The 125,256-nt window shown below is 35.4% G+C and overlaps 1 protein-coding gene across 2 annotated transcripts; it reads right to left on the bottom strand.

The window, feature by feature from the left end:
* Nucleotides 1–13,594: 13,594 nt before the first annotated feature.
* LOC106625630 (homeobox protein araucan) lies at nt 13,595–103,399 on the bottom strand. Of its 2 annotated transcripts, XM_070111292.1 has the most exons (6): nt 101,827–103,399; nt 83,095–83,697; nt 65,631–65,752; nt 35,823–36,415; nt 22,667–23,262; nt 16,095–16,229 (listed from the first exon to the last, which is right to left on the bottom strand). In XM_070111292.1, exons 1-5 carry the CDS (start codon nt 101,875–101,877, stop codon nt 22,691–22,693), a joined length of 1,941 nt encoding a protein of 646 aa, XP_069967393.1. In that variant the 5' UTR covers nt 101,878–103,399; the 3' UTR covers nt 16,095–16,229; nt 22,667–22,690. The 2 variants fall into 2 exon arrangements, with proteins under 2 accessions (XP_036215043.2, XP_069967393.1); XM_036359150.2 differs by lacking the exon at nt 22,667–23,262 and having other exon boundaries at nt 13,595–16,229; nt 101,827–103,398.
* Nucleotides 103,400–125,256: the final 21,857 nt, after the last annotated feature.

Genomic DNA, 125,256 nt, shown 5'->3' with positions numbered 1-125,256 from the left:
TATGTTAGTAGAAGCTTCGAAATCGAAGCTAAGTTGTCAAACTTCGGGACCTAGAATTTGTTACTGCTAAATTCGCATTCACTTTATGCCAAATGTATGATCATGAGCAAGCAACTCATTTACCGATAATACTAGTCTAGGTCAAATATTCTTCGCGCATAGACTAGTTTATAATATATTTATAAATTTATATACTTACGTATCTACAATTTCATCCCTTTAGGGGCCTTGTACTTTTCATTACAACCTAAAAGCCAGTTTTCACTAAGCACATTGAGTAATTGCTCCAATAATATGAGAAATTTATTAGCAATAACAATCGCATGACACCAGTTAACTGTGCATATTTATTTATTTTTACCTTCTGTGTGAATAATTGCGCTACAAATGTGTTCATACTATGGTCGAAATAATAAAATATTGTTGCAACAACTATCCAAATGTACTGGACAGACTGCGTATGAAAGTAGTATGTTGCTCATATATAAACATATGTGTATTTATATAAACGGGTGTGTGTATGTGTGTGAGCGTTTGATAGGCCACTTATCATCCGCAACTTGCCTCTGCTTCCGGTTGTCCAGTTTCGCAGTGGTCACTCTGCATAATCGAAATGACCGTGAAATTCAACGTTGCTCCTCGCAGTGGCACACTAGCTCACCAACATACTAGCACTGCTGTTCCTTCCCTACGAGTCGACTCATCGTCACAAAATTATTTGACATATTGTTGATAATTTGTTAGTACCGTTGCGGTTCGATTCACTGCTGCTGTTTCACTTATTTATGCACCTCTCAATTCGTGCTACGCTTGTCCCCACTCAGCTCAACCACCCTCATCGATCTTGGTACTACATAAATTCGTATATCTATATGTTTGTGTATACATTGCTTTTATCACATCTTTCGCATTATGCTCCTTTATTGTGTGGCATTTGTATGCCTGTTGTACTTTTATTTAGTTTTATATTTATTAATTTGACAGTTGCGCCATTATTTGACCATGTCATTGTTTGACAGTTTTGTTGCGTCTTGTTAAATTATTGCGTTCACTTGCGGCTCAAAAGGAAACCCTCTCTCTATACACCTAAATATATATATATATATATAAGTATATATGGGTCAGTTTTAGGCACCGATGCACTTTGCATAAATTAGTTTGAAAGTAAGAGGCAAACGGGCGCACTAAACTCACCTTACTCAATCAAACATATATGTATATAGTATATATATATATGTATATTATGCACACAACTAGAGTCCGACCCGAGCATTCTTGCTATCGAACATTTGTACTAACTTTGTTCTTTTGTTGTTCTACCTATTCAAATGCGTTTGCTTTGCGCATGCGTCCACTTCCTTTACATATGTTTTGTGTTGCCTTTGTTAAGATAGTCAGCTATTGTGGCAGCTGCTGTAGCGAAAGTGGAGCCAATGCATTGCCGAGATAGCCACTTAGTTTTACATGTGCACATATAGATATGTAAATTTGTTTGGAGTGAAAAACATTTGTACCTATGCGCAGGCGCGTAGATAAAAGAGAATGTGTCTAACAACAACAACAAATGAAAGGGATACTGTGAGAAAGGTCATGAAGTCACGAAAGAATTTCCATTAATTGGCCTAGTTGGTCGACTGTTTACTAATGTAAATTAGTAGAAAGTATTCTATAGTAATGATTCAGACAACCGACTTACGATTGCACATAGTATTTTACAAACAAAAAACGTTTATAGAAAAATGTCTTACAAAATGAGTCACCAGCAAGACACACAATTATATATATGTGAGAAAAAAATTGATTTGTGAGACGTTCATATAAATTATACTGCCTTGCCCCAAACTAAAAATAAACTCCAAAGAGTTTACGCCCGTGGACTGCATGAAAAATTGAATTGTTGTTAATAATGTACTAAAGTAGAAGCAATTCGTGTGTTTTGAATTTTCTGTAAGACTTTCTTAAAGTACACTAGGGTCCTAACACGACTTTTATCCCCGTTTTGAATTTGGTTTTAGTTAGCACGAGTCTCTAGAATTAACATTGCCCGTATTAGACTCCTGGCAAAGAGATGCTAATGAAAATAAGCCTAGTAGCCGTCATTTTGTATCGAAATAATAATACATAAATTTTTTATATAATCAAGTACATGTTCAAAGAAGCTTGAAAAAGAGGCATCCGATTCCTTATTTCTTACACCCACAATAAAGTGTCAAAATTTGGCTTATTTTGAGCGCAGTAAGCTGGCCTATCTCCTTAAGGTTTCGACCCTTTTTGCATTGATTGTGTTTTATGCAGTAACTGAATTCAATTTATGTAATTTATAAATAAAATACAACTGAAAGTAAATTAAGCATCTGCCAACATTTATTTAAACATATTTTAATAGTTCGCATCCGATTTGTTGGGCGACTGAGCAGGCGTCCACAGAATCGTCGGATTCTTTCATGCTCTGTATAATGTTTTGTTAATAAATACAATTTCCTCATCGTATCTACGACTAATTTTATCCATAAAGCAAATTATATTGTGCTTTATATTGTCGTTGAACTCTTTGTAATTACAATTTTAGCAAAATACAGATTTATCAGACTACTATTACTTAGAGCTATTAAAACGTTCAATGGACAAAATTGCGGCAAAGCGGTGCTATTTTAATATGAAAGTAGTGTTCTCAAGATATATATTAAAACCGTGTCAAATTGTATAAATTGGTCTTCTAATTGCTTTCGCCTCCAGCGACTTTTTCCTGTTCTTAGATCTCAAGAAAATGATCGTTAAAGAAGAATTCATTGACAAAGAAGAGGTAATCGCCGAGACCGAGGTCTATTTCAAAACAAAATACCAAAAACTTCGGTTGCTCCGAAGCAATAATACTCTTTACAAATGCAAAAGTTTCCATTCAAAAATGGCAGCTACTTATATGTTATAGTGCTCCGTTCAGAAAAATCTCTTAGAATATTGCAATGTTGCTTTCAATATCAATATTCCGTGCTAAATTTCGTAAATATATCTCTTCAAATAAAAGTTTTCTAAACACAGACTGGATTTTAATCGAACAGTTTGTTTGAGAGCTATATGCTATAGTGGCCCGATCTGAACAATTTATTTGGAGATTATACCGTTGTCTTAAGAAATTATCTGTGCCGAATTTGGTGAATATATCTCGTCAAGTACACACCATATAAGCACTTGATTCCGATCGTTCAGTTTGTATGGCAGATGTATGCTAGAGTGGTGCTATACCGGCGGTTCTGACGTATGAGCAGTTTCTTGAGGAGAAAACGACGTGTGCACAATTTCATATCGATATCTCATAAATTAAGAGACTAGTTTGCGTAAATACAGATAGACGGACAGACTGACAGGCAGGGAGACATGGCTAAGTCGAATTTTAGCAAAAACGTTCCTACTTGTTATCTTCTCATTTACCCAATTTAATGGTTCCCTTCAATCCGGTCGACTTTATGGCGTAAATGTCGGTCAATATATGGAAGGTCTGAAGAAAGTAAGCTCAGAATTCTTGTTTTAATATAATCTGGCAATATATAATATATAATTAGAGTGTATATATTACGCAGCAGATGCATTTGCATTAACGACTAATATTTACTTACGATGACACTTGTTGTGGAATTTCTGATTCAGTAAGGGCATGAGGCACATACGCACATTTACACAAGAATACTCTTCAAATCCTCTCTCTGTGTAGGGGCTTTTTATTCGATGTACTGTCCATTTAGTAGCCACCTAGTGCGGGTTTTTGCAAAATCTAACATACAATTTATCTTCTCAGCAGATCTGAATTAAGTAAGCTGCGAAAACGCATGAGGAATTGAAGCCCAAAGTGACTACAAAATCCTAAATCTATATTAAAATATAGAAAAAAAATACACTAAACTGCAAAAATCATCACTTTATAACTCCAGTCTTAAAGAAGTTAGCATACATACAGATATACAGTGAGAATGAGAAACTCTTGTGATACCCTTATTGCTTTATATACCGCTCAAATATTAAAGACTCTGAACAATCAATGTTGAAAACTTAAAGAAGGAAATCAGAACAAAGTGTATACATAAGGCGCTCTATTTTGATGCTGAAATACCATCGTAGCTGAAAAGTTTAATTACTACTTACATATGTATAATATATAGATTTTGATACTAAGATTATAGTGCTCACAAAAACTTGTGCAAAAGGTGATGTCGTAAAATCTTGCTGACAACAAAATTCTCTTGCAATAAAAATGCGTGTATGAAAATCAGCCTTGATGAATACCTCTTAAGCTATAATAAATTGTCCTGTCAAGCAGAGTCTCAATCAAAAAACTAGACCTCCGCAAAATAACACACACCAAGGCGCTGACCATACTCAAGCAAAGAAGTGGCGCTAACTGACCAACCAATTTATGAATGATCATTATTTTGGTACTACATTTAATTTCAATGTGCTTATCTTATCGCGATTACGGTGTGTGTCCTTTCGCCATGCAGGGATTCTGGATATCTATTACATTTCCCATAGACATGGAAGCATACCAGCGCAGAAACATTAATTTAACCTAAATTATATTGGACTCGACGACATGAATTACTTGTCGACTATGATGATGGCAACAACGATGCTAAGAACAGCGTCACGATTACAAGTGAGGAAATGCCAACAGATTTATGGCAATGCTTGGCGCCGGTACTAAGGAAAAATGAATGTGTCCTTTATTATCCTTGCAAGCGTTGCACTTGTTTGCGTTTCATTATTTTTCTAATTTTTTTTTTCTGTTTTATGGCCATTTACTTGGCTCATCCGAGCATTATTGGCTTATCTGATCCAAGATGTAGGTATGAATGACGGTGCGCCTGCGCAAACACGTGGTGACAAACGCCGAGTGACGCCAATAACTGTCAACCAGCAACAATAAGTTAGATATTAAGCAAACGCTTGCCCAGGAATGCCAATATTTTAATTGTAGTCGGGCACATGTAGAGTCTTTGAATTTCACAATTCATTTTTTCTTTTCACTCTTCCATTTTCTGATTGTGCGCGCTATTTACAACTGTGATTTGGGCATTGAAGATTTGTTATGCTCGCCAAGCTTACAATGCCAGTACTCATACGCATATCTTGTAGTACAAGTATCCTTAAGATAAATTCGATACCTACTCATGTTTTTGTGCATCGAATGTTTTGTTGAATGAAATGGAATGATGAAATTTTTTAGTGCCTCATAATCGTTGTACAAGCAACAACAACAACAACAGCGCAGGGTTTTAGCCTTTTTACGTTTGTCCGATTTTTAAGACTTTGCGGTTTTGCTGTTTATGAGCCTGCGGCACAGGTCGGCTCAAGCAGACAACTTCGCAGCTCGATTGTAATTTAATATCGGCCTGCAACAACACACATATGCACATACATGCATATTTAAATACAAACTAACCCACATACATTTCGTTTAGTTTAATCACATTAAGGATATTTGGGTTCGCGCTCTGCACTGATTGCTCGCTTGGCTGACTGCTAGCTTGTTCTTACCGCCTTACATGCGTTCTACCTGCCACAAATTGTCGCACCACCAATATCATCGTCATATTTATCAAAGCCATGCATGCAGCCCATAAAGTTGTGCGGCGGCGGCTTCCACACGACACACATAAATGGCGGCGAGCGAATTGACATGATTTCTTCTTGTTGTCCATTCATGTTCATTCGCGCAGTTTAGATTTCTTTTAATGGCGCATTCGTTTCCTTCAAGCCTTCGAATAATTGCTTTTAGTCCTGCGTCGCACTGCTCTTATCTTTATGCTTTCTGTTGTTATTATTTCTTTTTGATTTTTAATATTTTTACCCAAATGATTTTGTCGCTGCTTTTGGTTTCGTGTCGCGTCGCTGGGTCGCTCATTTTATTATCACTCGAATAAACACGAAACATTTGTTACCAATCAGCGTTTTAATTTTATGCTCTGGCATATAAATACATATGTTTATTTGTACGAGCATACGGCTACCATTATGTGGCAGAAGATTTGTGCTATTATCTTATATTAAATGTCGCAATATTCTTTTCATTTTGCTGCCTTTAAGTTTCTGCGCAGGCGTGTGTATCAATATTGGTCGCGAAAATCTCATATATGTTTAATTATATAAATATATTTACACATATAAAATACATATGTACGTGTATACTCGTTTGTGCATAGCTCACATATATTCCGCATATTTTATGAATTTTGTTATTGTGTTCATAATTGTAGGTATTTGTACGAGTATATCAGTGTCTGACCGCAAAAATTAGCTTCATCGTATGATCTTAACTATGGCAATAAATGCTTTTGATATCGCGCGACTTTCGAATTTACGATATTGCATTTATTAATTACACCGATAATAGTATAAAACGTGGTGGTTAATGTCATTTACCAAGCAAATACAATATTTAAAAATCACGGAATTTCAATTATTTTAATTTAAAAAAAGTTTTCATTTCATAATTTCCATACTTTACTTAAGTCGGCATTCTCAAAAGAAAACTATAAATAACTTAGGATAAGGTTATGTCAGGCGGTTTTTCAAAAAGTCGTCTTAAAGAATTAGCTTTAAGTACATTTTAGGATCTTAAATACATTATTCAATTAGTAAAATAGGGAAAAACATGCTTTCCCCTCCAGCTGTAGTTCAAATTCGTCGGGTTAGTCCGCTGCAGCGTGTAAAACTTAAAACGCATTTTGCTAAAAAGTTAATTTTTCAAATTGATGTTAATCCGGTAACCGTGTGGAATGTTAACTGTAGCTTCAGTGATAACAAAATAAGTAAACTACATACGATTTTTGTTGTTGTAATTTTATTTTTTTTTAATAATATACAAATACTGCTAATTTTTTTGAAAAGTTTATGTAAAGCTAAGACTAAACGTATAAATTGAAAAATCTCTGGAGCTTAAAGAATACACCTTAGTTGTCTTCTTAGATATCGAAGGTGCTTTCAATAATATCCAGCCTATTGCCCTACCGAGCTCGCTTAAGGATCTGCACATCTCTGAACCTCTTAGAAATTTAATTGAACAGATGTTCACGAGCAGTTCAATAATTTCAGCGCTGAGAGCTTCAACGAGGCGCAGATCTGTCCAAAGAGGTAGACCTCAAGGAGGCGGATCTCTGGATCCTTGCAATGAATAAATTGCTGTTGGATCTAGAAAAGAAGGGGGTACATGTTGTGCTGACGATCTGGCAGTTTCCGTTAGATAAAGATAAATTACCATACACTCTCGCTTTTCTCACGCAAACAATTTTAAATGATATAAATCGTTGGACCGTATCGTGCGGACTAAACTTAAATGCTAGTAAAACGGCGTCTATTATTGTTCACTAGGAAACACAATACTCCCGAAGTGAGGGCGCCAGTATTAAATGTTGGCAGACTAACAATTGGAGATACGACAAGCTACTACAAGGACAAATCCTAGATAGAAAGCTTTCATGGAAACTAAACTTAGACGCTAAGATGAAGAAAGCTGCTACAGCACTTTGCACCTGCAAAAGGATGGTAGGCTCCAAATGGGGGAGCGCCTCGGGTAGCTCATTGGCACAGTAGTTGTAAGGTCGATTATGACTTACGGCATATATGTGTGGTAGCCAATAATGGAAAAGAAATATATATTTGCATCAGTGAAACTCTTAGAACAACGGCAAGTCAGGCACTAAACGTCATCCTACATTTATTGCCAAAAGACCTGTTCTGCCTTCCCTTCCAGAGAAGAGGAGGAAAGGGACGAGGTGGATAAGGATGCAGGGATAAGCATATATACGGATGGGTCCAAACTAGACCACTGCAGTGTCTTCCAAGCGGGGATCACAGCAATCAAAGAAAGCCTTGTTGTTATGACAAAAAGTATGCTCACAACAAGGACTATATTTATATTTATATACGGATAACCAAGTGGCTTTGAATTTACTGAAGCATAAATGGAAGATGGGCCGCACAAGCCGACTATTAAAATGCAAAAGGAATGACATAAGAACTCAAGTTAGAGTGCTAACAGGATACTATCTAATTGGTAGATATGCAAGCACACCAGATGCACCATACAATGACCATTGTAGAAGCTGTCAGGAGTTAGAAGGAGAGAAGACTGTAAAACATCTTCTATGCGAATGTAAGGCTCTATACAGGAAAATATCTCAGAAGTTCAGAACATAAAACGATTTGCACTGATGACCATCATCAGAAACACGGACTGGTTCAGAGAGGAGACAATACAGTGAGTGAATATTAGTCCCGGTGCTATCAAAATGGGCCTCCTAGGCCTAGGTTCGTCGTCTACCTACCTACCTAACACCAAATATATTTTTTTAGTAAGTCTTATGTATATTACTATCCCAGTTTCTTTCCATGTAGCACAAGTTCCTAGAATCACCGTCGCCCGTCGGTGCCTTCTTTAAAAGGTCAATATACTTTTTTTTGCACACTCAATATATTGTATATATATAATATATCTTTAATAAAGCCTGAAAGAAATAAATCGAATTTATTTCTTTCTTAAACCTAAAATATATGTCAAAATTAAGCCATTTTTAAGGAATCTAACCCTACTTTTATGCAATTAAAATTTTCACAAAACAAAAAAAATTAAATATTTAAATCCATGTATATTTTTACTTCCACTCATCCAGAATTTGAAATTATTTTGTTGTTGATAATAGTTATTTAACATTTTATACTGTGAAGAGGGTATATTAAGATTGTATATACTCGTACATAAATGATCAGCGTGATGAGCTGAGTTGATTTAGCCATGTCCTTCTATCCGTAAATACGAAAATTGTATATTAATTTTACTATTTTTTTAACACAATTTTTGCATTTCAAAAATATATTTCACAGTTTGACCAATACGAATATTATAGGCACTATGTTCCACATATTCGGTACCTGAGGTAAAATAGTCGTCAGTTTTCACAAAGTAAGTGAGGAATATGAATATAATAGTTTTGTTGACATTGGTCCAGTAGTTTCTGAGATATAGCATTTCACCTTAAGCTCGGTTGCGTCACGCCAATTGTCAAAATTTTACACCACTTCATATAAAAGCCTTCCTTCCCAACCTACTCAAAGTGATTAGGAACACGTGTACAAAGTATTGTCAAAATATCTCAATTTTTTTCAAAATGTCGCTTGCAGACAGACAGTCACCCAGAATTCAACTTGTTTCGTCATTCTGTTAAGTATTTTTGCAAGTATACCAAAAATTGATTTATTAATGCATTATTATTGTTTTTTTTTGATTTTAATAGTAGATACCATGACTCAGATTCATATTTTCTTTATAAGAGCTAAATTCTTAACTTAGTTGTAGAAAAATGTTTGTTTTTATATAAATTTGTGAAAAAGAATATTGAAGCTTTTTCATATTACGGGGATCAGATAATCCATTGTCTGTCTTATCCTCATCGGATCTTCGTTAAGACTGTCATAGTTTTATAGCAACATATCGTTATATTCTCAGTGAAATTATTAGAACATGGTTCCCTAATGCCATGTTTAAAATCACCCATATACCCAATAAACTGGTTATTGAAAATATTGATATCGTTGCCTACTAATAATATAATGAAGTTAACGATTTCGTACAGCTAAGTTGACTATTAAAAAGATATTTTGGATTATCTATATAGACGATATAGTGATGAAACTAGGTAAGCACATGGTCTACAATACAAGTTTATAAAATTTTTAAAATCAGTTCATCAGTTAACAATTCGCCTTATAACCCGAAAGTCCTGCTTTCTAACCTAACTTTTACCTACAACCCAACCTAAATTTAGCTTTTTCTTACTTGTTCTACTTGTTATCATTTTCAACTGAACTAATATTTACAGCCGTTTTTTTCTTTTACAAAAAATTTTCATTAACATCGCTAGGGATTCTGAAAGTTTCTCTTGTTAAATACACAATATAAATTTAATATAATCAGTTTTAAAAATTATATCAACAAATACATACACTAAAAAGCAAAACGTAAAATAATTTTTAACAAGCTTACAGGAAAAGGAGAAAATAATACAGAAACTACTCATTTTGAAATAAAATTTTAATTTTGCTTATAACTTGGTTATGTCTGATATCAGAAGCTTAAATCTTTGTACATACATAACATACGAGTATATGTATGTATGTAATATGATGTGGTGCATCGTAAGCAATAAAGCACGCAATTCCGAAATTACTGATTAGATGTTGTTTTTTATTCTAGATGACGACATACAGAACTCAAAATGCAATTCATAGGAGTATTTATAATTCTTTTATTCGACAACAAACACTTAGCACATCTATTGTACTTTGAATGGTCATATTTTAAAAGTCATTAAATGATAATCCAAAAAAAAAAATGAAAACTATTTTTGCATAGCGCCACTCGCACAGCAGCCACACAGTCAGTGAGACGCAACAATTCCCTAACGCCAGACCATAACAAAGACGCCACATGTGGTCCACACTAACGTAATCTTGCCAGTCAAACAGCAGGCGCATCTTCCAACCAGCCAGGTAAAGAAGAGCACACGAAGAACAGAACAGAAAAAAAGAACTTAGCAGAATGACAAACTGTAGTTCGGGTCAAGACACCATAAATCATGCCCAGACGAGACGCAAGAAGATGGCTAGGTTATGAGTTGAGGTGAGACGAGGCTTAAACTCGACTCTAATCGCCAGTGACAGTGGGTATGTGGAGAAGGAAACGGGCAAATTTGGGAAACGAAATGCGATCACTTAAATGTCATTCAGGTATTAATAAATGTCAAAACATGCAAAGACAATGGACGCAGAGAAGAATAATGTCTCTACATACATATGTACGAGTGTGTATTCATGTGTGCGCGCGCCGAAGTAGACAACAACGCCGGGAAATTAAGAGCATTGAATGAGCGTCAACAAAGCGAAGTTGACTACAACTCAATTGACGAAGATTGCGCACGCAACGAGCAAGAAACTACGCAAAACAGCGGGGAGTCGGTTAGAGGGTCGGAACGGAGCTAAGCTGCAGTAGCTATTGCGACAATGGTGAGAGGGAGGACCAAACGGTTGAATGAGTTTTTCGCTACACGACGAAGAAAGTGCTATTTGGACATTTTCTTCAAAAGAGATATAATTTATAATTATGTATGTTTTCTGCTATTCACTAACTATGCCAAAATATATTGGTTAAAGTATTTTTTGTTTTGTGTAAAAGAAAGCAAAAACAATTCGTACAAAATTTTTCTCTAAGTTACATACATATTTGTTATTTGTTTTGGCTGTTTACATTGCAGAAGACATGACTTCAATAATCGCATTGTTGCCAAACCCCTGCTCTTCCGTTGCTTTGTTGTTATGCTCTGGGAAAACTCTGGCGATCGACGACCACACAGGATGGACCAAGCCAGCCGGCGAAACATAGTTACTCGCATTGCAGCGCACTTTGTAAGAGCTAGATTGGTAGAGCCTAACGGCCACTGGGCACTTTGGTCACCAGAAGCTCGCCGAATCCTTCGACCAATATATTAAACAATTGTACAATTCATGTTGCACGATCGTGCAAAAGTACAAACAGCCAAACAGCGCAACGATCAGTAAGTGGAGTGTGTTCGTGGCATGACAGGTGGCGCCAGTCACAAGCGAACACATGTATTTACATACAATCCCAAAAAGTAGCTGAGGTAGGTGCAGGTCACCAGAGCCACAGTTGCATATGAGACGCTGCGCCCGCTCTGGGCTATCAAGAGACTCTTGCAAAAGTGACTCATTTTGCGGGTTGTTAAGAAGCAATGCTATCATGTAGTTTTTTTATTCTTATTGTTGTGATGCTTTTGTAATTGTTATTGTTTTATGATTGCAACAAAAGGGTTATGACAATGCACGCGCACGATCGGGCAATCGAATTCGCTATTGTTTTCCGCGGTTTCTGTGAGCCTACATTTATATACTTTTAATATATGCATATGAAACTGTATCATCTTTGATACCAAGTAGCTTCATACGCTGTAGTCAGCAAGCAATTAGGATGATTTGCATAATCTTTGTGTATGGGTTCAACTATTATTTTAAGAAATATGTGTATAGAATAGTCATAAATGTAAGGCTATACAAATTTATAGTTGGCTTAAGATATTTATTGTCATGTACGGTTCCACATCTGGTACTTAAGTTAAAAAATAACAAAAATTTAATTGTTGAAAATGTAAAACCAAACACTTATAAAACGCTTACTAAAAGTTTGGTTGTGTGGGGAAATAAATAAACATTATGCGCACGTCGGCTAAATATGAAAAAGTAGTACGTCTACTATTCAACCTCACTACTTATAAGCGCTGGATCAGCTACTAACAACATCAGCCTTCGAAATATTTCATTTACCGTTATTTCGCATATTTTCCGTGCTGGTAGAAATCAACTCAACAAAAAACTGTTTATGTTAATCGTTCGTTATGCAGATATTTATTCGTTTCAAATCCTTAAAAATGAATTAAGATCTTTTTTGGCGATTTGAACATAACTTCGTAGAGCACAAAAACGAAATAAAATCATATCATCAGTCTCCTTAATGTAATTTCAATGATGTAATATTTCAACTTGGGGTTTTTATTTAGCTTCTCACATTAAAACCATTTTCTTAGAATATCAATTACGTCTCTTACGCCTCGGTTTTTGAAGCAACTATTCTCAAAAATATTACTTTCTATTCTGTTAACCTTCCGAATATCACCTCAAAGTTGAATTTCCAGAATATTGCAGGTAATTGTTGTTGTGTTGTTGTAGGTTGAATGCACGATTTGAATCATACTAAAATACTTTAAAGCTAAAATCATTTTAATATCCGGTAACTATTATATTTTAACAATTCAAATGAATTACATGTTTTCAATATGATTTAAATCGTCTCATAATTTTTTAAAAATAAATTCAAAAAAAAAAAAAATCGAACTTCCATTAACAAATTGTATAATTTTAATATGTAAATTTTGTATTATTATACTCTGAATCGGGTGCATTAAGTTTACCGCGATGTTTGTAACACCCAAAAAGAAATGTCGGTGACCCTATAAAGTACATACATATATAAACGATCAGCTTGACGAGTTGTGTCGACTTAGCCATTTTCGTTTGCCTGTACATCTGTGTTTACGCGAACTAGTCTCTAAGTTTTTGAGATATCGATCTGAAGTTTTGCACACGTCCTTTTCTTACCAAGAAGCTGTTCGTTTGCCGAAACCAGAGAATGTTAATAAATAACACTCATTAACATTCATTAACATTCTCTGTTTGCGCATTCTCTATTCATTAACATTCTCTGCTGAGATTGGCTAGAGGACGCCTGAAAGCATGCAATAAAATAGTGCTGCTTATATTCATCTACTTCGATGTGAAAATATACGCCTAAATGTATGCAACATTTTGAAAGATATACGATCGTTTAATGGAAACACATAAAAACACACAGCCAAAGAAGTTAAGGCTGTATGTGTATTCATTAATGTAATATATAATTTAATTTAGACATTTTTGTGATCATTAACTTTAAAGATTGTTATTATTAAAATTAATCATTAATTAATTTGATTTTATATTCTTTGAAAATTTATTTATATAGAATTTTCTTCTCTTGGTAAATAAAATAAGAAAGTCAGACTATATATACATATTTACATCCATAAATGTACAGCCTTATAAATAGTTGTAACTGCTACATTTTCTACTGTAATTCTCAAAAAGTGTCTATATATGTTAGCCGCGGTGCAGAACTACACCAGTCTACACTTGGAGATGGGTTAGGTATGTAAGAAATACTTATTAGATAATTTTAATAACCGAATATAAGTAAATAAATATGTACAATATGTTATAGTAAGTTTTTAATTTTACACACACACTCATAAGTATCTCATTAAGCCAATGTTCCTTTAACTCCATCCAGATTCTCTTTTGGGACTCACCTTCAACTGAATGGATGACCCTTTTCATTGAAATTCGTATTCTTAAAACTCAATACATTGCAAATATTTCAATTGAAATTAGTAGTTTTTGGTAGCGATTTGAAAATAAGACTAAAATATTTGATTTAAATTAGAAATTAATGTCAAATTTAGTATAGCATATTATGTTGCAACTTATTAGTAACAAGAAAAGACACACAAATTTTGAATGGAGCGATACATTGACTTATAGCTTTTAAATATTATAGATGGGACAAACATTTTGAAATGTCTACAAAACAGTTTCACTCTTCAGCAACATGTTGCGAGAGTCTCAAAGTGTTGCTTATGATATTATCATTAATTACGGAGAAGAATTTGCAAACCGAGTACGAATGTTTCACTTAAAGTCGACCGGGTCAACGAAAACCATTATATTCATGGAGTTGTAATGGCAACAGATTTGTTTCGGAAACATTTTATAATTATTTTACCTAATATCACTAACGTATCATCTAATTTTTGAAGATTTCTCAAATATTGACTACGTCAGCATATATATGATCCGATAATTGATAATTGTTCGAAGCGAAAAGCAATATATTCACAATATGTAGGGAAAGGAATGGATCATTTTCGCTCACTTTCGGAGGAGTGTTTAAATTCAAATTAAAATTTTGCTTATATTTCAGCTACCTATTGTCAAGTCAAAGAACTTATTTTTTGAAGAGCAAACAAGTACTCAAATAGTTAGTAACTATTTCTACAATATTTGAGTTAATCCGGAGGGTAAAGTGTTATATTAATTTGATTAGAAGGGTTTTGTGAGCGTGGGAATAATCCGAATTTATGGACAGACATTGCGTAATCAATTTGTCGCATCATAATGGAAATATTTTAAAATCTATTGGGTAAAAATAAATATTTGAATAAGTGCCTAATGGTGCGAAACTAAAATAAATACGTGAGTTCCTTCAAAAGTGAAACAATTTGAACAATTTTTTGTTTCGGACAATAATGCATGTCAAGTTTCGTGGAGATATTTAATAAAATAAAAACATTTCCCATATGAGAACACGATTCTGATCGTTCAGTTTGTATGGCAGCTATGCTATAGAAGCCCGATATATGTCGCGAGTACCGACATATGAACAGTTTCTTGGGAGGAAAGCGACGTGTGCATAATTTTTCGGGTCTCCGACGTTTCCTTCTGGGTGTTACAAATACTTCGTGGCAAACTTAATATATCCTGTTCGGGGTATAAAAATTGTATGCCTGCCTAATGATGTACTAATAATACAAATTATTTTAACGCGATAAATTCCTTCATTGCATATATTTTGCATATGAGCGAGCAATATGAATAACATAAAGTAATATATCCTACAACTGGATTACTATTCTTTCAAACGTTAGTTACGTGAAAAACTATTTACTAGTAAATCATGGTATAAATAGTATTGGAAATATGTATATTAACTTTTTATTATATTTTTTTGTCTCTTAGTTGCACTAAAATCATTATTTATTTAATTTTACGGTTATCCAGGTTAAACATGTTCTAACGAATACTTTTGTTGCATCTAAACATAAACACAGTTAAATATATAAATATAACAATTATTACAATTGAAAACATAGTTTATAAACAATTACGCATTTACAGTTATATAAATAAGTATAAGTGAAGCTTAGATGTATTTGCTATACTAAAAAGCTAAATTTAAATTTTTACAATTTATTTTCATACATATTTCTAGTACTGCACTCTGAATGCTTAGTTATTATTCTAGGATTTTAGGAATAACAATATAGTCTGCACAACATTTTTTATGAAACTGTGAAGAAAACCATGTTTCACTTCATGTTTTTTATGAAAGTTTTTAAAATTTATAATTTATATAAATTATTTTAGAATTTAATAATCTTTGCTATAATTTTGTTTTATAAAAATTTAAGTATTTGGTTTATTTGCACGATTGCCCACTGTAATTTAATTATGATTTATCTATATATACACACACATGCACAGGCACACGCTAAGCAACATTTATTACTGCTGCAAATGCGTTGGATGTGAATGCGAGTGATGTTGCTGCCAAATGGCGCTCTCCGCAACATGTTGCGATAGTGCCGATAGCGCCGAATGTTGCTGTAGATGTTGCGAATGTTGTTGTAATTGTTGTTGTTGTATTTGTGGAAAATGCGCATGCAAACTATGACTGCTGTCATTGTTATTATTGCCATAGAAGAGATTTCGCGAATACTGTTGAGGATGTTGATAGAGATCTGCAAGAGAAATGCAAGAGTGTAAGTGATTTGCTATGTTTTGTAGTTGATGAACTTTATATTAAATATACTAAACCCATGAGCTGCAGGTCCTGTGTGTGAGCGGTGGTGAATAGATAAAGAAATTTTTTAAATGATAACAATATATGTATATATGTAGTAATGCACACACAAATATTCAAGAACATGCATTCAAAGTGAAATTGTTAAAGAAAAATTAACGAACCCATTTGAGAAACGCTAAGAAATGACCAAACTCAGCAATAATTTGTACAACCTCACTAATTTTAAATGACACTACTAATTAAAAATTTGTACTAAGGGTATATACATACATACATACGCACACTATATAGTTTGTATGTACATATATGTAGGAACACACATTTAAAAACCAAACTGTCTCCCGTAAGCAACGATTCAGCTGCCACACTGTCTGCATGCAGCAAAGCTGAGAATAAAATACACACATATCTATATAGCTAACAGAGATTCAGTTGATAAAATTCGAGCCCCAAAATGTGGAACTTGGCGCATAAAAATCTTCAAAGCGGCGCAATCAAGAATAACAATCTCTTGATTGATTTCGAGCACCTTTTTTCCAGGAAAATCGTTTTTAAAAAAGTTAGAATTCAAATTATATCACTTGATTTCAATTAATGACAGTTAGCCGGCTTTCAAACAAAGTACTTTTAATACACATAAATACATATTCATATGTGTCCACAATGGATGTAGCGCCCTTGAACCAAAATGTATGTGCATATATGCATACACATTTATTTGTAAAAGTGTGTGTTAATTTACAGCACGATTTGAATATACCACAGAATTCTTATATGCATATAGCGCACACACACACATATATATACTATATAATATATATATATATGAACATCCACGCATATGTACTTGCACATATTTTACGCTGAAGTAAAGTCAAGTAAGGAAAAGCGTTGATTAAAAATCAAGCAATGAGAATAAATAAATAAATGAACGATTGAATAAATGAATGAATGAACGGCACCTGAGCGCTGAGTGCCCAACAATCTGTGTTCAAATTGTACCTGCGGCTATGGTTGCTGTTCTTGTATTTATTTATTTGATTTTATTTTGCTGAGAATCTGAAGTGATGCAGCTTCAGGCATCCAAGATTTTCACTGAGATAAGAAGTTTCCGGTCAAACCTTAAATGCATTCATCTACTAAAATGCTTTTGGCTATGCTTGTGGCTTTGGGCGCTGTATGGTTATGTCATATACGCTTGAAGGGTGTACAATGGCGGCGGTAAATATTGGTTTAAAGAAGATGAAAAAATTAATGATTTCGAAAAGTTGTACTTGCATACCCGTATGCACCAACATTTCGTTAAAAAAGTTGCACATCTAAGCAAGTCATTATTAGCTGCCGTCGATTCGCCAAGCTATGGAGAGTAGGGAAGCGCATTACACCAGCTGTTCATATAAACAAATTGACAGCACTTGGATTTTTATATTCTTCATTTTAGACAGCAATTTGTCATTTGAGCCATTTGCGATGGTAAAACTGGTCTAAAAATTGTGGAATAAAACTTCGAAGGATTGAAGAAAACGATTATACCACATAAATGTGATATTCATATATTCTTTGGCATCGAAATAAGCTCGCTAACTTTGGTTTTTTATTATTTTGACATCTGATATAAAAAAAAGGCGAGCAGAAAATGACATATCGAAGATAGCTGTAAATTGATTTCAGCGACATCTTCTGGACGTTTAAGTGTGTCTCTTTTGACTCGAGTAAGCTTGCAAATTTTATTGGAATTTTGTAAAGAGCATTAGAATACAAAATATTTTAACGTTTTTAGGCCTAATAGATATCTTTAAAAGATATCGGATGTCTGTTGATGACTTTACCGATATTGTGTTGCCTCAAATTGAAAATAGTGAGAGATAGTTCCCAAGTTTCAATGAAGTTGTTAAATATATTAGAGAGTGAGTCCACATGAAGTAGAGATATATTCATATAAACGGCAGAAAACGGGTAAGTTTGACGATTTTAATTAAGCTTGGTAAAGAGTCTTAGAATATAAAATGTTTTAACATTATTAGGCCTGTTCAATCATCTTGACCGTTATTGTGTTCCTTCAAATTGAAAATAGTCATTCAGTAAAGTTCATTCGATGAAAATATCATCAACAGACTTAGTTTTGAAGCAAATTGCTAAACATATAAACGTGTTGGGTGGAATTCTTTGGAAAATAGGGAAGTCAGATATAGTTCCCAAGTTTCAATGAACTTGTTAGAGAGAGCGGCTACATGAAGTATAAATATGATTTTTATTTTTAGCCGAAACAGACCAAGCATCAATATTTGCTTGTTGGCAGAAAAAATGTATTTATACTGCAACATCTTCATAGAATAAATTATTGTTACACTGCGAGAAATGTTAAGCAATAGCATGAATTCGTTACTTTTACAAAAAATAAAACGACACTGTGTACTAAAAGCAAACCTCAGACCCTGCATGAGCTCAAGTCATGATTTTATCGCCCGAAATTGCCGTGCGAGCGCTCGAAAGTTATGGAAACCAAACAAATTAATTTGCCCAACACTTTGGTTATATTTTCAAGACTCGAAACCAGATTTTATAGTCTTGAATATAACGTTGTAGGATTAAAAACTCAAAGTTTTAAACTTATAGTCCATAACCTTAATGGCTTCCACATCATATCAATTAGTTAAGCAAATCGATGAAGTCGAATAATTATAAGCAAGTCAACGCGACTTTGCATGGTAGATATACTTACTCATCAGCAAAATTGACTTTCAGGGGTGTTATACTTATTAAAGCCATCACTGTAAGTTATTTATACTCGTAACAGTCAAAACTTCTGGCTTGGAGAGCTGAAATAGTAACAAACCCGCGCAGCCAAACCGGCGGCAACTCAACGGTCACTCAGTCAACCGACTTCACATCTATTCACTTTAAAGACGCAACGACGTAAGGCCTCTTCCACTATACTGTTCTACACAAATCCAACTGTCTAACTGTCTGTGTGTATGCGAGTGTCCGTCCGTGTAATTAATGATGACCCACTCGCATTCCTGCTGCCTCTCAATGTTCATTTGTCGCACAGTTCAATATTTGTGCGCCAATGTCTTCAACCAGTTGGACGCGCTAGTGCGCATGTGCACATGTGTGAGTGTGTGTGCGTGCGCTTGTGTGCTTGAGCACTTTGTGGCGCATCGTCGTGGTCCCACTCATCACATGTCTTCCTGCCATTCTTTGTTTAGTTTTGGTGTCGTAAGTGCCAATAAACACGTGATTTACTTTGACAATTCCGAAGGGTTCACTGGCAGGCAATCAGGCAATACGCTCGACCAATATACGAGTACAAATATGTGCGTGTGTGTGTTTACTATCGCGACGCATCGCCCATTAAAATGCTGCTCATTAATTTTAAAATTAGGCGCGTTTTCGAAATGAATGAAGGCCTCCAATTCCGAACTTCAAACGAGGGAACAAAAAACGCCAACCTCTGCCGCAGTCCCTTAAAACTCATTTCCATGCACCATACTTGGCATGTTTGTGGCATGACCAGTCGTTGGTTTATTTGGCTGCCTGCGCTATTGAAAAGTTCACGCCAGCGTAGGGGAAGGAGGCGGTCGTGGTGGTGGTGTTGGTCCGAAACGTACAGCGCTTGATGGGTGACGGGTGATGGGGGGTCTGCCGTGTGCGCATAAATTAATTAAGTCGGTCGTTCGGTATGTGTCGACCTTTTGTCTGGTGTTGCAACACACCGAAAAGACAATAAAGAGACACCATTGGCAACAACACGAACAACAAAAGGTATACAACAACAAAGCAGCGTCGATGGCATTAAAGCCAAACGGCGGCGGCAGCAATTGCAAAGACAAAAGGAAGTGGCAACGACGTTATGCTGCAGCTTTTGTAGGTGTGCACCAAACACACGTTCACATACGCGTATGTGGCAAGCAACGTGCGATGCACTCACTTATACTACTTGTATACACACATACTCACACGTGTATGTTGGTGCGTATGCGCCTTTGTCAAACTTAACCAAAAAGTAAGGAGTTTGTGAGTTCGGTGATAAATTCAAAAATTACCGCTGCCACTTTTGTGGCGCATTGTAAGCAGCGCCGTTTCTGGCATGCCACATGAACACATGTGTTGGTGGTGGCACTGCTAGTGAGTCATTTGCATATTGTGTGCGGCCTCATTTCTGGCATCCTGATTATGAAAGATGCTGCGCCGCTGATAAATGATTGCTTTGCGCATAATAAATTTTCAAAAGCTCAGCGCCGCTGCACATAAAATATACTTGCATAATTCTATATATGTATGTAGCTATAATGTGCTTTAGATCATGCTGATTGTCTTTGCAACCCTTCACTACCCTTGCTACTTCCGTCAGCTATGCAGTGGTGTATGTGAGCTGGTGTTAGCAATTCGGATTTGCAATTTAAGCTGTTCGCATTGAAAATTTTCAAAGAAAAGTTTTATTGTTATCTTCTCTTATTTTAGTATTAGTTAGCCGATTGCCATCCAAAAGCTAAGGTCATATACATTTATATATTAAGTCGAAAAACTTTGGACGAATCAACAGATTTGCGCTAGTTATATAATATGACTTTAGTTTCTCTATCCTATCTTTCCTCCGGTCATTAATCAGTTTTTGAAAAAAAGCAAGATTCTGATTTGATTATTAAGAGCGCTTTGTTTTTGTATACAATGACGCTTGACGGATTTCTGTTTTTGTTGAGCGAAGTCCAGGTACCCAAAAAGTGACAAAATCCGAAGATCTCACCTTGCCAGACTGCCGTGAGAGATAGCTGAGAGAGAAGGCGTCTCCAAAGAGCGTGTGGGTCAACCGCAGTATGTGGCACTAAACAGTGGAATCTGCGTTATTTCGGCACACGGATCTACTGGTACACATCATCTAACAAAGAACACTCGAAACTATGGACATCAGCCGAAGAACTTCCTCTGAAGAAGACGAGCATCGTCCAATCGTTCGAAAAAGGGGTTGATCACCTATTTCTGGGACTCACAAGGTATGATCTTTTGTGCATCAAATATTTAGAAAAGGGGCGAAGGCGAGGTGAGTTAAAGAAGTTTGAGCATAGCTGCATCAAGTGTATAGAGCTCGAGAGATAATTTATTAATGATGAAGTATTAAATATGTCTACTGAAATTAAATGTACCGTTATAGGTCGAACTCGAGTATCATAGAACCTCTCGAAGTTATTATCTCCCACATAAACGAGCATATTTGCTCTTATTTCCAGGCAGACAGTAAATCTATAATCGCTATAAATTCAAAGCGTGTGCATAATTCAGTTTACTCGCGCTCGCGGCCTGCTTTTCCAGCCAATGTGGTTAACTACTTAAGCAGGCATTAAAATTGCGTGAGCCGCAACGAATTAACCCCTCGCTGTGCGCCACAGCAAGCCATCTTCCAAATAAAACTACAATAGCCAGCACTTTGCTGCATGCTTTTCTTGTCTTGGCTGGTGGTGCGAAATCGCAGTATGAACTAAGGTAAAGAAGGAAGGAAGGAAGTGCCTGGGCTGCGAGTAGATTAGTTGCCACACTCCACATATAAATAACTGGCTGGATAGTACGACGCACCGGCTGAGCTAAGTGTTACACAGGGGAATACTGCAACAGTCTATCTATAGCGAAGTGGACGCTCGGCTTATGCCGAGGTTTTGATACACGTTCGCAGCGCCAATGATACCACTTCGACTGTCGGCGTTCAGTTAAGCTTAATGGATTCTGATTGAGATTTAATTATTTAATTTAATTTTCTAGATGACTTCACTCGTGGGTGTTGCTGCCAAGTGAATGAGACTTCAGCCGATAAGGGTGGGGATTGGTCAGACATTAAGGGGTTAGCAATGTTAAAAAGCGGCTGTTAAATAATTGACTGACTGACTGACACTCCGACGGAAGTTTAGCAGAGCGATTGAGTGATGATGCTGGCGATTGAGCTACCAACCCCTAAATGCGCATCCCTTCACTCTTCATCATCATTACCAACAGTAGACGTTGTTTTTTCTCTGCTGGCTCTTCTGCCTCCTCGCAATTAATGAAGTGACTAATTTCTCTGGCAATTATCTGCGGCGAATCAGTTTAATTGATTTTGCGCACACACTAATTGCCTGATGGCTTAAAAGGGTTAAGCAAATGGGTGAACAGCACCAAAAAATCAAAATCAAAAATTACTTGCTGGCCATTAAATTTGTATAATTAAAACACTTTACGAATATTAAGCAAAGCTACAGCTACAAAAATATTAATTGTATCCAAATGCGGGCAACTCACCTTTAACTCCTGTTGAGAGCGAGGTAAGCATGCGTGAATTAATAGGAAACAAAGTAATTTTAATATTTCAAATGCAATTCTAAGAAAGTACACAACTGAATTTACCTATCCCCCACACTCGGCGCACAATCACGCACAATTCTGACCCTTACAATAGAGACCGTCAGCAGTGCGGAGCTCTTCACTTCTTGCAGCATTGTAGGCGATCATATCCCGGCTAGCCGTATGCATACCGCCGCCGTGATTAAAAGCTCCAGCAAATGTGTGCAATGCATTTGGTGGTGTTTGCGGTGGCGTCACTGCAGCGGATTGTCCACCGTACCGCTGTGGTCCGTTGGAGAGTGCGGGTGGAGAAGTGGGTTGCATGGAAATCGTTGCGACTACGGCGGTTTGATTCTTTGTTGCTGTAGTCGCATATGTTGAAGGCATATAATTGGCGGTCCATTCGCGTTGCATGGAATTCATGTTGGTAAGCGTGTTGAGCTGGAGTGGAGCAGAATCGTCGGCAGCCGTGTTAGCCAAGCTCCATATGCGTGGTCTTCCATGTGGATTGTAAAGCAGCTCTTGTTTAGCATAATTATAGCTATTCGTGATGTATGTGTCAGGGTTTTCATAAGACTGATAGTTAACTGTTGATGTTGGTTGCACTTCAATTGGTGGCGGTGTGGAGCCTCTATTTAATTGCACTAAATCTAAAGCTTCTGAAATGCAAATTGAGATGAGTAATATTAAAATCCATTATATGAAAAGTATATAATGGCTTTGAAAGAATTCTTGTTGAAGACTACTTCTACAGCCTGAATATAATATACAAAAGTATACAATTATGGAGACACCTCCAGCTCAATTTAGATCGACGCAATCAAAATAAACTACGTTTACCAACCAAAAACTGACTCACACTGAGGTTAAGTAATAAAGGTTTAAACATTCAATAATTTATGAACGGTTATAAAATATGGTAGCTAAATTTTATAATATATATTCATGATAAATATACACAACAACAAAAGATGTTTAAGAGGTTTATGTATGAAAATATTTTTGAAAAGGATTACCACCTGTTTTATCTTCTTAATCAGTATAATTGATATGAAAAACGAGTTTGTCTGTATGAGAGAAATGTAAGATAAGCAAACACTAAAAAAATATATAAAAAAAAATTAAATGTATTTTTCATATATAAAGAATATTGTCAACAAGGTCGTCATATCCCTAATATTAATGCCACTTCTTCAAAGTTCAGGACATCTTGTTACTTCTACCGCGTGAAGTTCTTAGCATAAAGCAGAATACTGTTTTATCTAAAGGTCACTTACACAAAACTTAAAAGTACTGTAAATTCTTGTATGAAAATTGTTTTAGAAAATAGTTAGGTTAGGTTTGGTCTCAGATATAACATGGCTTAGAAGTTGATGATATTGTAAAATAAAAGACATTGTTCTCGTTCTTATGCAACAATAATTACGGTGTAACTGGTGAAGAGCGCTCGGAAAAACTACACTCGCTAAACAGCTGTGAAGCACTAAAGGCAATACCAACAATGGCACTCAACGCCATTCAGCACTTGAGAACATATCTGATAGGTGAATTGCGATGAAGATGACTATTAGACTCAAGAAAGCTGAGTAGAGGAGATGTCGTGGTTTTTTTCACGGATATATCGAAGCTAAGGGGAAGGTGGGAGAGGAAGGCTTCTGAAAGGAGCTCTCCATCTACTCTAGCTTCAGGCTAGCAGACCACTGCAGTTTCTTTCAAGCAGAGAGGGCTGCCATCATAATTATATAACAATGGCAACGAATTAGTGTCTCGCTGTTCTCTTGCACATCGTTCTGGTCTCTTAGCAAGGTTCATCTCACCACCATGGTAGGGATTCCGACTGAACACTATCCAATAGACTCACATGTGATGAGGTTATATATCTTTTCCGATTGAAATTACCAATGCTGTATGGAAGAAAGTGAGGCGGAATTATCTATACACTGTCTTCTCAACTATCCTGCTTTTGTCAGACCGAGGTGGGAACAGTGGTAGATTTCAAGCGCTTCGTCGATCTATTAAGGTCTAGTGATCCATATCTTGAAGTTTTAGGAATCACAAAGGTCCAGCGGATCCTGCGTTACCTAAAGTGCGACGATTACACCTATGACCTAACCCGAATTCTCTTTATAAGAATAAAGAAGAACTTTTTCATACAAAAAAATTTTTATATAAAAAAAAGTGTAGGTGTGATGACACTTATACGATATAATGAAGTATATTTGGTTAACATATAATCAGGGTCTTAGCATCTCTGTATTGTTGACCGTTTACAGTTATGCTAACTCTCCTCCATACCTTAATGAAACTGTTAATGATGATGATGATATAATGATAGCTGGTGATGACAACACGATGTGTTGCAGGCCGTTATCGTAAGGGTCATAGGCGTTATACTCATTCCGGTGGCATGCGAGAAATGATGAATTATATTTTGGACACCCACTGTCGCGTTCTCACGCATGCATAAGCACATTGCCACATTGACACATACATACATACATCCATATGCTTCACAGCGCACTTGTGCAACACACGTGCTTGGTGGCTGTCATATTAAAGTAATATTTATAAACGTGCAAACGTCAAAAAGGCACAATAACAGTGACAGTAAGAAATTACAGCAACAACTACGTATTGTTTATATTTATTCTTAACTACTACCATTCGGGCGAAAGTGTGCTGCAACAAGCGCGTTGAGGGTGAAAGTTGAAGGACAATGTGTTGTGCATGTTGTTTTTGTTTTCAAATACTTATGTACTACGTGCATATATTTGTATATATGTGAATTTGTGTATGTGCTGCGTGCTTTTATTTTTGTTTACTCAAGCTCGCGTGACGCTCAACGCCGCCATGCAAATATTTTTGCAATTGAGGCCTGTTGATGATGCGCCGCGTGATGTGCGGCGTTTTCGGTTACACTTTTGAAAAGTGAATGAATAGATAAATATGTTTTTAAGTAAACGGATGGCGACAACGTCACATGTGATGTCTATTTAATAACGCATAACAATCAGTCAAAGTCAGTGGTAATACTTGTGTGGAAAAGGGGCGGTATAAGAATGGTATAAATCAGTGCATCGCTAAGTTGAAATAGTATTTTGGATATTCATGTTTGATTTTGATATTGTTTTAGCTGTTATTTAATAGCTAAGTTAAAAAGAAATCTACGGCTTATAACAGATAACTGCCTGCCGTTTAAGACAATTAATTTCTAAGGCCACATATAGTCTATATACACTCCAAGAATCCACTCACCGAAAGTTTTCACTGCTCGCGTACCTTTTGTTCATACATATAGAGACCATTTTAAAGGGGTTTTTTTTAGACATGTGATTTTCAAGAAAAAATTATATTGTTTATATATCAAGTAGCAGCTGCCAAAAGGTTAAATTCCGAAAAAAGTGTTACATTATTGAAAACCACACGTCTAAAAAAACACTCATTACTTTTAAATTCAAAGTAACACTTTACTGGAAGAGAGCTTTTTTATTAGATTTCAAGGGTAATATTTTATTCGATCTCTTATTTCTACTCTATCTTTCTTATGATTAAGCGATGTTAAGGCGATTTCAAGATTAACGATTTTATTTTCGGTTTTGTCGTTTTATCTCGGCGTTTCATTACTGACTCCATCCAACATATTGAGATGGAAGCCCTATAACTAAAATAAGCTTTTGGTGTGCGCCGTCAGATACTATTTTTCATTCCTACAATAGCACAGACGGTCGGAACATAGTTATTTGCAAATATCAGTCAAAGTAAAAGCAGTAATCAAGTTCAGCTTTTTATGATGTTTTTATGCATAGAAAATATTTAAAAGGTTCGGTAAATTGGTATTGTATTTCCATTCGGCTGTCAGCTCAAGCCTTGGTTTCGGTAAATACCACTTCATTGTCACTAATATTTTTTCTAGCGAAGTTCCTTTCTGTGCCTTTTAAGCCTTAACGTATTCGCAATTATTTTCATTACGATATTATAATTTATCTTTTCAAATTCATTAAACTTTTTTAGTATGTGAATCGTTCAAAAACTTAGTATATATTTTATCATATATATATATACCGGCTTTTTCTTTAACCTCGTCTAAGCAACGTCATTTAAATTATTACCCATTAACTCTTCCACAATTCATAAGATTTTTAACCATTCACAACAGTTTTTTCCGACATAATGTAATCCTGATGTCAAGTACTTGTAATCCAACACTATATAAAAGCACTTTACAACTCAGCGCAACTAATATATTGTAAAACAGGTCACTTCTCCTGAGCACAACTTGCATCTCTCACCCGGCTAATTGCAGCAGCTAAGCATTCACACAAATTTAGATATTTTTACGCGAGTCCATGATGTCACTTATAGTTGGCAAAAACTTTCAAAAAGTCCTTTTAAATAATTAATGTCAATTACCGGTTGGAAAGAGTGCGCAACTTGACTCATCAGCAGCAACAGCAGGGAAATAATAGATGTGGAGTAGTGGAAATGGATAAACCTCAATGGAAACGGTGGATATGGAATATGTGTGCCGTTAGTTGAAGGACTTTTCAAAGTGCCAACTTGACAAAATTAAAGCTAATAAAATTCTGAGAAAAAGTGATTTGATGCTGGTAGCGAGGCACGCACACTCGTATGTATGTATATAGTTCGTGCACAGAAAGAAAGAAGGAAAGAGACAATGCCTGTCATAAATATTTTATAACATCAATTACAAAGCACTTAACTTGCATGAATTTAATACTCGAAAAGAAGTGAGACATTTGCAGCGCTTTGATTACTTTTCAGCTCTGCTTGTAGCGCGGCCAACATACAAGTATATCATACGCCATCGCGTACCCCAGCAACGCGCTAGCGGGACTGCCAATCATTTATCTTGTATCGCATACGTTCTTTAATATGCAGAGATTTATGTGTTTGAGTATGTAGGTATGTTCGTATGTGTGGGTCGCATTGGCATAAGTTTGGGAATTTTTTGTTTGACTTTCGATTACTTTGTGTCGGCGGCTACCAGCTCCAGCTATCGAGTTCTGCTACCAAGTAATCGGAGCAAAAAAGTGTGTGTTGAAAGCTCGAAAGCGCAGACAAGTGTCAGCTGGATAAATATCCATCAACACGATAATTTTAACACCACAACCACTATCAGTAACTGAAACAAAGTTTCTGCCATGCCTGTCGATACTTTGTCCCCTACCCTTCCGCCGAATTGTTTACTCTGTGAAAAAATATAAAGAACGCTGTTTTCGACCAACTAAAATCATGCATTGTGAGGCTGGCTTTTGCCTTGGCCTTATATTCACCATCGATAGGCTATGATTTACTTTTGTTCAGATAGTAGATGGCTACGTGGCTGAAGGTCAGTGGAAGCAGTGTACCGAAAATCAAAATTTAATGAATACGAGTAAAATGCGCAGCAGCAGCAAAGTTCTGCTACTTTCTTATAGTAGTTGTTGTTTTTGTGTTTTTAATTTTTGTTAAAGTTGCAATTTATATTCCTTTGCTGTGCTTCCATATTTTCGTATCATTTCAGCAACACTGAAATTTACACATTAAAATCAGAATATTCATACTGTTTGGTGTCACATCGTTTTCGATTCGCCAAGAGTTAGAGAGTAGTGAATCGAAAACAGTATACCTGCTGTACAATTATACTAGCAGCACTGGAAAAGAAATGTTGAAAGCTATTTATTATTTATTGAAAAGCATGACCTCACGAAAGCAGCCTTACATTTTCTATAAATAAATATCTCTCTTGTGGCGAATTCAATTCGCTAATTAATCGGGATCCAATTACTGTTTTATAGGGAAGTAGGCGTGATTAACATTTTTCCAGATTCAGACTGCCTGATAATTGCAGCGTACTCCAAGCGGTGTTGGCTGCCATTAAGATAGCAGTAGTTTTACTGCTCCGGAGCGAAGCCTATTACGGAGTGGTGACCATCCACTAAGAAAGTAGGGTGACGGTAATAGCCTTGAGCTCGCTGACCGTACGCTCGAGACTAGTGAAGGTCTGTCTCGACTCCTTATATCTGGCATCGAGTTACTTCATGATTAGACTGGTTTGAGTGCCTGGCTTTTGTGGAATTGCAAGAAACAGCAAGGCTGATAAGCTTGCTAGATAGGTACTTCTGTCTTACTAGTTGCAGAATGGAAACCGGTAGGAGCACCACTGGCTTCTTGTGATTCACTAGCACAGGCGAGCTTGGCAAGCGCTAGCAACTGTGCCACCGCCTTCTTCTGGCGTTAGAGGTCTAGTGAAGGAGTTCTAGCTGGACACAGCTCATTCGGGACTCATGAATTAAGATCGAACATATCAACGGATGCCAGTTGTATAAGTTTCTTGAAAGAGAAACAGATAGAATCATCTCAACGGTTTCTTTTCGAAAGTCTCGCCATTGCCAGATCGAGACTAAAATAATTCGGAACTCACACGTTTAGACTTTCGGTGAAATAACGTAAATGGAAATAAAGTACCTAATCAGATTTATATGTGCTTTGTGGGGAGTTAATATTCAAATACAAGAGTTTTTATTTGGCTTCACAAAGGACTGTCATTAGCGACCCAAGTGTGAGCCCCCGCCATCCTGGGAGATCTGTTCAAATTCGCTTTTTCACTAGCCTTATTTATGTGTGAATTTTTTCAAGAACTAAATTGAAAGCTTTTTAGAAAACAGACATAAATAAATAAATATAAATATTTATAACAGTTTTGTTTCGCTGTATTTACCTACTTGTACAGCCAAACATGCGTTGCTTTGGGTCTCAAATAATTTCCCTGTGGGATTTACTAAGGCGATGAAACGTGCGCCCTCATCCTTTGGGGCACATTTGGCCACGAATTTCCGTTTTAAAATGGAGAAGTGAAAGCGTTCCACTAATGCTATTCAGTATTTCTGTACATACTTGTATATTCATACATACCGTAATATGCTATAAGCAGTTAATACGTGAAATGTCAGCGACCTCATCACCGAAATGTGAACTTCAAATGCGTTTGAGTGGCGCTCAGTGAATGCAAAATTGAGTGAGGCAATCACCGACTGTCAGAGTGACGGACTGACTGAGTGACTGCTAAGTGGGCTGTGAATCAACTGTTGCCCATGTTATTTGTGTTGTTGCCAATGATGAACTACATACATACACACACAGAAAAGCGTATATATTGGAGACCGGAAAAGGGCGCATTAGATTTATGCCGGCCGACGTGAGCTGCATACGATTATAAACACAATAACTAAGGCGGCATGTGTTTGTTCCACTATGGGGTTGCATAAGAAATAGCCGAGCAGACGACAATAAGCCGAGCGGTCGGTTACATAGTCAGAGAAGCGGACGTACAAAGAAACCATGGGGAATACCGATGGATATTTAGTCGGTTAACCAAAAAACGTAGCCGCCAGACACGCGCCGCATAAAAGCCGTAGCCGCAACTACCGTTAATGTGCATACATACGAACATACATTGGCAACACCCTCATTTCCTATCGTTTCTCTCCCGATTAACAATGCAGAAGGGTTGCTGTTATTGCAACAGCCAGTCAGTGGCAATAAAGAAAGAGGAAACAACAGCGAAAGTGCTTGGAAGCTGCGACGACCGCATTTGTGTCGCTTTGCGGCAGCACTGCGTTTATGTATTTCATATGCGGCAGCCAGCAACACACAGAGTTATTATCAGTATTGCTGTTTTTGTGCACGCGTCCTTGCCAGCTTTCAATAATGCGAATGCGTGGGTAAATTTATGGTGACCCTGTAGGAAAAACGGAAGATAATTTCATTCACTTATGAGCTTTTTAATATCTTATCAATGGGGAAATATATTCAAAATTCAGTCAAATTGCTTGTGTAATAGAAATCGTTTCTATTGGAGATTACAATTTTGAGTAATGATCTAAAGAGAAAGGCTGCTCCGAAAGTTATAACATATAAAATCAAATTAAAACAAGAAAAAACGTTAACTTTAGCTGCAACGAAGTTTATATCCTTCAAATAAGAAATTTTTATATATCATTATAAAGGGTATAAAAATATCATTACTCTGATTTCGATCGGTCAGTTTGGATGGCAGGACGTGTACAAAATTTCAGACCGATATCTCAAAAAATGTTGTTTAGTTCGCGTATATACAGATGGATAGACAGGCGGGCATGGCTAAATTAACTCAGCTCGTCATGTTGATAACTTTTATTTACACATTATAGAGTAAACTTAATAAACCCTGTTCAGGGTATAAATATACGCCAGTGGCCACACTTGCAGTTTTATCATTTTATCTTGAAAACTTATAATTTTAAGATAGAAAAATTTGAAGAACACCTATTTGATGAAAGGGCTCTCATGTAGAAATCACCAGTTTCTTATTCTACAAGCAGGTGCCATTAAAGACGGTAAAGATATATATTTGCTCTGAAACGTACCGCCAAATCATATATAAAACGGAGTTCTGAACACACGATTACTGAAAGAGCGTATAATTTAAACATTTTTTCATTCTTGATTTGGGTATAGGGTCCATTTTTAAGAAGAGAAATTTGTTTAGTAGTTAGAAATATAAAATAAGCTCTAAAACATCAACTCTTCGGAGATCAGGGATAATCGCTTCTTCCGTCTCATAAGAAGAGCCCTTTGAAATCTGCGCTCTATGTTATTTGTCGAATAACTCAAAAAGTAATTATCGGATCAACTTGAAATTTTCAGAGAATATTTTCAAGATATAAAACTGATTTTTTGAAAATTCTGACTACCCCCAACCCCTTAAGAGGTAGAACTGTTGTACACTCGAGCTTTGTCAAATATTTCCGGATTATCCTAGATAAAAAACTAAACTGGAGCGAGCCCATTGAGAGAAGGGTAGGGAAATTAGTAATACTGTAGTAGTTATTACAGGGTATCTATCCTTAATAACCCACCACCAGAATATTGAAAAAGTGGATCACCAAATGAAGTGAACATCTTTAAAATATAGACATCATGGCCAAGAAGTTATAATCTTAATCAAAAAATAATTAACAGTTTGAGTAACAGCGACTAGACAGACGCACGAATTTCAATTCAAAATTAAGAATTTAGGAAAATGGATTGAGAATATATTTTTGGTATAAATTTTCTAAAATCGCACCACATACTTTTCCTAAAAGGCATGTACCACATAAACACTTTCTTGTCTACAAGTGGTTTGAGTTGAGCGGCTGTGGCGCATAAAATTCACACTAACGTAATAAAGAGCTCAACGACACTTAAATTGAACGCCACACGACTCAGACCAACAACACACCATGCCATGCATTGTTACATTCGCCAGCCGCCCCAACCATTACCTCACCTATCATCTTCTCTACTTGATGACGGTTGGCTTGGTGTGAAGAAGGTAATGATTTTCTCAGTTTTAGCCCTTTGTTTTCATTTGTGTACTATCAAACTGCATTGCGCCCACACCGCCTTCATTCGCAACACGGCGCGGCGGTTCCTCACTACTCTCGATCCACCAATTTTTGAGTATTTATGCTTTTATTATATTTGTTATTGTAGTTGGGCTTTGTTTTTGTTTTGTTTGTGCGGTGCGGTCGTAAATGAAATTAACCCTCAAACAAAAAGGAGACATCATCGGATGTGTGTACGTATGCATGTATATGTGTGTGTGTGAAATAAAATCAGGTTGAGAATTTAATTTGGCGCAAAATGATACACCAAAACATCACGAAAAATACGAGGGTGGTTTTCAGACTCTAAATGAAAGCAAATTGGAGTGATGACTGACAAGTGGCGCTGTTGTTGTTGTAGATGCACAAACATACGATTATGTACCATAACATATATAGGTATGTATCTAGCTTCAAAGCACGTTTGTTGAGCATTGAAGTGTGCCGGAGTGGAGTGAAGTGGAGTGGAGTGGAGTGAAGTGGATGACACAAGTTGACATTGAGAGCCACTTCGGTAATGGCCTCAACGTCATAAATGGACATATTTTGAAATTTGCACTTTTTTTGACTTTCTTCCTTTATTGTTGTTTTTGTAAATGTTGATGGATGTTTGGGCATTAAAAAGGGCACAAAGTGCATATATAGTATATATGAAATTTACGCGCAACCATTGATTATATGAACCACCCTTATTTTAGGTGAATTTGATGGGAGATTTTAGAAAAATATTTAAGATATTAATGATTTTTCCTTGACCTTCAACAATATTTTATGCAATTTATTTGATTTATGTTGTAACAGTTTCATACTTTTACGAAAGTGATTTCATTGTAGTAAAATCCGTGGTTTAATAGTCGACCTTTCAACGCTCAGGGTAAAACAAATACTTGAGATACTGACCATTTGAGCAGTTCGTGTTGACTTTGAGTACGTACAACGACGAACAAGAAATTTATTTTCATCATATTCTACAAATTGTTACCAATGCAAAAGAAAAATGTCGGAATCGGCTCAACCAAAGTTAATTTTTTTGTATTTGGACATCAAACTTGCTCCAGGAGAGCATATCTATATTTTTAGGAGCGAGAGCGTCACCCAGGTCAAAAACTAAAAGGGAATTCACAATCTTTATAAGAAAGGAAAAAAAAAAATTAGATAACCTATTTAAATAATGAAATTATAAGTGATTAACTTCGCCTACATTTTCATTGAAATTCAGCCTAAGGTTTTCGGCGAACACTTCTGATGCATGGTGTACGCCAACGTAGATTTTCAGGGAAACTTTTTCAAATTAAGAAATATTTGCCTGCTTATATTTTCTAGATATTTGGCTTAATATTAAAGATCACTGCACATATTGTAAGTAATTCATAAATATAAATCCAGAAGCCTGCACAAGTTTTTGTCACATGAACTTTGTGATGATTTTTGTTTATGTTTACCCTCATCAATAATATAAAATAATTGTGTATCAGTCAGGTCCAGTTTGTGATTGGATTTCAGGATAAAACCTACATAAATGTTGTGTAACATGTTGAGACTGCTATTAAGTTGGGCTTAACAAAAACGCAAACGTATAACATTTGCAATATCAATTTTTTGAAGAGTGATGTTATTTTTATAAGACTCAAACAAAAGACATTACAACATAGTCCAAACACACTACCTAGTGTCCAAACTTGTCTTCGGCCAACAGACCCCATCCTAAAACCAAAAAATAAATAAATAAATAAGAGAAGAGATGGCAGTGGATTTGTATATGAAAGAGAAAATCTCCACACTCAGCGAGGCAAAATTTAAAGGAGAAATATATATATTTAGGTCCACAAACAAGGCAGCTAATAAAGCATAAGAGCTTTGAAGAAAAACTGAATGATCAGAAAAAATTCGCTTGGAAATGTTTTGTGAAAGTTGTCTAAAATTTTCTTTATTATAACAAAGACTTAATAAATGAACTTATAATGTCATATAAAGTTTTGGGGTGTAACATGTCTTAAAAATACATATGCTGGACTCTCATCTGGATTTCTTTCCGGCATGTGGGATGAAGATTATAGTTGGAGACTTAAAAAGGTTCTTCCAGAATCCAAATATTCACGAAAATCATAAGCAATTTTTTTATATTAGGCAGTCATTTCTTTAAATGTAGCTGATGTTTGTACTTTTTAAGAATATATATGTTTTGAAGAAAACCTGACGTGTCAATTTTTTTTTCATTGATATATTATTGTTTAGTGGCCTTGGTACATTAAAAATTTGATATAAGTTTTCACGCGACAAAAAAAGTTAACCAGTGTTGTTAAATAAAATAAAACTAGTTACATATAAGGCGTAGTAAAATTTCGTGGAAAGTGTAAGAAACAATAAAAAACTAACGAGGCCTCAGTCACTAGACCACAACAGGGCCCTTTCGTTCAAGTTCGCGAGTACTTGCGGAACAGTGATTCTTCAAAGATTGCAGAAAATATGAGAAAATATATGTTAGCTGGAACCGCGTACTAGAGTTCTCTGCAATGACATTGATTTTTGTAGTATAACTAAAAAACAGGATTGTCAAAACTTGTTGATATTGGAAAACACGTTGCGTAATTTATATAACAAATGAATTTTTCTACTATTTTTATATTCTGAACAGAATATATTAAGATAGCCACGAAATTTCTTACACCCAGAAGGAAACATGGAAGACCCTATAATAGATATATATGAATGATCAGCGTGAGAAGCGGAAACGATTTAGCCATATCCGTCTGTCTGTATATACGCGTGCTAGTCCCTCAGATATTTAAATAGTTCTGAAATTTTTCACACGTTCCTTTCTCCCGACAAGCAGCTGCTTATTTGTCTATCAGGTTTTCTTATGGAAAACTTCTTTATTTGACAATATATCTTCACAAAATTTACAATAAACCATTCCCAAAAAATTATATAATCTGCGAACATATTGTTCAAACGAATCACTACAGGATATAGATGCCACACAAACTGATCTAACAAAATCTAGTCCTTATAAGGAAAACTTTTCTATTTGACAAGGTATCTTCATTATTTGGTGTGAACTACGTTTTGAGATGTATTTATAAATATAGTTGAGATAAGAAATGTATCTAAGAAACGCTAAAGTTTTTTCTTGTTTTAGCAATTTCTGAAAGTTAAAAGCTATTTTGGAACACCCTGTACACTTTGTTGTCTTTTGTAATAATTTTAAACACGCTCGTTAAGACATTTTGTTTAATCACACATCATAAATAACGAAGAATTTTTAATTTCAAGTAAAGCCTTGGGTTAAATCACAAATGCTATTTCATAGCTAAAATGCTGGCGAATTTCAAGCGCGTCCATAAGATGTGTAACAATGGTATGTGGCGCCTGGCATACAAAGCGCACAATTCAAAAAACCGAAATCACTTAGTTGCTGGCAGTTAGCAGCCGCTGAAATAACTACAAAAACAGCAATGAGAAAATCAGTAGTCAGAGCACAGCGCAGAAGCAGCAGTTGCAGCGAATGTAACTTCGCACAAGACAATAGAGTCGCCAATAAAGCAAAGAACAGAACAATTGCGCCATTGAATTGCGTTTGTGATGAACAAGTGAAGTATTTAAGAGCACAATAAACACGCACATACGCGCAAGATGCATGCTCGTGCAGGCATTCAATTATGCCACCCACACGCCAGTGCCAATCGAACAATGCTGAAGCATCGCGGCAGCGCATGGGGCCACTGTCTAAATCAAAGTGGCTTCGTGATGCGCCTTTGCATGGCCATCCTGTGTCTGGCTTGCAGTCTGCTTGACTTTAGGGAGCTTACCTTTTGTAGGTTGTATTGCACCGACGGCGCCCACACTCGTGCCGCCGCTGTGGGAATGTTGGTTGGTTGCCGCCGACGCCGTCGACGTCACAGCCGCAATTGTTGCACCCACGCCACTCACGCCACCATCTACGGCACCTGCTCCCGTCGTTGCCGCCGCTGCCGCACCCGTGGCAATATTTCCCGCAACTGTTGTGTTGTTGCCGATTGTAACGTTTATGGCGCCGCCAGGGTACTCCATGCCGAGTGGTCGCCTGCGTTCCGCACAGCCAACACCAACACTATTCATGCTCATCTCCTCACTGTGTCGTGGTTTCTCGTCGTCCGAGGCCAACGCGTCCTCATCTTCGTCTTCGGTGCGATTCTTTGGCTCCCAAGTCATTTTGTTGTCCTTTTTGAGGCGTCGACGCGCATTCGCAAACCACGTGGACACCTGTGTCAATGTCATTTTGGTGATAATGGCCAACATGATCTTCTCGCCTTTGGTCGGATATGGATTCTTCTTGTGCTCGCTAAGCCAGGCCTTCAATGTAGCAGTGGATTCACGCGTTGCATTCTTCCGCCGCGACGCTAAATCATAACTGGCGCCATAACTGCAATGAAAAGAAATAAAATAACGTATAAATGAGAAACATAAATAGTGTAAAGACGTAGCTGAAGGAGAAATGTTGTGAAAATTAAATACTTTGACTTGTTTATTGGTTCAATTGTATGGCGCATTGCAATGCTGAATTGATGCAAAATATGTGAAGCCCCCCTCAGTGCAAGCTGCAACAGCAAAAACGCAGCTGCCAAGCGTTAATGGGTTAATGTGCACAAAAATAGCGCCAACATAATTCAAACACGCCAGTGTGCCCCAACGCAACTAGCAACGAGTGGTTGCGCAATCGCAAACGAAGCTGTGCTCTGCCCCTGGACTGAATGTCCCATTAATGCTGTCGCTCCACAATACATTTGCTTATTTATGTATCCTAATGTGAGGTGCTCTCGGTTGCGCCACACTCAATGGGCCAGTTGACTTAGTCCCATTTCTTTGGGCAAAACATCTTTGGGCCCTGCAACAGCACCACAAATAATTCATGACTTTATTAGCCAACATCATTTCTCGCTTACTTATGTATATGTTTGGTGCTTCCCATTCCAAAGCAATTGCACTGGATTAGGTGTATTGGTAACGCAGTTGTTGCAACATTTGCCACCACGTCTCAGACAGCCGTGAAGGCGACGGCGGGCGGTCGCCGCCGCTCAGCAGGTGTTTGTTGTTTTGATGTATTCTTTCGTTCTCGTCGCCATGACACTTTATTTATATTTGGGCTTTGCGCCAGCAGCAGGATGTCGCTTATGGATTGCACTTTTTTGCGTGTAGGAGTTAAGTGAGAGAGAAATGTGGCAGATGGAATTGTAATGTGGTGTCAATGTAAGCAGTGGTGCGTATGAGCTAGTAAAAAGTGCAAAATATTTTCCATATATAAAAATTAGGCGCTTAATTGACTAGGATTTCAGCCGTAAGACTACAAAAAGAAAACTTACTAAACCCGTATATTCTACTTCCAAGTCTCTTAAGTGAGCGAGTAAAATTTATTAAGACCGACTAAGGACTCATCGTGGGCCTCGAATGTTGTACTTGCCCATGTACTTGGTATGATTTTGTATTGTATTTGGTTTCAGACGATAATGAATTTTGAGCTTAAAACACCGATATTACTGAGAAATTATTATGCGAAAAATTTAGGATTTTCTCAATTGTAAGAAATGTGAGGATCACCATGGTTTTTCAGTTTTTTGTGTCTAGTTACAGTTAAAGTCTTCATAACAGATAGTTAAAGTACCGTATGGGAGGTATACTTAGTACCTAATATTGAATAATATCTACATCCTAACGATCTCATTACACCCTGAACAGGTATATGAAATGCGCCACGAAGTTTGAAACGCTTAGAAGGAAACGTCTGCGGCTCTACAAAATTTATACATATATGAATGATCAGCATGACGAGCTGAGTCGAGTTAGCCATTGTCTGTCTGTATATACGCGAGAACTTCAGGTTTTGAGATATCGATGAGATTTCGAGCACGTTCTTTTTTTCTTAGAGACCTAAGAAGCTGCTTATTTGCCGGAACCGCAGAACAAAGCCAAGCCGAGCTGAAGGGTGAGAATAAAGTGCTTGTACGGAAAGCTTTTATATTTGAAAAGATATCGTCAAAAAATTTGACACAAATAAATGTCTAAGGTAATGGTATAGTCTGTAAGAAAATTGTTCAGATCGAATCACTATAGCATATAGCTGCTATACAAACTGGGGATCAAAATCAAGTTCTTGTAAGAAATATTTTGTATTTGTGAAGGGTATTATAGCTTCTGTTAACCTTAACGTTTTTTCTTGTTTTCAACTTTGATTTAACAGAACAGGAACCTATCGAGCAGGAGGCAAATGTGCACAGTTAAGAAAGTGTAAGTTTGGGTGAAAGTGAACATTAGTTGTCACAGGAAAACTATAAAGTTTAAGTTAAATTTTATTGTTTTTTTTTATGTTGAAGTCCCGTTAAATTAAAAGTAATATAATCGGTGCAAAATGTTTGATGAGTATACGAATTCTGAATTCCTGATGGCTAATATATGTAAATGTTTGGTGATAAAGTTGGAGCTTTTAGCTTAATAGTTTTAGTCCAACAACTCACCGACACTGTGCGCAATTAAGTCAACCGGAAGTTCGAAATATATATAATATGTTTGGCATATGTGGGCTATGGGCAGAATTGACCCAATTTTTCCCATTTTTGGTACAGGGGCATGCTGTTATCACTAAAATATTCTCTCAGAATTTCAATACTACAAGTAGAACTCAAAGACTGACCGATATGTTCGTTAAAAAATCAGCGATATGCACTGGTGTCCACTGTCCGGGTCCTTAAAAAATTCTACTGCGATTTCGACAAATTTGAGGTTAAGATGAAATACCTTGAGGAGACTATACTGTAAAAAGAAATAATCAGATGGAATTTACAAGTTTTTTCTATGGCGAGGTTTTCAACCGATTTCACCATAGTGTACAATAGTAATAACAAGATAACCTCAAACGCCAAAGTTGAAATTGGTCCAGTAGGATTTCACCACACTGAGCGGTGCCACGTCCACTGTCCACTGTCCACTTTGTACACCGGCTCCTATAATGTCATTCCCTCCCATTCTATGTGTGCAATTTATTGCTTGTGGCTCATTTATTCAGTGAGTTGTCGTACTGTTATTTCGGTGGTTTGGAAGATATCTACATTTAACCATTCAGAGAGCGTGACCACGCTCATTTTAAAAAATGTTTAGGCCTCAAGTGCTTTTCACTACTGCGATTCCCTGTACTAAATAACATTTTTGTATCTTAATTTAGTGCTTAGTTATGACACTTTATATGCTTTTGTTTAATGGCGTTTTGTGGGCGTGGCAGACGGACGGAAAGATAGTCATCGGTCATCGGGATTTCAACTCGTCTCGTCACCTTGATCATTTCACATCATATCACCATATCTATCTCAATTAGTTTTAAGTGATATAAACAGCCGTTAGGTGAACAAAAAAAGAAATTTTGAAATTCCGGCTGATTTTATACCGTATACATCGGACAATATCTAAGTTATCTCAATGCAATTCAAAGAGCATCTTTCTCTAATAACAAAAATTCATGGTGCAAAAAGGGAATAAAATCGGCCCAATTAGCCTCTGTATCCAAAATATAGCGACTTCGGACATTCTAGTTCACTTATTTAGGTAAATACATGTATATGCGATTTTATTTAAGTAGAGTGTTTGCTTAGCCACTAGCTGAATATGCATGAAATCGGTTTAAGCCCGAACCCCTTATATAACGTTATGCTCGCGTTCAATCACTTTTCCCTCATATTCCCTTTATATTAAATTTATACTTTTTCACTTTATATCACATATAATATTAGTTCGATATTAAAATATGCTAATATATCACACAATCTTAGCAAATTGTAAAAGTATAAAATGTTCGATAAAACCCAAAGTTAGCCCTTCCTTAGTTGTTTTATTTTGAATATTTGCACCGCACACGCTTCACTATAAAAGTAGACAAACTTACTTGATGATCTTTATAATATTTAATAAGATAACAATTATGGTTGAAATTCATTCATAATTTCGTCGAAAAACGAATCTTAAATTCTTTCTCACAATTTTATTATAAAGTGTTGCCAACAACGACTTTGAAAATTGTGAGAGAATAAAATGTTCGGTTACAAGCGAACTTAGCCCTTCTCTACTTACTTTAATGTAGATATTTGCACCACTTTTGCTTTACTTCCAATAATCCTTTTATAAAGGCTATGAAACTCAGAAAAACTATCAGTGGAAATATCGTGTTAGATATATTTATTATATAACTCTTAGCTATCTTGGCTATCATAAGCATTGCTTATAAGCTTCAACTTAACCTATCCGAATCAGAATACCACTTTTTAATATTACTATACCTATTAAAAATACTGCTAACTTCTTTAAATTTTGAATCTTCCAACAAGTAAATTTCTATATCCATAATTATTTAACATATAAAAGATACATAGGTATACTTAAGTACAAGCATGTATATAAGCAAATATTATTTTGGCCAGTGAAATTGTCTATTAATAACCCAGTGACCCAAGTCAATTAATCTATCCGCGTTTATTTATTCTTAAATTAGATATATGCATTAGACCTACAAGCCAAATAGAATGCTATAATTTGTCAACCGCTTGTCAAAGTAACCAAAATCACATATGGACTTTTACTACAAACATACATCTAATCGTGTATATACATTGTATGTATATGTATATATATATTTGTGTATGTATATACATATGTTTAGAACATAACGCCGTAGCAGCTGTGAGTTGAGCGGATTTAATTTTTCACACAATAATTTCGCGCGAACAAATGGTGGCCAGCACAAGAGCCGAAATCAATTCGCTTACAAAGCAAATGCTAAATGGTAGAAGGCAAACGAATGGTAAAATAGCAAATGGTTGGAACCGCAGGGCCTATTAGCCACATGCGCGTCTGCGTGACATTTCGATATCAATCAAAGTTTCGCGCTCGCTATTATTGCTATTGCTGTTGTTGTTATTGCTGCTGAGGCATTTGCCAACGAAGCACGTGAGCTATGAGTGTGCGTGCGAGTATCCAATTCCACATTTGCCAGCGACCACACCAAAACCGGTTGTGCGCTGAGCGTTGGGCGCGTAAAAAAAGACATTTTGACAAATTTAAGTAGCGCCATCTAGACGCAAATTTAATAGGTTTTCTGCGGCCTGTCACAATAATTCATCAGTCAGCAGAGCGCTACATGCATACATATGTGAAAAGCTGTGAGTGAGTTTTATTTGCGCCCGCTTACTATACTCAAGCGTCGCGCCGGTTGGGTGTTGTTGCAAAGTAGGAAATAATGACACCCTTTCGATTAGTTTTCATGCGTGTGTGCATGTGCATATATTAATTCTTATGTGTATGCGGAAGCTTTCGAAAATAATGAGGGTGTTGGAGAGTGCAAATCTGCGCCACGCATACCAAGGTCACACATCCATACATACTGACGCACAATTTCCATGTATGAGTCGCTGTAATTTCATATACAGCTCTGCGTTTGTTGAGTGCCACCTTACCCTCTCCACCGAATAATTTTGTAAATGATTTTATTTTATTTTATTTCATTTCATTCACATTTCGAATGAATTATTTGCTTTGGTGTGCCGGCCGACCCCCCACTTACCCTGCCACATGAGTTGAGGGCGTTATGCCATACACATGTATGCATACGCATGCAATAAAGTGCCTTGCGAAAGGGATCATGCGTAGCGCTTATTCGGCCAAACTTCGGCGGGGCATAGGTGAGGCATAAATGACGTGCGCGCATAAATTTTGTTGGTTGGCAAAACTTTTTGCCGCGTGAAAACCGAAAATAATCAACAAAATAAAAACAACAAACAACATGTGGAAATTTCACAAACTGATTGCGCTGCAATGCGTCTCACATGCTGCGTCGTCCGTGTGGCATAAACAGTATGTGACGCTGTGGCACGTCAAGGCAATGCTCGGCGCTGAATTGGCTTCAAGTGCCCTGAATTTGTTGCGCAGTGATTTGATTTATTTTATTTGCTTTGTATTACACCCTCAAGTGCTTCCCCAATGAGACGTGTTAATATTCGGAGCGTTCGATGAAAAATTACTCGAATGACTCTTTTATTTGCGAAAATTAAGTGGTAAATATTATGCGTTACCCTCTAGTTTATTCATTTATTCACTCCGTACATAGGTGATACCCGGATTATTTCATTGAGTTAAATAAGTAAATTAGTGCAAGTAATGTGGAAGCACAATTTAAAAGCTAATAGTACACGATTATATCACCGCCGTGTGTATTAATAAATGATTTAGTTATAATGTGGTAATAATCCTTTTATTTTGTAGAATCTATACTACTATCAGTGTTTAGAGTAGTGTTTTGTAGAGCAAAATCAATACGTAAGATGTTATACTATATAAAATATAAGAACTAGGAATAGACAACGAGAGTCGAAGAGGGAAGCGAGATGCATATACAGCCAAAAAAGAAAGGGATCAAACTAAGTGAGTATGAAGAGCTTAAGAAACTGGCCGACAGGATTAATGCTAGAAAATTCTATGAAAAGATGCGGCAATTAACGGAAGCTTTTAATACTGGAGCAAACTCTAAAGAGGTAATCGAGCGGCTGATATCCAAAGCTGGATGTGGATAGAACACTGCTCCTGCCTGCTGTACTGCAGTAGATGTTTCATCGCCCAATTGTGATTCTAGTAAGGGCAGTGGATTTCCAGCCGAGTTATTCAAATATGTTGGCGAAGAACTGACAAGGTGCAAACATCACCTCTTTTCAGGATATGGTCGGATGAAAGCATGCCGGTCCCTATTTCTGAATTTATTATCCCCGCAAAACTTATACGGCTATGTAAACTGACGTTAGGCAACACAAAAAGCTACCTCAGGATCGGGAAGGACCTCTTCAAGCCATTCGATATCAAAAGAGGTTTCATAGTTGCGGAGCTAAATAAAGAATGTACAATCTTTTATAACAGTGTACAGCTGCTGGCGTACGCCTATGATATTGATATCCTTGACTTCTACAACCGCGCCGTTAGTTTTGCTTTTGCCACACTGACATTGTGGTCTGGAGGAGTCGGGTCAAACGTTTTCTAGAGAAAGGTTTTGCGGTAGATTTATGGTCCGGTGAATTCCGCAGTCGATGAAACGATGAGATGTACGAGATATATGGCGACATTGACGTAGTTCCAGCTTTAAAAGTATTCGATTCAGTACCCACTGGAAGAAGAGAAAGATTTTTACTCCGTTCGAGAGATCAGGTGGAGAAGGACCTGCTTGCACTTGGTATCTCCAATTGGCGCAAAACAGCGTAAAGAAGAAACGACTGGTGCCCTGCCATTAACTCGGCTATAAACGCGTAAGCGGTGTCTAACCCAATAAAGAAGAAGAAGAATAAGAACTCGAAAGTACTAGCATTAATAATTTGGTATATTTGACATAATTACATACAAGTATATGGTACTATGTATGAGTACTCAAAAATCTATTATTTTTCTAATAAGTGGTTTTAGTAACCTGTATCTCGCGTTGTATAAGTGCGATCAAATTATGCTATATATATAGCATTAGAAAAATAAAATTTCGTACTGAAAAATTTAAATTTTTAGCAGCTTTTTGATTTTTTGATTCGGTATTGTTTGAGCAATAAAGATTGAGCGTCAAAGATTTAAACCAGCAAAGCGAAATCACGCCATATTTTAAAGTTTTTCAATACAAGCGAAAACGCAAGCCAGGTGGCTAGAAATGTGAATAGTGGTTATGGTCACGCACAACTTGGTTTCGTCGATTCCTTTTCTATAACTTTGGCCAATTGTTGAAAAATCGATAAAATAATGGAAATCGAGTCCGACGGTCATGTAAGTACTATTTTGATTGCCCAAGAGCTAAACGTTGCACAAAAAGCCATTTGGAACCTTTTAAAAAAGGCTGGATACAAAAAGAAGTTCGATGTTAAGGCAAAAAAACCTCTTTGCCCGATTTTTGTTCTGCGAAGCGCTCCAGAATGGCCCTCCATTTCTGAAGGGTTATTGTAGTGAGTCACATACAACAATGCCAAGCGAAAACGGTCGTAGTCGGCGCAAAGGTGTCCAAGCCAGCTCGTTTACGGTTTACTATAAGTTTGGCGGCATTTACAGCGAAAGTTTGACATGAGGTGCCCCGAAATCTTAAGTCGAAGCTACAATGTGGTAAAAAATTTACTTTTAGCTTGTGAAAATCGGCTCCCCCAATTTTTTGCCAATGGGAACGAGGATTCTATGAGAGGTGCATTATGAAATAACTTTCAAAATGGCTTGTTATTGAATAAAACGATACATATTTGATCTATCGAACCATTCTAACTATATTAAATAAAAACTTCATGGTTTTTATAACAAAATAACTTCTGTACCGAGAAGCCTACAAATATTGACATGTCAATCATGCTATCCATATAGTAATGATTAAGGAAATGTAGCGCTAATTTGAAGAAAAATTGAGAATATAGGGTAATTCCTTAAGATCTTGCTAACCAAAACGAATAATTCATTGATTAGTTTAAATAAGGCAGGACTTTTTCTAGTAAAAAGTAGCGACGAGTGTCCTTGATGACAAATTTTGATTATAGGTCGTCGTACTAACGACTGTCGCAATATGCCTGTTGTTGTAACATTCCGACTGCGTAAACCTCAGTCACTAATTTATGTATATATATATATATATTATGTTGCCGTTCTTTAACATCTGCCACAATGTTGTTATTCCTTAGATAGTTATGGGAACACCCGCCGTATACAAGTCGATTTTTTTGGATTGCAAAGATACTAGATAAACAAGGCATTAGCCAGAGGATTTGGATGAGGATGAACACATTTTCAACAGAGCTGAATACGAAACTTCCAAAAGGCTGATCGATTAATGTTTAATTCAAGATATAGTACCTCAGTAGTTAACACTTTTATTTGAGTTACACCACCAAAAAATATTTAATATTTTTCTCTATAAACACACATATCGAATAATTGATATGCTTCAAATAGTACATTCATATCGCATGCAACTTAAATCACTTTTCTTTTCAACAACAACAAAGTCATGACAATAAGATAAAAATAAATTTAAAGTCTATGACAAATTGCTGCGCAGCAAACTCAAACACAGTCATTAGTCTCGAGCAAAGGATATGGCGAACACAAGAACACGTGCCCATACATTACCGCCAGCATTACCGAGATAAAAATTACACTAAGGAAATATCATTTGACATATCGCAGTTCCGCATACAATTCGAAAACAATGAGGCAACAGTTCAAGTGGCAGACAAGTGCAAGAGATTTGCGATTTTTCTGGCGGATAACAACGGCAACTCGAAAGTGAAGTATTTATCTCAAGGGCATTAAACAAAATAAAAAAAGTGTGTGCGAAAAATAAAAAAGAATGTTTTGTTGATAGCTAGCAAAGAATGGAAGACAAGTGTATAAAAAGAATTTCAGTTTCAACGCTTGCGGCACAGCGCTCCCTGCTGCCCAGCTTGCCTGTCTATCTTGGCCTTCCTGTGATCCACAAGCATTCAGCAAAAGTGGGTGGAGCGGCAGCGACATGTATCGATGACTGATTGATGATGAAGATGAGCCATGGAGAAATCTACAGCCGATACTTTGAGCAAAACTTTGTCGTTAAAAACGCTCCCCCGACTCATTCCCGGCGCCGGTGAGCCTCTGAGTTGCGACCAAATTGCGAATTACTTATTCATATGTTGATGATGAGTTGGGGCTGTAAATGGGCTGAGTGATGCGGGTGTATTCCGTGTGGCAAGAGAAAGTGGGTGGAGTTGCACAAATTATAGCAAACAAAAAAGCGCACACAAATGAGTGCCATTTTACCAAAGCAGCTGTGCGCAGAGCTACATACTCGTAAGTGCTCGTGGCTGGATGTGCGTATAAACTCGCACATTTGTAAGTGTGTGTGGGTGTGTGTGTGTGTGTGCAAGCGTGTCTTCCTACTTTTCCATTTACTGTGATAGATGCTGGCGGGTTTTGGGGGGTGGAGTTTGTGTATAGATTGGACTTCCATCGATGCTGCTAGCTGATAAATCACACATTTTCGCTGATCAAATCAATCTAATTGACATCACTCAAAATGATGTGATGGTGGAAAAATGTATCGTCAGTAGACTAGCTGGCACACAGACAGATAGCTATAAGAACCGCAACGATATGCTTGAACTATATCTATGTTGTATGTATGTATGTAATTTTACTCGTTAAGTTCGTTCAGTCATTTGTTTAGTCACTCTCCGATCGCTTCTGTGGGGATATTTCAGTTGCAGCGCTCTAGTGAGTGTGCTCCCAGTTTCCTCCCTTCTCTCAGCGGTTGCTTTTGCTAAATATGAATGAATGAGTTGTGTTTCGTCTCCACTGGGGTTGCGTTGTCATATAGAAAATGGCGTAGCAAAGGCAAATGAGAAGCTGTGCGAGTTGAGCGGGAGGCTGAAAGGGCTTTGTGGAGATAATGTATCTGCTGTTAGTTGGGTTGAGTGCAATATACGCATTGCTGGAATTTCTAGTTGGCTGTGATTTATTTGAATGAAAGTTGCCACCCACTCATCGGTCGTTCGTTCGGTCTACAACGCTCGGTTGCCAGCTGCTTTATTGTTGAGCGCTTCATCAAAATGCCTCTTGCGAAAATGCAAAACGAATGAAATGCAAATATTGCGTCACAGGCTGCAAAAACAAGGGGTACAACTTGTGTTACGCCCAATGCTGAGAAAACAAAAACAATATATGGAATAAGAAAATTTCGAAAGCTTTTGTGAAAATCACCAGAGGTAGCGTGGATGATAGAAGTGCTCTATTAAAGCAGTCACACGGAAATGCGTAATCACATAAACCAGATAACCACCTAAAGATATAATTTTGAGAAATCCAAATGAAATTTGTTTGCAAAACACTATAAGAACCAGTAAATGAAGATTTTTTTGGAATAAATTCAATTATTTCTTACAGAGCTGATGAGCACAATTGATCACTTGTCGGTTTTTGTAAAATAGTTATGATAAATATAATATCTAGAGTACTCTATGTATCGCCCCGTCTTAACTTTGATAAATATTCTTCTGAATCTAAGTGTAAACCTAACAAACCAACTACCAAGTATCATACACGATTTAATCTACTCTAATAAGTGTAAGGAAATGAGTGGTTGTTAAAGCCTAAAACAAACCTTTTTACCAATCGAAATGTACACAAGTTAGGTTAGGTTATATTCTGCTGCTGATCCACAAGTTGGGGTGGTCATACTTCGACTGTTTTATTAGGTCTTGTATGCAGTCAGACTAGATACTTTTATTTCTATTCACGCTGGACTCAATTAGATGTGTAAGATCTTAGGTGTTTTAGCCTTTGTCTCGCATAGACGGGACATTCAAGAAAGAAGTATGTGTTAAGATGTTTCTAACTCGTTTTCAAACAGCTTCTACAATTGAAAAATGGTAAGATTTAATTCTTACTGCGCTGATACTAGTACGGCAATGATTACTACTAAATTGCTGAAGGCGAAGAGCTCTCTTTTGATTTACTTATGACTAAAGGATCTCGCGATCGCACAAGTTCAAATAACAACCAAACTCCTGTGAGCCCTAAATATCGAATAGTAAAATATAAAACGTGAACGGAGTTCTGGCCCAGAGTATACATAAGTAGTTTGAAAACTACTTACTGCTAAGCTGAAGTTAGCTAATATTCTATAATCTTCTTTAAAGTCCAAAATGAAATAGTTTTAGCATAAATCGATCACAGGTTAGACCTGTTGCTTAATTTTATATTTGTATAAATTTATTTTCTCTATTGCAGGTTAGTAGATAACTACATTATTTTTTAAGTAACAAAATATTTTTTTACCGGCTTAAAATTTTAAGGGGTACACCTAGTGTGACAACCCAAAAATACAGTTTTTGGGAACTAAAAACAAAAACCTACACAATTATTTTGAAATTTAAAGGGTATATTTATACATATGATATATTATAAAAACTAGTAAAATTTTTGAACAAAAAAGAATTTTTTTTAAGTTGCACGCGATCTCCGTCGACTTAAGGTATAAAAAAGTAGGTATAAAAAAGCTGAATGATCGGTCGGTCAAAATGGCAGCTATATGCTATAGTTATCCGATCTATCAATTTGTTCGGACGTTATAGCGTTGTCTTGGATAATAAGCTGTGCTGAATCTTGTGAAGATACCAATAAAAAAGTTTTCCCTACAAGGACTTGAGTTTGATCGGCCAGTTTGTATGGCAGCTATGTGCTATAATTTTCCGAAATCAATGATTTCGACAAATAAGTAGCTTATTGATAAGTAAAGACGTGTAAAAAATTTTTGATCGATATTTCGCAAACTGAGGGACTAGCTCGCGTGTATACAGTCGGACAGACGGACATGGCTAAATCGACGCTGCTCGTTACGCTGATCATTTATATAATACATATGGTATACTTTATAAAGACTCCAACGTTTTCATTGTGTGTTACAAACATCGTGAAAAACATAATATATCCTGTTCAGGGTATAAAACCATCCTAAGGTTTCAGAAATTTTGGTTCAGTTTAATCAAAAAGAAAAAATGTTAGCATGTATTTATTATACTCTATAACTAGTCTTTCGTCCCTTTATTAAGGTATATAGAAAGGTCTAAAAACTATACCGACATTTGCTGACTGGGTAGCCAATTTGCTCGCCCTCTGCTATACAGCTGTACAAGTGTAATTCATGAGTGTATATTGTATGTGTGTGGATGCAGTTTCTCCCCTGTATATGTGTGTGTGCTCGTTCGTTAAAATGCCCAGCTCCAAGCAGTTCGTCAGTCTGACCGTGTGCGCATTTGAATTCGCATCTCATTTTCGGTTTATCGCAGACTTTTTGCTCATTTGCACTCACACCATCTTATTAACGCAACGCAAATACACGGCGCCCACGTGCACCCTTTCGATCGCATTGCTAAGTGGCTGGCACGCAGGTGGTACTACGAAGGACTATAGCGCGGGGCATGGATAAATGTCCAGGATAGATTTCAATGGCTCGAACTATATATTTACAAGCCGAAACGTACACAAACGTCTGAGCAACGCGCACACACATGCTCATCTGTTCATATATCACACGCACACAACCACAACATATACGCATATATTACCGGCATTTTGAATGGATTCAACGCATTGCAATGGATTTCGTTTCATTCCACATTACTTACACCACTACATACACACCTACTTAGTGTGTGAGTGTGTGTGGCCATGTATGGCACACACACCTTTTCCCCCGCTCTCTGGCCGCTCATTTTCCATAGCCTTCGCTTTAAACTCCACACATCTGTATGTGTGCACTTTAACATATGCATGTGTGTGTGTTTGTTGCGCCGTATGTGTTAAATCTGCTCGCTTGAACGTCGCCAAGCGCTGGAGCAAGCGTTGAGTAATTTAAATTGAAATTTAAATTTTTCCAATGTGGCAAAATAAATGGAGTGTGTTTATTTACATAAAAGCCACGTTAATTCAAACGTAACTTAATGCATTTCAAAATGAAATAAAATGCAGAGAATGAAAATACAACAATAAAAAAATCGATGCAGAACGGTAAATGCGCCAAAAAGGGCTACCATGGCGCACGATTGATTTATTGTTGTTTTTGAATGTGGCATGCTTTAAAATTAATTCGGCATCCACTAACACAGACTTGGAGTTTAAACTTTAAATATCGGTAAATTTCTGCTTAAAATTTCATATGCAATATTAAATTGTTAGGCAATTTTGTTGCAAGGGATTTGGATGAGTCATACATGATTCTATTGCAATTGATTCGTAGGGTTTTAGTTGGTCAGAGAAGCTCTTTGGCGCTGCATAGTACTTTTGAGACGAACTGATTCATTTAAACTGTGCTGTAAGCCAGAGCGATACAAATTTTTCTCAACTTGGTTCAACTTATTTTTATGTGCGTGTGAAGTTGGATCTCCATATGTCAAATATTGTATGTTTGGTGGCGACTTTGCATGAAATTTTGTGGTTCCAAGCAATTAAGGCTACAGAATCGATGAAAATAATGCAAAAGTCCCTGGGGAGTCTTCTTTACCATGAACATTTGAGTTACACAAAGCATTCAACGAAGGTCGTGACGTAATCGAAAACATGCCTCATGCGAGTTGTCCATCCACCTCTGTTAATGACAATATCACCATAAAAGTTAAGGAAACAGTGCTTGAAAATCGTCGTATGGTCATCAGAAAGACAGCAGAGGATCTCAAAATCTGTAATGCATCGACTTCACACATTTTGGTCAATGTTAGACTCGTACCAGAAGACCTGAATCTTTTGCAAAAACGACGCCGAGTAGAGGTTGCAAAAGAGATGCTTGAGAATGTAGCTGAGGACTCTACATTCATCAAACGCATCATCACTGGTGGCGAGGCGTGTGTTTATGACTAGGACGTCTAAACTGTCCAAGAATCTAACGAATGGCGCTCCAAAAATGAGCCGAAACCGAAAAAACCAAAAGAACTGAAGGCCATCCCAACCGAGTTTTACTTATAACATGGAAAGGTCTGTCGGGTCTGTCGGGTCGCAAGGTTTCAAGGTCGATCCTAAGAAGGATCACACTTGGACAGCTTAAACGCCTGTCCGTTGTCGTACCCAAAACTCCTATGAGCTGGAACAAAAGACCCTTACACGTCTTCTAGTTAGAATAATAAGATTTTATGCCAAAATACATGTAATCGGTTCTCATAAGCCTGAATAGAGGTTTCAGCAGCTTACAATATTTTCAAACAAATATTTTAGCTCAGACGACTAGAACAGGCTATACGCAGCACCTTATGAAATTCACATAGAAATATTTTCATGGTTAAACAATTGATATTATTGTGCGTTATTACATCGATTAGACATCGAAAACAAAGTTAACCAAACTAATAGACTAAAGACTTTTCAGCACATGCTGTTTATTCTTGAATGTGTGAGTAAGGCAACTGATGAAATAAACTTTTTCGATAAGCCGGAAATGTAAAAAAGTATTAATTATAAAAAAATATGTGGATGAACTCTACGAGCATATAATTCAAAAACTTATTACTATATTTTTGCCATAGGATTTTTTAATGATAAATTTCACCATTATATAAAACGACAGTTCAGAAATGATTTCCACGCAGACATATTTCAAGCGTTCCCAGATCACTAATTCATTTTACTATATCGTGGAATTTTTGTATTCTTAACCCGTTCATTAATCGGTGTGCTACTGCCCATATACTGTTGCAATTCCAGCAAAAGGCATATATAATATATAATACCAACTATAAGTGCTTATTAATAAATTTATAAATAAAATACATACTCAAGCAAATAAATAAGTATACGCAACCATAAACGCTTTCAATAGAAATTTTACAAAAAGTGCCTATTAATATTTTACACTTAACGGGCACTGCTGCCAGCTATTGCATGACGGCAGACTAACTTGGCCATGACCGCAGGCGGGTGTTGCATGCACCTCTGTTTGTGGCACAGTAAACAATTGGGCGATAAGCAAATAACTGGGTGAGCCGAGCAATAAAAAGCAAATAACAAGGTAATTCATATTTTTCGCTTAATTGTCAGAGTTGCAGTTTTTCATTGTTACTATGTACACTGAGGCAGAGCAGTGTGGGGGCTTACAGTGGTAAAAGATATCATAAAGTTTGTATTTAGTTTTAGCTGTGCGCTCATATTGGATTTTTAATAATTTAAGATATTTAGTATTGAAATTCAGTAATTTTCAATACTAAAATGGTGAGACCAGTACTTGTCGAATATAAATTTATTTGAATTTCTAATTTCCTTAGGCTAGTTTTTAGCGCACTCTAATATGCGTACATAGATCACATATATAAATAAAAGCATTGAAAGTGTTAAGCTATTATTTAAAAATAATGTGGTAGAATTCAATTTAACTTAATCTTACATATTAATATTAAATATATTTCATTAGAAGAGTACTTTTAGTATATACCAGTGCGTATGATGAACATTATCTAATACAGTGTTGATTTCCTCAATTTTATAATACCTTAGTCATAAATTTACTTACAACTTAAAGTAAGCACTGTTAGTTAAGTTAACAAAAGGATTAAAAGTAAAAAACCTAAATCAGAAAACAAAACCAAATAACCATGGAAATAATGTGAACTCCATTCGTTTTGTTGCACTAAATGCCTCTGTTGTGCATTTCACGCCATTTTATTGCTGGTGAAAGTTTCAATTTGTGGTCTCCGTATAGTCGCCAACTTTTCATTTACAATTCCATATATACACACAGCTACAACAGTATGAGCACACGCACACATGTAGAGCAGACAGCACGCGCCAGTGATATTTCACTTAACGGTGGTTGCCACTACAAAGCGTCTGGCATTTAAACTTACTATTCTACAACTTTCACACTAAACACAAAAGGAGCAAGAATGGCTTTTAAACCCTTTGAAATAAGAAGGTGTTATACTATACATATATTCTAAAACACAAGTTCATTTGGCCATTTGATAGTTTGAAAAGTTTAATGTTGACAGAAATTTAAAGAATTTGTCGGAGATAATTAATGGAACCAGATATTATTGGTGTGAAATTTCAATACTGCTGTAATCTGTAAAACTGTGGAGTTAATGTGATAAGTGTTGTTATTGTTAATTTAAATGAATATTTACTGTCTCTGATTCGCCTGAATTACGAGACTGTCGATTCGAATAAACTAGAGGCCTAAATCTTATACACTAACATAAGCAAATTGATAAATAGAGGATAACAAGTGATTGTACAACTTTAACGAAAACCCACATATTTTTTTTATATTGAAACCATGTAGGTAACTTTACAGTTTTAAATTTATTAAAGAATTAGCAGTCTCGTAATTTCAAAAAATATATATGATTTTTTTTTTGGTTAAAAGTATATTTTAGTGTCCTAAGCCCCTTAATCAATTAGTACAACATTGCAAAAAATGTTCTCTATCCAATGTGGCACGTTCCGGTCAGTCAGATTCAGCATGCAATACTCGAATACTATCGCAAGTATCCATTCGAAATTTCAACAATAGCTTCACAGTAGCACTATATAGTTACATATTCTTATCATGAACAAATTACTGCTAATTTTGTTCTTCCAAAAATTTTAGGGACAGTTTTGAGAAACACGCGTTTAAAGCTAAGGTGCTGGTGCTAATTGAACTGAGCAGCTACAAGCGATCTGAAAATTTAGTACGTTATTTTTAAAGGTATAACCTAACAAAATATGACAATAAATTTATTATATGGATTTTTTTTTAATTTCACACTAGGTGTGCTCCTTACCCCTTTGTATCAAACATCAATATAATTTTTGTTTTGTAATCATACATGACTTTTACAAAAATAAGTAAAAGCGAGTGAAAAATAAACCTGTTAGTTTATTTCATTTCTGCTTAAACTCAAAATTTACCGATGCTGGTAAATATTTTTCCAGACTCTACGAAATTTCTTTAAAAATTACACATCGTACATCCGTTCTCGCTTACAATAATTTCCAAACAAAATAATAACACATGCATGATATGCATTTAGGTTCACTTATCCTTTGCTTTTAACTCACTAAGCTATATACCATCGAAGTAAGCCATAAATATTTGCATTCGTGGCCATCTTATGTACGAATACATTGGTAACTACTTGTGTAAGCAATGTTCAGCTTATGAGCATAACACTTATTATAGCAGCAGTACAAAAAAGGACTAAGCAAAGTGGAATGTGCGACACAATCGGTGATACCTATAAACAACTTGAAGTGGCTATAAACAGGACCAGTGAAAAGAAAAAAAACACCAAAGACTTAAAAGAGCAAATGTGAAATGAAAGTAACAGGCCTGGATTGTGTAGAGATACTAAAGTAGCAGGAGTATAAGCACACTTTATACATAATCATAGCTTCAATGAAGTGTCTTGAATCTCTGAAAGTGAATAGCTACCTGCAATTTTTAGCAAAGAAAAAACTTTGTATTTTCTTTTAAAGCCAAGCCGATTTTCTCGATATGAATTTGCAAATGACTCAAATACATTTTTAAAACATTTTTATTTTCAAAATCACTATTTTATATAAAAATTTAATTGCGAATTTAACAAATTTTCAACACTCACGCCTAAGTGTGCTGGCTGAAAAGGTAAATATTTAGAAGAAATGCCCACGATTTTATGACAAAAGCACCTGTAACCGAGGTACTAAAAAATATTCCATACAATTCAGCATTTCTGCAAATTTACACACTGATCTTCAGATATCTGAAAAAATGAAAACCCCGTTTTATTTGATCTGTGTCTGAGATAATTTTTTTAAGAAATTTTTATATATTCTCGGATTATCATTATTTCAACCACTTCTGTTGCTCTTGTGGTAGTAGGAATTTCCGGGAACTGAGCTACTTTGAAGGGTCGGACCGTAGGTATAAAGATGATGCATACAAAGAAATGGTTAGTGTAATGTGAGGACTCTTTACGTACAGCTCATAAGTTTAATATGTGAGAGTCTATTCTGGGTAAATAAGAGTTAAGTCTACTATAGTATCCAGAGAGCTAGGATCATTCGAGTTTCATGAGAGCAGTTCTGTCAAGGAACATAAGAAATAAAAAACGTCATATCAGATTAAACAAATTCTAACGAAACTCATCAAGTGCAATTCATTCGAAAATTACACGTTGCCACGGAGATAGCATTTATACGTATGGGAAAAATATCAACGTGGTAGTTTTGAAAAAAATTGTACACAAATGAAAGTCCAAAAACTAGATTCGTAAATAGACTTTAAAGAGGCCAAAAGGTGACATTGACTAAAACTGCTGCTACTTTTTCGTAATTTTTTTTCAAAAACTTTTTTTCCGAGAAACTGTACGAGAATAAAAAAGACACAGTGTATCGAGATCACCCGATATTTTTTCAAGTAGGCTTTAACAAAATGTGAAGTGTGGGTTAAATGCCTTCTTTAAATATAATGCAGATCAAAACATAGTCTGGCCGCCTCCAGAGCTGGTGGTGACGCCATAATGCCCAAAATCGTAAACATCAATTGTCTGAATGTGCATTTTTTTGTTGTTTTACAGCTGCCATGTAGTAGAACACTTTGGTGGCAGTAGCTCAGTAGGTACAGTCCAACCAAAGATTAATGGTGTAGTATATGAGAATGTTGAGTAGCATGGCTTTGCCAATGTTGCCCGGCGGCTTTTGTACGTAAACCACAACAACAACGACGCTGCAATAACAACACTACACAACAACAACAACATAAAGGTAGGAATAAAGGCACATGCTTAGAAGCAAATACAATAATAATAGAAACACACTACAGTTGGCCCCGACGGCAAGAAAATTTAGATGACTACAACAACAATAGCAGCAATAACAACTACTTTGCATGGATATGTGAGCAACATTTACCACATGTAGTTACATCACATATCACGTATCTGCAACATCAAATTTAAAACAAAGCCGACAGGCGCTACCAACACCAACAACAAGGACAACCAACAAGGATTACGACACCGTTAGGCAAGAGTTGTGCAGGCAATGTAAGCAACTCGCCGCCATCGCTGTTGCATGCACATTATGTATCGCCTTATGTTGTTGGAGCGCCACGTACTGACATTCTCACACACGCACGCACCTCCACATGTTACATCCTTTTATGCCGGCAATCGCTTGCAGTACGTCTGAGTGTCCTTTCTATATGTGCTGCATTTATTATGTTGGTAAGTAATTTTCGTATATACAAGCATATACAAGGGACTGCCACTAACGTGTGAGCTTTGGCAGGGTGTTGATGGTACGCGGTGTACGTTTGCAGATTTCGTTCTCAGCACAGCTTCTATGAACAAATCCACAATCATTACAACGTTGCAACACATCATCTCGTCTTGACAGCCGGGACAAGCCGCTAGGACAAACCGCCGGCACATTGCGGTGCCGAGGCTCTACTACACTCTTGACACAACTCCACTCAGCTCGGCTCAATTCCGGCTGGCACATGCTGGTTGCATGCAGACAGGCATAGCAGACGGCAAAGCAAGCACCGGGATGAGCCGTTGAGCAGATCAACAATGCATAGACAGTTGCCACAATTTGCACTGAGAATGGAGAAAGGATGGTGCTCCATGTGAAGTTGGTTACAGACTGTTTTCCGTGGAAAGTTTACACATGTAAAGAATTATATCCATATGTACTAAATTGTTTACATTTATTTTATCGCAAAATGATTCCAACTATAGGCTGACAAAAATCTGATCCATTATAGCAGGATCCTGGTTTCGCACTTTTAGCTGGTATTTTTTTTAAGAGAGGCACACCTTGTATAAATTTAAGCATAAAAATATATATTTTTTTCCAAATTTCAATTTATTTTTAATGTGAACTAAATCTTATTTTGCAAAATTAAATTTTTTATAAAATCGGCGCGAATTTTTATATATAAATTTTTTTTTTTTTTGATCTAAGGTCATTAAACGGACAATATCTTCCAGTAGAGAATTTTTATGGTATAATAAGAAGCTTTTAAATTCCGTCTGATTTTTTCACTCTACAGTATACAACTCAAATATCAATAAAGTTATCAAAATAAAAACAGTGTACTCAAGGTATTTCATCTTACTTCCGAAAATTGTCGAAATCGCTGTATAAATTGTGGCAGAAATGGGTTAAGAAGGTCAACACTTCCCTTAGCCCCCATATACCCAATATAAATATTTGCGACCCTACGGTTCACATTATACCACATCTATCGGTCAATATGTAATAAATCTGCATGAAATTTAGAAACAATCTTTTTCTAATAACAGTGTATCTCCTTTGCTTAATTGAATTAAAGCTCGGCGATACTTTATTTATTTTGATATAAAGTTTTGCCGAAACCTGAAGGTGTTTCTCCGGCTTTGTTGCTTGCAAGTTGCAAGAGTATAAAAAGTTCGGTTACACTCGAACTTAGGTTTCCTTACTTGTTTTAACCCAGCCCAATGTGTAAAGTGTTTTGCATAATAAGTTCTACAAAGATCTAGATTATAATAAAGCAATTTGATCTTTAACAAAAAATAGTGTTATTGGTTAAGTTCTATGTTATTTTTCTAAAAATAATCTTCACACAAAAATTTAGTGACATTTCTCGAAGAAGTCCTTATTCTCATTATATCTTAAACTCAAATTAACTAAACCAACAAAAGGTTTTTTAATAAAGTTAGTTGAACTTTATAGAAAATCGGTAGTAAAATAGAAACGAAAATTGTTGGCGAAGAACTAGAGTAGCTTACACTTATAAATATAGTATTTAACCGATCTTGCAACATAAGGCCGAAATGACGGAAAATTATTGCCTGGTGTCTAGTTGCAAATTCCAGATGTTTTTCAGTAATCACTCGATTCAATTTGATGAGTTGTTGTCGGTAGGGTTCTCTATAAGTAACCCGGCTTAAAAACCTAATAATACAGCACGGTTTCTGATCCCACCAAATACATAGCATAACTTTGGTACCATTAATATTCGGCTTTGCTATTGTTTGGGCCGGTTGGGCAGATTTTACATATGATTTTTTGCGTTTAGGGTTGTGTGATTCATTCCGATGCAAAAAGGATTTTTTAGCATTCAACCGTCATTTCTGGCAAATCGTCGCCCAGATCGTTAGGTAGTCTTAGTCTAAGTCTTCCAAGCCAAAATCACCACTTTTAAATCGTGCAAACCATTTTTGGCACGTTTGTTCAGTTAGAGCATGGTCACCATTAATGTTCACCAAACTACGATGACCTTCGACTGAGGTTTTGTTCATATCAAAGTAATGTATAAAGAAGAACTCCCGAATATGCTTATAGATACAAAATGGTATATTGTTTATTTCAAAGCTTTTACTTACTTTTTATTTGACATATTATATAAATAAACACTGGTAACCAGACTAATTGCAATGAAAATTATTTTCCCATGGCAAAGGTGAAAACTCTGTACTATTATCTGTCCACCACGGATACTACAATTGGCTCCAAGTCATATTTAAGGGGTTAGATGGGTTTAAGTAGTTATAAAAATAATTTACTTTTTATTTTAATTAATTCAGCATATAAAGGATATGTTCATATAAATTGTATTTTGTGAATTTTTTATTTAAAATTCCGAGAACTCAGCTGTTGGTACCTCATCTCCTTTGAAAGAATGTATGTAAAAAAATATGATTATTTTTTTAAATAGTAATAAAAAAATGCAAACGAATTGAACGAAGACAAATTCCTATTACATAAAATCAAATGAGTTAATTCACGAATTACTGAATGTTAGGATGATGAACTAATAGTTTATTACCATATTTTCACTCATTTATAGTTATTTCATTGAAATTGACATACGACGGTAATAAACGATAAATCAATAGCACAAAATAAAAAATGTATTCTTTTACATGTAAAGGAATTTGAGTTGACTAAATTAGTTTAACAGTAAAATTGATTTAATTTATTTTAATTCTGTCTACTTAAACGCGGTTACTATGGTCTTGCTTAAAATATTTCTAAGACGACATAAGTTCTTTTATATATTTTGTACATCAAGTGAGTTGACTTTCTCCGCCCTCATGTAACATTAGCACTCACTTTATTCCAAACTCACTGGAATTCCATAACTCATTTGAAATATAATCACCACCTAAGAAAGCTGGTATGATGCGCCGAATATATTTAAACTTAATTTTAGTGTCTAAATTGGTGCTATTTTTGTACTCTGAACAGGGTATATTAAGTTTGCCATGAAGTTTGTAACACCCAGACGGAAACGGCGGAGACCCTATAAAATATATACAAATATGATCAGCATGATGAGCTGAGTGAATTTAGCCATGTCTGTCTATCTGTCTGTATATATGCGAACTTGGCCCCCAGTTTTCAAGCTATAGATCTGAAATTTTGCAATTTTTTCATTTGACAAGGTATCTTGACGAAATTTGGCATGGATTATTTTTTAAGGCTATCATGCAATTTCCGGAGAAATTGTATAGATAGGATGACTATAGCATATAGCTGCCATATTAATTGAACAATCGGAAGCAAGTCCTGGTATGGAAAACTTTTTCATTTGACGAGGTATCTTCACGAAATTAGGCATGAGTTCTTGTCTAAGACAACAATGTAATATTTAAAGAAATTGTTCAGATCAGATAACTATATCATATAGCTGCCATACAAATTGAATTATGAACATCAAGTTCTTGTAAAAAACCTTTGCATTTGTGTAGGGTATTATAGCTTTGGGGCAACCGAGTGTTCTTTTTTTTTTTTGAGTTGGTATTTGTTAATTTATATCACGTGCTCCAAATATGGCACACACTAAAAGACCAACACCAACAATTTTATTTAATTGTCACATTTATCTGTATGTATATTAAATGCACCAAATAAATACAACATTTACGTAGTGCTGTGTATTAAAGTTCATAAAAGCACTTGCATTGCATTGCGGGCGGCCATTTTGATTTGTACTCATCACACCGACGCATGGACAAGCCAACAAAATTTGCCAAACTGCCCCATGACACAGAATAGAACTACATACAGACACACAAAGGTAACGGTAACACACCACCACACTACTTGGCCACTTGGCATACACACACACTATACCTATATATTTATGAATATATGCAGAGCTGTGTGTTTATAACTGTACTTTGACACAAAATGGATTTCACCCGCAGCCGTGTTTGTTGTTGGGATTTGTGTTAAAGTGTCAGTCTGTCATGCGGATGGGGCTTATGAACGCACAGGCGCATGTAAACACTCATTTGTAATTTACATATGTATGCACCAATCTATATACATATATAAATATCTATGTAAATGTGTTAGTTTGTAAACAAGTATGCAGACTCATTGTAAAGCGCACAGGACAAGCGCTTGACAACAGGATACTGTTGATATTGTCGTCGGCTCATTCGGTGTCATCCTGTGCGTTAGTTGTTGCTGTTATTATTGTTGTTGCTCTGCTGCATACAAACAAGTATACATATTATACTTACACTCCGGTTAACTATTATTGCCATTTAAATTGTTTGTTGCAATTGTTATTGCTACCATTGGCGGCTTACTTAATCTGCTGTCGTGCAGTTTTTTCTGAAATACTTTCGCATTCGGCTTTTTTTACGTTTGCACGGAAACTCTCGCTACGCCTCTCCCTCAACCCTTAGCCCACCCCAACGCCACTCAGTGACATCAGTTGCATCACATTACAATTTGTTATTTTTGTTGTTAGTAGTGCAGTTGGTTTTTATTTAAATGTTAACAACAATGCCTGCCCGCATTTGCATTTATCGATTTTTTAATTTTTTTTCACCACACCATTCTCCATTTAATCCATTGCGTTAATATAGTGCTGTGCTGTTGGTCTGTCTGTCATTCCATCTACTTTTTTATGCACTGTCATTCTTTAATTGTGAAAAAGTGTTTCAATTAAACTGTAAGCTATTCATAGACTCCGCTTAAACGTCTGTATGTATGTGTGTATGCTATTTTATGTTTTTAAATTCACGCATTTCTTTCACCACGCATCGCTCTAACTTAAATCCTTTTATGTGCTTTGATGTCGAATTTAATGCTTTGGACTTAACTATCGGCAAGTAATGCGTACCCTTTACAGGATTAAACGCAATTCAATAACGTTAAGTAAAACTATTTGTACGTACGTTTTTCTTTTAAGTCAAATAATATTCTTAATTACTTATTATGTTTCTTTAGTTAGCTATCGAACTATTAAAAATGATTCTGGTGATTACCGTATAGAATATTAAGTGGTAAGATTATGATTTATAGTTGCTTTTAATATATATTCATATATCTTCTAAAGAAAGTTCTAAAACTGAGATATATCGGATAATTTTCAAAAGCTTTCGTTAAAGAAATCTAAAGTTAATATATCAGGATATACTCGTATCTGATAAGATGTCGTATATATTATACCATGTTTTACTAGATTTAGCAAGCTTCCACCAAAGAAAAATTACATTTGTTAATCTCGTCAGCGAGGAGATATGAAGCTAACCTACTCGAAATCTCCTGGTGCGGCTCTTATTTAGCGCCATCTGTTTGTCAATAGAAAAATTTATCACAGCAGATTTAGACACTACAAAGAGAAAAAAAATGTAAAAAAACGAATAAATTAAAAGCAGTTTATCTGAATTCACCTGGCAATTGAGTACCTAAATTAAAAAAATCAGTCCATTATTTCCATTATGTGGAAAATATTTAAAACTAGACGACTTTTTTAACAAAGTACAATGTCTTATTTTAATAAATATCAAACGATATCAGTTTTTTATGTCAAAATCACTTGTTTTATAAATTTCCAACGGCAGTGAAGACAATCTAGATTAGTAAGTAGATTAAATGTAATGTAATCACTTCAAATTTTTGGTCGGAGCATGGTATTATATCAAACAAATTTTTTCGATTTAATTAAATCGCGAACTTTTGGGCGCTCAATTATTTATTACAATTATTCTTTACAACTTTTGATTTAATTCAATTTTTGGAAATGAAGTTCCATCAAAAAACAATGTTAATTACGAAACTATTGATGCTGTATGCGAAGTGATATTTCGAAACTTTCATGTGATCTATCATGAGATCGAGACTACTATAGGCATTAGTGTGACCAGCATACATTCAATATTGCATGAACATTTGATTGTAAAAAAAATTTGTTCATGCTAGATCCACACAATTTGGCAATCGCTCAAAAAAAGCTCGTGCCCATTCGTCGAGAGAAATGTTAGATATGTCGCGACAGGTGATGAATCGTGGATGTACGCGTATGAACCCTAAAGTAAACAGCAGTGGGCTGTATGGGTAATACAATTTATATAATATTATATATAAATTCTAACGAAAGGAAATTTGTTGCCATATGAGTTTAAGTCAGGAGACGTTGAAAGATAATTTTTCATGTCAGAAATACTGCTTGAAAGCTAAACAAATTCGTGTTTGCATCGGATTGTGACTGGTGATTAAAGCTGGATTCATTACGACAACCCTAAACGCAAAAAATCATATGTGAAATCTGGTCTATTGTATTTAGTAGGTTCAGAAGGGCGTGCTGTATTATGAACTTCTAAGACCGAGTGAAACCATTAATAGGAAACTCTACCGACAACAACTCATCAAATGGAATCGAGGGATTGCCGAAAAACATCCGGAATTCACAACTAAATTCTTAAATATTAAAATTTCCAAAAAAAACTTTTGAGGTTATGTAAAAAAAAGTTGTGAATACAAAATTTGTACTAGATCTTTACACTACCTACAACTTTGCCTTGCTTTCTCCATAATTAATTTTAAATTTTTTTTTCTTTAATTTTGGTTATATTATCTTTCTATTCTAATACATTTCAACCTACCATGCTTTTTTTTTTGCTTTCAAAAATTATCTACCCTGGTCTATATGCATAACTTGAATATTAATATCCAGTGTTAAAGTAGGTTTTACCAAAACATATTGTATATGTCAAACTGCCCAATTAAACATATTTCTGAAGTTTGTTTTGTATGAGAAGAATATTTTAAAATAAACCAGCAATTCCCATTTTTTCATTACTTTACTTGATTTACCACCACAACCAAATATTTTATAGGAAATAGGAGGAGAATGAATGCTACATCTGTAAAGTAAGGAAATCAGGACCATTAACTAGAAATTATGACAGTACATAAATATTGTTTTCAAGTAACTAAATTATGTTCGCTACAATCCTCTTTCAATGCGAATCTCTTTAAATAATTATAAATAGATTTTGCTGAAAATAGTTAACTGGTTGTAGTCTCTTAAATTCGTCGCTTTAGATTCCGTCTTATTTAAAGAGCAATAACTTTAAAATATAAATTACATACAAAAACAAATTTAAAGAGTAAGTAGAAACTCATAACAAATTTAAAACAAAAGTCAGTATTTTAACAACTAACTTCTAAAATAAGCTTTTTAGTACAATCGACAACAAATTCAACCAAATAAAAAATGACATTTTAAGGCACAATACCCTCCGGCAATGGAGAGAAAAAACTTTAAACTTTTAAGTTCAACCGGCTGTGCGTTCGCTCAACACACATACATACATTTCATTGTCTCAGGGCAGCACACAATGGGCTGCCACTTGTGACTCGCACACTGACTTTGCCAAAGCCAAACGCATTTTCGTGTCTGCTGTCGCCGCTCGGCAAACTTCGCAAGCTGGCCACTTTTGCTTTCTTGGCTTTTGTTGGCTGCCAACCGCTCGCTCACCGGCTGCGTCTGGCAAAGTTTCAATTGCTGTCGCACTAGTGCTTCGCTTTAGTCGCCGCCTGTGTGCTGACTTTTCGGTCAAAAGCTTCGAAGGGTAGGCAGCGTAAGAGTCAGCCAGTTGCTGCACGCATTTTTAAGTGTGCCCGCCTGCCAAAATTACAAAGCAACAAATAAACAACAAAAGATGAGAGGCTAATGTGTGTGTGTGTGTGTGTGCCACTATAAGTTCATCATACGCTACGATGTTCGGCTCATCGTGTGGGGAAACTATTCAGCACGCAGCTGCCGCAGCGCATAGCATAGCGCAGCACAGCAGGCGTTTTTAAAGTAACCGGAAGCGGTGTAGCACGGCTGCTGGAAACTTGGCAGCTTCTGAGCGCTGTGGGATGAGTTGGCTCGCTTGGCCCAGATGGAATTATCTCACGTCTCGATTTTCGCTTTTTATTGCAGCGAGTTCACAAGTTCGGAATTTTGCCAGCAATTTAAGAACTTATCCAGCGCATGCACACACACACACACATAGCGAATAAAAAATATGTATTATGTATTGAAGTGTAGACAAGCAAGCTGTAAAAAACATTATAATGCTTGTACTTGTTGGCTTTTATGAGCGACGAACTTGTATCGACTGCTGGTGGTGTGGGTGTTATGCGTCGGTATGCGCGTTGGTGCGCGGTTCAAAGTTCGATTCATATATTGTGGGGATTAGAAATTAATTTAACATTCTGTTCTTCGTTCATGATGTATAAGAGAAGAAGTACGAATTCTTCGCCAGAACTTCGTCAAGATTGTTGTGCAGATTTTTACTTCAATACTATCAACGAAATCATGGATTTCGCAGATTTCAGGTAGTCACGGTTATTTGTGGAATTTGTCGAAGATTTATTTGCTGTTAATTTTCACTGAATTTACTTTCAAAGAGCGAGAAGAAAATATACTTTGAACTTTATTGCTTCTAGAGGACAGGAAACTGTTGTTGTTTTTTTTGGGAAAAAAGTGAGATTTTATACACGCTAATGGTATGGTATGATTATTATACCGTTGGAATAATCATAATCATATAATCAAGATTAAATATGACCCGGACTGATCCATCTAAACCCAACGTGACCCAACAAACATGGAAAATAAACTATGTAGATTATACAAACAAGAACGTGGGTGGAAGTAGGTCGTAAGATGGAACCATCTTCCGAAAAACGTAATGTAAGTACTTTGGCGAAACCTTTTTCCACAGCTTTGAAATTGACTTCGGAAAAATGTAGCAGTTCGTCCAAAGTTTCTCTATTCGGCATATACTGACTGTTACAGAATCTATACTTTTGTTTGACATGAGGCCATATGGAACGGTTAATATGTAAAGTGCGTTAATAAAACTAAATGTAAATGGTTTTCAGAATTCAATGCTTTTTAATGTCATATTCTATTCAATCGATCACTACTTCTCCTAACTTTAATATCTCTAGATCTCAGGCCGCACATACATATTTGTTGGAATGGGAGATAACATTATAGAATTACACTATTTCGCTAGCATAACGTCGCAAAATTTTATGATACCATTTAACACCTTTAAATGAACTGACTTTAAACTCTGTGGACCTGAGGGATTAAAATTAAAAGAAATGTACCAAGTCCAAAATGAAATAAGAGATTGTGTTTATCCAATAACCAATAATCCTCTTTAAAGGCTTTTCAGAAGTAACCTATGCAAATTCTGTGGTCAACAATCTATTCATTGGATACGTGTAATTTCTGGAAAGCTTTTATAAATTAAATCATATAACGGTTAAAAGGCATGCTTTATATATAAAACATTTTTATGGACTAACATGAAAGACTCACAATCCATCGCATGTTTACCAAAAAACTAAAAAGCTAAACTCAATTAATCGAACTTTGAGTTGATTCCCGAATTAATAAATTTTCAAGAGTATCAGGTCAGAAAGAATACACAACAATCAATACGGAAAAGTGTTATGATTTCTTCTACAAATGCTAAATACACCGTACCTACAATAACTAACAACAATTGAATTGGAACCAAGTAAACTGATTAATATTTCGAAGACCTTACATGTACATATTCCATCCGAACCACTAACTGTTGGCTTTTTCAAGCATCGCAGTCCTTTTATTTTTTACTAAATTATGTAAATCCCTTGGAAAAATATATGAGTTATTTCAATATACCTTGGTATAAGTTTACTTATGTCTTTATTAAAAATTTGGGCTGAAATCTCAAGTTACATATTACCTCATAAATTACTTCAATTCGATAAAGTTTATTAGGTTCGGTTCCAACCGCGTGTATTGTTATTATTTACTATAATTTTTCTTTATCTATTTCACTTACCCATACGCACCGAATGTTGGATCGTATGTGTAGTAACCGGTTGAAGGTGGCAACCCCGTCGAAGTCCAAGTTGTCACCTCACTACCGTTGCATGTGCCATCCTTCAAAGTGTAAGGCGTGCTCTGAAAAGATACAAAGAAAAATGTAAATCCACAAAAATAATTAAATTTCACAAACATCAATCGTTTATTTGCTTTATTAAATGTAAATAAAAAGAATATAGAAATTTGTTAGCTTTCAGTAGGCAAACAGCTGCCGAAGTGAATAATTTTGCATTTAATTGCTACAGAATTTTGTCAACCAAACTGCCGACACTGAGGCGGCCGTTGCCGAGCTGAGTTGTGCTGTGAACTCAAGTTCATTTCAACATTTCAAGCTGCAAGTGCTGTAGGCAATCGACTGAAATTCAAATTCGAATAGAAAAAGAGTTGAATAAGACTATAAGTATATATATATAAGTATAGGGATGTTGGTATGTATGTGCGGCAGGCAGACATTCGTTGTAGTCGCATATTTGAAGAAATTTACTTTTAAGAAAATTTGCATAACAGAATTTGTACAACAGCTGGCGTTTCATTAGGCAGTGAGGTTGTTAAAATATTTAAATGAAGTTCCAAATGACAAGCAAGAAGAGAAGAACTCATTTTTTGTTTTGAAAAAAGATTGAGGTAACAATGGCAAAGATATAATAGATGTAGTTGGAATAATAATAATTAGATAAACAAGTGAAAAATAATTAAGATGAAAGGGTTTAGCTACATAAAGTAAAGAGGTAATCAATAGACTTTTAGTGACAAACTCGGTTCTGGATACGCAGTCACAAAAGTATAGAAGAAAATGAAAAGTCAGAGAATTTAGCACGCTCTGGAGGAGCTCCGAATGCCTTTAACTTAAGTTGACCTAGCTCGTATCGCTACTACAAGCTTTGCCGGAAGCAGTGGACGTTAGAGGAATATCTCAGTCGCGAAACACCAGCGACATAGTGCGTACCACAAAATGCTTTTGGAGTATAGCTTTTAGTGGATTGCTTAAAACAATTATATATTTAGGAAAGAGGATATTAAGTTACATTTTATGGAAACTTGGTAATATGAAATCGGCAGGAAGTAGAATCCGCTAAAAAGATTATGATATGCTAGAACATTAGAATAATGCGCATGTCCTGCCTTCAGCCGATACAGGCGGTACATCATAATATATTCTACTTTCAGCTAAAGTCGCAAAAACTCAGAAATTTCATCAAATTCATTGAGTTGCTAAAATATCTACAAGTGAATATCGCCTAAAAGCCAAATATGGATTAAGTAAGATCAAATGGGGCCAAGTTTTATTGCGATTTCCTTTTCAGCCATAATATTTGAAGTGTCCCTGCATTATCCGGAAAACAGAAGAAGTTCGTAAATAATCTCCAAAAAATTTGGCCCTTTTATTCGATTGACGAAATCGGCTACATTATCTACAATAATATTATATTTGTCTTCATTTTGACTTAAGTGTAAAATGAAAAACAAGATGATAAATAGGAAAAAATATAACAAATCAATCTTTTAAATGATGCTTCACAAATGTTTAACTGCAGAAGGCCGTTAAAAGCTCTCATATCCTTGCCAACTCACTAGCACTCGTTTCTATTGAAAACGCAAGAGAAACGCATGGGCCTGTACATTAGGGGTATAATTCCAACGAGCAGGCTGTTAAGGACTCAGCATGCCTACAGTAAAGGCAGATCGGTCGACACTGATTTGCACTCGGTAGTGTCATGGTTGAAACGAGCCCTTATATGGTACATAAAGACAATTCGGTATATATACATATTCTTTTTATAGAGAGAGCCTTCAAAATCGTATGGCCGGAACTGATTATTGAAGCTATAAGGGTAACTAAATGTGGTAACTAAGTGGATAGATAGAAATGTCTTAGCCATAAATTCAAATAAAACTGAGCTAGTTGTATTTACTAGGAGTTAGAAAATCCCTGATATTACTCTCCCCTCGGTGGGAGACTCTACTCTTCAACCGGTGGACAGGGTAAAGGGTTATCTTTGATAGGAAACTATCACGGAACCCAAACATTGAGCAGAGAATGAGGAAAGCATCAGTCGCCTTAGTGGAGCAATGATGAGATGTGGGGATTGTTATCAAAAGTGGTGTTCTGGCTCTATGAAACCGATGTTAAGCCAATAATATTTTATGTGGTCGTGGTCTGGTGGTGGAAAAACCACACTACCTAAGCAGCTGGAGTATGTTCAAAAATCGGCCCTCACCTGTGGGTCACTACAACACCAAAAACGGCACTCAATGCCATTCTATACGTAACACCTGTAGACATGGCTGGCAGGTGCCTTGCGGCGAAGGCTGCTATTAAACTTAAGAAAGCAGGATATATGTGAGGCCTCAAGCAAAGACACACTGAAATTCTACAATACTACGATTCCATATATCACTGCATCGAGGAATCTGCTCTTGGCGATTCCATTTCTTCACACACACCTGCGAGGGATTTGTGCGCGGGGATTGAAGTTAGGAGAGCTGTAAGCAGATTTATTTCAAATTATGCTGCTTCGAATATCAATGCGAAATTCGTCTCTACGACAACACTATAAAGCTGGACGTATGTGACGAAAGAATTAGATAGAAACATACATATACATGTTCACTCGTGGTACATAAATATTTCTAGAATTTATTTATTTATTTTCTTATGCCTTGTTAAATTAGGCGCACAAGCGCCAATTAGCGAACGGCAGCCAACAAGCAGTCAATAAAATGTAAAACGCATTGTTGTCGATTTATGTATGAGTACATACAAGCCCAACAACTTCATCGTCTTGTTGTTGACGGCTGCTCACATAGCTTTTCCACCATAAACATGTGTACATATCTACATATGTGGTAACTTGTGTAGTTGCGTTTGTGTGCCATTGGCTGCTAATCGCGCATTTTTACAAGACATTTAATCTGTTGCAAAGTAAATTATATCCGGATCCACGTAAACACTGGCGCACTCGACACGCTTGTGACAACAACATATTTGACGGCAGGCAAGGAGCGTGTGTGCCTATGCATATGTAAGTGTATGTGTGTGTGCGCATTGGTATGCACAACTGACTGTTATCAAGAGTCAAAAAAATGAACGCATATTTGAGCGCCCAACGACACTTTTTAAGCTGTTGCGTCGGCCGGTAAGCGGGGCAGAGCCGAAGCAGCAACTTTAACTGTGCTGCGTAGGCTGCTGGTCGCTAGTTTTCTCCTCAATAAATGCATTTCAAACTTTTTTAACGGCTGCGCGGTAGGCAATTTTTTGTTTTTAGACTTTTTTCCGCCATCGAATTGTATTTGTATTTTCGCTTTTTCGCATATATTTTTATTTCTTTGAAATCAGCACAGAAACACGAGTCAACAACTGTAATTATTTTAATGTTTGCGATTTGCATAAAAATGCAATTAACTACTTTTTATGAGCTGCTGCACTTCGGTGTTGCACTAATTGTTGTGCCAACTACAGCCAAACGGCGTTGGACACACAGCCGCTACACCGCTCAGTATCACATCGGAGTTTTGCAAATATGAAAAAAGGTAATTATATATTTATCTGCATATACATTGGTACAAATGTATGTATGTATGTATGTATGACTCAATACTACGTGGCGGCGGCCAATGTGAAAATTGTGGAAACTGTGGTTCTGTCGGTGGCAGCAACAGCAAAAACAAATATCTCAATGACCACATCGTAGAGGTATTTATTACGGGTTGGCAAAGCGCATATCGGTGCCGCTTGCAACTATCTACCACATCTATTTTGAAGGGCAGCGCGCGGCGTATATTTGGTTGGCAAACGTTCCGAGCGTTAAGCGATTTCGGACGTTAAACATTTGTATAACTATTTTCTGCACAATTGAATAAATTAAGAATGGCATTCATTATATGCAAAGCGCAATTTAAAATCACGTTCATTAAATTGAATGCAATGAGTGTTATTCCCAAAAAGCATGAGGGGGAAGCATAATTGACAGTGGATTGAAAATACCTTTTTTTATTTTTTGCAACTTATAATTTGATAAATTGTTTAAGGTTGACAAAAAATTCTACACACCAGTGTTGTAGAACCCTTTGACTTTCATATATATTTGGTTATCCACAACCGATCGATCAAGTTATTTGGTACTTTCGTTTGCGATAGATAAGATCAAAATCGGACTATAGGCCAAGAAGGTTGTTGCTACGGCACACAATACACAATACCATACTCCCGCCGAAGCTATCCCTAATACATATGTCCATAATGATCTATATAAAACCAACCTTGGCCAGCATAAATATGATTATGCGCACTTACGGGTTTAAACCTCATCGAATACTCCCTGAAATCTGTTCAGTAGCGTCCCAAGAATGCCGGACTCAATTTGAACTTTTTTTTCTTACAAAATAACAATTTTTCTGAACGATTCAGCTTAGTGCTACAGTGCACAACTTAAAGTACGAATAAATTCAACCTCAATTGGAATCCAATAAAGAGCCTTTGTCAAAGTTAAAAAGGGCTTAACCAAATTAAAAATATCTGTGTTGGTTTGATCGAACTTTAATTATGAAATAAACCAAAACCTTATAGACTCTTTGTGGACACTTATTAGGGATGTCGTTCAAAAGAGGAAAGGTTCAGTAAATTTTCGATAGCTTATTTTGAAATAAATATAATTTATCTATTAAATATTATTCTTTTTAACCATGAATTAGTTATAATTATGAAAAACTGTTTTTTTAAGCATCGAAAATTCAAGTCTGAGTTTTCTAAGGCAGAGAAGATAAGTATTACCTATGTGTTATCTGACAAGTTTATTGATAAGAATAAAATGAGCGTCTTCCAAATGGTCTATATATTTTTTGCTTGTGCAAATTAATTTTCTGTTACTGAATTTTGTTAGGGAACTATACTTGTACTTAAATATTAACAAAGTCCTAAGTAAACATAATTAAGACTTGTCTGAACTCGATTTTAGAATGCAGTCAATTTTTCATGGCTTTACACCAAATCGTTCTCGAGTTTTTGATCTCAAAGTGGCCTAAGCTCTGCTATTTTAATTAACACAACGATCAAGTACTGGTTTACTAAATGTTGTCGTAATATTATCAGCACAAATGATGCATCTTATTCAGAAAGGCAAACAAAAATCACGAAAATTTGGATTATGATTCACCCACAGCCGATAAGATTTCAGCGTGTATTTTTTGAAATACACATTAAATAATTTTCATCGCCTGTTTTGAACATGGAAAGACGGTTGATAAGCAATATTACTGTGGGTTAGTGGATCGATTGGACTTCGGCATCAAAGTATTGATGCATATTCAGGCAAAGGCTTATTAGCTGTTGAAGTATTGTAGAAATAATAACCGCTTAAAAGATAAATCAAGATTGCCTTATCTGGATTTATATCAAATCAACTTTCAGCTGGAAGTTCAAAGTAGAAGGTCATAGTTGCGGAACATATACTTTGATATTTAAATGTACTGAAATTTTTCACATCTCCTAGAAGCTGCTCATTTGTCGAAACCAATATCCGACCCCTATAGCATATCGCTGCTATACAAAAATACCGATCAAAATTAAGTTATTTTAAGGAGTATTTTGTTTTTGTGTAGGGTTTTATTACTTCGGTCAACTAAAGTTAACTTTTTCATGTTTCTAAATGAATTAGTAAGGAATGATCTACATAGAACTTTATTGTGAACTTTGCAAATTTTTTTTTCATGACGATAGTTTGCTGGATGTGTACCTCTCGAATGCTGAAGATTCTCAAAAATATTACAATATATTAGCTGAACTATGACCATATATGACGGTCTTGAACTTCCGAAAAACAATCGAACGCCGTTATTGCTGCTTTTATTTTGTCTTAATATATAGTGGAACTATTATAATTTTGTGGCCTTTTTTGAAATACATCACAATTGTTCGGTTCAAAAGTTTTTACGCCGTCCTCCATCGAGACCTAAAGGTGTCCACTAAAAAAGAAACTATAGATAATTTAATAGTCCTTAACTACCTACATTGAAGTTCCATGTTAACGAACTTGCTATTCCACTGTTGGACAATAGTCAACAGAACAGAAAACTGAAAATATGCCATTAGACCCCTCTTTCGATTCAGTTGATCTAACCTTCATTATACTTATATATCATTATTTTTGCTAACAGACTTAATAATGAAGCTGATTATAAATAAAATTAAATTATAAATAAAAAAAAACACGTAAACTTCGGCTGCCCCGAATCTATTGCCCATTACCTCTAACAGGTGCTTAGGATAAAATGATATAAAATATCCTTAACTTGTTTTTGACCAATGAGTTTAAATGTCAGCTATATATTTTAGTGGTTCGATATTGGCGATTCCAACAAATAAGCAGCTTCTTGTGAAGTAATTTTGAAATTGATTTCGATTAGTCTCACACACGGACATAACAACTTGTCTCGCTGACCATTTACATGCATATGTTAATTAAAGGGTCTACGACGTTTACTTCTGAGTTTTACAAACTTCGTGGTAAACTTAATATAGCATGTTTAGTGTATAAAACACACCTACACCTACACCTACTACACCTAAGACATTAAGAGCCACTGTTGAATTGAAAAACCATTTACCTGTCAACTTTCCATTTTCAGTTATATGCTCTATTCGTTACTGTCTCTCATTTATCATTATGTTTCAATGCAGACTGTTCATTCTATTGAAGGCGGATTGTAAGCTCAGCATTTATCATATTTTATTGCTTTAATGTCGATATATCACGATATGGCAAAGTCATCTTCGCAGCAATGTAATGCTTCAGAGATATGCAGATAGGACACGAAACTTTTCTGGTTCCAGGTACGAACTAATTTGTTAAAAATTACAAAAACTAAGTTGGCATCAGATGAAATGTAAATTTCTTGTTGCAACATGCAGCGCTACATCTGTGCCTACATATGTAGTTGTTCATGTTGCGCTACTTATGTTGGGGTCAAAAAGTGCTTATTATGTGCTAACGAATTTTTAAATTTCCGAACCACTTACACTTCTAAGTTTGCGTTTTTGGTCAGTAACATCAAAAAATTAATAACAGTTTTCTTTCTTTGTTTATTTGTTTTTTGAAAAATTATAATTTTTCTTCTCCCTTTACTTTTTGCCAAGCGCGATGCATTTTGCTTTGACGTGTCCTATAGGTCGCTTATAATTGGAGCCTGCTTTTTGCAAGTACTCGAATATCTGCCTACAATTGTTTCCTTGCCTGTATTTTGTTGTTTTGCAAAAACATACAATATAATTGCCACTCACAACGGAATTGCACACGATACGTCAGACAGTCAAACCGTTTCAGCCAACAATAATGCTTGCCACTGCTGCCGACATTTGAGTTGTGGCTGCCACTGTTCTGTTCCGGCAATTATAATTTTTTGTTGTCAGTGTTTACTAAGCGATTAAGATGTTCACTCGCTCGCAAGAGAAATTTACAAACAGGTAGTCCGGTGGCGCAAAAGTAGCTGATGGAAAACAATTGCGAGCAGAACAGTCCACATACGAACTCAAACGAGCATGCAAAAATATATGCCTATAACTTATCAATTCTACACATATACATGCATGCGATTGTGTGTGCGTTGTTACGCATGTAAACGCGCTCATTAAAAAATACTCGCCGCCAATTATCGCACGAAAATACACAACTCGTCTAGTGTGGAATTTGAATTTCAAACGCAAAACTTTGGCTTTTCACTAACTTGCCACATTTATGCATGTATGTATGTATGCGCATAACTCCATTTCGTGCCGCTCGGCATTAGCATAAGAAGCCCACAGCACAGTAGCTCTGTCACATTCCAGAGTAATTTCTTCATTTCATTTCATTTGTGTGCACTTTGAATGTGTGAATGACCACTGCCACATTACATACTTGCCACAGTCGTCGGCTGCAATGTGTGAAACGACTTGTTGGAAAATACCCTCTTGTAGATTTAATCCTTTTCAGGGAGTGAGAACAAGAGTAAAGCGCGCAAAGCTAATCGCTAATAATTACGAAAATATGTGAGCTCGTTAATGGGTTTTGCGCAAACAAGAGAGTGAAGAAAATTCAATAGCATTTATATATAATCGCATGTGAATATTTTTAAAACTTTTTCAAATATAAACATATATAATATTTACAAAAATGGGCACACAGACTTCTGGCATACACAAGGAGTGATCTATATCGACCATCTGCGGAAGGGGGAAATGGTCAGAAGATTCTACTATGCCAACATATTGGGTTGATTCAACGCTAAATTGTAGAAAAAACTACCCAACTCAGCGAAGAAAAAAGTGCGCTTCCATCATGACAACCCAGCGGCTTAAACCTACGCTATTGTCACTGCAAAATTCATCGAATTAGGCTAAGTACTAGGTTGTATCCACCACATTCTACAGTTTTGGTTTCGTACGTTGGCTGCTTGATTTGATTTTTTTGTAAAAACGTCTGCCAAAATAATATTCACTTTTTTCTGCTTTTCCTTAATTCAATACCTAGTTTATGGACTTAACTGTAACAAGTTTTGCTCTCAACGTGGAGCCGGACTTTTGAATATTCAAAATCTTTGTGAAATATTTATCTTAGGAATTGTAAGAAGTTTGAAAAAATATTTCACTTTTTATATGGAAAAAAAATATTAAATAATAATAAAAACACGCCGATTTTTGCTCGACGAAATCCATGTAACCCCTTAAAGAAGTTGAAGAATCGTTCGGTCAAGTGTATTGATTTGAAAGAAGATTGATTTTTAAGGAGTTGTAGGTTAATTACTTATAGGACCACCTACGTGTATTCCATATACCTGTATAATCATGATTAAATTCAATAAGCTAACGGGATATACAGTGTCGTTAAATAATAAATAGTTCCATTAGGTACTCATTTTCAATAAGTTGCAAAGAAGACACAATGACAAGATTGCACCAAAAGCAGTTCAAATCGACAAAATATTTTGTATAAACAGTAAAATCAGTAGTTTCAGTGGTTTAAAAGAGCAGAGATGAGTGTAGCTTACTTCAGTCTGTATCTACATTTTAAAATATGCTGCCGAGTGAAGCTGAGCTAGCTAAATCATTAACACATAGTTATACTGTTCAAACTTTCAGCATTCCTATATAGTATTTTGATAAAAGATTAATTATATTTAATAAAATATTAAAATTAAATTGCTACAACGAGCAAATAAATAATAGCATTTCACGTGTCAGCGCTATATACATAATTAACACATATACGTCAAATGGCTTGAAAGAAACGACGTTATTATGACTGCGTAACGTCACAAAACTATTACGTACAAGTTTCTACGAATTTATGATATTGGAATATTTAAGCAAAATTTATTTGATTATCTAGCCACAGTGAGAAATTTTCATATACGCCGTTATGCCTAAGATTTACTGATATTTTCCATGTTATAATAAATATATAAAAAATCTTCAATTAAATGTATATCTATATTATTAATAACTTTTTGCATTTTATTGTTTGAGCTAATGTGACTTATTCACGCGATTTAACAACAAAGTTGCCTATTTATTGGATTTCCTAACACACATGTGCAATACATATGTACATACATACGTACATGCATGCTCACTATGCTAAGTTAAGTAAATAGTACTTCGAAATGCTTTCAGAGCTGTGAAACCTAATAAATAATAAATAATGAGCATGTGTACTTTAAGTGTGGCTCTGTAAGCCAGCACAGCAGCAACCAGCTAATTACAAGCAAACCAATTTTTCACAATCGTGAATCGTGGCGCGCATTGCAATTTTATATAGACAAGCAAAGGTATGTATTAATATGTATGTAATGTATGTATGTGCGGACGTGCGCACAATAAATGCGAAAGTCGCTAGTGCAGTTTGCAAAGAAAATGCGTTGCGCATGCGCATGCGCATTCACACGAATGCGCACCTTTAATAGCCACACGCACGCCAAGCAACACAAATACAACTACCATACATCTATTTACTCTATATAAATGCACACGCGCTCGCACCTCGCACCTCGCTATTCGCTGCGATTTAATGTAGTCAAAACAATTAGATCGCTTAATTAAGGGGGCTCTTGCAGGCTGTACGCGTACATGAGTGCTAACGTACCATCCATTATTGATTTCACGTGCGTTTTCATGCTTCGAAAAATAGGCATTTGCGCAAAAATAATTACGTTGATATTAATGTTTGTCTAACTATAAAAGATATATGTGAAAGAAAAAGTTATTAACAAATATTTATGAGTTGCCTGGCGGGAAAAAAACGTTAAATTATGCTCGTAACTTTATCTTGCATTGCTTTAAAGTTATGCTGCACACAAGTCTCTATATATGTATGTATGTATGCGTTGGCATCTGTCAGTCCACCTGGAATGATGAATAAGATTGCTCATACGCTCCGTTGGACGTTTGAAGCTTGAATGCCTGTGCGGATTGGCAGTTGACTTTGTGCTACACATACATATGTGGGTGTATGTGTGTGTGTGTGTAGGTATTTTATATGCAAAACTTAGGCATGTGCGTAGATATTATTGCTGTTGTTTTTGTAATGCGTTAATTATGCGTTCAACTGACAACAGCTTGCATGCGTGTGCTCTGTGTATACGTTTAGTTTGCTACCCGCTGCAAAAGTGCGTAGCTACTAACTTTTTACTTATTTTTCTATGCTAAAAGATAAAAATGCAGAACTCACTTAACGCACTAGCGGATTATAGATGCTTTAACAGTTGCTTATTAAATATAATTTTTGCTTTTAAAAAGCCTATCAATTTAGTTTGTGAAATAATTGACTAAAGTAATTGCATATATAAATATGTATATACAAACGAATTTTATCATACACTCCACTCAACGCACAATTGCCTGCACGCATGCGCAATGCAGCGCTAACCGGCAACTAGCGCTAACCAACAATAAAATCCATATTATATAGCGAACAACATCATTAACGATGTGAGTAATAGCAAAAAATTGCAAATTCGCTGCTCAATTACAATTTTCTTCAAGAAAAGCGCGAAAGCATTTGCAAAAAAAAATCCATACAGGCAGTTATATATGCTATGTATATATACATATGTGTATTGTAATTAATATATATATATGTATTATTCCACACTCCGGCATTGCCGTTCTGCAGCATACCTATAATTTTTCACAAATTTGCACATACTCGTACTACCAATGGGTTGTGCCACTCTAATGTTCAACAATCACTTTTACACAATAATTACGCAGCGCAAACGTTTTAATTCTATATTTCAAATACCAACCTGCTTACCCTGCAGACATACATATATAGCCATGTGTGTGTGTGTGTTCTCATATTGAATTTCATTTCATCTTACTCACCCTAATTTTATTGTAACGCGTTGCAATTGACTTCTCATTCTACGAGTATGCATTTTAGTTGCTATAAATATTTATTACTGTTTATGTCTTTTAAAAATGATGAATAGCTATAGAACATGCCACCGAAAGTTGCATGCGTTACTGTGTGTATGCTGTTAGTCATTCACTTAAGTTTGCAAATTATACAAAAAGCTACAAACCCAATTGACATGGTGCACCGCTGTGAGCCAACATTTATTTATTTATGTATACAAATGTACATATATATCATATTTATGTGCTTAGTGCGGACGGCACTATATTATATATTGAGGAGTTAATAACTAGGAGATAATAAATATGTATATATGTATAAATTGAGTTAAACATGTTTATGTACAAGCGCTCATAATCAGCGTTTTATACACATACATATGTATGTATGCTATTTTTCTGTCAAAATATTTAATAAATTTTGAAACTGAGCTCAATTTTTTTATGTTGCTTAGTGGTTATTTATGACATTACACCACTCCATTCACTATTTCAACCAAATATGCAAGGATGAAATTTAAACAGCTGCTATTGTATAAGCTGGTATTAAGTTCTGTTATTAACAGCTATTCAACTCTGTTCTCAATATTTATCCTTAATTTTTTACAGAATGTTCAAGAAATCTTTATAAGTCACCATTGAAGCTAAATTTATCAGTACCAATGTGCCACGACCGAATATATAACTAGTTACACAACAGAAGACAGATTAACTCTCAGTGAGCTCGGAAGGTGGAGGACTACACTTGAACTCACCTCAGCATAAAAAAATAATAGGAACGTTATTCTTACTCCCATAATGTGATCGGCAGGCAGCTTGTGACTTGAGATAATGACTAGCAGACGAATAGTTAATTTGAGATAAAAAAATTCTCTAGACTGTGGGTGCCAATCAATGGTGTTGATAAGAAAATAGAGTACATGCACTAACTCTTAAACAAATATAATCGTGTGAAATCATGTTGAAGCGTAAATGTTGTAAAAAATGTTTTCAAAAACTTTACTATGCATTCTGAAAAAAATATATTTAAACATATTACTCTTAAAATTCTTTTTAAATTCACAAAAAAAAAAAATACGCTTCTGCACTTATACCGACTGGGTTTTATTTTCGGTACAGCAATTTTTTTGGTCTTAATTACGAGATTCTAACAAAAACATATAAAGAACACTTTTTTCCAAATCTGTCTTAAATTAGAATGTCAATATATATTAATTGAACTACAAGTAGTTCGGCCCTTTGGACTACTAAAGTAATTGTTACCAAAGAGGAATTAAAGGAGTGAGCACTTTTTATGAACTATAATAAAATTTCCCGACTATATGTGCTATCGATGAAACAAGTGTTGTACAACAAATGTCCAGAAGTCAAATGTATAAATGAATTATTTCATTAGTTCAGATTTTTTTAAACCTGGATAAGTTATAATATATACACGAAAGAGTAATATATGATATGATAAAATTTGCAAGAACAGTCCATGTAGTATGCACGGTCATACCGAATCAAGGTTTGGTCTCCATGTGTCATTTAGTGTGTTTTTGACAGCTGTTTGTTTACCACAGCAAAATTGGTCAGGCATTTAATCTTAACATCTCTTGTGAATTGATTCAACACATTCTGGTTAATGTTTTGGGTATTAAACTTGTATTTACTTGACTCGTACCAAAAGACCTGAATGCACCGTCACACGAGAGTCATCGCTTAGTTACCGTATTCGCCAAATTTGGCTCGCTGTGCCTTTTTTTTTGGCAACAACACTTGGCGACATATTCATCGAAGCCATTAAAAGTCATTCGCTGAAGGCACCGAAGGCCATCCCAGCCGAGGCTTATTGCAAGTATAACTTACTTATACTTTGGTCTGCTTGACTAAAGAGCCTATTTTAAAGGTGATAATAAAGATTTGTATTAAAATACATGAAAATGTCCGGGTCAAGTTTTATTAGATGTTATATCATTGTTTAAGCCCAGGGTTCTTAAAATGTGCGAGCTTTAGGTATTTAAAACATCTTTTACGACAAGAAATCTAGAGTCAGTCAATAAAAGACGAAAAAATTTTTTTGGTTGCACAGCTGTTAGTATTATGATTGTGTATTATATAAACAATATATGTATTGATTTAATCTGCTGTAATTAAGTACTAAAGTCCAGCCAAAGTCCAAATAGTAGTACTCTCAATGATCTCACATTGAGTTTTAATCGGTGATGTTGATTACCGCTAAAGATATACAACACTGCAAGCATATTTATTTGTATGTCTGTATAAGCTTCGAAAAATAATCTCGAGACAAGCTAAAGACATAAAACAAAACCACAACAAAATGTGTGGCATCATGTTACACATTACAAAAACAATGGCGTAATTAACAATAAAGCCAATATACATATGCAAAACTAATTGCAAAACTAATTTGTGACATTTACAATAATTGTTGTCATAACATGAGCACATTAACCCGCCAGACGGACGGACGTCACATTAAACTGGCAGGCAGAAATACCTATGCGCCAACAGAGTTGCATACGAGTAAGCATGAATAGCTAGAAAAACACCAGGTGCTGACAGCAGTGCTCACGGCAGAAGGGAGGCAGTTGATAGGCATCGAAGCTCAGCTACTCATTCGGCTTCATGCGGTTCAGCGATGAGTGGAAACTTGAGAAGCATTAAGCAGAAAAAGATGCAACAGACGTACTATAAAAAGGCGAGGCAAGCAAAAATAAAATGCACATAAGACTTTAAGTGTAAATAATACCAACAACAGCATAACAATTAAAGCAAAAACAACAATACACTATACACTATACACAGAAAACAATAACAATAATCGTCAAAGCTGAACAACTTCCATAATACGCTGGAAGACACCCATAGCATTTATGTATGTGAATACGTACGGTGGATTGCAGCGAGTAGAAACGCCAGCAGAAAAATGTAAGGGTTTTCCCGCTTTTTCATTTAAATTTTTGATGGATTGAAAATGGTCATTTCGCCGTTCTCGAAGAAATGATTACAGACCAAGCAACAACCTGGAGTAAATTGGATATATGACATATGCCATTACGTGGACGGTACCATAAGCTCTTAGCCTCACCGTCCAATGACGCCACTTTCACAAGAGAAACTATCATATATTATATTCTAGTAGACAGTTACTATCAAACTTTCGGCTTCGATAGGTTTTTGCTAGCCCATGCCTAGGTGATACGAAAAATGGGACCTTTGAAAACAATCGTCTAAGTTTTCGTATTGGCACACCACCGATTGCTAATCTAAACTGAGATCTGGTGAACCTGCTCCGAAGAATGCGTGGTCAGAAAAGTGATGGCCAACGTGTTCTGGTACTCAGAAAGTGTGATCACTATCTGGAGAAAGGCAAATCCGTCAAAGGGCGAAACTATGCCGAATTCGATATGACAACACACCGGCTCACACATCCGTTCGCTACATGACCAAATTAGTCGAATAAAGCTCTAAATTGCGTCCCATCTACCGTATTCTTGAGTTTTGATCCAGCGTGACTTCTTTTTGTTTACGAGTTAAAAGTCAATTGCCGTGGAGAAATTTCAGTCGTATGTGGCGGTTATCGACGCCACGGAGTACAACTTTGCAGACCTTAAAAAACGGTTTTCTCAGACGGTTTAAACCAGTTCGAGTAACGTTGAGTCTAGTGTGTCCAGCTAGAAGGTGTGGATCTGTGGATTGGGCTGTTCCCCAACTTGCGTCATCATCAATATTCTTCGGTAATTCTCTTCAAAAACCCTCAATTCAAAAACCAAAAATTCATCTAATGATGCTAGAAGGCTAATATTTGCTTTGAAAAGAAGAAGATCTATTGATCCATTATAAGAATAAGAACTCAATATTATAATGTTCTCTAGTTAAATGTAGTAATATTTTAATAAAAGGAAAATAATAAAAAATAGTTTAGGTTTTCCGACTGGGTAAATCTTATTGCAAAGCGAAAATAAGACATAGCACCATTCGATGCTTAGATGCAACAAACAACAACACTCAAGACAATATAAAAACAACAGTGAACAATAATAATAATAATAACGAATGCAATAATAACAACGTCAATGGCACAAAAGCTCCGTGAAGCATGAACCTTCAACTTGCAAAACAAATGTGCCAAATGCAAAGCAAAGTCGGCGAACAGAGGAAAACGAAGTGAAATTAGTGAAAATGGGAAATGCGAAATGCAAATCCGCAAACCGCAGTCGAACAAGAAAAGCACACCAACAATAAACCAAATAAGCAGACGATACAACATACATACACACACATATACACACACACACACACACACACATTAGTATAGGCAGCAAGAGAAGTAGCAACAAAAATCCACTAGGTACCCGCAATAAAAACAAAAACAAAAGGCAAACTGACAGTGACATTTAGTTCGCCGAGCAGTGAGTGTGTTACCCCACAATATGTCTATTTGTGGACAATGGCGCTGGCGGTTCTGGCGGTTGCGTTGTTGTTGTGGCTTAGGGATGGTGGTGGGCGCTAGAGAATTAGCCACAAATGCCCGCAGAGCAACTGTATAAATGCGCACAAAATACTGTACAAGCTTATAAACGAAACAACAAATATAGAAAAACAAATGCGAAAGCAAAATTAAAACATAATGCAACAAAAAAGTGGAAAAACAAATAAAAACGACCACAAAGTGCATATACTTAAATGGCATAATATGTATGGTATGTAGATGAACGAGAGCGGAACTGCGATATTTCTGCCAAATTTAAAGCGAATAGTGATCATATGGGCAGTAACTTTAAGCTATTGATGAGGAGCACTTATGAAAATTATTGAAATTGTTGAAAAACTTAAATTTTTTTCTACAAAAGTGCAAGGAAAATATTATATTTCTCAGCCACTTTTTTCGTAGCCGACTCTCGAAACAGCCTGATTATTAACTGATTTGAATTATAGGCGTAGTATCTGACAGGAGTTGGAGGGTTGCAAGGTAAAAGAACTGTGTCGTTTGAAGGAGTTTGATAAATATATACAGCATTTATGCAACCATCAAATATTCGTTTTACATACATCAAAGAAAGAAACCATTAATATATAGTTCTGTAGAAGTGCAACTCGTGTTTTGAGAATTAATACCTGCGATTTTTATCAATATTTTGTTGGATAATATCCATCATCAGCAAAGAAAAATGTTTACCTTTTTCTGCACCGAAGTTGTAAAACCCTTCATTGGTGAATTTCTTATAACATATTGAATTTGGTCGGTCTGTAGCTATAAGGTCCAATCTGAACAATATATTCGGAGATTGTACCGTTGTCTTGGAAAATAATCTATACCAAGGTCGCTGAAGATATTTTGTTAAATAAAAAGGTTTTCTATATGCCATAGTGGTCCGATCGCAATAATTTCGGAAATTCTAGGAATACAAATTTAGCAATAGTCTCTGCCAAATTGTGTGAAGATGTCTTGTCACAGAAAAAAGTTTTCCAAACAAGAACTTAATTTCGAATGATCAGTTTATTTTGCAGATATATGCTATAGTAGTCCTATATTAGCGATTCCAACAAATGAATAGCTTCTTGGAGGGAAAAAGAGATGTGGAATCTGTCATACTGATATCTTAAAAACAGTTCGTCACGCTGATTATTCACATATATACTGTGTAGGCTCCGACGTTTCCTTCTGGGTGTTACAAACAAACAAAATTTAGGATATACAATTTATATTTATTTTTCTCTGCGATTTCACTTTACCAAATAGTAGCCCCTTTTTTTTGTGTTAAAGTAACACATTGTTAGAAAGATAACACATTTTATGGTTTTGATTTTACTCATGAATCGATCAGAGTACAAAAAATTATTCAAACAAAGCTCTAAGACAACCCTTTTTGAGGGGAGGACCTGGAGATAAAGATAGAAGCGCCTGCACCATTGTATTAAAATAAAAATTAAGCTTAGTATCCATAGTAATTCCCAAATCTACCAAACTAGTCTATAATTTCTAATACGAATAACAATTTCCACGAATATTTTCTTGACTTACCAAACTTGAGTAGAAGGGTCCACTGTCCACGCTAATACTTGGATATGGATTCTGCTCATTCGAGGGATAAGGTGTACCGTACACACCCACACTAGTCGTTTGTACACCTGCCGAAGCCGCTACTGCCGCTGCCGATTGCATACGAGCGTAACTACTTAACGCCAAACGGGTTGGATCATATTGGCACGAACAAACCGTTTGACCTGTCATCGGATCTGTCATAACGGGTCGACCATTATCACAGCAAACTGGGGCAGAGGATAGCGCGTGTTGTGCTACTGAAGGTGGTGGTAAACCCGACATTGGATCGACAGTTGAACATGTGCCATATGGTTCCAAGGAAGTGCTGTCGATGCTGCCGCTAGCGCTGACACTACTGCCTGCTGCGCTGGGTGTGCCAGTATTTGATGGTTGCGAGGCGGGATCAGGTGTCAGTGTGCCACTATTGAGGTCGACACCACCACCACCAGCACTGCTAACATTACTGTCGTGCCCATTGGAGGGCGGACTGATCGAGGCAGGTGGATGAGCAGGAGTCGTGGCGGCTAATGGAGATTGCGCAATGGGATGCAGATTGGATAAAGCACCACCAGCCGTTAGATACTGTAAATGGTAAAAAGTATTAAAGAATTTGTAAAGCTTATTTAAAAAAAAAATTAATGCGTTAAGTAAAGTAGTAAAATCTAACTTTTTCAAAAAAATTTACCTATTAATGATAATATAAAAGCTCTTCTCTGGCTAAATTCAAATTGCTTATTAACTGAAATGTGGTATGCATTATTAAAAATTAAAAATTTAAATAATTATTAGAAATTAAAAATTTTATGCGAAGTGGTCAGTTCCACTAGGCGTTGAGGCATATAATGCTATGAATAATCCTCTTTTCAGTTTAAATTGTTATATTGTATATTAGTATAAACATTGAACTTGTAACGCTCGTGGATTTTTCATAACCAATGCAACACTGTTAAGGTCTATTCAACCCGTTAGTAAGTAAGGACTACTCAATTATGGTACACATACTCTTGATATAACAGCTTTACCGATATTTAGTAAGACAAATTTACGATAATGAACAGATTTTTCTAAATTTTTGTTCTTAAGTCGAGCAACCCCTTGCAGCATTGCTGACGTGAAAAATAGTCTTTTAACGTCTCTTGACTTCAACTCACATGACACCAAATTTTTTTTCTATTGAAAGTACTGAAATGGCTGCTTGAGTGACTCCCAAAGATTCTGTGAGCTCTTCTCCTGTTCAGTAATAATTTTCATCGAATAATACTTCCACAAGTTGTTCCTGCTACGCTTCAAATGAAATGAGAAATATTTTATGGTGTTAATACCAGTATTAAATATTTTATTACGAGCATAAACGAAGTAAATAAAGAAGCCTCGTATCCTGATACGTTACAGGTGGGGTAAGTGTATATAATTTGTTTTTTACATAAGTGCTAGGTAGGAGAATAACTCAAGTCAAGTGGTGTTAATGTTTCAAATTATTATTAAAAATATTGTTTAATTTGGAAGAAAATGTTTATGCTAAAATTCTGATTTTTCTACAACGAAAAATTTTGTAAAATTTGTTATTAAGAAAATTATGGAATGAAAGATATATTTTTTATAGTAAAGTAGTCATATAGTCCGAGTAACTTAGTACTTCCTTTCTTCTGATTATTATCATTATCATTTTTATAAAAAAATAACTTAGAGTACACCAATGTTATGTATTACATTTAATTAATAGTAGTTTTTATCGAACTCTCTATGATACTTATCCTATATACATATGTAGTCATAGAATATAGTACTCAACATTCGTTCGAACTGCACAAGATACTTCCTTAGTCCTTGCATAACCTTTTGACCAGTATGCGATGGAATTTATGACTTCCTCACCAATATGCACACAAACTTATATATAGTGTGTAGACCAAAGGCATTTCATTTCTACATATATACCGTATATACAATATCTTAATGTGGCTTTTTCCAGCAATGGTAATAGCAATAAATACACTGTTCCACTATAGTAGTGGTGGTTTGCCAGGGACGTTGCCGTTTTAGCTTTGGCGGCATTTTTCCTTTGAGGGCCTTAAAAATTTGTCAAAGCCTGTCACAAATTTGGTCGCTGATGGATTTACGATATCGGCACAGCCACTGCCACCATGTCTGCCACCGGCACCACAAATATGGTTTTAGCCACTGAGGACGACGTTCAATTCGCTTAACTGCTCAATTGGGGTTGACGGCTCGCTTTGTTTAGCGCTACACTCGCCTTTTGGCCAACAACGGCCAACCGGTGGCCAGTGACCAGTGGCTATAGCGGTTGCTTGGTCACTGTGTTAGTGCACATGCGGGGCGGTCGCGACATGAGTTGTCGTTGCGCTTACTTTAATTGCTAATAATAAATAAGTAAGCAAGCGAGCGCGAACCGTATTCAAGTGTAAATTATGTGCGAACGTGTAGATTATGAAAATTGTGTAATAAAAGCTAAGCACCAGACAAAAGCCAAGTAAGCGTATGCGCTTAACATATGTAGCTGTAATAAAAACGGTCGGCCATAAACTGAACAAGCGAAAAACAACAACAAAAACATTAAAGCCGAAAACTTATTCAAGTTGCAACAACATCTTTTTATTCATATTTTGTTTTTGTATAAATTAAAAACACATTGTATTGCTAATTTTCAGTCAATATTTTTTTCAACAATTTTTTGCTTGCTTTGCTAATGAGCTACATAACGCTGGCAGCTTAAGTGCAACGCTGCTAAGCTGCTCATAATGGGGCTATAACTTTGACTTTGAGCGCGTCAGGCGAATTTGTTGCTAGTGTGGCAAGTTGCTCGTGTGGTTTTGTTTCTATTGTCACGCTACGTCGAATCGGCTGCAACAACACGATTTAATTGAATTAGTTCTCATTAAAATAATATTCATATAATTGCATTGCAAAACGACGCACTGAGGCGCGAAGTACCTACCAAGTGCTGCAAATAAAGCGTTGTAGTTGCAAGTCGAAAGCGTTTTAGAAAAACTTCTAAATTAATGAATAGAAGCGGGTTTGTTATACAATCTCATAAAAGACTCGACAACTATAAATGCACTCATTTTTTAAGCTCACAAACTGAACTAATTGATTTCCGCTATTGGAATGACAGTGATGTATTAAGTAATGACAGTGAACCCCGTTGGGTGGGTGCATAGTAATTGGTGGATAGTGTGAAGATGCCTCAGGAAAACTAAGTATACAATTTTTGATTGCCATAACATGCATTTTCTATATGGAAACATGCATAATTCATTTCTTCGAAAACGTTTACGTTGGAACTTTTAAAATATTAAAAGACAAGAACTTAAGCGATTATATAATATAAATAAAATAAAAAAACTGCTAAAATTTGGATTTTTTATAAAAATATTTTTCAATATCAAAAATGGTTAACTGTTGGTACAATATAACATACAACTAAATATGTTATAATTAACCGCTATTCAAGGCAATAACTTTAACAAAGTTCTTTACTAAAAAATAGAGTGAAAGGAAAATCTGAGTCACTCTTAGCCACGGATATTTGGGCTAATTTCAAAGCGGACAAAATCCAGTAGAGATCTTTGACACAAACTTCCTTAATAAAAGCAGACAGAGTTCCATTGGTCCATTGTTGATTAATTAATTTTGACTTCTAACGTCCAAGCATAACCTTACTTAACAGTTGTCTAGATGTACTAAAATTTGATCAGATTTGACCCGGTCTGGAACATTTAATATTTTTTCCTAATTTGGTACAACATTGTTTTACGCTCTTGTCTAATCTCCATATGTCAATTATAATATGTATGGCAGCTTTTTGTTTACGACAAAAGGTTTTTTGTTTGGCTTAAAAATTCAAGAACGAATTTGCTTGAAATTTGGAGTATCTAATGGAATCACGACTACGGAATCATTAAAAATGTTGCAGAAGTATTTTGGCAAATCTACATTAACGTCAACGAAAACTAACCTTATCCGTTCATCCGCCTCTGTTAAGAAGACAACATCGAAACAATAGAAAGAAACAAGGAAGGAAGTTCTAAGTTCGGGTGTAACCGAACATTTTATACTCTCGCAAATTGCAAGGATCAAAGCACGGGAAATTAGTTCAGGTGTTGGCAAAATTTTATATTATAGGAAGTATTGATCCGATTCAACCCTTTTTTGACACAAAGACATACTATTATCCAGAGTTTCATTTATTTATTTTATTATATGAATTTCAATTATATATATTACAAATTGACCGATGTTTTCGGTAAAAAGTCAACTATAGGCACTGGAGTCCACATATTCATTACCTAGAGGTTGAACAGTTTTGGTTCAATTTAGATCATTTTTGGCATACATTAAACGTATTATTCACAAAGTTTTACGCCGATATAATCATTGTTGCTTGATTTGTGGAAAGTGAAAGAATCAGATGGAATTTAAAATGGTGTTATATGGGAAATAGGCGTGGTTGTAATTCGATTTCGACCATTTTCGAACTTTAACATAGAAATATAAGAAGAATGTTATGTATCAAATTTGGTTGAAATCGGCTGAGCAGATTCCAAGATATGGGTTTTCACCTAAAAGTGGGCAGTGGCACGAAGTTTGAAGTCGGTTTCTATAAAATCACCTCATACCATCCTAGGTATAAAATTTAATATCTTTGGCGTGTTTAGTGCTTGATTTATCGCGCTTTTAGTAGTTTTAACAGTACCGTTATATGGGAAGTGGCCGGGGTTGTCACCTGATTTTACCCATTTTCACACCGTCAATAGGGGTGCTAAAAAAAATTTTTCTCAGTGAATTTTTTTATTATAGCTGTAGCGGATTCGGAGATATGCACATTAAATCGATTATATATACATATCCAATAACATTTTTTTATCTTATTTTGGAGCTTAGTTATGGCATTTGGTCCGATTACGCTCATCTGCAATTCCAACCGTCTTACGGTACCAAGAAACAGGTGTACCAAATTTCATAAAGATATCTCAATTTTTACTCAAGTTATAGCTTGCACGGACGGACGGACGGACAGGCAGTCACCCGGATTTCAACACGTCTCTTCATCCTGATCATTTATATATATATAACCCTACTTCTACCTCGATTAGTTTTATATGATACCAACAACAGTTAGGTGAACAAAACTATTATACTCTGTAGCAACAAGTTGCGAGAGTATAAAAGTCTTCGTATTGGCATCAGAGAGATAGCAAAGGATCTCATAATTTTTTATGGATCGACTCCACATATTTAATGAATGCTTTGAGTAGGAAGCGTGCCAGTGCTAGACTCCTACCAAAAGACCTGAATGAGTCTTCCAACGATGCAAATACTGGCCGCTCTTTGTATGCTTTCCATACGTCTAACTGCGTATTTCTTTTCCGTTATTGGCCACCATACCAATTACCGTCAGTCGTAATCGGCCTTACAATTGCTTTGTAGTGACAGTGAGCTACCCGAGGCGTTAGTCCCCATCTGGGCCGCACCATTCCTTTACACGTGTAAATTGCTGTAGCTGCTCTCTTTACTCTAGCTTTCAAGTTTTTTTTCCAAGCAAGCTTCCTATAAAATTAGTTTTAAGTAGCGCTTGCCTTATCTCCTATTGCTAGCCTGGTGCCACTTAATAATGATTTCTGGAGTACTGCGTTTCTTAGTGAACAATACCAGCTGTGTCTTGCTAGCACTCAGGTTCAGTCCGCATGATACGGCCCACGCCTAATACCGTTTAATATTGTCTGCATAAGGCTAGCGAGAGTATTCGTGAACTTGCCTTTAACCGAAACTGCCACATCGTCAGCATAGGCCATAACATGTGCCCCCTTCTTTTCTAGATCCACCAACATTTTGTTCATTGTTAAGATCCAGAGAAGTCAAGATAACACGGTGTTATGTATCGACTGTGCCATTATTTTATAATTATCGATATCATTACAAAAATATTTCCACGAATTTCTTTTTGCCCTCCTTATAATAGTTATCTCACTCTTCTTCTCCTTGGGATAGTTGGCTAGATTGAATTGCTTCTTGCAATCTTTCTGCAAGTTCTTAAGGACGGTAAACCACCAGAGGGACCTTATTCTTCCCCTACTACGTATTATTGGACAAGCCACCTCTAGTGCTTGTCGACAAGACTCTGTGAATTGTTTAACGAGAATGTCTAGGTCCTCTTTGTTCTCTGGTTGAAATGGCGGAATCATAGGAATACGCTTTTTTATATCCTGCAGGATCATCAGCCAGTTCGTTTTCCTGTTATTTCTGAACTTTTCTACTCTATTCACATTATCTTCAATTATGCACTTAATGTAGCGATAATCTGAATAGTAGTGTTCCTCAAGTACTCTTCAATGGGTCATTTTATCTACCAGTTCTTCCGACACAAGTTTTATGCCTAATACTTGCTATCGATTCTAGTTATAATTGTTGGCATACTGCCTCTGTTGCAACTTCAGTTAATATAACATATTGTAAAATCTTTATATAATATATAAAATAGTTAGCATACATGTATACAAAAGTAGCATTGCTGCCACAGAGCACATTTATAATTTCAGTATAATTATAATTATTACTTTTTTCATATTATTGTGAAGAATTGTGCTTGCCTTTGGAGCGAGCAATTCCTATATTTTGTGTAGGTATGACCTGTTTAAGATATACATTTTTACTTCCCTATTTTATTGCAGTTGTACTTATATAATATCACCTGCACAAAAATAAAAACAAATAGTAGGTAACACGTTGCATGCAACAGCGGCAGCAGCAGACGAGGTTTTAACGGATCAACGCGATCATTTTACAGCGAACAAGCGCGTAATATATAATTTTCCTCATTCAAACGCTCTCCGAAGCACAAGAGCGCAAGCAAGTGCGAATTCCTTTAAGCGCGCATTTAGCACACACTTAAAGTAACCGCTGACCGGTCGACCGTACGGCCGAACGACAGTAGCATGAAGGACATTTTTGCGCTGCTTGACTGCTTCGGTACACGATGGCATTCCCTGCGTTGCCAACCGCCAACTGACCCACTGCTCGCATGAATTTGTTGTAATTCATGTTTGTTATATTGCATGCCGAAAATATGGGCTTGAAAGTGCAGCGCTTGCAGTAGACCGCGTCAGGGTAACAAGCTGAATGGCACAGTGCAGCAACACCACCATAAGAACACTTTCGACATTGCTAATTAAAAATGCCTACACTGCAATTGCGGAATTAGTTTCTTATCGCGCTTATCATCGATGACGTTGCGACCGCCAACTTGCCACAAAGCGTTGCAAACGTGGCAAGCGTTGCTCACCTGATATTACACACTTTTTGCACATTTCTGTTGATGCGTTGATGGATAGTTGAGGAGCTGTGAATGCCGCAAGGCTTTTTGCCAAAGTGCGCAATAGCAAAAACACCAAGCACAGCAGCAACGACAATAACAACAAATGCAAACTTGAGTATGAACGGCAGTCGTAGACGTGCAACGTTTGAGGGCAAAGCCGGCGGCAGCATAATGCATTTATGAATATTATTAAATTTATATGATAATTTGTGCATTTTTAATTTTTCTTTTCGTATTTTGTTGCACGCTTTTGTTGCTTTTGTAGATAGCGGTAAATGCTTCGAAGGCGTTTTGCCATACATTTTCCCCATTTTATGACCAAAGTCACGCAACTCATACACACCTAGTCGCCGAGACATGAAACAATGTGGCTGCTATCGCCCAGCTATGAGCTCAAAGTTAATGGAAAATAAAGTAAAAGAAAATGCCTAGAATATTATGTTTTTAGTGCCAAGTAAGAAAATAGAAATCGAAAAACTCTATTAAGGTGACGAACTAGAAGTAAAGCGTAAAAAAGCTACAAACTTTACTTTATATATTGTACTATGGACACCAAGTGGACCAGTGAAAATTATGGACATTTAAAGTGCTAAAATATTATTTACAATTTAGTGATCAAATTAATGAAACAAGGCGATTCGATTCAACATTATCTAAGTAAACGAATCGATAAATATCTTGACTTGAAGTAAAAGGCGTCAGTAAATGAGTTTGAGGATCCTATCCCTCGCAACAGTTGTGGCAAGTGTTGTTACAGGGTATAATAGTTTTATTCACCTAACAGTTGTTACTATCACCTAAAACTTATCGAGATAGATATCGAGATATATAAGTATATACATATATTAATTATCATGATGACGAGACGAATTAAAATCCGGGTGACCGTTCGTCCGTTCAAGCGATAATCTGCATGCTTCTTGGCACAATGAGGAGGTTGGTATTGCAGATCGACGCAATCTGACCATTGCTACGCCTACAAAAATTAAGTTCCTAAACATATATACATATAGCTATAATTTGGTGTAGGAGTCCGCAACATTCAGGGACATCTGTGGACTGAACATTTGAAAAAGTATGCGTGGTTCCTTAATAGGCTTGACATAAATACATATCTCACAAACCTCTAAAATTATATCAACCAAACTTGCTGAGGATCAATCCTTTCAGCACTTACTTAGACGTTGTAAAAATAAGTGGAACCGGCTTGTAACTACGCCCATTACCCATATAATAATTATGTATGCTGAAAACTACTAAATTCGCGTTTACTCACTAAATAAATACGCCAGAAGCAATTAATTTCACATTCAAGCGATTCATAGGAGCCGTTTTAAGAATTAGATAATGGGTGTAGCACCGCCCGAATTCAGTGGAAATCCTATATCTTAGGAACTGCTCGACCAATTTCCACCAAATTCGCTGTTTAACATTATTCTGATATTTGTATTTAACAATGTGAAAATGAACACAATCGGAATACAATCACGCTTATATTATTATTTTATTATATATAACATAACTCTAATTTCCATTTTCACTCCACAGCATACAAACGAATTAAGGTTGAAATCGGTTAATAACTACTCAAGCCCCCAGACACCGAATATGTGAGCCTGAGTGCCTGTGGCTGACTTCTTACCGAAAATAGCGGTCAATCTTTAAGATGTAATAATGAAACTTAGAGGAATCATAGGAATAATCCTGGCAATAATGTGATCTGACGCTAAAAAGAGGATAACATCGATTCAACGCCTCCCATAGCCTCCACATACTTAATATAAGGATTTTCAAAGTTCCGGTTGCATCATTTACATATTATCTTGGACAATATGTGCGCTATCTTCATCAATCTCAGATAGCATGTTTTTTTTTTTAATAATATACACATATCTTATAATACCAAAAATTTATAAAAACAGGTAAATACCACCAAAATCATCATATACCTTATATTGCATAATAAACTTAAACTTCCGGTTAGTTTTACACCGTATCAGTCAATGTGTAAAATTATGTGAATGTATAATTCTGGATGTACAATACTATACTTTAAAGCAGTAGATATGTGAAATCGGGTCACCAATTATCCCAACTCTCATACACTACATTCGATTATCTTCGTTACCCCAGTAGTCTTTATGCCGAATATATCGGTCAATGTGGAAGTTATCCTTATAAAATTGGGTGAAATTCTCGAATAATACTTGTTATCATTCAGTTCAAACTCTCTCGTTACTAACTACTAGTGTAGTGTAGTGTAGAAAAATTACAGAAACTATAGCCTAAAAAACTTCATATTCTATACCTGGAATGAGTCTTTTGATATGATTTAATCATAATACCTATCTGAGCGAAGTTTCATTCAAATTTTGGTTTGAAGGATCGTCGAACTTATTTCTTGGCTTCTATTATGCAGTTAGCTATATTAAATTTTATGAAGATAGCTTGTCAAATAAAAAAGTTTTACATACAAGGACCTGATTTTGATTAATCACTTTGTCCTTCTATGGAAATTGAATCCAACAGTGATCCGATATCCGATTATTAACAACTTCTTGGGAAGAAAAGTATGTGTGCAAAATTTCAGATCGTTATCTCAAAAACTCTCGTCCCCTCAGTTTTTAAGATATAGATCTGAAATTCGCATATACACAGACAGACTCACAAATATGGTTTAATCGACGTCGTTCGTCACGCTGATCATTTATAGCTATACTTTATAGGGTCTCCGAAGTTTAATACTGAGTATTACGAACTTCTTATACCCAGTTCAGGGTATAAAGAGATTATCAGAATTTTTTTGAGGACAAGTATACCTATTACATCTGAGAGGATTGTTCCGGCGAAAACAGTATAGATATGTTTCTCATTTGTATTAAGTTACCAAAATCTAAGATCATCTTAGATAAGAAACCTTTCATCAATTGTGGAATTCTGGACAAGCGCTAGCATAGGGAGGCTTTCGACTGAAGTATATATTTAAAACAATAAATTTACTCTTCAAAATTACAATTGCCGTTGTTGAACTTAATTTCTTAAAGTATTTCCTTTTCAAAAGAGCTATAATCTTTAACATACTTTGAAGCTCAAAACTCAGTACGGTACGAAACTCCTCTTTCTTCTCTATTATGCTTCAGTTGTTTGTATTCCGCATTTTCTTCACTGCAACGGTACAAGTTTTTAACCAAAGTTCATCGTTCGTTTTACATTTATTTCCTCTTTTGCTAAGAAAAAATCGTCATTTGCAAGTTTTTCTTGACCTTCTATTATACTTAATACTTTCTCTCTGTTGAAGTTCAACATGCAAAGTCTTTTAATTCCTTTGTTGACCAAACATACGACCATTTTTTTGCTGAATTTGTCTAGCTTTGAAATTTTTATTCCTGCAAATGAATTTCCACTTGATTTTAGAGACTTAGAGAGACTTAAATTTAATTTAATATTCTCATACATAGATTTGTATAAAGTCTCCATAAAATGTGCAACAACATATACGAAACTCCAGTGGAATTTTTTTCTCATTTCACTTTGCAAGCGACAAATTGTTTGAAAGTGACTTGGAATTTCAGAACATTGCACTGTCGCCTGGAAATTAATATCGATTATTTTGCAACGAAAAAGTGCAACACAAATGAATGTAAAATAACTGAAAATGGGACGCCACACACAGCAAGAGTAAACACAACGCGCTTACGGCATTGCAACACGCACTACAATTGAGTCATTTCATGCCTGCCACACTTGCTTTTAGGTACACAAAGCTATATACATTTATCCATAGGAAAAAGCTTGCAGGCCCTGGCAGACTCTAGTTTTGACTTTACTTTAACTAAATATGTAAGAACAAGTTTTAGTTTTCTTGAAATATTGGAGTTTTTGTGATTTTGGAGAGAATCTCCAAAACTATACGGAAAGTTTTGGTTTAGGCACAGTGAATGCAGCAAACGAGGTAACTACAATATAAACTCAAAGTTAACGCAGAGTCTCCACTTCAGAAATTGTTTAATGTCTACCATCTCATTATACCCTCAACAGGGTATATTAAGTTTGTCACGAAGTTTGTAATACCCTATAAAATATATATAGTATATATGATAAATCAGCCTGATAACCTGAGTTAATTAGCTCTGGCCGCCTGTCTGTAAATTTGCGAATTAGTCCCTCCACACGTTTTTTTGTCACCAAGAAGCTGCTCATTTGTCGGAACCACTGATATCGGATCACTATAGCATAGCCTATAGCAGCTGTCATACAAACTGAACGATCAAAACCAATTGCTTGTATGGAAAATTCGTTTATTTGTGAAGGGTATTCTAGCTTCGGTGTAACCAAAGTTTACTTTTGTTTCCTTTAATATAGAAAATATGTTGAACAATACAAAAAAAAAGAATAACGAATTACTACAATAAATATATACATATAAAGGAAAATATAACTGCATGACTTCCGAAAAAATTAAGTAATTTCGGCATAGAAGATTTGTATCTTGCTGGATTTCAACCATTTTCAGTAATATAAATTCAAATCGTCGTATTGTCTGGCTCAAATCTAATTTTCACTAGAATTATACATAGCATGAAAGGCGAAAAATGGCGCGTGGTATGTTTTGTCAATAATTTTCATTATATTCTTCTCATTCGTTGTTTTGTTGAAAATTAATTTATTCAAAGTTTTGTTGAGCAGACTTTTACTTTAGGGCAAATTATTATAAATAGCTTTCGTGGCACACACGGTGGTCGAGCAACTACCCTAATCATTTGAAGAATATTGATGACGTTTCTTAACGCTCAACTATAAAGCTTCTGTTAAAGCACTGACTTTCGGTTCAAGCTCAACGAGCTACTCAGTTTTGAATATACTCCCTTCGGCCGAAATGTCAGACTTTACGTTCATGGACCACTGTAATATTTCTCAAATTGTTTTTAGCGATGAAAATTATAATAAAATTATTCAATGATTCCCCAACGAAGAAAAAACAGTTTCGAAATTCAAAAAATGTGTTTTGGCTTATCACAAAACTTTATTAAACCACTTTCGATAAGATTCAATGCAAACGCAATTAATATCAGCTTCCAAACATTAGTTCCTACATTACTAAACATACGTTTTAGACTAAAATTTCATAGAATAAGAAAGCCTTCTGTTACAATATTTCTCACTGGGTTATATACAATTGTGCTAGTGTTTGTTTGTATAATTGTGTTGTGTAGGTGTGTTTTCGTCGTGCGTTCGAGGAAGTTGACAAACATCGAAAAAATAACGCAAATAGCAAACGCAGCAAAAAGGCGAGACTTACAAAAAGTTGGTAAAAAAAGCGAAATTTTGCAAAGAGGCCAAAGTAAACCAGCAGCTTGACCGTAGCTGATATCCACATCCCTGCTGCCCCCAACCACTTGCCAATGACTTGTGTCATCCGTTCGGCAGCACACCTCCGACACAGCGGGGGTTGAATTGGTTTTTGCAATTTGTTGTTTACGCTTGCGTGTCTCATTGTTTATAAGTAATTTTTTGTTTGTTGTTGTGCTTGTTATTGTTGTGAATATTATTGTTTTAGTGATTTTTTCATTGTATTAGTCGGCAATATGCCGTTTTGTTTGCCACTTATGAGCAACCTTGTCGCTGTGGTTAGGCGCGTTTTGTCGCTGAGGTTGTTGTTGTTATTGCGTTGGCGTTAAACAAAAATCGGCACAAATAAAAGTAAGCCAGTGTGTCACAGGCCGAAGAATTAGACAGCACATACACATACAAACGTGCGTGTATGTGTACCCATACATACACAATCCATTCTTTTAACATTTTAACAACGACAATAAATCCGTAAGTCGACATAATTTTACACTTTGGTGTATTTTAAGTGCGCTCCTCTATTAGTTTTATGAATATTTGCCTATATTTGTAATAAGTTGAACTCTTTTTTAGATTTTTATGTGTCAACTCTCATATTTACACACACACATTTATTTAATATGTGTATATATATTTTGGGCGGACCTTTAACATTAACAGCACAATATGTAAAGGTGACATAAATAAGTAAATGAAAGGCTATGCGGAATTTATTAGAAACCAAATGTATAATAATTAACACCTAACCAAAATGTATAAAGATTCTCTAAGTTTCAATATTTACATATCCAATAGCATAAATTGGCCCTGAATGATAAAGAGATTTTGACTATTCGATAAGCGTTACTCTCCAGCGAATCGAACAAACTATACCAGGGCAGAATTTGTGGTGCAACCCTGCGCTAACATGTCTTCTGACGCATGCGCAATAGTATTATGATTCTTTCTTAGTGGAAACATTTTTTTATTCGCGGTAAAACCCATTGCTGTAACCCTTTATTTTCGTCTTCTATAAATTACTACAATTAATTTCAAGTTCTAAGTTTTAAAAATACAAGAAAAAAATTAATTTGTATTTTCATTTGTCATTTGAGCCATTCACAATAGCAAAACTGATCCAACCTAAGCAAAGCTTGGTAGAACTGAAGGTAGCGGCTTTACTACTTTAGTAAAGTATCCGCATATTCTCTTGCTTGAATTCAACCAGATAAATTTGTTGTTGCTTTTACGAGTACATGTAATTTTTTCGAAAAGAATTAATAAACAGTAAATGTTTTACTAGATTATTCTTGCAATATGTTGCTACAGAGTATAATAGGTTTGTTCACTTAACATTTATTTGTATCACCTAAAACTAATCGTGTTAGTTATAGGGTTATATATACATATATGATCCGGATGAAAAGACGAGTTGAAATTCGGCTGAGTATTTGTCTGTCCGTCCGTTTGTCTGTGCAAACGATAACTTGCGTAAAACTAGATATCTTGATGAAACTTGGTACACATATTTCTGGGCAAAAAGGTAAGGACAAGTTTGTAGTTGGGCGTAATTGAACCACGGCTACACCCACGAACGTGCCATAACTAAGCCGTAAATTAAGACACAGAACTCAAGTTTGGCACAACGAATCACCATTTTGAATTCCATCTGTTTCTTTCCCTTCCAATATAAAAACCAATAAGCAACTAATATAACAAATTAAAAGTTTGCTGGAACAGTGCCTTTAAAGCATGCCACCTTGTGACCAAAATTTGTCCAAATCAAACCAAACTGTTCAAGCCTCTAGGTACCGAATATGTGGACCCCAGTGCCTATAGTTGAATAATTGAAATTCAGAGAGAATCCTTTCCTGATCATAGCATGTCTGTATGTGAAAAATGGTTTGATATACTTCCCTTAGCCCCCATATACCTAATATAAAGATTTTCGAACTTCCGGTCATATACCCGCTTTTAATAGAAACATACATCTTTACTAGTTGTTTGGTCGAACTTCTCAACCAGCCTTTATGTTATGCTATAAATGATCCCACTCCAAAAGGTGAAGGTTAAGATAAGACAGAAATTTATTAGAGAATGCAGAGACTTTTTCTAATTTAGATTCCTCTCATTAAGGGAAGCTACCTAAAACTACCTACTTCTGCGTTTGACCTAAGCAGTTATTTTTACCTCGAGGACGTATTTCCGCTAAGTAATAAAAATAGTGAATTTAAAGCATTGCTTTCCAAACTGCCAACTATTTATCAATCGAACTAATTTTGAATCACATGCTACCGATTCAAATCAATTGCACTTAGATTTCGTTTACTCCAATAAACAAATACTTATCGGCATATACCATACACATAAATACAAACACAAAAATGTAGAAATATTTCCTCCGCTAAGTTTTAGCTGTCAATATTCTCCACTCATTATCATACACATATCACACAACGCACCACCAATCTCCTGGCCGTCACCACTGTTGCATGTGAATTCATAGTGACATATTGAATAACTTGAAGACTACAGAATGTGGTGAGTACATCATGTCTGTTATAGCGGCAGAAGCAATAAATAAAAACCAAATCAAGTCGAGCAAGAACCGATGAAACTTAAATGAACTAAACTCCAATGCGCAGCCCAGTCAAGTGAACTAAGTAAGTAAGTAAGTGACTGGCTGTGAACCCATACGCTAGTCAAGCCCCATCAAGTCGGCTAAAGTCAAGTCACTTCACTTTAAACTGTGAACTGGCGAAGCAGTGCATCGATGAATGAATGATTTACGATGTTCCATGGAAAAACTACTCTGAATAATTTATTGATAAATTGTGAAAGCGAAAAACCGGCAACCGGCAATGCCCACTTGCATACGGGATGTGGATGCAGCCCACAACGAGCAGGAAATAAAAAAAAACACTCTGTATATATATGCATATATGTATGTGTGTGTTTATATTTATCAAGTCGGCTCAGAACAGCCCAGCCCACCGTTACAGCAAAAGCAAGCCAACCGCAATCGGCTCGCGTTGCGCCAGCCAGCAAGCAGCAACATCATCAGCGCCAACCATCAGCCGGCATTCACTTTTGGCATGAAAAACTTCAAATTGGAATGCAGCAGAAAATGTCAATGCGAATTCCCATCGCATGCTCATAACAGCCAGCGTTCGCAGCTGAGCCACCAATTCGCTCTTTGCTGCAACTGCTGCGCGCACTTCCTCCACAGCTATGTAGCTAGAGTGGCCCGAAGTTGTGGCAACGTGCGACGTGATTCCAATAAAATCGTGTGATATTTTTGTGCGATCGCATTCGCATCTACCTGCAACACTCATGCCTATTGCAGCAACTGTCATAACATACACACACACACACATACACAGTGATTGTGGTTGAATATGCTGCAGTCTATCAGCATTCATACAAATGGCATTTGTGGCGTGCAACAATGCGCTGTGCAGTAGCTGATCGTGCCACTCAACTTCGACGACAACAATTCGGACTGTAGCTACACTTCAACTGTCATTGCGGATTGTTAATGCATGAGTGTGTGCGTGTATATGTGTGTATATGTGTAGCTTTGCAGGTCTAGCAGGGCCCAGAGGACTCATAAATATTCTGTGCGGATGCTTGTCAAAAATGCATGATGGAATTATGACAGATCGTTATGATTAGCACGTTGCGATGTGCGTGATATGCCGTGGCACAGTGATGATGACAAGTGATCGTCAACGTTCCACAGCGATCAACGATCAGCGATCAGCGACTGGTGTGTGATCACATTGATTTCGTGGCATTACCTGGATTTTTTTGTGCAGTTGTTAAAGGACATGCAAGTGGTTGAGTGGCGCAATTTAATTGAGTAGCGTTTTCACAGGGCGCTTACATTGGAAGCATTTGAACATAATTATTTGCTTTTTTATGAAAGAGTTGGTATGATGTAAACAAATTAATGAAAGTTATTCTGGTTATTCTCAGGCATTTCAAATGCAATGTGCGCTAATTTTTCAGTAGTATTACAATTTCATATTTGGTCTTGCTTGCAAAGGCTTTCACATTGAATTAAGTAAGTGAACAGGGTACGTTAAGTTTCCACGAAGTTTGTAATGCCGAAGACCCTGTAAGGTATATACATACCGTATATATAAATGATCAGCGTGACGAGCTGAGTCGATTTTTACGCGAACTAGTCTCTAAATATTTGAGATATCGTTCTAAAAGCTTGAACAGTGCTCAAATTATGAGTCAGTTTCGAAACTTAATAAGTGTAAAATATGGTTAAGTTAATAATTTTTCCGAAAAGCATGTGTCGTCGAAAGAAAATGGTTTCTCGGTTTGACGAAGACGGCAATTACTGTATATCTTCTTTTGGGCGATTTCGTGCGTTAGAGATGTTGACTTTCAGTATTAAACAGCCGTCATATTGCGCTTAATGTAAAATAGCAGCAACGAAAATTATAAAATCAAATGCATACGACACTTAAAATAATTAACTTATCGGATAAAGGCATAACCCAATCTTTAGTTTTAAAACATCTTATGCAATTATATAAACTATTATGCAACATAACATTTCAAACATTAATTAACAAAAAACAATAAGATATCAGCTGCTTGAGGAACCCGAAAGCTAAATCACATAAAAAAGAGGATACTGCAAAAATATTGTGCTTTTAGTTCGAATTAAACTTGGAGTTGGATGCATCAACTGATAATATGTGCTAAGCCTGTGTCCAATCGGTTATAATCATATCATCATGTCTCATGTGTGGCTTTTATGAAGTAATTCACAAAATAAAGCATAAATAAAGAGATGAGACCACGTTTCGTGTTTTGTTCTAACAATGTCGCGTCATTCCACATATTCCATTTTTATGTACCAAATGTTAGGTTATATATGCAGTTTATTTTAAAAAGTATTCAAAAGTTGCATTTATACAATACTTGCAAATCTATTGTATTGCTCACTTATAGTTAAGATTTACACTTTTATGTATGTAAGCAAATTTTTTTTTGTGGCAGGTGTGTTAACTAGCTGATTTGGTATTGCTTTATAAGCTTTAAAATTCTCTCAAAATTACTGTATCAACACATCTTAAGAGCTTTAATAATTTATAGAGATATTTCTTAAAAAATAGCCCACAGCCTAGGCTGCAAAGCATTTGCTAATAAAAAGGTTTTTCAGTTTCGGAATTTCGTTTTTAAAACCCAAATTATAAATTTACAGTTAGAAGCTGAGTGCTAGATTAAATATATGAATCTTAGGAGAACTTTAATTTTCGAGATAACTTCGGCCATTTAACCTCGATTTTATTTTCATTTTACAAACGCTTATTCTTTCATTTTTTCTTATAATATATCATAGCTATAAACCTTTGAGAGTGAAAAAATGTGTGAATACCGAGGAAAAGTAAAAGTAAGTTGTCAGCCAGAAAACGTTTAGATAGCTAAATTAGAAGTATAAACTAATATTTGAAAATGAGTCGATAAAAAATTGAACAACATAATGTTCTCAAACAAAACGGGATATACTTGTAATTCTGAAATATAAGTTCTATAAACGAAACTCCAATATAATCCTCTAATTAGACTCGAAATTGAATTTGTAAACGTAAAATTGCAAATTAAAACTTGCTTTTGGTTTTTGATGTATTTCTAATTTATTTGATTAGATTTCAATCGAGTTGCTTTCAACTAGAGAATAATGTGATAATTACCACACAACTTAACTAATTAAAATTTCACTACTGTTTGTTACTGTATTTGCTGGGTATTAATCAAAAGGTTAGGTTTAGTATACAAAATTTAGATATTTCACGAAATTTTGCGTAAACATATAATATTTGAGATACATATATAAATATTTGTAAATTACTAATAAATTATTCGTAATTTTGCTATAAAAAAAATCGATATTATATCAATATTTTTCACTGCAAGAGCTTAATTCATGTAATTATACAAAAATTAGCTAATCGAATCAAACAGTTATGCAATTTTTCTGAGTCAATTTTTACAACTTTAATAAATATTTAGGTGTTTTAACTTACCTGATTCGCCGACGGATAACCGCAGCCATTGTATTGGGCATAAGCAGCCATTATTATAAATGCCGGCCACTACGAAATTAAACAATTGCACTTTTTTGTTTATAAATTATATGAGATTCGTTTTGTTTTCAAAATGTTTAATAGCCGACATTAAATGTGCGCAACTTTGAAACCGACAATGAATTTGAATATTAAAACCATAATTTTCAGTTTATCGATAAATGACGACTAAAAGCGTAGCATGTCTTTTTACAGTTTGAGTGTTTCTTTTTTTTTTTTTTTTGTCTCAACAGAGAAGCTGCGATCTTTAACAACCGTTATGCATTAATTTTCGTTTTCATTTTGGAAATAACTGTTTATTCTTTTTTTTCTATTCGTCTGCGCACGTTACCGCTATGTCATTGACACCATAGCGACATTTTGCCACTGTTTGACATTCCACATGGTCGTTGGTCATAGATTGTACGCACGCCTGTCATTTAAGCCAAAAGTTGTTAGCTGTATGATATGTGCTAGTATGGTTTTTATATAGTTTACTTGACATATGAATGCCATGTGTTACTAGCAACCTAAATCTTGTAGCTGTTCACACTTTGACAGGTCAGCATTCTAATGGCGCTGGCTACTGACGGTCATTTGCTAAATAGTTGTTGTTGTTGTTTAAGTTCACTTTTTTGTTGTGGCTTTGCTAATGTTGCTTTCGTTTTGATAGTTTTTGCTGCTTCGGTTGACAGGGTCAAGGTTTTGGTGGACTGCCTGCATGCCGGTACACACATACATACACAACGGTTGAAAAGCAGTTTAACCACAAACCCAAGCCGAAATACACTCCGTCTGCTCTAATTAAAAAACGCTTCACAAACTTGTCAACCGCCTGCAATAGCAACAACAACACCATACATCGGGCAAAAACTTGTTTTGGGGGTAATTTGACACTTTGATTGGCGAACTAGCCTGTGCTTTGGTTATTATGTTATTATAATTTTTTGAAACTCAAATTTACGCTACTGTGGTCATATGATTTGTTGGTTCGAAAAATTGTATTTTTATTTTTCTTCACTAGCTGACTTCAGTTTATATATGTACATACATACATATGTATTATCTCGATTTGCAGCGTCGGCGCGCCCATTTAATTTCACTTTATAATATTCCGCGCATCTGTTTTTACATAGTTCAATACGCGCGTGTAGCTAAATTATTAACTAATCAATCGTGACAGCAATAATAATTATTGCATAAGATCTTCGCAGACCGATCTGCTCATCAGAACACTTGCAACTCTTGACCGTCGCTGTCGCTATTCAACTTCCGGTATTTTCCAATTGGAAAATCTCAGCCCTTGCAACGCACTGCATTAGCGCTGTAGCAGCCGATCGGCGCAATGTAATCAACACAACCACACCCCTCACGTTGGAACGTTGCCGCTTCGCTGCAATAATACCATATATAAAAGTCCATACAAAACGTCGCACTATATTCGTCGCTGCTGCTGCCCGTCAAACTCGTTTTCGCGTGCCCACACTTGCTCGCCGATGCGCGCCTATTCACGTTCGAGCACAAACTAGTTGCGAGTTCGTACAGGCGTTGCAGCGTTTGCTTAACACAGCGCACTCAACACATTGCTAAACGATAAGAGCGTGCGCAAGCAACAGAGCGGGAGCGCGATACGATGGTACAAACGGCAGGAGAAAAGCGGCAAATCTGTGAATGTGAAAAGCGAAGCGAAAATATCAACATAAAGCACAGCTGCAACACTGTAGCGAAAAAGAGAGCAAGAGAGCGCTACATAAATGCAATAAATGAAATTAGCAAAGCAATTGCTTTTCGACTACACGGGGTGTGGTGGCAGCGCATAGGCCACACCCATCGTGTCATACGTGAGCGTCACATAACTGCAGTTGATGGCAGCGCCGCCACAGGCATTTTGCGTGAAAAACCGGAATTAACAACTCGTTACTCGCTGCCGCATTGCAGTGCATTTCCGTTGCACGCGCACTCGCCGTTCGACGTCGCTCTGCAAGCCTCAGCTGCAGTGGTTGTTATACTGGAATGCCGGCCATCCGAACGCCTCCAACTCTAAGCTGTCGGCGGGGTAATTTTATGGCGCTCGTCCACCACAACTGGGGTAACGAGATGTTCATTAGTTGAATGGATGCTTTTTTTACTATCCCGATTTATTTATTTGTGTATGGGTGTATGTTTGTAAGCGCTGACATATTATATGCTTTTGTTTACGCTAAGAAACTCAACTCTTTCGCTGCGGTCATAAGATGGTAGGCGTGGTTAACAGTGAATAGTTTTTGTGATTTCTAAGAAAGTAGTTGGCTATGCCACTCCTCATAGCGCACATTTATATGAGTAGTATACAATTATATACGAAAGTATGTATGTATGTATATATGTACTTTTTTGTGTATATATATATACATATATTTACATATATGTAGTGATATAGACACGCAGACTTCCTATGAAGTGATAAATTAATAAAAAATAATTAATGCGGTATCCATATTTGTACATGCACACCAAAGCAATTCAAAAATCATATACAAACATATAAATAATGCTTGCTATACATGCATACATATATATGTATGTACATATGTACATTAGATACGGTACAGCGTAGTGTTTTCTTGTACACTATTTTCTTTTCAAAGAGTAAAAAAATGTGATACTTTTGAACATGTTTATTAAAAAATTAATATTTAATTAGCTAATAATCATATACCAAATCATAACGGAATAATTTATTATATAAAGATGTTGCAAAGTTTTGAAAATTTCTGTGGTATTCCCATTAATGTAATTAGTGAACTTTGGCTATTATATTCATATTTAAAGTGAAGCATAGCACTAACAGTAGCGAGCAATATTGGTCGGATGTTTGTCAACTTTCAGCGTGAGATACTACAAAAAAGTCAATAATTATTCAATTTGCTTGACATTTTTAATTTTAACATGTATATCTATTTATTGCTTTAAACGTAAAGTAAAACAAAAAATTTAGAAAAGGCCACATATACCAATAATTTCTTATCAAAACCTAAGGAAACCCATGCGTCCAGTTTTTCACGCCCATCTTAGTATTTATTGATTTCTGATTTATTATTTTTTTCGGAAGAGTAATGGTGCGGCCTTGTTTCACTTGGTGCCATTATATTTGCAATGCTCTTCGGGTTCTCCACTTGCTGGCCACTGACATGAGTAGCCACCTTAGGATTTAATTTAGATTTTTACAAATCAACCGTTCCATAAGACGCGCATTATTGTCATTCAATATTCTTGGTAGACCACCAGAGTTGCCCAAAAACGCTAAATGATTCTTTTTCTGAATCGAAATGACCTCAATTTCTCTGTCTTTTTTTTTAGTTTGAGATAACAAAACAATACGGTTTTCTTACTTCTTGGAAATTTTCTTCATTTTTCTAAAATTCAATTCTTACAATAAATCACAGTTAAAATATCAATATATGAACTACACTCTTTATGTAAGCGAAACGAACCCGGCCAAAAACTGTAAATTCACAAGAATTCCTCGAATTATTTTTAATACTTTCTACGAGTATGTAATGTTAAGAGAGAGCAAAGACATCCTCATAAAGCCGAACACGTAGTAATCACTTGGTGCCAGATCCGGTCTATAAGAAGAAACTCGCCATTAACCATTGGATTAGTAATAATATTATTACTACTCGCTATCCATTCAAGAAATATTCCTCCCACAGTGCACAGGAACAATATTTAAGTTCTTCAAAAATGGAATCAATGTTCTCCAATATACCTACATATCTATATCTATATCTATATCTATATCTATATCTATATCTATATCTATATCTATATCTATATCTATATCTATATCTATATCTATATCTATATCTATATCTATATCTATATCTATATCTATATCTATATCTATATCTATATCTATATCTATATCTATATCTATATCTATATCTATATCTATATCTATATCTATATCTATATCTATATCTATATCTATATCTATATCTATATCTATATCTATATCTATATCTATATCTATATCTATATCTATATTTATATCTATATCTATATCTATATCTATATCTATATCTATATATATTAATATATACATTATCTGCGACGCACAATGTTTTGCAACCTGTACTGGCTGTATGAAAAAATGATTGAGATACCTAGGAATTTGCTACTGCTATACGGGAGGAAGTTTCATTTATATTTTCTGCCAAAATGAATTTTTTAGAATAACAGTAATCGCTCCTCGGAACCACAGTCGTAAGTAAGAAAGAAGAAGTATTTATAGAAATTACTTCAAAAGCAAAAATATTCCCCTCATGTCTATTTTTCCAACAGGGAAATATTCGAGTGAGCGTACAACGATTTTAATTAAGGAAATTCATCAGAATATATAGTACGGCCTATATACACACATAAACACCGAATCTTTATATCCAGACCCCATACTCGTGTAATGGCGCAAAACTAGATTGGCACGCACTTTTTCCGTTTCAAAATGCGTTTACAATGTATGTTCAATTACACTGCTGGTGCTGATAGCTCGCATGTCCTGGTTCTATAATGCTCCTATAGTGGCGGCAGACAGAATAATGGGCAGCTGTGGCAAATAACAGCCTGCAACATTTTTTCTTTGGCGAAATAAATTCATGCTTACACCACTGACATTACTACTCCACCACAACTACAACTACAAGTTCCATTTTGTAATATAATACTCCCGTTACTTTACAGTTTCTCCTTGACCACCTTATTTCTGGCGACGAACAGTCACACTCACCGTTGAGCCGACAAAATCGTCCATTCGGCTTGTTATCCCTAAAAATATCCTATGAATGCGGTGGCTGCCACACTGCCACACAGCCACACACGAAAAGCGCTATCGCCGATGCTTTTGTCTACACAGCATTAGCCGGACGTACAAGTTCATTTTGCTGCTGCAACGAGCAAACATCTTGTTGAACCAACAAACAAATGGCTTTGCTGGTTTTCGCTTTCATCATCAACTTCAATGCATCCCTTTTGTTGCTGTAGACCACCTCTCTCGCTCCCAAACTTCATACGTGTACGCACTGTGCCGGATCTATTGATGCTGTTATCCTTTTGTCCTGCCACCAAACACTGTTAGTGCAGTTCCGTGATGAGCTTAGCTTTTTGTATGCTCTTCCGTCCAATTTTTTTTCATTTTTTGCTATTTTGCTTTTGTGTTGCTGCGTTGGCAGATTTTTACAAATCCTCTGCTGTCCACTTTGCACTTTCTCGTGCGTGTGTAACGGGTGTTTGGCTTATGTGTGTATGTGTATTTGGTTAGTTGACTAGTTGCAGCTGCCAACAAGTTGGCTTGTTACTAAACTTGTTAGTAATCATCGCTACACAAAAATGCGCAAAAAATGGAAAAAATATGAGGGAAACCAGAGCAGTGCAAACAAATTGGAACAAGGACTAAACGCCGAAGTGTTCTATGAGTATATCTGTGAATTATTTCACTTTTTTGCAACAGTCTATTGTTTTCGTTATGGTTAACTGTCAATGTAAACAACTCGAAAATTAAATGACATAAATCGAAGTGTTCGAACATATGTTTATATAATGGAACTCAAGTGTTTTTGTGAATTATATTTCAAAAATTTTAATATTAAAATGTATTAAATTTAACAAAATATGGTGAATTCCAAAAACAATAAGAAAAAACGTTTACTTAGGCTGCACCAAAGCTCTAATAGTCTTCACCAATACGAAAGATTTCTTTCAAAAACTTGATTCCTGTCGTTCAGTTTCTGTGGCAGCTATATGCTATAGTGATCCGATCTTAACAAATTCTTCGGAGATTGCATTATTGCCTTAGACAATAACGTATGTCAAATTTAGTAAAGATATTTTGTCTATGGCATACACTTATTTTATAGATCACCGATGTTTCTTTCTGGTTGTTACAAACTTCTTGTCAAACTTAATATACCCTGTTTAGGGTATAAAAAGCTTGATTAGGGCTACAAAGTTCATTAAATGATATATTTAACTTTATTGTATACATAAGGATTTGCCGCAGTTTTAAATTATAAATATATAATAAATTCCAGCCGAAAGTGTCATTTTTCAGACAAGCGACTTCACATAACCTCACAAAAAATAGTCGGTGTTAAATCGCACGATCTTGAAGAACTCTTCACTGGCCCATGACGCGATATAAAGTCAGCAAAAGTTGTCTTCAATAAATGGATTGTTTCGTTGGCTGTATGGCATGTAGCGCTGTCTTGTTAGAACCAAAGGTCGTCCAATATCTTTCAATTCAGGCACGAAAAAGCCATTAACCACGGCTCTATAATAGCGTACCCCATTGACTGCAATATTATGGCTGGTTTCATTTTTGAAGAAATATGGACCAATGATTACCACTGCCTATAGAGCACACCGACACTAACTTTTTGAGGATGTAAGAGCATCTCAACCATGGCTTGTATATTATCATCCAAACACACAAATTTTGTTTATTAACATACCTATTCAACCGAAAGTGAGCTTCATTGCTGAACAATTTTTTCTTGTGAAAATCTGGATCGGTGGCCATCTCATTTTGAGTCCATTCACAGAACGTTCCGGATTAAATCAATTCGATATGAAATGGCATACTAAACTGATTAAAAATCAAGTAACAGCTATCAAAAGACCAACTCCGAAAAAAGTACTGCCTCGCTGAAACCCACACGTCTAAAAACACCATTTATCTCGTTTTCTCCTAAGAAACTTCTACAACTGGTAACCTACACAGCTTTTAATCTTACCGCGTGAACCCTAATCGAGGCTAGTCTTTTCTTAGCTAAAAGCGAGGGAAAGTTCTGTTAGCTCAATGCTGCTACCGGCTCTACGGCGAATATACTCCTCCACTAATCTTTCCTTCTAACTTTGACCCATTAATAAAAAGCGCATAGCCAATATCCTCCAGTGGCTCCTTCCCATCCAAACCTCTCTCGCAGGTATGAGAACAGAAAAAGGACTATAAGAAGAAGAATGTGGTAATAGGAAAAAAGTGTGCGAAGGAAGATTATCTTAGAAACTTTTCGCCGCTACAGCTTAGTATTTTATGTATTGTACAGTACAAGAATCTACACTAAAAAATTAAGTGAACGTAAAATCTTGAATATGCTACAATTTGGTAGCGAAAATAGGTGAAATTGGTCCATGAACCACTCCCAAGCCCTTAAGCTACATATAATGAGTTTCGTTGTTTAGTAAAATTGAATTTCGTCCCTTTAGTTGAGTTTATATCGAATACAGTTTAATAAAAAATTACTCAATAAAATGAAGCGAGAATAGCCCCTGTAGTAAAATTGTACTGTGATATAGGCTTGTACTATAACTTCCGACAGAACTAATATAATAAATATAAATAATATGGCGATTAGTTAGATTAATTTTAATGTGAACATCTCGGATGTACGGCTAAATGTGGAAATGAAATGAAGTAATAATATAATATTAGTTAATAAGATACCAAATATGAAATTCCTACACAATTTCGTCAGATAAAGAATTTTGGATATTTTTGTTCATATTAAGTTACATGAATGTATAATTTATGACTGCAATCGAACTTAATAACACTTTCTTACTTGTGTCCAAAAAGTTTTGTGTCATTAGCTAAACAAATTAGTTCGAATACCTTAAAGAGCATCTTTAACTTTATTTATACAATAAAATATTATGCAGTCAAACGCAGAATAAATTATCTTGAAAATAATTTTTTTCAATAATCTAATCTATATTGTACTAAAAACAAAACGTAGAATTTTATTAATAATGTAATAATCATCATGTTTACCCTTGGTAGGCACAGAATAACGGTATACCTACCTTCTCTTTTCTAAATAGATATCATAATTACTAAATAATATTATTGCTAATCGATATGCCCGAAATGCACGTATTTTCCATATTAATTTTATTCCAATCGAGAACTCACTAAACGAATTCAAATAAAGCAAAGTAAGCCGCGCTAAACACAATCGTGCCACGTTACACCTTTTATATTCATATCTATTGCTCAGTAAGCAAATGACAAGCACTTCAAAAACTGATTGCCTTCCACAAACTTATCAGCCAGCTAAAATGTGTCGTTAATTTAGTGTATTGCCATGTCCGATAACGCGTCGTTCCCGGCGCATTTGCGTCAAAGGGACCAAGCTGCTTTGATAGTGGGCACACGAGCACACCTTCTTTCGGCGAACGAATGAGCCAGCCAAGTGGCCGCCAGCGCAAGCAACAACAACCAACAAATATATAGCCAAATAAACGTAAGGTATTCAAAACATAAGCACAGAAAAGCAATCGCCATTGAACAGCGTCGAAGCGCTACACCATATATTTATCTAGATATATATATATATACATATACTTTATCTTGGTTAGTCGCGCGTTCCAGCCAGCTTGGCGACAAGCATGTATGGTCGCGCTCACATGAGACGCATCCAAGGCGGAGCGCTGCGCTTTCGGTCACCAAATGAATGGACTCCATTGCGGCACTTACACGCGGTAATGAGTAAATAAGAAGGTCCATTCAATTGATGGGCGGCCTACATGCGCGCGGCACTGCAACAGTCATCAATTTACATTTTCGGCACAAAATGATGGCGACAAAACCGAAAATCAACACAAATACGAGTAACAAAACAATAAAACACATAAGACAAACAAACGTAGAACAACTGAGCGTTGTGCATAATTAAAGTAAAAATCAGAAAAAGAGTGTATTTATTTCAAAAGCACCGATAAACCGCCGATGCTGAATCGGAGCCGATGTCGCAGGCGAAGGAAAGGAAATGAGCTGACGCGCGGCAATGCGAAACTCGATAGCGGACATTATCGCGGCGGTGCGCTTGCGTATGCCCCCGCCCGCAACAGGGCGCAACTGCCCAACGCTGCGGTGTGGCAAACAAAAATTATCACCAAATTGAAGCAATCAATTTTAAACAAGAAATTCTCCACTTAATATCGATAAAAGTAAAAGACTCAGTGACGTTGGCAGGCGGGACGTTGGGGCGCGCGGCGCAGTTGAAGTTAACATTGCGCATTTCCTCACATACACAAATGTACATATTTGCATTTAAAAAAAAAAAAAAAATTATAAAGGTTTGTTTTTTCAACTGAGTAAAAACTAGCTAAAAAAACGACGTTCCATTGCGTCAGCAACAACAAATTAAATGTATGTCTGTACATTTGAAACTGTTTTTGAAAACAGAAAAATGGAAAATTAAAAACTCATTTCATTTAGACCAGAAGGGCAAACAGAAGAAGAAAGAGAAAAAATCAAATAAAATTCTACGACAAGAATATTACTTCAGAGCGAAGGAAATTAGGTAGAAACAAAGGTGCGTTTGATGACACTTTGAAAATATATGGTCGAACTGTTGATTGTTTGCTTAGGCCATGGCACTAGGGGTACCAGCGACGGCATTAAGCGCTTGCAACTTGCCATCAAAAGACTGAACATTTTTTTTTGTATTTCTATTAGCATTTTAGTTTTGGTATTAATTTGTGTACTTTTCTTCCTCTACATTTAGTTTAAATTATTTTTATGTTTGCTGTATTTTGTTTTTAGTTGCCTTTGTGAATGGCTAACTCATTTGTGTGCCGAAATATTCGAAATACCAACGGAAAAGGTGTTCTTAACCGCTTCGTAGATTGGGCTATAAAAATTTATTGCCCCAAAGTTTTGACCGCAATTACAAGAGTATGAAGTTTGTTGGTTGTTGCATTTGTGGAATGTGAAGAGAATGTTTAGTAAAAATTTCAACAAAATATAGTTCAAATATATGTAAATTTTCTAACCCTTTGCCGGTTGCCAAATGTTAAGAAAATAAAATGCTTTGAAAAATAATTTCGAAAAATAAGTTCGAAAATCGAAAGTGTTTACTAACATCGACAAGTATTGAAAGTACATGCGTAAATAACATGAAAACCTTGCATCGTACTATTTAATAAGGACGTGGGTGGTTAATTAATAATAACCTATACATATGGGAGCTATAACTCAGATTAATCATATGATACGGATTGAATGCGCGGTATGTTGTGTGAAATTTAATGCGATCTTATGATTGGATATTCGCAAAGTAATATGCTATGAAATCATTTGGTGATGTGTATGCGCGAAGTGGTGTATGACAATGTTATTTGATCAGATGCATACACAGATGCCCACTCTCCATGCTTTATTATTTCACAACTTGTTGGTAGCAGGGTTGCAAATAATGCACTAAAAATAGAAGTGAATTTTATTTCAATTAAAATTTATTTTAGATTAATAAGCTGTCAAGTTTCCAAACCCAAAACAACAATTAGAATAAAACAGCAAAGTTTTTTTTTTTAATAAAATGTCAACATATTTTTTCACTCCTCAATCTTATCTTATTTACATTTAATTACTTTTATTTATAGTGTTTCAGTTAGAAATATGTAAATATCTCTGTTTTATTCTTTCCAACTTTCATTGACTTGATTTCAAAATTTAATTTTTTTTTTGTTATTTATTCCAATTTTTTTATTAACAAATATTTTATCAATTTTCAGTTCTGATTTTGGTACTAAACATTGCTATTTTTAATACGAAAATTTTAATTAAAAATTCTAACTTTAGTTTATAATGCAAAAACGTTTAATTAGGAAATTCGCAACACTATTAAGAAGTGCTAAATTGTGAAGTGATATGACCTTTAGGAAGTGATGATATGATATGACAAGTAGAAGTGATATAATGTGATGGGATATGACACGTATGAGGTGATGTGATAAGACATGACATTTATGAAGTGATATGATAAGATATGTATCATGCGATGCTGGTTTTTAATGTGATATGACACATATATTGTGATGCGATTAAATGATCTAATCTGATGTGATTTGATATGCGCATTTTGATGACTTATAATATTCTGTGATTACATGTAATATAAAAAGTATAGGCGTCACGCGATCTGTTTTGTTGTAAGATAATATGACAAATGCGTGATAAATAATGAATTTTTACATATTATGTTGATGAGTTTTGTTATGTTATAGTAATTACAATAAAACTTATTATTTACACAAGATTTCTTTTTAAATCCCTTTTTAAAGGAGCTACACTTAAGCCGGAAAAATATTTAAAAAACGTGGAATTTGATTACCCAATATTTTAACTTTTGAATCTCAAATATATTTTAGGTTCATAATTTTTTTTAATTGAAGATATGGGCTTATCTTACCATCAATGGAGGAAATTATCATCCACTTTTACGTTACCATTTCTTTATCAATATATTAAGTACCAAGAGTTCTAATCATATCAAGGAATGGGCGACAAGCCGTTTGGTCACCTAGGTCATGTCATTTTATTAGGTTAAAGTATTTCGTGATATCAATGCAATGGTTTATGCTGTCAAATCAAGTCATGTAAGAAACAAAACTTTGGCACACAGTTGGCGAGGTGGAGCCGACGGTGCTGAAAAAAATAGTCTAAAAGCATAATGATATTAAAACTTGAGGACTAATAAATAAAATATTACTATTTCCACTAATTGTTGTGTGCGTTATTTTAAGTTAAAAGCTAATTGTTACAAAGGAACCCAAGGGCACATACAATTTTCCTTTCGAATTTTATCGTGTAAATGCTCGAATTTCTCGTATGAAGTATTCTCCACTTCCGGCTCATAAAGTTATTCTGAATTACTTAATATAATAATTTTTATTAAAAAATAAATCAGTGTGCATATTTTTAAAGTATGATGAGTTTCCATTCCAAAAAATAATATCATGAACCAATTGACTTTGTAGTGAAAATTTCAAGAAAAATTTAAATATGGAAATAAAATTAATACTAAAACAGCTGATCCACGTTTTTAACCTTAAACTGTCGCAGCAGCTGTAGGTCAAAAACGACTGCACCTTTATTACCAATTAATTTCGCTATCCAGCCTATTTTGTTCTACTTCAAAGTCATACCCGAATTGGTTCTTAAATAGACTCATAAAATCCATATATCCTGTAAACGGTGAGTTTATCAGTAACCTTTATAGATAAGCCCAACTCAGTCGGTGGCATGCAACATTCACTATTTCACTTATCTGCTCTCGGCTGGAGCGTCACCGCTTAGCGACAAAACTGATGTCGTAACATGCGTACTATGATGATTATTTAAAAGTGGCTTTACAGCATCAATACCTGTTTAGCTGGGACACAACCAATAAATACCAGTGCGTGTGAGTAAATATATGTATATGTGTATTTGGGTGTGTGCGTGTGCAGATAATCGACAAAAGAGCTACATAAACATGTGTGGAAAACAATGATCACGTGTGTGCGGTCCACCAACAAAGACTTCATATTAGCCGATGCAAACGGTACAATAACAACAACAAAACCGTATCACCGAAAAAAGGCAAGCCAATACCAATAAAAAATGCCAACCCAGAGACATCAGCAGCAGTTAATCTGTAATAAAATTGCTGTCATTGCTCTTCAAAGACTACAATAACAACAACACTAGCTAAGACTTACAACTATCAACAGACACTTTGTTACAATGTCCTTTTATCATTTCGGCCATAAAAAAAAGTATTTTATTACGTTTACTTTGATAGTTGCGGAATAGTTTCGAATAGACGGACCGCCTCGAATTGGCGTCTGTGCGTATGGCGCATACTTGTGTGTGTCGAATTGACTTTTTCTACCAGTTATGTCTATGTTTGTGTGTGCGCGCACATATTTGTAATCATGTGGAGACAGGTGCGTTAAATACACAAAACCATTGACGCCTACCAACAAAAAGGACATGCGAAAACTCGCAACAGACAAGACAAGAGTGCTGACAGTCATCAGAAAGGACATCGACCGGTGCAACAACAACAAAATATAGACAAATGCGCATTAAAAGGACAATGATTGTCTGTACGTGTGTTTACTTTTGGTACTTAGGCGAATAACCCATTGTCCTTTTGAGCAAAACGTTTGATGTTTCCTTTATTTGTTTTGAAAATGAAATTGTTTGATTGGTTTGAAAGAACCATTGCATTTAAGTGAACACACAAGCAATAAATAGCGGTAATAATATATTTGTGCAGTATAATAATATAGTAGTTTCTTGAGTAATTGAGGTCTTTAATATGATCGTGGGTATGGCAGTGCGGTGAGCACGTGGTTTGGGCGTTGCACCTATACGCCTTATAATGGAAGCGAAAATTGCGGGTTTAATAAAAGTAATGCTGCAATTTTATTAATGAAAAGGTTAATGAATGGTAAGGAAATAAGATTGTTTGAAAAAGTTAGTAGTTCACTATTATCATTAGCATCACAGAACATAAAAAAAATACATGTTCGAATTCGTTTAGTTTTTTCAAAAGCAGAGTGTGCACCCTACGGTATTCTAGCGAAATTCGATGATTCAGAATGCATTTACATATTTTTAATGACGATTGCCAATTAGTAAGTACTATATATTGAAATGAAAACAATACGAATAAGCAAATGATGTGTTGCTATTCAAACATCTTCGACTTAAGAATGTGTGATATAAACAGTTCCAACTAATTGGTTATAAAAATAGAGATAAAGGCAAAACATTCTTAAATATATTTTTCGGTATGTTGGAAGGTTCTTTGAGAGAGTCTCACCAGAACAGAAAACTAGAAAAAGCGTTAACAGCCAGACAGATAGACGGACATGGCTAAATCAACACAGATCGTCATGCGGATTATTTATAGATATATTCATCTAATAGAGTCTCCAACGTTCTTTGTCAGTGTTACAAACGTCATGATACATTTAATAACACCCGTTGTTTAAAAATGCTACCGATAGCTTAAAGAGGCTTCAGAAATTATTAAACTCCGAAACAGCACCGAAGGCGTTGATCACTGTGGTCGTCTAAAAACGGCATTGAACAAACGAAAAGATCAACAGGCAAAATAATGATGATCGAATTAGCGGATATCAAATGAACTTTTTGGTATATGGCTCATAAATTTTGGACACACGAAAAATCTGTGCAAAATGGAAAACATGATTTCGCCAACAACACTATATTAAAAAATTTGCAAAAAGGGGGATACGAATTGATTCCGCAACTCCCTTTTCTCGAATCTGGCGCCCTTTTTATACCCTGATCAGGGTTTATTAATTTTGCTACGAAGTTTTTAACTCCCAGAGGGAAAATGAGAAGTCGAAGACTTTAGAAAGTCTTTGAGTATATAAATGATCAACATGTGAAGCTAAGTCGATTGTGCCATGTGCGTCTGTCGTATGCCGTATTTATTCAGTTCGAATGGAGGGATTAAGAGATCTTTGAGGGAAGTGGTTCTAGGTAGCATTTTGAAAAAAAAATTCTAACTGAATATGTAGAGATGGACAAGAGGTCATTGGTGATTAAAAATGGATAAGGCTGTAGTAGATCACGCATCTCAAAATCTTAATATGAAAATAACTTTGACATAACCGAGACAAAAGTATTGACACCTGGGCCTAAATCATTCGCAAAACTGTTTAAGCGACCCAGTTTAATATAAGAAAACTCATCTTGGTGGCTGAGGTAATTAACGCTAGTACGTAATTAGATATGTTAAAACTTATGTTATTTTCTGTTAGCAACAAAAGTATTTTATTCTCGATTTGAGAACAAACCTATATATATATTTTTTTTTTTTTGTTAATATCAAGTTTGTTCTGATGGATTCCTCTTAATGCTTAATTATAATTTACAAACCGAAAAAATTATTAATTTCTGTGTAAACATAGAAACACAAAATCAAATTTTAATAATAAGTAATCGATGAAACTAAATAAGGCAATGAAATTGCACGATCACTGCCATAAAAGTATGTTCTATTGATACGACTTCTTTGCTGCAATTATCTAAACCCATTCCACCTGGCAAATGCGAGCTGCCTAAGCTATCTCACATATATGTATCTACACTCAACCATATATACACATATATATATGTATGTATGCTTCTAACTACCTATAACTTTCTCGATGTGCACATCAATGGAAATTTACAGAGCACCTAGCATCATTAATCATTGGCCTATTAAGCGCTGAATATAAAAGAAAAAAAACCGAAAAAAGAAAATAAAAAAAGTATCGGACTTAGCAATGTAACTATATTTTCTAATAAATCATTATCAAACTATAATCATATTATATACATTGTTGTGATTGATATAAGCACGTTTATCTTTGTGTTTTCTCGATGATTCTGATATCTTGTCGGAAAGGTGTGGCAGCCGGTACTTCTTACTTCAGATATTTCAAAGCTTCAATGTTTAAGTTCTTGAACAAGCTAACGTTAGCCACGAAGTTTGTAACATTCAGAAGGAAACGTCGGAGACCCTATAATATATACATATAATAGATAAGCTTGACGAGCTGTATTTGCTGTCAATTTTGTTATGATTTTTACCTATAATATAAACATATGTATACCATTACTTCGACTATACCTATGATTGACTTTTTACCGAATATATCGGTCAATGTGTTATATATAATTGAAGTTCGGAGAGAGTCCCTTTCCCGATAATGACTTTTCTGTATATCACATATGGCTTGAATCGGGACAATACTTCCCTTAGCCACCATATACTTATATCCTCGAACTTTCGGTTGACTTTATACCGCATATATCGGCCAATATGTGAGTTACTTTAATGAAATTGAGAAAGCGTGTTTTTCTTATAACAGCGCACCTTTGCTTATGGCATTGATAAAATTGGGAGAAAGCTTGCCTTGGTCACACTATAATTAATATCAGGATTTACAAACATCCGGTTGAATTTACCTTCGATAATCAGAGAACATCTTTTTTTTTCTCATCTCTGTGTAGTAATGCACCGAATATGAATTAAATCAGTCCAGACCGTAGTTCAAACCTTATATTCTTAATATCATCAATTTCGGTCCTCTGGTGGACATTTTCCACGTCATTTAAATTATAATAAATTATTAATCCAATTATCTATTATAACGTCATATTCCTAAATCCAACTTTTGTCACCAGTAGTGATGCTTTTGCTACTTCATCAAGCGTCTTTTTTGTGATCTCTACTCGACGTTGTTTTTGAAAAAAAAAAATCAGTTCATTTAGTACGAGTCTAGCATTGACACGCTTCATATCCAAAATATTAATCGAAATGTGTTGAGTTAATTCTTGAAAAATGTTGAGAATCTCTACCATATTTTTAAGCACTGTTGCTTCAACATATTCGATGTTATCGTCATTAAAAGAGTTGGAGATGGACGACTCGCATGAGGCAAGTTTTCGTTGACTTCACGACATTCACTAAATACTTTGTGCCATTCAAATACTTGTGTTTGTGATAAAGTAGACTTCCCAAAATACTTCTGCAATATCTTCAACGATTCCGTAGCCGTGATTCCATTGCAAACACAAACTCGTTGTTAAAGTTTTTTCATATGTAAAAATCGGTCAGCGCACGCAGGTTAAATTGTTCAGTCTTCGGCAAATTTGGTGGTATTATAATATTTAAATAAAGCGTTTGCTTATTATTTAGAAATTGCTCCAATATTTATACCATATATGATATATATTTTTTATATGATTTTATGTAAAAATATAGTTGTATAATATAAGACTAACCAACGTGTTTTACATTTTGTAAAATTAACTAAAATTTAAAAAGCAGTAATTAATGCAAGACGAAATAACATTTTCATAGCAAAGCCTTACTAACCTCACTTTGCATTTGACTTCATCTTCAATGAAGTAATTAACACATATATTTATTTACATATATATGCGCAGAAATACATATGTATAAAGTATGTACATAAGTATTTTGTTAAGCATACGCACATCCTTTTATGGCGTATAAATCCATTAAGATTTTATTTCATTACATTTTTCTTTTGCAAACAAGTCAAACAACTTGTTTCCATAATGCGTGCACGCTCTTGCTCGCAGCACAAGAACATTAGGAATCGCTATGTTAGGAATAAACTGGTAATTAGCAGAATAATATAATGGGAAAAAACTTGAGTAAGTGAAAATGTGTATTTGCATGCGCATAACTGTGCATATATATGTGTACTTAAAAATATATGCATACAGATATATATTCTTGTACATATGCGCAAATGCGTGAAATTGTTAAAGCAAATGAGTTATTTTTTATGAGCGCGCTTTATTATGAGTACGTATACGCAATGGCGCACAATAATAATGGAATCAGCAACTTGCATTCTGCATACATACTATGTATGTGCTTTATACGAATGTGTGTGTATTATGTACAGAGGCAAAAAAATTTCAGAGCTACTTGGAGTGGAGAAAAAACGCCGTTAAGGGTTACGAGCTAATAAGCTTGTTTCACACATTCGCTTAAAAGGATTTGTACTACAAATACGATTTTTTTGTTCAAAGGATTTTACTTCCAGCTGCTTTTTTCAACGAAATTACTACCCACTCCAGTTTTCAGTGTACTCGTGCGATTTCCCATGGGTGCCATTATCATAAAACTCATGCAAATTATGCTTTTAGTCGCTATAATTAGTGAAATTTAAATTAGTCGCAGTGTTATGAGACAAATAACGGTATTGCAGTTGCTAACAAAAATAATTAAAGGCTGTTTGCGTTTGCACTTAAAAAGGACGCATGTGGATGTGTGTTAACACACTATTTTTAATAAAATAATATAATAATAATAATAAAATATCAGATTATAGCAGGGTTGCGAATTCTTTAATTCAAAATTTAATATTTCGATGTTGGGATTCAAATTTAGATTTAATATTTTTTGATTTGAATGAACGCGAAAAAATGTTTATTCTAAAACAAATTCTATTTTTAATTATTAATTATATGCTTGGGATTAAAGTTTTCCTTTTCTATTTTTCAATTCAGTATTTGGAATTAAATTAATTTTTATGTTTTAATCCGTATGTGGTTTTTTTTAATCTCGTATTTTTTATTTTTTTTTTTAAATTTTTGCTGAACTTTTAATAAAATTGGGTATAGGGGCATTCTAAAAGATTTAGGAAATTTCCATTTTTACTCAATACCATGGATTTTGGAAATATTCAGGATAATTTGCAATGAGTTCCAGAACATAGTAATATTGTTGGTAACTGTGAAGCCGATAAACTAGCCAGTGTAGACACCACCCTACAATTATACAATTAGACTCCGATGACGAGGGAATTTATATGCAGCTGGATACTTGTAGATATTTAACTGACAAACATGTTGTAGATATAAGTTAGTATCGGTGAAGTAAATTCTTAACTTGCTCAATATTGACGGTTTAAAAAAAAAATTCCGGCTTGCCTTAGATATCAACTGATTTTATTCACTTTTGGTATATATAGTATATTAAGCGAAATTAAAATTAATTAAAAGCAGAGGAAGAGCAATTAATATACTCGATATATGAAACGTAGGAGCCGTTATTAATAATGTTTGGTAGCGATAACTAGGACAAGATAAATATTCTTATAATATATTTCTTATACTAACCTTATATGTATTGTACAAGTATATATATACTATAAATAATAGATATTGGGAATACCACCCATTTTTAGTAGCAACACACATTATGCAAATTCAAACACGATTTTCAAGCGATATAAAAACCTGCAATAATAAGCAATATCCAATTTTGAGTGCAAATTAAAGAAAAAAAGAAATGTGTATGGTAATTCAAGTAATTAATTGGTGAATAGTGGGTAAGTACTCCCTCACTAAATTGGGTAGGTGAATATATACAGTATAAAATTAAGAAGAAGGACGAAAATACCCAGGTTCACTATATAAGGTATGGAAGAAGACATGTTTCCGATACTGCCATTATCAATGATGGAACTGAGAGATTATTTCTGCCACCTTTGCACGATAGTCGGGTAACTATGTAACCGTACCGAACCACCGTCTGTCAACTTTCATAGTTCTTCAAAATTATTTTGGGAATGTTTTGTGCAGCTACAACAACAACTACAAACATTCTGAACCAAATATTTTAAAGATTTTGCACTTGTTGAAGAGTATTTAGCGAGTTAATTCATACAAAGAGCTTCAAGTCTATATCTATAGCCACATATCGAAACTACTTTATATGCTTCGCTTCAGTACAATAATTTTTTTAAATATTGAGGTTTCTAAGTTTAGCTTAAACTGATCGGGCTCATTACGTGGTCGTGGTCCAATCTGTGCATTTTTTAGCTGCACTAAAGGCAGCAAGAGAGTTCTTTGCATACAAATTTAATTTTGATGACAACTGATAAAAAGTTTAAAAATACTTTTTTTTGTAATATTTTTTATAATTATATTTTTTGTGAAAATAATTAAATTGTCCATCAAATGTCAATTCTTGATTGTCGGTTGAAATTTTAAATGCTGACGTATAATGAAAATTAAGTTTTTGTGCGGGCAAAAATGCATTTTATCCGCAAACATGTTTTTCTTCTTGACATTAAAATTTTGTATACTCTTTTTTTATATAAATATTTAATTTTTTATCTTTGTGGTTGATACTATAGTAACTTTTGTTGTTATCTTTATTGTTGGCATACACGTGAAATTAGTGACACGAAACGAATGGAAATGACGTGCCAAGCAAAACAAAAAAAATATATATTCTATAGTTTTAAACAGGGTGCCTATATATAAAATATATAATAAAAAATTAAAAAAAAAATTTTTTTTTATGAATTCTGAAGTTTAAATATTCTTTACAATTCGGAATTTTATTACAAGCGAGTTCACTGCTCTTGAATATTATAATTATTATTATATATTAAATTGTAATTTAGTTATCACCTTATATCGCAAATTTGTAAATATACTTTATCTGTGTGAAATTCTTCTCTATACCATTGTTTTTGCTTCGTATGTTGAAAAACCACCATAGAAAAAATCGATGTACAACAAAAGCAACGTGAACTCTGCCTTTTTGTGAAATTGCGTTAATTTGTGTAATTAACAATTCATTTATTGCATGTGACAGCAACTACATATGTGCATTATTTTTTATTATATTATTTTAAATATAAATTTTGCACTTGCTTGTTGGGTTTTTGTTGTTTTTTTTTTTTGTGGCTTTTATTCCACATAGCATCAGCTGCCATGGCGTTGTAGGCTATGCTTTTGTTGTTATTAATTCGTGCACACCCGCACTTTGCGGTTTAAACAAGCGCCAATCTTTTATTAATCTATAATGCATTTCATACTCACACAATTGCATAAATGTATTATTTGTTGTAAACACATATGTGTATTGAAAAAGAGGTCCACATGGATATTAAATAAATATATGGTATGCGGCTATGCTATGCTATGCGCTTACGTGCATTTTTTACATATAAACATACTTATAGTCAGTTTAAATATATATTTATGGATATTGCCGCCAATAATGCCTGCTAAAATTTTATTTTTCGCATTTTTTAAATTCTCATGTGCATTTTGCATTTGTTTTTATTTTCTGCTTGACATGCTGCCGTCAATTATTTATCGATTATCAACACGGTTGACTGAAGGGAATGCATTTAAAGTGCATAAATTTATATATTTATTGCTTGGAAATATTTTTGTGGTCAACCGAAAATTACAACGAGTCAGTGGAGATCACTAAATGTGCAGGCAGTAATATCAAATTCAATTAAATTTTAAATTCAATATTTTTAGCATCCTAATAGAAAGTGGGGGGGAAGGCCTTTATAGCTCTGTAGGATATTATATAATATTATATTGGGAGACTCTTGTGTTAGTTTACATTTCAGTTTTATATTTAAAGTAGGTGTTCCTATCCATAATTTTGTCAGTACGTTTAAGTCATTTTGCACTCGGTGATTTTTCAAAACTAATAGCTTTTTAGTCCGATTCCATTCATGCCAATGAACGCTTGCTCACCCAGAAAATAAAAATTAAACATTTCCAAAGAAAAATAAGTTGAGTTTACCGGAAATTTTATAACATTTAGTTTTTGAACAAAAATTCTGAGAAATGATCACCGAGACTGTCTCTTATGAAGCCCATTACTCAGTTTAGTATAGCCGTCAAAACTGATGAACTGATCAGTTGTCACTAATTTATCAGCTTAACCTGTTGACTTAACGAGCCTTAAAGTACAAAAAATAGTAAGTATATGAATTTTGAAAATAAATTGTCATGATTTTCACACGTTATTCTGGTGAAAAATTATATTGTATGATAAACTAAACTTTATTTTACTTTGACAGCTATATCTGTAGGGAATTGGCTCTATACTTTAGAATAATTTTATATTATTAATATAAAATAATATTTTCAACAATTTTTATTTCTTCTATATCAGAAGACTGGAAAAGGCAGAGAATATAAGAAACCTTAATGGAAATATAATTATATAGAAAAGTTACGAGTTGTATTGAAAAATAGCTAAATAGCAAAGTAGTAGAAAATAAAGTTAATAAAATGTTATTAGTATTCAATATACAGAGCAGGTAGAGGAAATACAAAAGCAGCTTTGAAGCGTTTAGTGAGGTGTTTTTTGTATTTTCTGAGAAAATTTACTATAGTTATGTATATTCCTTATACCAACACAAAGTAGAAATTTCAATGAAAAAAAACTCACCCACTTAAAAACAACAACTATTTTACGTAAGAATACGACTGAAAATTAAGGCTTTTCCGACAGTAGCTCGGAATAAGGTGAAAAAAATTAATATTTTAAATAAGAGAAAAATGTGTGCTTAAAACGTAAAAAAAGGTAGTTTTACACAATTTTGTCCAAGTAGAACAAATTTTTAACGATAAAAAAAATTAAAAATTCGAGTATTTGAATTTTCATATATATTTTGAAATTATGGGAAAAAGTTGTAGAGAGTTGTATTACCTAGCCTAGTGTATTTCTACCTCTTCCTAATAAAAATATTTTCCCCCTAGGAGATTTGTTACCAGAAAACTGTTTTTCCAACGAATTGACTAGTCCCTAAGTTCTTAGAAAGTTTTAGTTACATATTTTGGTTCCTATTATTTATGTAACAGACTAAATAAAAACTACAAAACGCAAACAAGCAGTATTATAGTCATTGCGGGTAAGGTAATATCCAATAACCCAATATTTTATCATTACTTAATAGTTGTGATCTTGGAAATTGAAGTAAGGTATTGGAATTTATCGGAACCGCTGTTCTCGAACCACTATAGCATATATAGCTGCCATAAAAACTGAACAATCGGAATCAAGTACTTGTATAAAAACTCTTTCATTTGACGAAATATCTTCAAGAAATTTAGCATGTATTATTATGTAAAGCATCGGTTCAATCTACGCAGGAGTGTTCACATCGAATTACTTAAGCATATAGCTGCCATACACATTAACCGATCATAATCATGTTACTGTAAGGAATATATTGTATTTGTGAAGGGTATTATAGTTTCGGTGCAACCGACGTTTCTTCTTGTTTAATTTACAATACTAAGTGCATTATGGTACTGATGTTTATGAAACCACATTAGGTTTTCGGTAGAGTATTTTACTTTCAGTGTTCATGTAGTGATGCATTACACCGGTCGACACGATTTTGGGGTCTGACTGCTGCATGTTAAATTTAATTTTCTCCCATATAAAAAGTAAGGGAATAAAACTTTTTTAACTTCCCGCTAAGAAAATTGAAAATTTTCTAAAAATCGGGAAGATATTGGTTTCACCCCATTTTGCAAAAATCGAGTTCTCAACAGATCTCGACGTTTTGAGGGTCGAGGAAGCTTCCCCGAACATTTCTACGATGATGTCCGTATGTCTGTATGTATGTGTGGATGTATGTGTGTGTGTGTGGATGTATGTGACCCTCTTATAACTGACGGCTCAACCGATTTAAATAAACTAAACGGCATTCCAAAGGGTTTCATTGCACTTGAATTTCGTGTAAGTTTGGACCCAATCGGACCAGTAGATTTCGAGAAATCTCAAAAATAAAAATTTTGAAAAATCGTTTTTTTCGAATTTTTTCCAAACGACTTGACCGATCGACACCAAAAACGAATCAGTTCTAAACCTTGAAGAAACACATCGTTTGCCGCAAACCGAAATCGGTTGATTTACTTGCTAGATATCGAAAACGAAAAATTTCGAAGAGCTCAAAAGCAGTGAAAAAAGCGAAATTTGAACGTAAGCGTATGAAATTAGAGGGAAGTTGTAGGGATGGCTCTTGAGGCCAACCGTTTTCCACATTTTTTTATTAAAGTTTGCTTTAGTAGAATTTTTTTTTTATATTTATTTTATGTTCGTATGGCAAATCAATGTCTAGTTAGAATTCGAATTTGTTCATGAAAACAGAAAGCCAAAAAAAAAATTTTTGTTGACCGGTGTTAATAAATAATTTTTTACATATATTTTTCAAAATTTACGCGTAAGAAGATTAAACACT

This window comes from Bactrocera oleae, chromosome 6 (genome assembly GCF_042242935.1).
Source record: "Bactrocera oleae isolate idBacOlea1 chromosome 6, idBacOlea1, whole genome shotgun sequence".
Lineage (NCBI taxonomy): Eukaryota > Metazoa > Arthropoda > Insecta > Diptera > Tephritidae > Bactrocera > Bactrocera oleae.
The sequence above is the reverse complement of the archived record's forward strand: the minus strand, read 5'-3'. Positions and strand labels throughout refer to the sequence as shown.

What these genes read in the sequence shown, in the direction of transcription:
- LOC106625630 (XM_070111292.1), bottom strand. Translation starts at nt 101,877, where the DNA reads ATGGCTGCTTATGCCCAATACAATGGCTGCGGTTATCCGTCGGCGAAT. An exon ending in GACCCTTCTACTCAAGTTTG is followed by an intron (nt 65,753 to 83,094) that starts GTAAGTCAAGAA and finishes GTATCTTTTCAG; the next exon opens with AGCACGCCTTACACTTTGAA. An exon ending in CCAACATTCGGTGCGTATGG is followed by an intron (nt 36,416 to 65,630) that starts GTAAGTGAAATA and finishes TTTTCATTGCAG; the next exon opens with TTATGGCGCCAGTTATGATT.